At 43.4% G+C, this 141646-nt stretch overlaps 7 protein-coding genes across 12 annotated transcripts; 5 read left to right on the forward strand and 2 right to left on the reverse strand.

The window, feature by feature from the left end:
• Positions 1–10902: 10902 nt before the first annotated feature.
• Positions 10903–44351, forward strand: LOC101174210 (tyrosine kinase receptor Cad96Ca). 2 transcript variants are annotated; one of them, XM_023961831.1, is made up of 11 exons: positions 10903–11380; positions 11444–11537; positions 12477–12681; positions 12759–12897; positions 18447–18545; positions 20437–20597; positions 32164–32322; positions 33461–33572; positions 40249–40348; positions 40647–40746; positions 42024–44351. In XM_023961831.1, exons 1-11 carry the CDS (start codon positions 11350–11352, stop codon positions 42120–42122), a joined length of 1299 nt encoding a protein of 432 aa, XP_023817599.1. In that variant the 5' UTR covers positions 10903–11349; the 3' UTR covers positions 42123–44351. The 2 variants fall into 2 exon arrangements, with proteins under 2 accessions (XP_023817599.1, XP_023817600.1); XM_023961832.1 differs by having other exon boundaries at positions 10906–11380; positions 32164–32301.
• Positions 44352–45287: 936 nt separating this feature from the next.
• Positions 45288–46498, forward strand: tmem97 (transmembrane protein 97). Its single transcript, XM_011482996.3, has 3 exons — positions 45288–45502; positions 45585–45729; positions 45991–46498. The coding sequence occupies exons 1-3, from the start codon at positions 45389–45391 to the stop codon at positions 46257–46259; spliced, it is 528 nt and encodes a 175-aa protein (XP_011481298.1). The 5' UTR covers positions 45288–45388; the 3' UTR covers positions 46260–46498.
• Positions 46499–50008: 3510 nt separating this feature from the next.
• Positions 50009–57590, reverse strand: LOC111948499. 2 transcript variants are annotated; one of them, XR_002874509.1, is made up of 7 exons: positions 54467–57590; positions 54117–54335; positions 53878–54046; positions 52998–53054; positions 51751–51818; positions 51553–51596; positions 50009–50494 (listed from the first exon to the last, which is right to left on the reverse strand). XR_002874509.1 is itself a non-coding variant. In XM_023961943.1 (7 exons), the coding sequence occupies exons 2-7, from the start codon at positions 54327–54329 to the stop codon at positions 50443–50445; spliced, it is 603 nt and encodes a 200-aa protein (XP_023817711.1). In that variant the 5' UTR covers positions 54330–54335; positions 55785–57588; the 3' UTR covers positions 50009–50442. The 2 variants fall into 2 exon arrangements, 1 of the variants encoding a protein (XP_023817711.1); XM_023961943.1 differs by having other exon boundaries at positions 55785–57588.
• Positions 57591–57815: 225 nt separating this feature from the next.
• On the reverse strand, positions 57816–63831 carry LOC111948464. Of its 2 annotated transcripts, XM_023961732.1 has the most exons (16): positions 63350–63831; positions 63114–63249; positions 61864–61959; positions 61064–61429; positions 60776–60871; positions 60464–60693; positions 60185–60363; positions 60016–60103; positions 59566–59913; positions 59367–59484; positions 59211–59302; positions 59012–59126; positions 58719–58808; positions 58465–58626; positions 58178–58357; positions 57816–58102 (listed from the first exon to the last, which is right to left on the reverse strand). In XM_023961732.1, the coding sequence occupies exons 1-16, from the start codon at positions 63416–63418 to the stop codon at positions 57903–57905; spliced, it is 2565 nt and encodes an 854-aa protein (XP_023817500.1). In that variant the 5' UTR covers positions 63419–63831; the 3' UTR covers positions 57816–57902. The 2 variants fall into 2 exon arrangements, with proteins under 2 accessions (XP_023817500.1, XP_023817501.1); XM_023961733.1 differs by lacking the exons at positions 63114–63249; positions 63350–63831 and adding an exon at positions 62339–62548.
• A 3259-nt stretch (positions 63832–67090) lies between these two features.
• Positions 67091–96533, forward strand: LOC101160680 (serine/threonine-protein kinase ULK2). Of its 2 annotated transcripts, none has more exons than XM_023961292.1 (27): positions 67091–68062; positions 70236–70328; positions 70464–70505; positions 79583–79615; positions 82274–82310; positions 83489–83662; positions 83803–83876; positions 84010–84111; positions 84188–84246; positions 84965–85047; positions 85144–85194; positions 85279–85367; positions 85522–85690; positions 86569–86629; positions 88254–88403; positions 89505–89650; positions 89727–89798; positions 89991–90253; positions 90329–90507; positions 90663–90772; positions 90899–91027; positions 91102–91331; positions 91929–92107; positions 92201–92319; positions 92459–92616; positions 92731–92866; positions 94724–96533. In XM_023961292.1, exons 1-27 carry the CDS (start codon positions 67973–67975, stop codon positions 94786–94788), a joined length of 3093 nt encoding a protein of 1030 aa, XP_023817060.1. In that variant the 5' UTR covers positions 67091–67972; the 3' UTR covers positions 94789–96533. The 2 variants fall into 2 exon arrangements, with proteins under 2 accessions (XP_023817060.1, XP_023817059.1); XM_023961291.1 differs by having other exon boundaries at positions 67092–68062; positions 89727–89801.
• Positions 96534–100872: 4339 nt separating this feature from the next.
• On the forward strand, positions 100873–118586 carry LOC101160930 (fatty aldehyde dehydrogenase). 2 transcript variants are annotated; one of them, XM_011482998.3, is made up of 10 exons: positions 100873–101311; positions 105574–105742; positions 105818–106049; positions 114973–115058; positions 116340–116548; positions 116849–116966; positions 117053–117194; positions 117272–117438; positions 117534–117633; positions 118186–118586. In XM_011482998.3, exons 2-10 carry the CDS (start codon positions 105587–105589, stop codon positions 118497–118499), a joined length of 1524 nt encoding a protein of 507 aa, XP_011481300.1. In that variant the 5' UTR covers positions 100873–101311; positions 105574–105586; the 3' UTR covers positions 118500–118586. The 2 variants fall into 2 exon arrangements, with proteins under 2 accessions (XP_011481300.1, XP_004075989.1); XM_004075941.4 differs by having other exon boundaries at positions 105579–105742.
• A 3528-nt stretch (positions 118587–122114) lies between these two features.
• Positions 122115–123904, forward strand: LOC101161180. The gene is made up of 2 exons (XM_004075942.4): positions 122115–122625; positions 122987–123904. The coding sequence occupies exons 1-2, from the start codon at positions 122134–122136 to the stop codon at positions 123107–123109; spliced, it is 615 nt and encodes a 204-aa protein (XP_004075990.1). The 5' UTR covers positions 122115–122133; the 3' UTR covers positions 123110–123904.
• Positions 123905–141646: the final 17742 nt, after the last annotated feature.

Here is a 141646-nt window from a genome sequence, read left to right on the forward strand (position 1 = left end):
CCCTCGGGATACTCATGAATCACCAAATCTCAGCAGCATATCGGCAATACAAATTACATAAAACAAGTAATAAGGGAACAAAATAAAGAAACTACAAAAATGCAAATTGTAATTATTAACCTTATTTCAAAAGTATAAAAGTATAAAAAAGAGAGCAAAGACAATCAAAACAACACTTCCTGTAAGAGAAGGGACACCTGAGTTTAAGGGGAAAATAGGGAGATGTTAAGGCAGAACAAAATCACACAAAATGATTCACAGCTTGGGCGGTGTAAAGGGATCACTGACAGGCAACATGGCATATTGGCCATGCCCCCGGGCCTTGTCCCCCACCGCCTTCTCTATGAGGCGTGTCACGAGTGACCTAAAACAAGGAATGAAACAGCAACCACATAAAGTGAGAATAGTTGTAAAAACTACAAGTGCAACAAGAAGGGAAGAAAGCAAAGTTTTCCATGGGCCAAACACCTTCAGCCAATCATCCCACATGGATGTGTCTACTCCTGAGTGTTTCTTCATTTTCTTAGTGAATGCGTGCAGACCTTCAATCACCCGGGTTAATTTTTCATCAGCCTGCGTTTTATTAGGGATAACAGAACAACATTGATCTCCAATATAACCACAAACACCAGATTTCTCTGCCAAAAGCATATCTAAAGCTATTCTGTTTTGGAATGTCACTAGGGACGTGGCTTTCAACTGTTCATGCACCGCTTCAAAACCTGCAAGAGTGTAATTACCCAACCTCTGAACATTGTAATGAATGTAGTTAATTCTGTCAACATTTTTATTAGGAGTTACCCATATTAAAATACTCTCAAAACCTGCTGCCACCTGATTCACTAACTTATATTCATCGGGCACACCACGAGGTACTCCTAATGCATCAATATAAGTCGGATCTGCATCATTCCAATTAACTGACCGCTTTGTCCAGGTTGACCTTGAACCTAATTCTTGTTCCACGACATCTAACACATCTGACAAATCAACAGGTCGGACATACACCGGGAGAATCAATGATATCAAAGCACAACGTCCTGATGCATCCATGGGTAACCTATCAAATATCTGATCTTTCCCGCACCAAATCCAGACATCAGCTCTGGAAACAGGTTTAAAGTCCCTAAAGGATCGAATACCATTACACCATGTAGAATCAATATGTCCCAAAAACTCAGTGCCTGTTCCTTCTGAAAATTCAAAACATGAAAAGTTTTGCTTAGCCACCCTCCTGTCAAAAATGGGCTTACTTTTCTCACTTGGAACCACAGGATGATACTGATTTACTTCCTCACATTCTATTTTGTAAAGGATGGAATTGATCATGTTATCTGCAATACATTGTGGCATAACAGTGGCAGGTACTACCTTCAACAAAGGTCTAGGGCCCATACAGACCAGACAATCAGTTTTAGTCATGTTAGCCGCCTGTTCTACCATTAACAACCAGTTATTAGCATCTCCACTAATACCTGTTATAACCTGAAACCAATTATCTGGAGTAGGTGTTCCTTCTATAATTTTCACCTGTCTGGCCGGACCGAAACCTAATACTGTTCGTATTGGGGTAGTGGTGGTAGCGTTGAAGTCTGGACAAAACATAACCTGCCAGCACGGATCTTTGCCATTTGCCCATGCACAGACAAGCAATCGTGAACAAAAAGTAATATACCCCTTTGTAGGGGTAGGAAAAGGTTGAGCAGTAGTATTAACACGGAAAGTGAAAAATGAATCTGAAACAGTAAAATTGGAAATTATTGTAGACCACTGTCGAGCCTGAGGTGTCCAACCATAAGTACCTTTCTTCCAAGATGATTCTGCTGTGGATCTAAATATAGATCCCCATCCTCCATCCCCCAACAATCCTCGAATGTACCAATGATAACCTCGCCAGTCACTCGCTGTACCCCAGTGGTTATGTTTAAAATTACTTCTTGGTGCTATGATTAACACATCCAATGTCTGATTGGGATTGTAACAAAAATAGGGAAATCCTAAAGGGGGCGCCATGGAGCCACACATCAATTGTTCCGCTTCTCTAGTATAGGTCCAGATCTCATATAACGCATTTCGCCTTGTTCTGTTCTGTCCTAGAGCCATCTGCCTGTGGGTTTGAGTGAGGTTAAATTTAGCACGAGTAGCTACAATCTCAGGGTAATCCAGGAAGATAAACCACAAAAGAAATAATACACAGAAAACAAAACCGATACTTCCTAATGTCCATCTCCCTCTCTTGGACTGGGACAATCCCAGTACACTAATGGAAGAAAACATAACAAAGGCAGACAGAACACAAAGCACAAAAATGACAGTAAAAATATAAAGTGGAAGAAAAATCAAAAGGATATGTAAAAAATATAAAATGAATACAAAAGCACAAAAAGAGTATTAACAATATAAATGGAAGTTATAAAAAGAGAAATCGCATATAAAAGTATAAAACAACAAAAAGTCTGTTACGGTTTAGATCAACAGGCGTCCTGTCCACGGTCCTGTGAAGGGCAAGGTCGCAACATGGAATAATGATACCACTTATTGCCTTTGCCTTGCAACTGCACAGCAGACGTCGTCCGAGCTGTGACACGATAAGGGCCCAACCACCTAGGCTCAGACCACTTCCGTTTGAACGCCTTCAGATAAACGTGCGTCCAGTCAGCCAGATCAGCACCTGGCGGGTCAGCTAGGGGCCCGTCCGTATCCGTAAGCTGCGCAGAAAAAGCAAAAGAGAAAGCATGCAACATCTTCCAATAGGTGGCTAAAGACCTATTGGGTGAGTGGGCGTCGTCTAAAGGTCTAACAGTCGACGAGGGGCCTGGCATCAATCTACCGGTCAAAAGTTCAAATGGAGAGAAACCTGTTCTGCGATTCACAGATTGTCTGACAGCCAACAAAGCTATAGGAAGAGCAGTAACCCAATCTAAATTCGTTGACGTACATATCTTCGCCAATTTTCTTTCAGCGTGCGATTCATGCGTTCCACAGAGCCCTGTGAAGAAGGATGGTAAACACAGCCAAACTTATGTTGAAGCCCAAAAGATGCTTCAACCTGCTGTAGATGCTTACCATTAAAATGAGTCCCATTGTCCGACCTGATTTTTGCAGGGAAACCATGTGTGGGTATATAGTGATTTACCAGTGCTTTGATAACAGAGAGGGAATCCTCTCTTTTGCAGGGATAGGCCTCCGGCCATCCTGAAAAGGAATCAACGATAACCAGCAAATACCGCTTACCTTGCACCGGGTTGATCATGTCTGTGAAATCCATCACAATCTCAGCCCCTGGCCAGGGGGCAGGATCAAAAGTCCCTGGCATAGGTTTGAGGGTGGGCCTAACATTATAGGACTGACAAACCGTACAATTTTGCACATAATCACGACATACATCACGCAACCTGGGATGCCACCACATGTGCAGCTTTGTCATCATGACAGATGGCCCCAGATGCGCTGGACCATGTGTTTCCTTGAGGATTTGCCGAAGTAGAGGTCCGTCGGGTACCACAGGCTGGCCATGCGGACCAACCCACAGTCCATCTGATGTTTTTACTGCACCTGTTTGAAGCCAATAGGACTTCTGTTCCGGTGAGGTCGTGGATTGCAAGGTTACCAGATCATCGTGCGTAGGGCTGTCCAACAATTCAGGGTGTGTGTAAACACTTACCATCTGATGAGCGGGGTCATACCCTGCTGCTGCCTTCGCAGCCGCGTCAGCAGCGTTATTGCCCAGTGATGTGAAAGACTTACCCTTACTGTGACCTGGCACTTTGATCACAGCCACTCTGGAAGGCAGCTGCAGCGCATGATCCAACCGCTGCATCAGGTCCTTATGAGCTATGGGCTCCCCTCTCGCTGTAAGATAAGAATTTCTTTTCCATGCAGCGAGATCCAACAGTGCAGCCGACACTGCATAAGCAGAGTCAGAATATACTGTTACCTGTTCTCCAGGTGCAGCTTCGAGGGCCAGACACAGGGCCAGAACTTCTGCTGCCTGAGCTGATGGCTTAACTGTTAAAGCTTGTGTGGTCAAAGTGATAAACTCACCTCCGGAGGACTCCACAACAGCAGCCGCTGCCTGAAGAATTCCAGATGTGGAGCGGAAACAACAACCATCTGTAAAGAAAATTCTCCCTTCCGAAAGAGGCTTTGTCTCCAAATCTGGCCGAGTCCTCAATTCCTTCGCCACAGCTACAGCGCAAGAGTGAGGGTCCACAGAAATGCCCTCTGACATGTTAATCCCTGTGTGCTGATACTGAATGTTCGGAGCTGTCAAAGTTTTCAACAGCCTGGTCTGTCTCAAAGATGACAGTGTGAAGGAAGAAGACGCAACATATGATGTAACCGAATGCTCAGTCAGAATTATCAAAGGATGTGACATCACAACGTGCGCCGTTTTGAGAATGACTTTTGCTAACCCTGCAGCATAACGAGTACATAGCGGTGAACGGGCTTCAACGGCGTCCAGGGAGATGCTACAATACATGAGTACGTCTCGTCTGCCCTGGTTTTTCTGGAAAAGAACAGCATTAACGATTGTGGGCGTCATAGAAGCGTCAAGATAAAATGGTTGAGCATAATCCGGTGGTGCGAGAGCGGCAGCGCATGCCATGTCTTGCACTAATTTCACAAAGATCTGATCAGCCTCTGGGGTCCAGTCTAACATAGCTGTAAGGTTAGTTACACCCTGCTCTTTAATCATTAACCTCAAGGGGGCAGTGCGTTCCACAAAACAAGGAAGAAAATGTCTGCTGTAACCACAAAGACCCAAAAATGCCAACATCTCTCTAACTGTTTCTGGGCGTTTATGCTGCAAAATTGACATCCTATGCTCAGTAGACATGGATGATCCTGTGCTAGAAACAGTTCTGCCTAGAAATGTGACTTCCCTTCTGCAACATTGCAGCTTCTTCTGAGACACTTTAAATCCCAAATCATGCAATCTGAGAAGAAGATCTTTCGTCGCCTGAAGGCAGATTTCAGCAGTTGGAGCCGCCAGCAGGAGATCGTCCACATACATCAACAAAACACAACCCTGTGGCAGCACCATATCCTGTAAGAGAGACTTCAAACATTGGTTGAAAATGCCAGGAGAATTCTTAAATCCTTGTGGCAAACGTGTGTACTGCAAACGAACTCCTTTGTACTGAAATGCAAATAGATGTCTACTATTTTCATGCAATGGAATGCAAAAGAAAGCGTTCGCTAAATCAATGGCAGTGAACCATACACATTGTGGGGTTAAAGTTGACAGCATGCGATGTGGATCAGGCACAGGAAGAACTGGAGTAATGGTGACATCATTCACAGCCCTTAAATCATGTGCCATGCGATAAGTTTTACCATCTGCTTTTAAAACTGGTCTCAAAGGGGTACACCACGATGAATGCGAATGCTCAATAACACCAGAGTTCCACAAACCAGTCAGAGTCTCCTCCATCCCCTCATCCGCATCTGTCACCCAGCGGTACTGTGGTCTAAAAACCTGTGATCCTGCAATTACCTGGACCTCCACCGGGGGAACGGCGGAGCATGAACCAACATCAAATGGACCTGTGGACCACAAAGAGGCTGGGAGTGTTTTTAACATCACCTCTGCATCTTCATGATCCGTTTGCTCTCTGCCATGATGTCGGGCAATGCAGACATGCTCCAAAACTGAGGAGTTGGTCATCGGAGGCAAAATGATCCTGTACATCTTAGTGGAGGGAGAAAATTGAACTCCTGAAATAGCACAATTCTGCCAGTCTGTGTTGTTAGCGCCCCGTTTAGTCATAGGCCCGAGTTGGCGAGCCTCATGACCCGGGGAGAGTGCTAATGAGATGTGTGGTACTGCTGTATCTGACATCCGATACCACTGCATTTGTGAATGTGTGAGTGCACAATGAGCCGCTACACCCTCAGGGCCTATATATATATCAGTGGAGGTTAAATGCCACGTGTGGCCTTCTACCTGATGAAATGCTTCCTGATATAATTGATCATCCTCTCTGTCATAATAGAGTGTGCAGTGCAGGTCATCCAGAGGCGGAAAATAAGGCTTCAACGACAGAATCCACGGTTTCCATAACTGAAATTCATGGTACACACCTGGCATGTCAGAGGCCTCTGGATCCAACAGGGCCCAGTATATGTCGGCAGTGGGAGTTGGCTGTGGGTGAGGCTGCAACAACCACTGTCCCTCATAGTGCGTGGCATGGCATCCAGTCAGAACATGTCCATTTGGAAAGGTGATCCTTATCCCATCTGGGGAACAGAGGATGCTGGCTCCTGTTTTGACAAGAATGTCCCGCCCCAACAAATTCACGGGTGTGTGGGGTGAATGCACAAATGAATGTTCCACCTTCTGACCAGCCAGTTCAAAAGTCAGTGGAATGGTCTTTTGCAGGGTTTGAGGTGTCCCAGAGAAGCCCACAAAGTTCATGTGTTCATTTGTCAGAGCAGATGGAGGTAACTGACAGTTTATAGAAGAACATGTCGCTCCTGTATCGATTAATCCCATCATTTGATTACCTCTGAGTTTGAAAGGGACCATGGCTCCTGCATCACCAAGTGATCCCTGAGCTCCTGGGCACCCCTAGTGGTACTGTCCGTTTTGCCACCCCTGGGGTTCCTGCCAGGGTGGAGGAGGGGCCTGGAGTGGTCGTGGGCACTGTCCATTTCTTCCACGCCCTCTGCCCCTAGTCGGTGCATTCTGCGGTTGGGTACCTTGGTATGGGCATGCTCTTGCCCAATGGTCTGGAGCGGCGCAGATGAAACAGCCGTCACCAGTTGCTGCTGGAGGAGGTCCTCTGGGTGGTCCACGTCTTCCAGAATATCCACCTCGTCCCCTGCCGCGACCTCTGAATGCCTGCGCCTGCCACATCATTACTGTCGGCTCTAGGGGTGTCAAACTCATCACGTTATTGTCTTTTTTTACATCTTTTTTATCTTGTTTGTCCTGAGTGGACTCTTTCCGAGCCTGTGCTAGTTGTAGTTTCAGCAACTGTGTTTTCAACTGCTCAACTTCTCCCTCCGCTTTCTCCTTTTTTACCAAGTATGCTCTGCAATGATACACCAAATGCCTCTTAAACCGACGCTCATCACATGCCATCAAATCTGGGTCTGCATTCAATAAATCCTGCACTTCCTGAGGCACTCCGGCCAGAATCGCAGTTCTGAACATGACTGTCTCAGGAGGTGTCAGGCTGGGATCTCTACCCGTGCTGTCAGTCCATTTCTGGACACACTCTGAATAATATGTGCTGGGTTCCTTACCATCAAAGGGGAAGCAGGATGGAGCTGCAGTCTGTGGATCTGGAAAAAGTTCTCTAATTGCCAAAAAAACTGGATCCTGAACATCCACTAAAAGAGTGGAGTCCGGAAGGTCCTGCACACCCGCACGCTGTTCAATAGACTGGACCTCAGTGACTGTGGCTGTTACGCCTAGCATCTGTCTCAAATCCCCGATACAGGGTATATGACCCTGCATAACTGTGCATAATTTCTGAAGAAAGTTGCGTCCGCCATTGGACACACGTGGTAAACGTTCAGCAAGTGTTGACACATCCTTAAGCTGGAGTGGCTGATAAATAGGCACACCCGCTCCTGTTGCTAACATAGGATACATAGGTGCTGTGGCCCCTTTCTGTTTTGTTTCACTTCTTAAAGTCATAATGTGTTTCATTCTTCTGACCTTATCCAAATCCTGATTTGAGGCAAGGACACGTGGCCTGTGCGGAGGACATTCCTTGTCATCCCCCTTCTCCTCCTCCTTCTCCTCCCTTTCGTTACCTTCCCATTCTGGAAATACTAGTCTGTTATTTGTTTTAAATTCAGCTGGCGATTTATAATTACCTGTCAGACTCTCCAATGTGTTCTCAAAATGCGAAGGCCGCAGGAGCTGGTTGACCTGAGGGTCACTCACCCCTGAGTCAATTCTTTGCTGTGAAACTGGAGAGCTGTGAGAGGGGGTTTCCGGCTGAGGATTTATGACCCCTCGGGAGGGGTCTGCTGTTTCTCCACCCGCTTTGGATCGCCTTTCTCGCAACATGGAAGCTATATGCTGTTTCTCTGCAGGAGTCAAACCTTCATCAAAATCACAAGCAACTTCACCACATATTTTCAACATTGGATACATCTGTTGGGAAGGATAAGGAGGGGGAGGATGAACGACAGGGGAATCTGTCCCTACGGGAAGGGAGGGGTAAATGCCAGAAAGGGGGGCTTCGGGGGAAGATGGTGTCACAGTACATTCAGAACTCTCCTGCTCTGTCTTCACCATAGCCAGAGCTGTAGCAGCAAGTGTTAATTGGTGAACTGCACGCCGAATTTCATCAGTCTCCTTGTGTTTCCGTTTATTTTCCCTCTTCTTTTTCCATGTTCCTTCTTTCACCTTCTCATCCAACTCCTGAATCTGCTTCAGCACGTCATCCTCATTCTTTCGCAACTGCTGGCTAAATGTCATCCAACTTCTAGTCCGTTTTAAAGCCATCAAAACCCATGCTTTCCGCAGTCTCTCCTTCTCCTTTTCTCTCTGTCTCTTCTCAATTCCACCAAGCACCTGACTTTCCAAAATCTCATACATTCTCTCCCATTCAGCATCATTCAAGTCACAGTCATCGCTGTTGTCGTCATCTTGTCGTCTGTCGTCCACGTCAAGTCGTTTGTCAGTCAGAGCAAATGCACCATTTTTCTCATCATTTTTATCAAATACACCTCTCATGTTTAATATTAGAATTCTTTATTTGGTTTCTCTCTGTATATAAAAAAATAATTTGTCGAGGTCACTGCCCCGTTAATATCTTCCAAATTACCTAAACGCGCAAAAATTAGTTCCTAAACTACACTGTTTTTTCGCCTTGGGCGTCTCTCTAGGGCAAACAGACGGAAACCATGTATTTTGAATACATTACCTCAAACACAACCGATAAACCTAGGATACCTTTTCTGTACTGTTGTTGCACACTAGGTGTCACAAACTAACAGTCAACCATCCCTTTAAAGTTTGGGTCAACTTTTATTTATTTATTTATTTATTTATTTATTTATCTATTTATTTTTATTTATTTATTTATTATTTATTTTATTTATTTATTTATTTATTATTTATTTTATTTATTCTTTCGGGGGAAAGCTCTACCGCCCACTCACTCGAGATCTCGTTCAATTTGAGTTATTCCACTATTAGATAACTTAATCAATATGCAGAATTTTGCAGCAGGCTTCTGCTTACCTGTTTTGTATGCGGCCGCATGAGAAGTCGACCAGGTGGACGGGAGGAAGCGTGCCCAGACTTTACACTGAAAGTCTCAAAAATACGAAAAATACGTCACCGGCTCGATCCGTGATCCCCGACTTCACGTCCCGGGTCACCAAGTTGTTGGAAAAGACCTTTCGCTTTGAAGCTTTTCCACGCGCATTCAAAAAGTCGAGAGTAGAAACCACAGAATTCAGCCGGGTAAAGTTACATGATATTTATTGCCCTAACAATAGTTCTAAAACAAAAGTCAAACAGATCTGGGTTCTCAATGTAAAGGCCTTCAAAACGTAAGAAGTTTACATGCGCTTTACATGAAGGCAACAGGAGAACAACAAAATAGTCCTCTGCTCCAGTTTTTAAAGATGTTCTGGGCTTCTTCCCCCCCGTGGACAACATGACGTCGAATCTCCGCCCTGGAATCACTTGGATTGGGTGACCGATGATCCGCCTTCGTCCATCAGCCAATAGTCGACGGTCACTCTCCGGACCCAATCCATCTCCCCAGGGGATGACTTCAAAGATACGCCTGGTGCTGTGATAAACTCAGACTCTTCCTGTCCGTAACAAATCAGATTGACAGCAAGAAATCCATGGAGAGCCTAGGTTAAAGATCAACCTTTTTGTTCTTCCCTGGAACCGGACATCTGGAGAAGTTCTCACAGCTATAATCTATTCCTCGTGGTTTAGATTAGACATTTCTGCTGACTGCTGTTGACCAATGCCCGAGAGGTCAACATCCCCCTCCTCTGTAGGGGAATGACTGACAGCTGTTGTCCGTGAAACATCCTAAGGAATGTGAGGTCAATGAAGTCAGGATACACACAGTTCTACACACTTAATCTATGAAACTAAAACTTCAAGTAATATAGGCAAAACAGAAAACGTAATAAAAATAAGACTACTAATACAAATTCCTTCAACACCCACTTCTGTAAACTAGTTTTATGCACGTTACTAAAAGTGGCCTAAACCTTCTATTAGTTATTGATTGCAAAATAAATTTGGCGGGAAAAAGAAACCAACAAATACTTTTTTTGAAATTCTCCAGGCTGCTTGTAAGTATTTAGTTATTTCTAGTACAATAGTTCAATGAAGTTTTTATGTAGGAATCAACACTTTAGCCTCACCCAGGTGTTTGACACCAGGTGATCATCCCGCCCCCTGCAGGGGGGCAGCTGGTTGTTGGATTCTCTCTGACGAGCTGAAAGCTCCATGTCTGTTCTCACATTTCTTTCTGCATAAAACCGAGGGAGGAAACCGTGAAGACAGGGTCTCTGCAGCAGCTGCCCTGAATCAAACTTTGCCTCTGCGCTTGCATGAGTGGTGGATGGGGGGTGGGGGGCTTCCTGCCTGCCTCACATCTGGCTCACTTTCAGTGAAGTGACATTTACCGCAACAAAACAATCTACTTTTTAGAAAAAAAAATTAAGTGTTGCATTTAAAAAAACATCTTTTGAGAAGGGTTTAGCGTTGGTGCATTCATTGTTTAAACACTATGTTACGTCTGCTCTGTCAAAGCTCTCACGTGTTGGTGCACAGTGTGCAACAACAGAGCAGCTGTGTGCAGAAACACTCTGGACTTATTCAGAACATCCCACTCCGTCTTTGATCAGAACCTTTCAACAGTTTCTCCACGAATGAGAACATTGTAACGTGTCTAGTTGGGTTTTTTTTCTTCTGAACTTTTGAAGTGACTTCATCTGAATGTATCGAAAATCCTCTCACAGCGTTGAGAGCTCTGATGTGTGGTAGAGCCTTCAGGGTTTACTGTGGGGGCCGTCACATGAGGGCTTGTGTCTTGAGCGGCAGCTCTTCACTTCCTCTGACTGCAGTGGTTGATGTGCACATGGACATGAAGGCTGCCGCCGCACACACTTCAACCTTTTGAAGCGTCACGTTCGATGGAGTCCAGCTGTGTTCTGAAAACACGCCCGTGGATGAGTCTTCATGCTCTGGGAAGGATGGTGGACTTCAGCAAACACGCAGAAGACTTTTGATGAAAAAGGTTTTACTGCCTGTCCTCTTCCTGTGTGTGCACACTGATTCACCGCCATCCCTCCTTAGGACTGAGGTGAGACGGCAAAAGCTCCAGAGCAAACGTCTGCAGAGACATGGAGTCCTCCAATTCCACCCACTGTGCAGGTGAGCTACGGTGTGGCATGCTGGGAATTTGTCCAGTCTGTTGCTGATTGCAGGTGCTTTCAGGTCACGGCCAGGGCCTGGGGGTCTACATCGTCATCGCTGTTCTGTCTGCCATCGTCATGCTGTTCACTGTGCTGGGGATCGTTCTTCTAAAAAAGTAAGAACAGAGTAATGTGTGTGTGTGTGTGTGTCAGAGACATCAGATTTAAATTCCACCTTAAGTGTGATTTGGGGGAAAACTTCCACAGATCTTAAAAATAAAAAAGCTCCAGGTTTGCGTCTCAGTCTTTATTTGTGGACAGTGTTTATATTAACGCTTGTGCTATCCTAGGCACTTTACCATTGGGAGTTGGGTCATCTAGACCCACTAGACAGTGCTCTGAACCTTTTTTCTTCAATGATTTGTGATCTTCACTGGTGTCCATGGATTACATGAAATCTTTCCACCTTTATCCACCTTTGTCATGGTAGGGAGAACACGTCAATGTAAGGGGGGGGTCATCTAAGATAGCACAAGGGTTAAAGTGGAGGTGGGTATCAAAGTCCTCAGATGCCTCATGGGCCTGGTGCTTCATCATGTTCCACCAGAGAGAGGACAGGGATACAGGTGGACGTGCAGACGAAGGTGCGAGATAGACTGCCAGACCGATACGCAGCTTGACGGGGCCTCTGAATGTCTGAGAGGGTCTGATGTGGCATTAGCATCTCTGCCAAGGAGAAGGCTGAAAAGAGGAGTCTGCAGGTCCCCAGATGATCACTGCAGAGGATTCTGTCATTTCTGAAATACAAAAAATAACTCTAGATGGAAAGCATCTTGAAGCCTCCTGATCACCAACCCAACAGGACTGAAAACGTGAAAATGCAGACATTGGTTTTCATGTAGAAGGAAAATAATGTCCAGAAATGTCTGAATGGAGAGTTAACTAGAATGAGTATGATGTGGAAAGGAAGTTCAAGACATCTTTGAAAGAAAATCGAACCCCAATTAACAATGTTTTGGAAAAAGAAGTTATCTAAATGAGGTGAGTTTGGATGCAGGGATGTTCATAACTGTGCTGAGGGTCTGAGTGCTCACGAGCATCACTGTATTCTGCAGGTATCGTTCCACGGTCCATACTGTTGCAGAGCTCCAGCGCAGCAAGCTGTTTTTTCCACAGATACAACTTCCCAGCATGCCTATGGTGGCTCCTGCAGCAGAGGAGGATGAGCAAATGGATGAGCCTCTTCCTCCTCGAACTCCTCTGCGGATTACCAGCACACTCAGGTCCTGCTCAAAGAGGCTGAGGAAAAGCCAGGACCAGGTACTGCTGCTGCACCAACTCACAGGAATCCTCTCCGCCGCCTCTCATTACTGTACATGTGGACGTTTCAATCCCAGAATCTTCATTTCACCAAGTCTGACCTGAACCTGCTGCACCTGATCAAAGCAGGCAAGGAGGGGGTCTTCTACCAGGCCAGGATGAGCAGAGGGACATGTAAAGGCCACACCATGTTGACCTGCAAGATCAGCAAAGAAGGTACCAAGAACATCTGAACCCAGAACATCAGCTCCATTTAGGCGGAGCGGCCTTTTGCTTGATTAGTTCAGTGAAGCTAAAACACTTTGACAATGTCACTTATATAGTTCTACAAGTTTTTCCCAACTTCTAAAAAACATTTTCTGAAACATTAGACCAGTTCCCCCAAACATCAAACACGATTTTCAAAATAAAAGCCTAACATACAAAATAATTGGCTCTTCGTCAAAAGCTCACTTTGAGATCAAAACACTGTACACCAGGGTTCACCAACCTTTTTGAGACCGAGGGCTATTTCATGGGCACCAAGTGGTATGAAGGGCGCCACTAAAAACCTCCTAGCCCCCCCCCAAAAAAGAAAAAAAACAACACAATTTGAGGACTTCCTTTTGTGTGCCCTATTTTTATTTGCTCATTTTACACACAAAAACATGCATGAATTTTCTAGACTCGTATTACAGAGGGGGGGTCAAACTCAGTTGCAGAGGGAGCCTAATTTCAAAACAGACTTTAGGTTGCAGCCGAACAAGATAAATATTTATTGAACACACTAAAGCTAAACTTTTAAACCTTTAAAACTTTAACTTAATTTTAACTTTTTAAACATAAATGTAAATAAAAACAGACAGGAATATTAATCCTCACATTAATGGATTACTCAACCACCTCAACCTATTCTCAAAATCTTTACATTACATGAATCATAAGAATGTCCAGAAATTGTGTAATTTTTTTGATCTATTTAAACTTTTGTAATAGACCCCTTACTTTTAGTGATTATTTTTTAAGTTATATTTGTTTACATATTTGGGTTTTCTTTGTCTACCTTTATCTCAGAATTGATATTGTTGTCATTGACAGACATGCGGTGGTTGTTTGTTGAATATTTGCTTCAATAAAAAAAAAAAAGATTTTTTTTTGGGTGCATTCCCTGCGGGCGCCACAAGGGGCACTGGCGCCCGCGGGCACAGGGTTGGTGACCCCTGCTGTACACTGTTAGCAAAAACGTTTATAAAGAACTGTGAATTGTAAAATAGGATTTTGTTTTTTCCCTGTGAATCAGGATTTGCATTTATTGCACTTCGTTATCTTGCTGGGTCAGACCAGAGGACTTCATCGACATGACAGGCAATGTTCACCCTAAGCAGACAGGGAGAAAAATGATCTAGTGTGCCTGGTGCAGCCTTTACAGAACCCAATGGAAATGTCATCACAGGCCAAGTCCATGACCTGCAACAGGTTTTCTTGAGTGTAAGGTTCTCCTCGTAAACCTTTATAAAAGGAATTTGTTTCATGCTGACTCTACTGGGCTGAAGAACTTAAGCAATGGTGGGGAGGCTAACACTGCTGATCTAAAGTTAGTGTTGTCTTCAATTATCCGTTGCTCAATTTCAGACAATTTCATTGCATTACTTTGAACCACTGTTTGCTCAAAAAGAGCGTCTTGTTGCTGGTTGAATACAGCTGGTACGAAAACCTTTTTGTTTAATGCATAATGAAAAATACACATTTGACCTTTGACATGGACCAGGCGGAAAAGGAAAGGAGGAAAGAAGAGAGAGGGATGTTAGAGAGGGGGGGTTAGGAGGGTGATTATAGAAGGGGGGGTGAAACCATAAAGCATCATAAAGCAACAAGCTACTGGATGGTTATAATCATTACAGTGAGGTTCAGATGTAATACAAGTCTATAAGGGGTGGGGCCTGTCCACACACACACACACACTAAAACTTCAGAAACATACCTATTGGTTCCAAAAATGTCCACATGTCAACATGTACACAATACAAATAGTGTTCACACACGCATACTTATGCCTTAAAACCAACTAGTGTGAATAAGTTCATTCATTCAATCACGCAAACTATGAATGCAAAGGTTACCTTGCACCTGTGCTCAGGTGAGTGTTTGTGTTCTTCTAAAGTGGATGATGGAATGTGAAAAGAAGGACCCCCGCCATAGCAGCAGCGGCAGCTAGAAGCCCCCAACACCCGCACGGTAGCAGACAGAGAACAACACCCCCCAGGCAATCACATCCGCCACCCAGGCCAGTAGGACCACCGTGGGGCCCTCAAAGCCAGAGAGCAGGGAGACATGGGGGGAAAGAGAGTGCCGCCCCAGCCCAACCAGGAGAGCAGCCCCCCCGCCGCGCCGGGAGGGCCCAACGCAGGGCCCCACCTAGAACGGGTGCCCACAGCCCCAGACGAGCACCTCATCACCACCCAGGGGTTCTGGGCATCCCCCCGCCCCAACCCCAGGTACGAGCCAGGACCCCCCAAAGGAGACCCGCTCCGCGCTCCAGGCAGCCACCCACCCGGCCCACAGTTGGTCCAGGAGAGAGTAAGGCAGGGGCCAGTCGCCCCCGCCCAGGAGGAGGGCACCAAGGAGAAAAGGGGGTCCACAATAATTGTTGTAAACATGAACTGACCAGTCTCACCCACAGTTGGAAATTTGGCGAGGCGCAGTGCTCAGGGGCAAGGACCAGAACCCACACCACAGGGACACGGACACCTCCAGGCTCAGATGTGATGTGATCCCCGGCTCTTGGTCTTGCCAGAGAACTCAGGGATCCCTCTCCCTGTGTGGAGAGAGGATCCCAGTCCCAGGTGCAGATGGGCAACCCATCCAAAATGCTATCGACAAAGCGGGCTAAAATTCTGCAGAACCTCCCAGCAACAGATTCTAGTTGAGCGACCTGATCGAACGTGTGTGAGAAGCGTGGCTGCAAAGGTGCAGCAGAGCAGAGTGAAATGTAAACAAAGCATCTTTGCCACATTAAAGCAACTTTCCTTCTTTCAGTCATGCTGCCTCATCAACACACTTTATTGTTTCTGAAAAGAATCAGGGCCCCCCCCCCCCCCCCCCTTTATTTTTGAAGCACCATTCAGGCTCCTGGACCGTTTAAAAATACTGAAGAAGCTACATTAAGCAATGTTGAAAATAAACAGCAATTTATTTCACCGGTACAAACTTATTGGTTAAGATACATTCATTCTTTGTTTTTTCTTATACTGAAAAACATTTTTGTTGTGGAAATCAGACAACATTGACTGTTCCCTTTCTATATTTTTAGTTACCAAAATAAAAGCACTATGAATTTGCTTTGGTAAAAGCATCTTTTTTATGAGACACAGTTGCAGTGCTCAACATTGTGATCATTAAATAAACTGAATCTGACCATTTTATTACAATAGAAGACATTGAAATTCAGGAAGAGTTTTTTCAAAGTCATACTTAAAAAAAGAAGAAAGAAAATGTGTTTCGCTAAAATATCGGGATACGTATTGTATCGCCAGACTCTTGCCAATACACACCCCTACGCCCAGCCCCCACCCCCCCCACCCCCACCCCCATGTAGTTAACAATGGGAGACCAGAGAGACTGAATTTTTTCAAAGTTGAATTGGATTAGCTGCAATTTTGTACTTTTTGTCAGTTTAAAGGTGTTTAGAAAAATTTCTGACCAGAAGCTTTCATCTGTGCTGATGCTCAAATCTGCATCCCATTTTGTTAGCGGAAGTGAAATGTTATTATCTAAGTCAGTGTTTTTCAACCTTTTTTGAGCCACGGCACACTTTAACCTTGACAAAAATCCCGCGGCACACCAGCATCCCAAAAAAAAAAAAAAAAAACAGAAATTCATGGTCTGTATTGATCGACAGCCCCCCCCCCCCCCCCCCCCGCCCGCAATCTCACGTGCATTTTTGTGATAATTGTGGCCGGAAAAGCAGGAAGTTGCGGCTGTTTTTTCTAAGAGATGAAATGAAAGTTAAATTAGAAAATTTAGAAACTGTTTGTTTGTTGTGGTTTCAAGGCGTTTCTCAAGGACAACTCATTGTGCGCTGGGACACTGGCTCTTTAAGCCAATGCATCATGGGAGATGTAGTGTGAAAACTGCCGAAAACTTGCAGAAAGACTCGCGTCTCTGAGCTTCATTGTATTGTCCACTTGTTTCACAGTCTGACACCGGACTCTGTGGAAAGCTACACCGCTAAAGAAGAGCTTTAGCTGGTATTTTTGTTAGAACTGAGCGACTTTATCAGCAGAATTAAGAACAAGGAAGTGAAGACTTTAAGCACTTCTGATTGGTCAGACTGATGACATGTGATTAAACCTTCAAGAATGATTGGTGGAGACAGTTAAAGGGACGGGACTTTTCCGCAAACTGTCATAGCTGCAGGTAAATCGCGGTACCGTGATTCTTATCAAAATTTCTTTAATAGAATTAAATAAACACAAAGAAAAAGTAATTTTAAGATCTTTCATATTCCTTACTACTCAGTGTTTTATCAGGGCCTGTTTGGATGAACAAAGAGCTGATTTCCTGGAGATGGGAAATGTTTTTAGATCAGTTAATGAGGGCAATTTCCCACGGCACACTTGACCATCTACCACGGCACACTAGTGTGCCGCGGCACACTGGTTGAAAAACACTGATCTAAGTTGCATTAGAGTTTGTATATTTTGTAAAGAGTTTTAATCATTGAGAAATTAATCAGAGAGGTAACTACTTCTGGTAGCTTTAAATCATTGTCTCTGTATTTAAACTTTTTAGTAATGATGGATTTGGGGAGCTGGTTTAGCTCGTGCTGGTTTGCGGCGCCTTCCGTCCGTGAAACCAGGGCTCGACTCCGGGCTGCTCCCTGTTCCCTTCTCTACCTCTGTGCCGGTTCCAAGCCCGGTTTGAGAGGGTTGCGTCAGGAAGGGCATCCGGCGTAAAACATTGCCAAGTTTACCATGCGACTTGTTCGCTGTGGCGACCCCTGATGGGAGCAGCCGAAAGAGGAAGAAGAGTAATGATAGATTTAAGTTGCTGATATTCCTAGAAGTTATTTATTCCATGTTTGTCCTGAAGTTCCTGGGGTGTTATGAATCTTTTGTCAATATTTGGGTGCTCTAGTAGTGTTACGTAGTGTTACAGACATATACTTTTCATATACTTTGTAGAGGTATGGGTCTTGGTGCTGGTCTGGGTCTGGGTCCTGCTGGGGGTCTGGGTCTTGGTGCTGGTCTGGGCCTGGGCGTGGGTCAGGATCTTGGTGGGGGCCTGGGTCTACATGGTCTTGGTCTGTTATCCATCTCTGAAAAGCTGCTCAGTTGTTTCAGGACTGTCCTAATACTCACTGCAGTTAAATTGCAACAGGTGTCTACAGTTTTGACCACTTGTGTTAAATTTTTTCATACGTGTTTTAAAAATGAAAATGTGTCATGTGTTCTGCAAAGAGTAGATTTGAATTGTGTTTTAGGTTTAGAGCAGAGAGTGATGTTTTTGAGAAGAGTTAAAGGATTCTCAAAAGAAAACCTTCAATATTTTTGTGCCTTAAACCTGACTGTTTGTAGCTATATTTAAAAAAATCCCACTGTCTTTGAAGAGCAGCACCAGAGTGTAAAGTTTAAAATGAACTATCTCACATAAAACACTGCCTGCAGCACAGAAAGTCACAGTCCTTTCTTTCCAACAGCAGAGATGTTCCCACTAATCCAAACTTCTGTCAAGAATATTTATAAAATCCACTGACATCATTTGATTTTGTGTGTTTTTCCTCTGAGGTGTGCGTCTGAAACATGTGGAGACCGAGGTTTCCATCATGAGGAAGTTGATGCACCATAAGAACGTCCTGCAGCTCCTGGACTGGAACACATCAGAAGGTAGGACATTTTTACGGTTTCTTCACAACCTTTGGTGTCATGAAAACAGTTTCAATAAATCCGCATTTTATCTGCTAACACAGTGGTGGAAAAAAAGTGAGTTCCGGTTTGGCTGCATTTTAGTTAAAAGAACTTTCTATCACTGACAGAGTGAAGAGCCCTGAACAGCAGCAAAAGTTTGAATCAGAAGGAACAGTTTTGGTCACACACTGTCAACAAAGAACTCATAAAAAGAAATTTCAGGGTTTTAAGGTGCTGCTTCAAAGTTTCATTTTTTTAAGAACATCTCATCTTTAGCAACTATAATAAATAAAATATGTTCTGTATCATAGTTTTGTAGAAGTTGAAGGAACTTGTTAAAAAATCAGATAAGAACATCTTACAACTAGGGATGGGTATCGTTTAACAGAACTACTACTCTTATTGATACTGCTTATCCATCCGGTATTTTAACGATACTATTGTCGATACTTTTTGAGGACAAAAAATAAATAAATAACAAATTAAGAACTTAAAGTGTTTTATTTCCTCATTATGTTTTTTTACTTTATACATGATAATGTTACAATACAAAGCTGGAATGCACGTGGATGTGCTAGACCAGGGGTCAGAAACCTGAACCTCTCAAAGAGCCATTTGGATCAGTTTCCCACTGAGATGAAAGCACAGGGAGCCGCAACACTAGATGTGTTAGAAAAAACTGTCTTTGCTGACATGTAGTGATAGTTAATTTGGCAATACTTGTATTGATTCAAAATACTGTCAGGATATTTTGTTAATCATTTAATTTAATAACTTGTATTCTGTATAAGTGTGATGTTTCCTTTGATCTTTTGTCCATTTTCCACAATCTTTAATAGACTTTTCTGTCTGTCAAACACCCAGAGTTAAGATGAATGAGATGATGGAAACTCATTCTTTAAATACAGTAAACCCAATAAATTATGTTAATTTCATGGAAGATATTTATTTATTTATTTGGAAGTAGCTGTTAGTTTGTCTGGAATCATAAGCGTTGAGTCTAAGCCCCGCCCCCGCCTCTCTACCCGTTCGTTGTATCCCCGTGTGCAACCCCCCCCCCCCCCCCCCAACGTTTACTACACAGACAGCGCAACATACATTCATCGTAGCAGCAAGGTGACAGGATAGTGGGGGCGCCCTGACCCAAATTTAATTCATCTTACGCTGAAATGGGTGGTTTGGTGTAGGGGGATAAAAACAATTTTGTTGTTTTTTTTTGGGGGGGGGCGCTCATGTGTCCCCTACGAGATCACCACTGACTGTCTTTTTTAAAGAACTTTCCATCCCATAACAGTCTCTGGTCGGCGTTCACAGCTGCAGACTCACCCCCTCCACATGTTCACGCTGGTCTCTTCCTCCTGACTGCTCTGACTGTGTTTAAGGTCCAACAATAGTTATTTTACTAAACCACAGAGAGCCGCAGCACAGGGAGGAAAGAGACGCATTTTGGGCCATTTAGCTCTTCCCGCCATCGTATATCTTTGGTAGCGTTCCTGTGTGCGCGCGCCGCGTGCTGTCTGAACAACAGCCCCCGTGCACACAAATAGTCAGACAGACCTCTCCTCTTCTGCGAGAAAAAAGAAATTAATATCATCATTAATTAACGGAAAATCTACTGACTTGTAGAGTTAAATATAGCAGATAAAGTTTATATCTTGTGGGACAGAAAAAAAGACTTCTCCAGTACTGATAGCAGAACCGTTAACGATACTAGGGTCTTGAAGAATGTTACCCCGGGGCTCGGTACCCATCCCTAGTTACAACCATGAGCACAGAGAATCCCCTTGACTCAAAAGCAACCTGTACCAGCTGTTCTGTGAAAATCTTTGGAGATCTTTCTGTCAGAGCTTGTTTGCCATTTTCTCTGCAGAGCCATTCATGCTGATCATGGAATACGTGAGCTTTGGGACTCTGAGAACTTTCCTCCAGACCAACAGAGTCCACCTGAGTGGAGACCCTGAGCTGCAGAGTCTGCTCACTATCGCCTCCTATCACATCGCTCTGGCCATGCAGCACCTGCGCTCCAAAATGGTACATTTTTATGCTTTTTGACTTAATTAAACCATTTTAGCCACATTGTACAAAAAACAACAATAACAGAAAAAACTTTGCATTGTCATTTCTTCAAATAAACAACCTCAATTCTCCAGATGAAAAGATGACTTTATCCATCCTCCGGGTGAAATTAGGTCATTATAACTGTCTAGTATGTCAGAAAATAACCACAACAACAGTATAAGATAGAGATAGAAGAGGAATTTGCCAAAGGACACAGATGCTGTACAAAAATGACAAATGGGTTAGATTGGGGGCTAAACCACCAAATAGTTCTCAAGCGCAACTGTGTCTGCCTGGTTTCAGGGAGGAAACAAAGTTTGGCTACATGGTGAAGCAGTGGTTAGCACTTTCGGGAGCTCTAGTTTGGTTTAAATCCCGACTGGGACCCTTCTGTGTGGAGTTTGCATGTTCTCCCTGTGTATGTGGGGGTTGTCTCCAGGGACTCCAGCTTCCTCCCACGGTCCAAAGACATGCCCCACAGGTTGCCTGATGGCCCTAAAGTGCCCCATAGGTATGCATGTGTGTGGGTTGTGTGTGAGAGTTAGTGCAGCAGGCTGTCGACCTGTCCGGGGTGCATCCCATCTTTGCCCAACACTAGCTGTGACAGGCTCCAGCAGCCTGGTGACCCCGAAATGAATTCAGCAGGTTAACAAGATTGATGGATGGATGGATGGATGGATGCCTGTGTCTGCCGCAGACTACTTTCCCAGAAGATGGGTCAAATACGGAGATCAAATGTCCCACATACGTGTGACGTTGGACAGCTAATGAGACATTTTCCACAGCCAAATAACTGCACAGTGGGGAAAAAAAGTATTTAGTCAGCCACCAATCGTGCAAGTTCTCCCACTTAAAGCCAGTACATGTACAGGAGCGTCTATGTCCTATGGTCAGATGAAACCAAAATGGAACTTTTTGCAGAAGAAGAAGAAGAAGAACTCCACTCATCATGTTTGGAGGAGAAAGAATGCTGAGCTGCATCCAAAGAACACCATATCTACTGTAGAGCATGGGGGTGGAAACATCATGCTTTGGGGCTGTTTTTCAGCAAAGGGATCAGGACGACTGATGCGTGTAAATGAATGAGGTCATGCATCGTCAGATTTTGAGTGAAAACCTCCTTCCATCAGCGAGGACACTGAAGATAAAACGTGGCTGGGTCTTTCAGCATGACAACAATCCCAAACACACTGCCCAGGTAACAAAGGAGCGGCTTCGTAAGAAGCATTTCAAGGTCCTGGAGCAGACTAGCCAGTCTCCAGTTCTCAACCCCATAGTAAATCTTTGGAGGGAGTTGAAAGTCTGTTCCTCAGCAACAGCACCAAAACATCACTGCTCTAGAGGAGATCTGCATGGAAGAATGGGCCAAAATACCAGCAACAGCTTGTGAAAACTTTGTGAAGACTTACAGAAACCAACAAAGGGTTTATAACTAAATATTGAGATGAACTTTTGAAGGTGACCAAATAGTTATAATTTACAAATATATCCTTTAATAATATATCCTCTCTCATCTTTTTAGATAGGAGAACTTGCACAATTGGTGGCTGACTTAATACTTCTTTGCCCCACTGTATATTGTCAACACTTAATATTTACACACATATCACTTAGTAAAACATTGAATCCATATTGTAGTGTCAGACTAGAGTGTTGGGATGGTGCTTGAGAGACAGTTTCCTCGATTGCTCCTTTGGACACCAGGGTTGAATGAGTCAGAAACCGATGCTGCTCTTTGTCTAGTGTAATGTGGAGATGGTGGTGGGGGCGTGGGGGTATTCAGCATCTTGTCCTCCAACAGGATGACAAGTCTGGAACCCCCAATTGACTCTTTGATCATTTGAGTCCGTCTGTTGTCTTTTGTTCTGGATGTCCTACATGTTGCTGATGACCTGATTCAGGAATAATTTCACCAAAAAGAAGAATAGTCTAGAAAGGAAACAGGGAGATCTGGAGGTGAACATCCCTGCCATCTAAAATGAGCATGTCTTCATTTTAGATTGATTCTTATCTGACTTGAATATGTTTTGAAAAACAATTTTTTTGTGTCACTGTCTGAAAAATATGGAAGCGATTAAAAATAAAAGTCAAAACCAGAAATGCTTTTTAATTTTCAAAATGAAGCTGCATTTTTTGACTCAAAATTAAAATGAAAAAAGCAATCCAGCAAAATACTTTTTCATTTTCTTCTTCAACACTGATTATTCTGTCACTGTCATGGTTTGAGTTTGTTGTGTCTTGTTCTGTCTTGTTTGGTTCTGTTTCCGTGGCTCCCTTCCTCCTGGGCTGGTCCATTAGCTTGTGTCATGGTGTTCACGTCTTCATGTCTTAGCTTCCTCGTTCCTTGTCCCTCGCCAAGCCACAGTGAGTTTTTGTTTTGTCTTAGTGTTCCTGCTCTGCAGCGCCTTTTGTTCTGTTATTAAACCCTTTAGTCCTGAACCCGTGGGCCTCTGCTTCTGGGTCCTACCGCTCGCGAGCCACCCTGCACATGACAGTCACTTAATTAAAATGATAATGAAAATGGTATTTGACAGTTCATTTTCAAAAAGTTCTCTGGTAAATGTGTAGCAAAATTCATTTAGAAATGTCTAATTTGACAATTAAATGGATTAACAGAAAGGTATTTAATTTTGAAAATGTAACTGCATCAAATGACTCAAAATTAAAATGAAAAAGCAATACTTTAAAATGCTTTTTCATTTCTACTTAAAAACTGCTCATTCTGTGTCATAATTAAAATGAAAATGCAAAGAGGGGATTGCATTTGCATTTTCACATCCACCCTGCCAACATTGTCACATTATTCAATTTGACTTAGTATTTCCAGAGGGGAGGCGGGGCGATGACGTCAGTGCTTCTCTGTGTGTCGGCTGCTAACAGACTCATGCTAGGAGCAGTGTAGCTTTGTGTTAGCGGCAGAGGAGAGGGCTTTGTGATGGTTGTGAACTTCTGATGACACACAGTTTCTCAGGACTACATAGCAGCATTTCCGCCTTCTGTGGACGCACCGCGATTCGTCGAAACTCCCAGTCGGAACGGTAGCCGCCTTCGCATAGCGGAGTGCGAAGCCCTGCGATCCGAGGCTCCCGATCGCTGAAGGAGGAAGTGCTGCTACGATCTGAGAAACCATCATATAAATTAGTTCGGTAAAGTTAGAAAGATATTCACAGATTCGGACTTCCGGCCTCAATAACTCTTCAGATAAACGTTCAATCGTGACAGCAAGTATCTCAAACCTTTTGTATTAACCCAGAGAGTAAACTACAAATGCACTTCAAAAGAAAAAAGATCGTTTTTTCACCTTTTGATCAAAATTGTTCTCTTCGAGGTGTAAATGCAGACACGCAGCGAGCCGGCAGCCAAGGGACCGTCAACAAAGTGCAATCTCTGTGAAACACCATTCTGTAAAAATCAATACTCTTGTGAAAAGTGAATACATCTCTACATTTATATGAACTGGTAGTGAATATCTGTCAGCATATTGATGCTAAAATAAATATTTTGTGTGAAAGTCCATCTTTATCATATTTTGTAGCACATATTTTTTACATTTTAATAGAGATATGAATCATAATTAAAGTGATTAATAGCTCTGTAAATTCTGACGCTACAGTCATCAAACTTTCCTTACTGACTAATCATGACCTTATTGTCCGACTACAACAAAGATTTGGTCAAAATAAACATTTTTTTATTTTTTGGGAATTCTTTATATTGAAATGTGGATCATATTCGGTCAAAGATCCTCAATAGCTCTGAAAATACTAAAGCTACAGTCACCAAACTGTCTGTACTGACTAATCATGACCTTATTGACCGACTACAACAAAGATTTGTTCAAAGAACCGCTTTGTTTATTTTTTGGGTATTTTCATATAGAAATATAGATCATATTTGGTCAAAGATCCTCAATAGCTCTGAAAATACTAAAGCTACAGTCACCAAACTTTCCTTACTGACTAATCATGACCTTATTGACCGACTACAACCAAGATTTGATCAGAAATTCACTTTGTTTATTTTTTGGGAATTCTTTATATTGGAATATAATTGTACAATTTAGTTCACTGAAAATGTTTTGTTCCAATCTGTTTGTTTGAATACTAGTATAACTAAGGACAGTTTTTATTTAATTATTGGGTCTACATTGCATTATATTTTTTCCTAATAAATTATTTCTAAAAGCTACTGAAAGTTATTTTCTTTCACCATTTTCTTTAGTGGTTTGGTATAAATAAATGGGAAAGAGTTGTTTACTGTTATTAAACTATAAGCAGAACTAATTAAATGTCATGGGCCAATGATGATCAATATGCGAATAAGTGAGATACCATAAAAAATAAAGAAAGAAACAGGTTGTTGTAGTAAGATGGTATAGTAAAAATGAGGACTATTGAGGACTGCATTAATTGTATTTTATGAGCAAATGAGTGTAATTAAAAAATTATTTTTCATTCTTTTTTTTTTTTTTTTTTTTTTTTTTTTCTTTTTTTTTAACTTGTCCTGTCCAACAGCTAGGCAGACAGATGAGAGCTGAGGGCCTCTTGGGTTGGACATATTTTACTTTAACAAGAGGGGTTATTAATCTTCAGACAAACCAAAGGTATGTCTGAATAAACCCCTTTTGTAATTGAGGCCAAACTTTATTAATTTCAAACATGTCTGAAAATCTTTGGTGTTGGACCGGACGGAAAAGGAAAGAGGGGAAGAAGAAAGAGGGACGTTAGAGAGAGGGGGGGTAGGGGGTGATAATAGGAGGGGAAGGGGGATAAGACCATGAAGCAGCATAAAGCAACAAGTTTACTGGTTGTTACTCATTATGGTAAGGTTCAAATGTAAAAAAAAAACAAACAAAAAAAAAAAAGGGCGGAGCCTGTCCACACACACACTCAAATGTTATAAACACACCTGTTAGTTGCAAAAATGTCCACCTGTCGACATGTACACAAAACAGATAGTGTTCACACGCATACTTATGCCTTAAAACCAACTAGTGTGAAATATTTCAGTCATTCAGTCTGTTGAGCTGACACCTGTGCTCAGGTGAGTGTTTATGTTCTTCTAAAATGGATGGTGGAACGTGAAAAGAAGGAGGGAGAGTGCCCAGCCATCCCCACCCCAAGACCCCCACCGCACCAGCAGCGGCAGCCGGATTCCCCCCAACACCACACGGGAACCGGCAGGGAACAACCGCCGCCCGGGCGACCAAGCCCGCCACCCAGGCCAGGGCCAGCAGGGCCGCCGCAAGGCCCCCAGAGCCAGAGAGCAGGGAGGCACGGAGGGAAAGAGGGCGCCGCCCCAGCCCAACCAGGAGAGCAGCCCCCCCGCCGCGCCGGGAGAACCCAACGCAGGGCCCCACCGGAGAAGGACGCCCACAGCCCCAGACGAGCACCCCACCACCACCCAGGAGTTCCGGGCATCCCCCCGCCCCAACCCCAGGTACGGGCCAGGACCCCCCAAGGGAGACCCACTCCGCACTCCAGGCAGCCATCCGCCCGGCCAACGGTTGGTCCAGGGAGGAGCGAGGCAGGGGCCCGCCGCCCCCGCCCAGGAGGGGGGAACCCCGGGGAAAAAAGAGGGCCCACAAGGGGTGTTGTAAATATGGCCCGACCAGGCTCGGCCACAGTTGGAAATTTGGCGGGGCCCAGCACTCAGGAGCAAGGACCAGAACCCACCCCCCAGGGACTCGAACACCCCCGGCTCAGATGTAATGTGAACCCCCCCACCGCGCGGAGAGAGCACCGCCGGGCCCAGGAAGCCAGCACCCCGGGGACACAGCCGCCGTTGCAAAGGGGCCCGTACCCCCCACCAGGGAAGAGGCAGGGGACAGATGGTCCTAGGTCCCACCTTCCTTGCAAAATGTGTGTGCGTGTATGTGTGTTTGAGAGAGTGTGTGTGTGCATGTGTGTGTGTTTATGTTGGGATGTATATATTGAGGGGGGAGGGGTGTGTGTACTAAGGGGGGTGCGGTTAAAATTGGCGGGTAGGGCACTAAGGGGACGTCTCCTGATTACTCACAGTGACGTCCCCTCACCCTCCCCACCAAGGGGCCCTAAATGTCTAAGGTGCGGTTAAAATTGGCGGGTAGGGTGCTAGGAGGACATCCGCTGCTTGCTGGCAGTGATGTCCAAGCACCCCCCCTACCAAGGGCCCTACATGTCTAAGGTGCAAATAAAACCGAAAGAGGGGGGGCCCACTCCATACGGCAACCACAGGAGGGGGGTCACTGCCTAGTAAACCCCCCCCCCCCAAGGCTCATCGCAGGCTAAGCCCCCCACCCCCTCACCCTATTATGAGGTTATATGAGGAAGGGGGTAAGTTGGGGACAGATGATAGACTGTCCCCCGGTGGTCAAACAGCCCCCCCCCGCCCCCCCCCCCCCCAGCAAGGGGGCCAGGCCCACCCAGCCCCGGGGCCCCACCCCCGGAGGCGCAGACACCCCAGGCCCAGCACCACCACCCCCACACAGAGAGAGGGGAGCCAGAAAGCGCCGGCCCCCCCCGGAGCAAGCCCAGGCCCCCACCCCTAAACGCCGGCCCTAGAAGAGCTCTGGTCAGGCCTCGACGGGACCGAGGCAGCCAACCGGCCGGGGAAACCGCCGATGGCCTCAGCGGAGACCCCGACCCGTCAACCCCCCCTGCCCCGTACCAATAGTGCCCCCCCCCCCTCCCCCAGAATGCCCCCCCACAGGACAGGGCCGACAAGACCCCCACCCCACCCCACCCCCAGACCCCGCAGCCGAAGCGGATGACACCCAGAGCGACCGGGGGCCCCAAGAGGGTTGTCCCGTCCCGCCCCAGAGCCAGGGAAGGGCCGATCCCAGCCCCAGGTGTAGACGGGAAGCCCATCCAGCGCCGCTGGGCCCCCCCCCCCCGAGCAGCGCTCCCCGCCAACCCCCCCCAGCACAGGCAAAGGGACCACCCCCCCAAGCCAAGCCAGACCACCACCCCACCCCCCCCACCACGCACCCCCACACCCAAGCCCAGAGGACCACGCAGCGCCCCAGGCCGCCCCACCCAGGCGCCGGACCCGACCCCCCGACCAACGGAGCCCCCACCACCCCCGGCCAGGCACCGGAGGCCCCGACCCCCACCCCGGCCCACGGCAGAAGGGCAAGGAGCAGCGACGACCATGCCCCCCCCACCCCCTAAGTCACGGAGTTAGCTATGGGAGACCAGAGAGACCGAATTCTTTCAAAGTTACTTGAACTTTGGGCTGACATTTTTTCCAAGCTGATATGATCAAGCAGCAGATTTCTGTGTTGACTTATATTTATATTTTTTTTGCTTTTCCAATTTATTAAAATAGTTTTTTTAGCAATGCAAAGAGTTATGAAAATGATAGAGCCTAATCCTCCTTCTACATCGATGGCACTCATGTCACCAAGCACACAAAGTGACGGTGAAGCTGTGATTGAAACCTTAAGCCAGACTGATAGATCGGCACATACCTGCTGCCAGAGAGCCTGGACAGGCGTGCAGAACCACAGTGCATGCATGTAATTGTCGGGTAGATTACTGTCACAGTGCTGACAAATGTCTGAGTTACTGAGACCCATCTTGAACATCCTCTGTCCAGTGTAGTAAATTCTGTGAAGAGTTTTGAAATGGATTAGCTGCAGATTTGGATTTTTTGTCATTTTAAAGGTGTTTAGACAAAGTTCTGACCAAAAACTTTCATCTGTGCTGATGCTCAAATCCGCATCCCATTTTGTTGTCGGAAGTGAAATATTGTTATCTAAATTACATAAAAGTTTGTATATTTTGGAGAGAGTTTTATTCATTGAGAAATTGATCAGAGTGGTAACTACATCTGGTAGCTTTAAATCGTTGTCTCTGTATTTAAACTTTTTAGTAATAATTGATTTAAGTTGCTGATATTCCAAGAAGTTATATATTCCATGTTTGTCTTGAAGTTCCTGGGGAGTTATGAATCTTCTATCAATAATTATGTGCTCTAGTTGTTTTATGCCCCCTGCTTGCCAAGCTGGGAAGTGGATAATTTTTTTGTTTATGAGGATGTCTGGGTTGTTCCAGATGGGTGTCATTTTGCACGGTTGAATTGATGATTTTGATATTTTGAGAAATTCCCACCAGGCTGTTAAAGTGGCATTTATATTAATACTTTTGAAACAATCCTGTTTTTTAACTATTTGACTAATAAATGGAAGATCTGACAGGTTGATCTTTCCACATAACGCCTGTTCCAAGTCTAACCATGAGTTGGTTTCTGGATTATTTTTTAACCATTTTAAGATGTATTGTAATCTATTTGCAAGAAAGTAATTGTGGAAGTTAGGTAATTCTAATCCTCCACAGCTTTTTGCAGATTTTAAAGTTTTTAGACTAATTCTTGCAGGTTTATTGTTCCATAGAAAGCTTGATATGGATGAGTCTAATGTTTTGAACCATTTTAATGGCGGTTGTGTGGGAATCATTGAGAAGAGATAATTAACTTTGGGTAAGATTTTCATTTTAACCGTGGCTACCTTGCCCATAAGGGACAAAGGCAGGTTGGTCCAGCGTGTTAGGTCGTCCTGTATGTTTTTCAGTAATGGGGTGTAGTTTAGCAGCACCAGTTCTGATATTTTGGGGGAAAAATAAATACCTAGATATTTTATATTGCCTGATTTAACTGGTATTGTGAGTCCTTGCTCCGCATTACTGTTCAGTGGTAATAAAACAGATTTATTCCAATTAATGGAATAGTCTGATATAGAAGAGAATTCATTAATGATTGTTGCCGTTTCATTTACAGAATGTATATTACTTAAAAACAGTAATATGTCATCTGCATAGAGACTAATTTTATGATGGCTGTGTTTGGTTTTAATTATTTTTCATTCTTAAAAAAGAACAAAGTGAATTTCTGACCAAATCTCTGTGGTAGTCAAGCGGTTCTTTGAACAAATCTTTGTTGTAGTCGGTCAATAAGGTCATGATTACTCACGACAGACAGTTTGGTGGCAGTACCTTCAGTATTTTCAGAGCTATTAAACAATTTATACCAATTATGATCCATATTTCAATATATAATAGTCTCAAAAAATAAAAAAAACATTTTTTTTGACCAAATCTTTGTTGTAGTCGGTCAATAACGTCATGATTAGTCAGTACAGACAGTTTGGTGGCTGTAGCTTTAGTATTTTCAGAGCTATTAAACAATTTATACCAATTATGATCCATGTTTCAATATATAATATTCTCAAAAAATAAAAAAACATTTTTTTGACCAAATCTTTGTTGTAGTCGGTCAATAACTTCATGATTAGTCAGTACAGACGGTTTGGTGACTGTAGCTTTAGTATTTTCAGAGCTTTTGAGGATTTTTGACCGAATATGATCCATATTTCAAAATAAAAAATTCCCAAAAAATAAAAAAAGTGAATTTTTGACCAAATCTTTGTTGTAGTCGGTCATTAAGGTCATGATTAGTCAGTACAGGCAGTTTGGTGACTGTAGCTTTAGTATTTTCAGAGCTATTAAACAATTTATACCAATTATGATCCATATTCCAATATATAGAATTCCCAAAAAATAAAAAAAGTTTATTTTTGACCAAATCTTTGTTGTAGTCGGTCAATAACGTCATGATTAGTCAGTACAGACAGTTTGGTGGCAGTACCTTCAGTATTTTCAGAGCTATTTAGGATTTTTGACCGAATATGATCTATATTTCTATATGACTAATAGAAAAACATAAACAAAGTTCATTTCTGACCAAGTCTTTGTTGTAGTCGGACAATAAGGTCATGATTAGTCAGAACAGAAAGTTTGGTGACTGAAGCTTCAGTATCTTTAGAGCTATTGAAGATTTTTGACCGAACATGATCCATATTTCTATATGACTAATAGAAAAACATAAACAAAGCGGTTTTCTGACCAAATCTTTGTTGTAGTCGGACAATAAGGTCATGATTAGTCAGTAGAGAAAGTTTGGTGACTGAAGCTTCAGTATTTTTAAATTCTTTTGATCACTTTAATTATGATTCGTGTCTCTAATAATTGTGAAAAATATGTGCAATAAAATATAATAAAGAAAGACACACAAAATATTTATTTTAGCATCAATATGCTGACAGATATTCACTACCAGTTCATATAAATGTAGAGATGTATTCACTTTTCACAAGAGTATTGATTTTTACAGAATGGTGTTTCACAGAGGTTGCACTTTGTTGACGGTCCCTTGGCTGCCGGCTCGCTGCGTGTCTGCACTTACACCTCGAAGAGAATAATTTTGATCAAAAGGTGAAAAAACGATCTTTTTTCTTTTGAAGTGAAATTGTAGTTCACTCTCTGTGTTAATACAAAAGGAATTAGATACTTGCTGGCACATTTGAACGTTTATCAGAAGAGTTATTGAGGCCGGAAGCACGAATCTGTGAATATCTTTCTGACTTTACCGAACTATATAAATTTGTGTTTCCAGTGATGTCCAGAACAAAATAAAGGATGATGTTATTTCCACATATTTACATCCAAGATGCTCATTGCCCGCACAGAGTTTTAAGTACCTCCACGGCTAATGTTTGAAGCACATATTAGCCTAATGCTAACCCGTCTTTCAGGTCCGTGCAGTGAAGAAAAAAGCACTGACCACACGGATTTAAAACATAATGAGCAAACAGGCCCTTAATAATAATCACAACTGTAATAAAGCACATTTAGAAGATAGTCTCCTGCAGCTTCACGCTGAGTGTTTGTTCGTCCAACCAGCAAACGTTTAGCATGAAATCTGCTATAGCTGTTGATGGATCCAGCTGTCATCGAACAGCAAAATCAGCGCGAAGCTACACATTTACCAGTTAATTTTTTGAAAATGAAATGTCAAATACCTATTTTCATTATCATTTTAATTAAATGACAGAATAAGCGGTGTTGAAAAAGAAAATGAAAAAGCATTTTGGTGGATTGCTTTTTCATTTTAATTTTGAGTCATTTGATGCTTTTAAAATGAAAAAGCATTTCTGTTAATACATTTTAATTCTTCAAATTAGACATTTCTAAATGAATTTTGCTACACATTTACCGGATAACTTTTTGAAAATGAAATGTCAAATACCATTTTCTGTATCATTTTAATTAAGTGACAGAATAAACAGTGTTGAAGAAAAAATAAAAAAGCATTTTGGTGGATTGCTTTTTTATTTTAATTTTGAGTCAAAAAAATGCAGCTTCATTTTGAAAATGAAAAAGCATTTCTGGTTTTGACTTTTATTTTTAATTATGTTACACAATCGCTTCCATAGAAAACAGACTTCAGTAAAATTTGAAGAACATCATCGTTTTTATTTTATTTTTCAAAAGTGGGTAATAACTGGGAGTAAATGGTAACATGAATTGGACTGAACCCACTTTGACTATATAACAGACATGTAACATTTTTCATTGCTTTGTTCACCAATCACATCCGTTCACTTATAGTTCTTCTTCTTTACCTCCGTATTTCAACATCCACTCCTCCACTTTGATTGACTGCACACATCTGCTGCACAAATGCATGAAGTCACACTGAGAGACTTTTGCCTTTTGTGCAGATCCTTCACTGCGACTTGGCTTTGAGGAATGTCATGGTCAACAAGTTTCCTTGGGAGGTGAAGGTGGCAGAGTTTGGTCTGGCTCAAGACATGAGCCGTACGGCCAGCCGCTGCAGCACTCGTTGGCAGAGTCCACAGGTAAAGAATTCAACAACGCCAGTAAGTAGTCTTTTGGAAAGATTTGCATAGCTAATTATACAAGCACCTACTCTACTACTCTTCCCAGCGCTGACTACGGGTTGAGTCATATGGTTAGGTTTATTTGTCTTGAAAAACATTTAACTCAAATAGGGACTTCATTCCCAAAAATAGAATTGAACATCAAACTCGCCTTCACTCTGGTTAGCTTGAACAGCTAAGATAGCAAAATTATTTTTTTATACCGGTACATTCATAATTTCAAAACTCCAGATACCCAGGCTGAAGAGCTGTGGTACTTTACAGCAGAGAATTGTGAGAAAACTTCCTAAAAAACAGGAAAAATTACAAGCTGTGGTCTTCTACAGCTCCAGCTGAAGCAAAAGAACCCACTGACCTAAAGTATTTCTGGATGTTTTACAGAAATCATGGCTTTATTTTAGTGCGTTATACGTTATTATTGAAAACATAAGGTGTAACCATAAAATATGTTGGCCAAAAGACTAGTTTCATCTTTGTGCTAAAAGCATCCTAAAAGGCACATTAAATCTTCTATGTCAGGCATGTCCAAAGTCTGGCCTATGGGCAGAATTGGACCAGATTTCAAATTTCAAATTACCTGCAGGCTCCTTTCATAAAATCCATAATTTGCTGCCTCCAGCATTGTTTAAAATCGATGCATACAATTTTATACAGTGATTTGGGTGAAAGTTATTTAGATGTATGCATGGAAATGAATGTCAAAGTATGTCTTTGCAATAAAATGTTTAATAAATAGTTCATTTGCATTTAATATCATGAAAATAGTTAGGGCAAATGGTTGACCCTCAAACGTTTTTACCCCACAAAATACGTCCCTGTGCAAAAAGTTTGGACAGTTCTGTTCTGCATACGGCCATCCTCTGTGTGAAGATGTCGCTACCTGTAAACAAGAAGCTACAAGTATGAATGAAACTGAGAGCAGAGAGCTCCACTACTCCAATGAACCAGCCTGTGTCTGTTTCAGCAAAAATATCATCATTCAATCTCTTCCTCCTGAAGCATTGCAGCTTTTGTTGTTATTATTACTGTTATTCCACTCTAGTCAGTGTGTGTTTGCTTTTGAGGCATGTTGAGTGTGAAGATCCTCTTTCTTGTTCTCTGTGTGTGATCCGAGCAGCAGCGGGTGCCGCTGCGCTGGTACCCCCCGGAGTATTTCAAGAACAAGTATTACAGCTTCAAGGGAGATGTGTGGTCGTTCGGCATTGTGCTGTGGGAGATGCAGACGTTTGGTGAGTAGATAGCTTGAAGAGTGAACATCCTCAATAACCCAAGGACTGTAGAAGAGACTGGTATGAAGCAGATGTTAAAATCATGGGTGTTTTAAGTCTGTGTCACAGTTTTCTGGATTTACCACATCAGCTGTCCACTGATGGCTCTGCAAGAAAAAAATTAAAGTATGAAATAAAGTGGTGGGTTGTAACAAGTTACATTTACTTTTGTACTTTTAAAAGAAAATAAAATTGTCCTATGATTACTTTCACTCCACCAGTTCTTTTACTTGAGTAAATCTGCTGAGAAAAGACAGTGATTCTACTCCACCACATTGTGCTGCATCTGTCTACTTTCCATTGTTTGCAACACTTTTAGTGTTATTCCAGAGATGCATAATATCACCACAATAATGGTATCTGTAGATAAATTCATAAAAACATGACTGTGGGCACCAACAAAAATGTCAATTTCTGCCAGTGATTCCAGAAGATGAAAGTCTGCAACGAGCTGTAAGGTGCTGCATGTTTTCTGAAACTCAGAGACACATTGATAGGAGAAGGTGGTGGATGACTGTATCCAAGTGGGAACACAAACTGGTAGAAGTGAAGTGATTTCTTATGTCTTGGCTGGAGAGAGGATGAGACACGGCTGGCAGAGGGACTTGCAGGTTAATAGGACGGACTTTCTGGGAGGGATTGTGCAAAAGTTAGATTTTAGTTGTTCTTTGAGGCAACTAAATGTTAGAAGCCGAAGACTGTTACTACAAGGTGAACAATAATCTGGCCCTGGTGGAGATCCTCCTCAGGAATAAATACGGTAGTGTCCTTGATGGCCAGCAGGTGTGGAGGCGCTGATTGTGGGGATGAGCAGCAGGTGTTGTGCCCCTGGAGGAGGCATGTGCCCAACAGAACCACAACAAAGATGGCATAGTTTCTATTTTTAATGCTTGTGAAGCAGCAACGCATTTGAGCTGAAGCATCAAATACTTTTTAACACAAATATGTCATCATTGCATTTAAAAAGAGCGGAGATTTGAGATTACATTTTGAATTAAAGAAAACAAACAAAACAATTCATATATCTGTAACACCCAATAATATCAGCATTTTGAATATCTAGGAAAAGTAAAACCCAAATCCTCCATCTGTAATGCATTTTACGCATGCCTTTGACCTTTGTTGTAGAGGTTGTTCTATTAGGGGGGATATTTCCATTAAAGAAATAAAGTAAAAACTTTTAACCTAACAGATTTATTTTATCTTATGGTAGTACCAGAATGTGCAGACATGTTTGGGGTTTTTGTTTGGCCCTTTCAACAGATATCAGATATAAATTGGCTCAAACTGTCACTCAACATTAGTAAGGGATTTTTCTTTTGGCCAATTACTGTATTTGCTCAAACAATTATTAAGATATTAACTTTTTTCCTTCCACACAAGTAGTATGATTTTCAAGTAAAGCTGCTCTTACTCGAGTGAATTTTCTGGATACTTTCTCCCTTAGTTCATGAAATGATTCCACACTACTGTATGGAGCCGGCCATCATTATCTTTAATGCATTCAGACTTCTCTGTCATATTCTAAAATGGTTTTATATCCAGACTTGTTGGCCTTCTGAAATGCTTTCAAACCTTAGCTTGGGTCTTCACGTGGCAGAGATTACAGGACTGAAGGCTGCTGTAAATTAAGCCATTTGAAAAGTACATTTGATCCTCTAAAATTATCAAACATTCGCAAGCAGGTGTGGATTCTTAGTCATTTACAGTAATGAAAGCACCATAACCTCTTCAGACCTGGCGTCCGCATGCGTGGACATCACATTTTGGGTGATATTACCACAGTGGTTAACTCTGTGTAGAGCGCGGCTCCGATCTTTCATCCACGTGGTGGATAGATGAAGAAGACTCCGGGACAGGATCAACTTTAGCCTCCTCTAGGCATATTTAGTAACCATTGAGCACGGAACAAAAACGTCTCTCTCGTACATCAGAGCTCATTCATTTAGCGAGTGATGTCATCAACTCTCGACACAAAGATACAACAATGACTCATGGGAACAGAAGTGTCTCATGGGAAATGGAGTAGAAAGAGTGAGAGTGCAATTGTATATATTCAACACTTAACACTCTGCCTAACTGGGGCCCAGCGACTACATTGTTAAAAACATCTCGGACTTCCGGTATGTGCAGAAAAAGACATACAAATAATAGAAGTTGAAAACGCAATGCGAAAAATGAAATTGGGTAAATCACCAGGCCCAGATGGCTTCCCAGTCTAATTTTACAGAACTTTCTCCCCTAAACTCCTCCCCTAAGCAGTCTCTATAAAGAAGCTCTGGGTGCAGAAGCATTACCACCCACAATGAAGCAGGCAACCATCTCTGTATTGCCGAAAAAGGATAAAGATCCGTTACTCTGTGAATCCCATCGACCAGTGAGCTTATTATGCTGTGACTTCTTCTTACCCTTTCGGCTTCTCCCATCAGGGGTCGCCACAGCGAAACAACCCTCCCTTGAGGATGAGTCGCATGGTTAACTTGGCAACGTTTTACGCCGGATGCCCTTCCTGACGCAATCATCTCAATCCAACCGGGCTTGGGACCGGCATAGCAGCAGAGAAGGGAATAGGGAGCAGCCCGGAATTGAACCCTGGTTTCACGGACGGAAGGCGCTGCAAACCAGCACGAGCTAAACCGGCCCCCTAGCTTATTAGGCTGTGACTATAAAATTCTAACTAGAATACTCGCAGACAGGTTAGAAGGGGTCCTAGACAAAATCATCCACCCAGACCAAACAGGTTTTATGAAAGGAAGGCAACGATATAGAAATCTCAGCCAGGTTTTTCATATAATCTATCAGTCAAACGCTAATGTTGACCCGGAGGTAATTATAACATTAGATGCACCTAAAGCATTTGATAGAGTAAAGCATAAATTCCTGCTCAAGACTCTCCGAAGTTTTGGATTTGAACAGGTTTTCTGCTCATGGGTTGACACCCTTTATAAACAACCTGAGGCAGTAAGATCTTGTCAGAGTACTTTGTCCTCTCCAGAGAAACAAGACAGGGTTGCCCTCTATCCCCTTTACTCTTTAATATTGCAATAGAACCTTTGGCAGCAGCCCTCAGGAGTGCGCCAGATGTGTTGGGCATTAAGAGAGCGGGCCAAACCCACACCCTATCACTATATGCTGACGACCTTCTCCTGTTTCTTTCGGTCCCTTGCAAATCCATCCCCAAAACACTGAATTATATCACAGAATTCGGGAAAGTATCGGGGCATCTGATAAATATGTCAAAGAGCCTGATCTTCCCCATTAATGAAAAAGCGGCGCTTATGCCTCACAACTCTTTTCCACTCACAGTTGCCACAGAGAAGATTCTATGACAGTGACAGTGAACAGATAATATAAAGATCTTTTCAAACACAATTTGAAAGCTCCTCTTAATCAGGCTAAACGTGAGATGGAGAGATGGTCATCCCTCCCTCTATCTCTACCAGGAAGAATAAATTCAGTCAAAATGATTATATTGCCAAAATTTTTGTTCCTTTTCCAAACCATACCAATATTTATCCCTAAATCCTTCTTTAAAGAATTGGATAGATTAACATCAATATTCATCTGGAATAAAAAGCTACCACGTATCAGAAAGGAGTTTTTGGAGAGACAGAAGGAGGAAGGCGGCCTAGCTACGTCTAACTACATGTATTTTTACTGGGCAGCTAAAATTTACAAACTTTTCTTCTGAGGAGAATGAGAACATCCCACTCTGGGCAGTTATGGAACAGGACTCATACACATCAGGCTCTCTGGCCTCTGCTGTTTCCTCACCACTGCCCCTTGATAAAAAAGCTAATCCCCAATAATTCTGTTATTTTTAGGATCACTTAAAATATGGCAACAATTCTGAATTCACTTTAAACACAAGCAAGGTTTACTCTGGGCTCCGATAGTCACAAATATACTTTTCCCTCCCTTCTTCATTGATTCCACATTTCAGGTCTGGGCAAATAAAGGGACTGACACTCTGAAAAAACTTTTTAGCAAGGGACATTTTTTGTCCTTTGAACAACTACGGGAAAAATTCAAGTTGCCCTCGTCTGACTTCTTTAGATACCTACAGGTGCGTAGTTTTGTTAAAAAACACTTTCCCTCATCTCTTCAGACTCCTCCAGGTAGTTGGATAGATGAATGCCTTACTCTAGATCCTTTTAAAAAAAAAGGTGTAATGTCCTAATTATACCACATGTTTAACACGGCTGCAGCGCCCTCTTTAGATATTACGAAAAAACAATGGCAAAAGGAATTGGGATTTGAGATAACTGGAACACAATGGCAGCAGATAACTATGTTTATCTACAAGTCATCAATCTGATGTGAGTGGAGTGAGAATCACAGGAAGACCGCGAATGGGATGGACGGAGGGTGTAAGAAGAGCGTTGAATGCAAGAGGGATGACTGTGGTGCAGGGAAGAGAGGCTGCTCAGGACAGGGATGGGTGGAGAGAGTTTGTGTATGGATGAATGGATGGGTGTGGTAGAGGTCTGGTCTTGGGATGAAGCGGCAAGGGGAAACCAGCCTTGGCTAAGGCCCTGCTGTGGAGGTGCCCACACTGGAGTGTGCAGCTGACCCTGGTGCAGTGTGGTGTGGCTTAGACCAGGCCTCAGACCAGTCACACGCACATACACACACACGCACTCACACACTGAAGGAGGAGGGTTTGGGGAAGAGACAGAGGGAGCTAAAGTTGTGTGCCTTGTCTAGGGTACCCCACCTTGGTGGGACACAGCCTTGGTAAATAAAAAAATAAAAAATGAAAAATCAGTCTGTATAAGACATGGTTTTAAGCTGGCACGGATCTTCCCAGGGACAGACGACACTTGCCCAAGATGCAGGTGTGAAACGGGAACCCTCACACACATGTTCTGGGGGTGCAAGAGCCTCCAGGCCTTCGGGGGGGGGGGGGGGGGGGGGGTTGACTCCCTAGCAAAGGCATGGAATATAAAGATCCTCCCAAACCCACTTACAGCATTATGCACTCCTGTCTTAAATTGAACACCTCCGATATGCTATAAGGGTTCAGCACAGACCTTTTTTAAATCCTGGAAAACCTTTCTTGGACCATGTAAAAAAGTCTGAATAAGGACGGCAATTTTATAGCTATGATGAGCACTCCTCACTATTTTTGTTTGGACAACCGCATAATTTTGCAGAAAACTCCGTGATATTTTATTTTTTCCCTTGTTTTGTTTGTTTTTGGGAGGTTTTTTTTTCTTTTCGTTTTATTTATTTATTTTGATTGTTGGGAATTGTGATAGTTGTACTTTGACATGTGAAAATCTAATAAAAATAAAAGTGTTAAAAAGTATAAAAAATAAAAACATCTCACGGGGTAGGATGGTGATTTCCTTTAAGCTAACCTAATTGTTTAACCAGCGGTTGTCATTTATTTAGTCGGGAAAATAAATATTAGTTAGTGGTTGTCAGAAACAGAATATGGCATGTCGGTCATTGAAAGCAAATCTGAAATGAACATGTGAGTTGGTCGACTCACAAATCTTTTTCCGTTTAGCTTAAATTTTTGGTTAGTTTACGAAAATGATAGAGGTTTGACAATGTTAAGAGGTAAACTTTCACCAAACCTGATAAACAAATACAATTTAAACACTGGATCATTCAATTACACTTCCTGTAGGGGCCAGTTACCCCTTGTGCTATCCTAGGCACGTTAACATAGGGAGTGGGGTCATCTAGACCCACTAGACAGTGCTCTGAACCTTTTTTCTTCAATGATTTGTGATCTTCACTGGTGTCCATGGATTACATGAAATCTTTCCACCTTTATCCACCTTTGTCATGGTAGGGAGAACACGTCAATGTAAGGGTGGGGTCATCTAAGATAACACAAGGGTTGGAGGCCTTTAGATAAATTGCCGTACATATGTTAATTGAAGAACTTTGTTAAGTGTTATTGGATTTGTTTATTGATAGATACATCAGACAGTGGACGTGTTGTTTGTTTGTGCAGCATGATTGGACACCGATTTTTAAGAGCGTCAAGGACATCGTGATCGTGGACACACCTTGCACCTGAGAGTGGCACAGTCTTTAGATAACCCTGGATGTTTTGTTAACCTTTAAATCCCAAACACAAATGAATGAGTGAAAGAACTAAGGAAACGGATTGTTTCCATTGGGACACATACGAAGATGCTGGAGAGGTGCTGGGTGCAGAGGCAGAGTTTGCTCCTACACTTCAATTCTCAAGATAGCTGACTATGCAATTTCCTGTTCATGACGAAACTCTTCCTGTAGGTTAAAGTAAAGTTGTTCTTCTTGTTTGTTTCTAACTCACCCTGTATCGTCTGATTGCTTTTCACCCTCAAACCGTAAACTAATGCCCAATATGTCAACCAAAGCTGAGATGTGAGCTGACCAAAATGTTTGCTTCCTGCTGTGTTAGCATAGTCAGTCTGACTCTTAGTATTATCAGATGGGTGCTTCTGGAACATTGACATCCCTACCAGTCAGTCTAAACAGAGGGAGATCATATCTTAGCCAACCGAGGTGTAATTTTCTGTTCATGAGCTCCTGGGTCATGGCCTGAACTTAAACATTTCTTGTGACTGTTTGGCTGTGGACAAGAGTCAAAGCAAAAGTGACGTGACTTCTGTGTGACAACGGCCATTTGCAGGCACCTTACCGTACCCAAACCTGGAGCGATCAGAGGAAGTGGTGTACCACATCTGCATGGGTCATAAGAACACCAACCCTCAAGGCTGCAGACCTGAAATGTGAGTTCCCACAAAGCTCACTTACTGTTGAGTCTCAAAAAACACCTTGCTGATGTATATTCTATTGATATGGAGGCTAAACAACTGTGTGCAGGAAGACCAAGTATCTTTAGTGGATGTTTAAAGGTTCAAACTTTTTTCTTCAGTGATGATCAGAGGGTCCTCGACTCTGAAGTATTTCTTCTTTATTAACTCGTTGAAGACACTTTTGTGTTCTCTTTGCATCGTTTGTTTCCCTTTGAAAACCTGGACTGTTCGTTTGAGTTCAGTGCATGCTTGTATTTCCTAAACTCCACAGACTTCACATCATGCGGGACTGCTGGCAGGAGCCTCACACGCTCAGGCCGTCCTTCTCTGACATTGTCTGCCTCCTGGAGAACACCATCGAAAATGATGCAGTAAGACGCTTCACCTGCTTTCGTTAGAGTTTTTTTTTTGTTTTTGCTGCCAAGAATCAGACCTCTGAGGTGGTCTCAGGAGATCACGAAGACAAGGATAGGTTTTCCTTGGGGAAGTTGGGGGGTATTCTGAAAGGAAAGTGTCTCTTCTCCTCCAAATGGCTTTGAGTGGTAAAATTACTTTCCCCTTTCTCACCATGAAAAAGACAGAATTGAGAGGCCTTATGATTCAAGTATAAAACTTTATTGTAGGTGTCAGCTAAGTACGTGAGTTATAAAAGTTTGTTATCTGGAAACAGTGGGATTTCAGACATAGGGGAGACCTTTGATCATTTATGCTGGAAACCGTTTAGACCAGTGTTTTCAACCTTTTCTGAGCCACGGCACACTTTAACCTTAAAAAGAATCCTGCGGCACACCAGCATCCAAAAGAAAAAAAAAAAAGGAGAAACTCATAGTCTGTATTGATCTACAGCCCCTCCACAATCTCAAATGCATTTCTGAGATAATTGTGTCAGAAAAAGCTGGAAACTGCAGCTGTTTTTTTTCTAAAAGATGCAATATAAGTTAAGTTAGAAGATTTAAAAAAAGCTTGTGTGTTCGTTGGTTTCAAGACGTTTAACAACAGATCTCCTTGTGCGCTGTCACTCTCACAACCCAATGCATCATGGGAGATGTAGTGCATAAAACGGCTGGAGATCGGTTTTCGGAGCTTCATTATTTTGTTCTCTTGCTCCACGGTCTGATACCGGATTCTGTGCAAAGCTACACCGCTAAAGACGAGCTTTAGCTGGTATTTTTGTTGGAACTGAGAGACTTTATGAGCAGAATCAGAACAAGGAAGTGAAGACTTTAACTACTTCTGATTGGTCAGACTGATGACGCGTGATTAAGCCTCCAAGAATGATTGGTAGAGACAGTTAAAGGGATGGGACTTTTCCAAAATACAGCCGAAGGTGCAGCTGAATCGCGGTACTGTACCGTGATTTTTATCAAAATGTCTTTAATAAAATAAAATAAACGCAAAGAAAAAAGTATTTTACGATCTTTTATATTCCTAACTACTCAGTGTTTTATCAGGGCCTGTTTGGATGAACAGAGAGCTAAAATCCTGGAGATGGGAAATGTTTTTAGATCAGTTAATGAGGGCAATTTTCCACGGCACACTTGACCATCTCCCACGGCACACTAGTGTGCCGCGGCACACTGGTTGAAAAACACTGGTTTAGACAGTGCTTCTCCCCAGATAATGTCAGTGTTTGTCTTCCTCCCTGCAGGATTATGTGGATGTGGAGAGTTCACAGGATTTGAAGAAGGATGAACCTCAATGTCACGAGGCCAGAAGTCTGCAGACAAGTGCTGTCCTACAAGATTAAAATGGCATGTAGATCACACATTAGGCTCAGTGTTGCCAGATAGCCATGGAAACATTATCCAAAAAGCACCAAACCCACAAAAACCCTGAACAGTTCATCTGTGATTAATTGGCCATTGTTAATCATCCATTATTTTTACTTCCTGTTTGATTGAAAGCCCAACTTTGAGACATTTTAATGATATTACATCCACCATGTTGGCAGTCAGTCAGAGAAAGACATGTGATGGCAGAGTCCTATGCACTCCTATTAAACTTTATCAGCAACCATCGAAGAACAACCGAGAACTCACCTTACCCCCCCCCCCCCCTCCTGAAACATCAGGAACAATCACCAAAAAAAAAAAAACTAAAGGACAGAGAAAAAAGCCCAAATTATTAAATACCAACGGTCCTTGTATAACCTAATATGAAGAAAGGTTTTTTGCATTTTTACTCTTTATGAATTTTAGTGAGGTAAAATTTGAGCAAATCTTCTTGTGAAACACATTCAAGAGTGGTTTGATTTTTAAAAATCTGTTTTTGTAAATATAATTTATAAGTGTTAATTAAATATTCAAAACTAAATAAAGTAACTTATCACTTGAGATTACTCCAAAAAGTATTTGGTATTTTCCCAATACTGTTCAAAACCAACAGTAAAAATGATCCCAAAACCTCTACACATTGATAAATGATCTATTTTTTCTTTATTAATATCTCAAAACACCTTCTGTCTTTTCAGAGCACCTTAATGTCAGATACTGACACCAAATAGACACATTTAAAATACAGATTATATGGAAAGTGAAGACATGAAATAAAAATGCCTACCTTTTTTAAATTTAATAAAAATTGACATTATTAGTATACGCTGAGTAAACTAAAGGAACGCCATCAACCCAATTTATATAAGATTACACAATCTGCCATGAGGCTTCATTCTGTGCTGTAAGCCTATCACTTCGCCTTATTAAAGGTCATTCAAATAAACTGCATTTATAGAACAGATTGTATACTCACAATGGCGAGGATAGTTTACAGGTGAGGCACTGGCTCAGCCGTCTCCCCTGACTGCACGTCCCTGCTGAGACATATTTTAATAAGGAACCAAGAATCACAGAACCGATCCCAAACCCACCCAAATGTTGTCCGACCACACAAAGCAGTTTTTACCCGCAAATTTAGAATCAAAACCACCCAATGGGCAGGAAACCACCCAATCTGTCAACGTGTATTTGGCTGTGTCTAATGATGTTGCTCTGCTTGTGGACACTGTAAATATACTGTCTGAAATATCCACTGTAATTCCAAAAGTGTTCATCTGCCTTTACACACAAATGTACTGAGAAAAGCGTTCTGTCAGGTAGAAGATAGGACTCTGTGCAGACCATTACTCCTCCAAAACCCCACTGGATCGTCCATGTTTTCATGGATCTTCTTTCATAGTTCTTTTCACTAAAACTGAGGGGCTAAGCCCATCTCCCAACAACCACGCCCCACGAGACAATCCTAAGCATCATCAGCTAAATGAAATGTCATCCACTGCTCTGCTTTAGAGTCCAGTTGCAGCGTCCATATGATTTGATGCCCCCCCGTTTGTGTGGTTTACTACTTGAAGGCCAAGCTGCTGTCATTTCCAAACTCTTCCAGTGTAGAGCCGATGACAGCTGTCTGGTCACAGAACCGTTCACTGAAGAGTTAGAAACAGTCTGCGTGGTAAGGATGAAATGCACCTGTGGATACATGGAAGTGAAAGAACTCCTGGGTCAACACAGAGGAATTACTTTTGGCAATATGTAGTGTAGAAAGTTCAGAGGTTAATAAAACATAAAAACTCTTCAACAGCGGGAAAAATTCTGATGGAAAGAGAAGCACCTGGGACCAACAGTTTGAGACTTTTCCTAATGTTTTTTTTTAATTGATTTTCCATTTCTGTTTGTTGATTCAAATCCAGATTCTGTCTGTCATTTTAGTTTAATCTGGGAGGACACAAACATGCACATTTGTGTGAAGTGTGACTTTTCAGATCTGCCAGCAGTGAATCATCAGTCTGTGTGTGTTCAACTAGACTGTATTATAATATCCTGGTTATGTTCATTCTAGATGTGCTAAATTAGTTATTCTAAAAATGCTGATGATGTGTTTTCACACTCAGTGTTCATGCTGGTGTGTGTTTTTATTTGTAATGTTACGTTTAGCAAAGAAGCTGTGCAAAATAAAGATAACAAAATGTCAATTCAACTGAAACTGAAATATTTTTCTATCGGAATTTTTCTGTGGAAAAACTCATTTGTATTATAAAAATCACTGAAAATCCTGCAATTGGTAGAGACCATGTTATGTGTTACAACCAAGCAATCGGTGTTGGGAGTAACTCATAACGATAGTAATGTTTCGCAGTAACACAAAACTTGGCATTACTAAGGATTTTAAGGGTTACTTTTTACATGTGCAGTTACTGTTACAACAGACTACTGATCGCTGAGAATTCAAATGTTCAAAGTGTTCAAAAAGCCACTTGATGCAAAACGAAACCTTTTCCCTTTGCCTGGAGTTGGTCACTTCAGGCTTAATTTGGGGTGTATTTAGACTGGACACCTTTGGTTCGCTGTAACCCTTGTGCTATCCTGGGCACTTCAACGTTGGGAGTTGGGTCATCTAGACCCACTAGACAGTGCTCTGAACCTTTTTTCTTCAATGATTTGTGATCTTCACTGGTGTTCATGGATTACATGAAATCTTTCCACCTTTATCCACCTTTGTCATGGTAGGGAGAACACCTCAATGGAAGGGTGGGGGTCATCTAAGATAGCACAAGGGTTAAGTGAACCAGAGTTCTTTTAATCCGATAATCTGGCACAAATTTTCAGTCTGAATACACCCAAGCATTCCTCTTATAAATGAGCAATGCTTTGCAGGACAATTTTAGAATTTATCTTCCACTTCTGCAGAAGTAGTGAGTACTATTGGAGGAAGTGCATTACACTATAGAAGTAACTTGAGTTTGGAATGAATTTGCTGCTCAACTAACAGGACAAAAACTGACCAACCAGTTAGAAACGAGAGGCTGCTACGGTTCTGATTTTTACGAGGATCGCGTGAAGCGACTTTCGCCCCGTTCGCTGGAAGAGTTGAATGGTGCGTTCAGAAACGCCCCCGTTTCTCTCCGCGAGCCAATCAGGCTGAGGTGGGAACAGGCGGGCTGAGGCTGAGGCCACGCCGCGATGCGGACTTGGACCTCGCTTCCTCGTCCGTGCTGAGCCGCAGGACTCCGAATCCAACACGATGTCCATCCGCGCGTTAGAGCTCCTTTTCTTCCTGTACTTCGCCTCTCACATCCCGATCACCCTGTTCATTGACCTGCAGGCCCTGCTACCCGAACACGTGTACCCCCAACAGGTAGGTGGGTGCGGTGGAGCCAGCTTACAGGCTGGACGTGGCCCCGCTGACAGCAGGACTGTCTCTGTCTGTGTCCTGGCAGCTGAAAGACCTGCTCAGATGGTACGCAGACGAGTTCAAGGACCCCATGATGCTGGATCCTCCAGAGTGGTTCAAGTCTTTCGTTTTCTGTGAGGCTCTGGTTCAGATGCCGTTCTTCCCCGTCGCAGCGTATGCGTTTCTGAAAGGTCAGTGATTGAAACAAGACGTTGAGCCTGAACTGCAATAATTCAGTCACATGGTGGGAGAAGTTAGCACAGAGGCTGAAGTTGTTTGGAAGCAGGACTCCAGCAGATCTGTCCAAGGTACCGTCAGCCTCCTATCCTGAGGTAGTACGGGTTAATCATTGATGAGTCCAGATCTGTCTTTAGCCCAGATGACTGGAGCTGAATGGAAAGAAGCCTTGATAACCACAAAGTCACCTCTGGAACGTGCTGCTTGCCTTCCAGGGGGCTGTAGGTGGATCCGGACCCCTGCCATTGTGTACTCCACGCATGTTGCCACCACGCTGCTCCCCATCCTGTCCCACATCCTCTTCCATCAGTTCCCTCTGAAACCGCACCCTGGTCCTCAAAGCCAGCGAGAGCGCTGGCTGCTGGTGTCCATCTATGCCCCGTACCTGCTGGTGCCCATGCTGCTGCTCCTCACCATGCTGCTGTCCTCCACCTACAGCCCCAGGCCCGCGGGCGGCTCGGCCAGAGCCAAGAAGAAGAGATGAAACAGAAAGTAGACTTACCTTTATTTTTGGGTCATTCTATTTTTGAAGGACAAGAATTTAACTGTTGAATAAATCGTGAAATTGCCTCTTTTGGAGTATTTCATACAGGTTTTAGTGATTTTAGAGTAGAAAAAAGCAGTCATTCACTTCTTAGATACAGAGCTGTTTTATCTGATGTCTCTATAACTAAACTGTTAGTTTGGGATTGTCAGTTGAAATAAAAGAATACCTAACTTGTTTTTATTGTAAAGTCTGTGTCATCTAAAAATATGTTAACTATATGCTAACAGACATGAAGAAGCTGCAAGGTAACAGGAAGAGAATCACGATGACCATTTTAAGACAGTAACAACTAAAACCATTGTTTTATTTTCTAACGGAAGAGAAGAGAAAACACAAAGCAGAAAAAGATTAAGGTCACAGAAATATCTGATTTAAGACGGATAGACTTGAAGGGAAGAAACGGCAGGTTGCAGAAACATTTCTGGACAATGACATGATGCTATTCGAGCCAATCAGATGGGGACGTCTTCAGCTAAAACTTCAACCAGTGGGACTCAGAAATAAAAACCTGGTACTGAACAGAGCAGGTGAAGTTTTCCAGATTTCTTCAAGATAATCAAATGTAAATTAAATGTGTGTACAGACAAAGAAGTAAACTAGAATGAACGTCAAATCCATTCACATTTTAGTTTCCTAAAGTTCACCACTGTTGTTTTTCCACATCCAAATGATCCAAAGGGAACATTACTAGAACATTCTAGACACTGGATGGTCACATGACTTTGCTAAATTCAAAGTGTTTCCACACATTGGACTGGAAGGATGGTTGATCAGTTTTTGCTGTCATCACACGCGTGTTGTCTGCTGTGATGCTAGTAAAAACTAGTAACTAGTACAAACAAACCTACTGTACCTCAATCCACATGGTATGTTCCAAGATTGATGTTATTTGATTTATTTCATCTTAAAGCAATTTTAAAATGCTATAAGTCGGTTTGCTTAATAGCTCAGACAGATTGATCTGGTTGAATAAATTGATTCAATTGCTACGCCCCTACAAATTTGACAGACATTTCCCAATCAATAAAACAGAATAATTTACAAAGCAGTTAAATAGAAAAAAGAAAAGCCCTTACAACTGAGTGTGTAAAGCCAAGTAAAAAAAATGAGTTTTTAAAGAATACTTAAAAAGTGGGTAGTGAGGAAGACTGCCCTTACACGAAGAGGAAGATTGTTCCAAAGTTTTGGGGCTACGACAGCATTGCGCCATCCCCTTTAAGCTTGCACCTTTGTTAAGAATCAGCTGATCGGCTGTCCTTTACGTCAAACAATCAAAGGATCTCCTTTGTTCTTCCAGTAAGCGTAGAGATGGAGTCTGCAGTGAAGGACACTGCAAGGTTCCTCAGAATGAAGTTCTGTTTCAGGAGGATGGCGTTTCCGTCCACAAAGCAGAGTCCACATCATGACACATGGTTCAACTGGAAAAAACTCTGAATTTCATTTCTGCTAAACATTTAGGATGGAAGTCAAACCAAATGCTCTGCAGAGCTGACCTGTCAGGAAGTAAAATCTGTAGGACGAATCTGAGCTGTTAGAAATAAACTCTCCAGGAGCAACCCAGTCTCATCCTAAAATGTGTAGTAGCTACATTTGTCCACATGGAAATACGTGACAGGTTCACAAAAACGGCCCGTAACTTGTGAGACACTTACGTTTCATTTTCCTATTCATTTTCTATTAGCCTTCTCAGGATCACGTGACTTCTGAGGTTTTGCCTGCCGTGAAAAAAAACATGGCGGATGCTCGTTCATTTTTCGGTAGAAAATCCCACAAAACAGGATTTTTTAAGGACTAATCTTTATTCTGACAACATTTCTAGTGAGAAATATACCATTTACTTTCAGAAGGCTTTTATAAAAATGCAGTTTTTAGTTATCTTTTTTCGCTCTGTGAAAACGTTTTTTTAGGGGCTCTAAATTGTGAAAAACAAACGTTTACACCTACGTTAGTCCACAGGGCGAAACGTCTTTATTTTACAACAGTGGTCCCAAGCCACCGGGCCTCGGGACACTTGGCACCGGGCCTCGGGACACTTGGCACCGGTACCGATCCATCCGCGGAACACTTGGCACCGGGCCGCGGGACACTTGGCACCCGGCTGCGGGACACTAGGCACCGGTACCGATCCATCCGCGGGACACTTGGCACCGGGCCACGGGACACTAGGCACCGGTACTGATCCATCCGCGGGACACTTGGCACCGGGCCGCGGGACACTAGGCACCGGTACCGATCCATCCGCGGGACACTTGGCACCGGGCCACGGGACACTTGGCACCGGGCCGCGGGACACTTGGCACCGGTACCGATCCATCCGCGGGACACTTGGCACCGGGCCGCAGGACACTAAGCACCGGTACCGATCCATCCGCGGGACACTTGGCACCGGGCCGCGGGACACTTGGCACCGGTACCGATCCATCCGCGGGACACTAGGCACCGGGCCGCGGGACACTAGGCACCGGTACCGATCCATCCGCGGGACACTTGGCACCGGGCCACGGGACACTTGGCACCGGGCCGCGGGACACTTGGCACCGGTACCGATCCATCCGCGGGACACTTGGCACCGGGCCGCAGGACACTAAGCACCGGTACCGATCCATCCGCGGGACACTTGGCACCGGGCCGCGGGACACTAGGCACCGGGCCGTGGACCGGTACCGGGCCGCGGGACACTTGGCACCAGGCGGTCCGCGGAAAATTTTTGCACCGGGACGCACAGAAAGAAAAAATAATTTCCATTTTATTGTTTTATTTTTATTTTGAAATTTATTTTATTTTGAAAAGTGACCGGATAAAGTTGCACATGATTACACAGTGGATTTACGTTCATTATTATTATTGTTATTATTATTACTTAAGAGAAAATACCCCCCCCCCCCCCCGGTCCACGGTAAACGTGCCCCCCACCCCCACCGGTCTGCGGTAAACGTGTCTTGCGTTTTACCGGTCCGCGGTTGGGGACCACTGTTTTACAACACTTGCGCATTCTTTTCTCGTTCATTTCTGTGGGTCACGTGACTGACAGGTTTCCTAGCAGGAGCCAGGACATCGCCTGGGTTTTTGATGTGAATTTATTATTATTGGCTTTATAAACACTTTGTTTTGATGCATTTTCTAGCGAGAATCATACAGTTGTTTTCAACATTATGTAGCTTCCAATTGTATTTGATACCTATATATTTTTTCTACGTACATTCCTTCATATAACTCAACAAAATAGTATCGACGGAACATTTTTATGTTGCTATGGTGGTAGCTACGGACGCTACCGGCGAACCGGAAGGAAGCCACGGTTAATTTGCGGTTATTATTGTGTCAAATTATTATTACTTTTACTCGAAAACAGCTTTTCACAAGAGGAATGCAATTAGATTTCACAAACTCAACTCAACCCACTAAAACGGTACTACCCATAAGTCTTGCGTTCGGAAGTAACTTTTTGTTTTGGGGGAAAACGCTATTTTGATTATTCATACTGACTTTTGATTCGTTTTAATTGCTTTACTGAAATAAACTGACAATCTACGTTTACCACTTGGTTTATGTTTATGATTCCAAGGTTTTTCTTTTATAAATGCTATTTCTTTTATCTGTCTTTGAAATTGTAAAGAATATACGTCTGTATAATTAATAAATGGGGGAAGCTAAAAAGGCAAATGACGACCTGGAAGAACAGTGTGTTTTTTTTTTTTTTTTTACCTCAAATATACATTCATCTATTTAGGTTGCACAATACAGCTCCATGCATTACATCTTTGCTCTTATTTCATTATACTAAATACCAAAAATGATTTACTATTAAGTATGTATCATTATAACTTGAGGTATGATCATTTGCAATTGCCATAGCTGTGACAATCCAACACAAAAACCTGATATCTGGTTATATGACAAATTTTTTGTATGTTTTTTATTGTAAACTTTTGTTTAGAATTTCACAACAAATGTGTCCTACCTCTATGGTATATCATACATGTGAGCATGTTGAGCAATAAAAAATGTAGATCAAACCCTTTCATTTGAACATTTTTATTAACAACAATTAGAAAGCAGTAACACAAACAACAATAATAATTTAAAAGGTCAATCTGATCAACAGAGGTGCCTTTGGGGTTTATTTTTTGGTGTTCCTTTTTTCCACCCACTGTGGAGACCATGTTTTCCCACTGCAAAAAATACATAAATCAATGAATACATAAAAACAGTTAATGACAACATTACAATAAAAGACAACAAGCTCCAGTGAACTCCAGTTTGTACTTTATGCTACCATGCTCACAGTTATGTTACTGCAAATTCATTTATCATTTTCTAATTTGACTGACACATTTGTATGGTCATATGTATATTATATATTGTTTATGTCCTTGTTTGTTCCCCTGAAAATATGTCCCTGCGACAATTAAGTATCCTTGCCTAATTTGTTAATTAACTCTTTAGTCAGGAACCTTGGGTCAACCCTGGACCCTGTCTCTAGAGTCTCTAGAGCAAATGTGACAAACTCCAGGCCCGCGGGCCAAATGTGGCCTGCCTTGTCATTTTAAGTGGCCCCCAAAAGCATAAAAGTTTTAAATTTCTTAAATAAAAAATAAAAAATTGGTGTGTATTTATTCATATCTAGGGGGAATCTGACTTGAAATATCAGATTGGGCTATATATTAGGACTTAAACACTTTCCATATAACCTAACCTGATAGAATCAAATTTAAAAAGATTTATGCTGGAGTAACAAGCAAACATATGTTTTCTATGCAACTGAAATTGTCATTTTAAAAAGTTATACTAAATACATAATAAGTTATTCCACATTAAGGAGTAGCTAAATTTATTTTTTATTACATTTACTTACATGTATAAATTATATCTGGCCCTTTGAGGACAACCACTTTGCTGATGTGGCCCTCAGTGAAAATGAGTTTGACACCCCTGGTGTAGAGTCTTGTCTCATGTCTCTGGTTCAGTGTTTGTCTTTTAATCATATAAGAACTATTGTCAAATTGAGTCCAACTGTATCAAAATCTAAAAGGGATATGATTTCCCATGCATTAATTTTATCATGCTGTATTATTTGTAACTTAATAGCTACATGTTTAAATAGGAAATCACATGAATGTTTTCAGGTGGTCCAGAGCACTGCTACAAGGCTAATAACTACACTGGCTCCACATCATGCACAGCCTCCTCTTATACAATCTATAAATAAACAAAAAAAAATTATACATACCACATGGAACATGGCTCCCATTCAACAAACTCCATTAATTTCCCCTGATAAAAGTAAATTTAAAAAATGATTTTTTAAACATAGGCCATCATATTATTACACTTAAGAATTGTGATGCCGTAAATTGTATTTCATACATTCATATGAAAGGCAGATGAAAAGTACACATTTCTACTTCAGATAAGAAATAAAAATAACCTTCTGCTTTTTTGTCTTCAAGACCTGCTTCACTGGGTAAAACTGATCTTCTCCCCCATGGCTGCACTCTGAAAATATAAAAAGCACAATATAAAGGTTTCAAAGAAAGTAAACAGTAGGAAAATGTTTGGGAAAACATTTGTATGATGAATTTCCAAATGAAACTTCATGTTGTCTGTGGTTTTGCAAAAGCAAACACTAAATGCTGTAATGTATTTTATACATGGACACATAGTCTGTGACAACTAAATTATAAAAATTTTTTTTTTAAAGCTGTATAGCATCAAATAACTAATTACTATCTCAGTTCACTGTCTTCTTATTGCCTTCTTATTTTGAAGCAGTAATGAAGTCTGGCCAGCTGATTTTCATTGAGACAAATGCTTCTCAAACACTAAACTTTTTTTTGAAACAGTTGAATTTAGAGCTTTGGGAAGCTTTGTTTTCTCCATCACTAATTAGAAGCACTTATAGCATGCACAGCTTCACCATTTAGTTGTGGTTATAAGCTACTACACAGTATTTGTATATGTTCAAAAAAAACAAAGAAATGGCCAGATCACAACAGTTTTTCCTTAGGTCATTTATAACTGTTGCTGAAAATTAAGTCAAAACCTCTAAATCACTTTTTGAGTGATTTTGCAAACATTTCACACAACATACTAACAAATCCTAATGATAACATGACCTTCTTCGCAAAAGTAGATTATGAATGTCACATTTATTTTTTCATGAACAAGTTACATGTAAAAATAATGTCAATTAAATATATGATATTAATATAGATTTGACAGTCAAACTATCAAAAAGTTAAATTAATCTGCTGCAACATAACTGAAAGTATATTTTATATATATATATATATATATATACACACACATATATATAAAAAAGCTAATGTTCTATTAACAAAAAAGAAATTGCAGCAACATAACTGAAATTATATTTTATGTATATATATAAAATATAATTTTAGATATGTTGCAGCAATTTCTTTTTTGTTAATAGAACATTAGCTTTTTATTTTCTTTTTCTAGTCTTTTTGTTATCACTGTTTGTCAATTTTTTGCTGCTAGCATTTTAAGTATCCTTGTGAGGAACACATAACTCTGTTAAGTCCACATAAAGGTAACCTCAATTTTAAATAGTTGACTAAGGTCATTAAGCATGTCATTTAGAAGATACAATAACATTGTCTATGTTTGTATCTGAAGCTGTTGATAGCAAATAAAAGATAACCCATTTACCTCCAGGTGAATCTTTCTTGTTATCTCTTTTTTTCTTTTTCTTTGCTGGAACACCTGCTAGAAATAAAGAACATTTTCTGTAAATTATATTGTTGATTTCAATTAATATTATGCAAACATTTAAGCCCACAGTTTTTCCAGTGTGATTTAAATAAACAAAAAGAATGCTCTTTTGACACCATTTCAACATCTTACAATATGTTGTGGTTTTAACATGTATTTCAGAAGACTACGTCACCATATTATTAAAATGTTATGAATCTGCATACTGGCTGAAGGCTGGATGGATGGTGCAGTTGAAGGTTGAATGGCTGGTGAGGCTGAAGGCTGGATGGATGGTGCAGTTGAAGGTTGAATGGCTGGTGAGGCTGAAGGCTGGATGGATGGTGCAGTTGAAGGTTGAATGGCTGGTGAGGTTGAAGGCTGGATGACTGGACCAGAGGGCATTTGAAGGCTCGTCCAACCTCAATGGGGAAAATAAATAAAATAATCTAAATGCAGTTGTCTTGTTATGCATATAATTTTTTTGTCTTGAAATACATTTGCTAAATTTAAACATATCACAATTTTACAACTTGTTTTACTTTTTTAGATCAGATATACATTTATTCCAACACATTGGATAGATTTAATGTACTACAATTCCTTCTACAGAATAAAATAATACCGGTACTATAAAAACTAAAGTTAATCAAATCAAAAGTGACAAATAAAGCAGCACAATAACCGTGAAAAATATATCACTATATACTCCAAGTGTTTTAGATTAGTCAAACGTTATTATTTTTTCTACCTCTAGAAATAATGACAAATTTGAATGCACTAATCCTAGGAACAAACTGGGCTGAAATTATAAACATTTTCAGACAGAAATACTTACCATTGATCATTAGCTCATATAGGTCTTTCATGCGGTCCAGACACTGTCCAGCTTGATCGGTTAATTGCCACCTAGGGTGAATGACATGTGTATGCCACGTAGATGTTTTCTTTCCAGGTCTGGCAATAAACACAACGGCTTTTTGTCCCAAAGTATTCAACTTTTCCACCTAAAAAAATTGTTACATCATCAGTAATAACTAAAATTATAAAATACAATTGCAGACATAAAACACGTACCAAAACCGATGCCTCATCCAAAACATGTGTGGTGGTTTTGTTTTTCTTGTGTTTTTGCAACCAAGTCTCCTTTTTGGATTGAAACTTCTCCAGTTTTTTGGCAAGCCTTTGCCTCATTGGCTGGATTGTTTGGCATACTTTACATGTCTTAGTTGCCACACCAATCACAGCTTTGCAGCTGACACAAAGTTTTGTTGTAGATCCTCGTGGCATCTTGACCTGTGAATATATATAAAATATATATAGAAAATATGTTTTGAAAAAAATTAACACTGAAATTGAATTTAAAAAACCCACTTAAGTTCAATAGTATATACTATACATTTGATCGACTAGTCAAACAAACTTACATTTGTGTTCTGGAGTCGAACCACTGGATTTGCATTATTTTCCAGCATAAAAAACATATAAACAAATAAACTTAATGACATGCTGTTTCTATCTAAGGTGTTGAAATTGGGGCACAGCAGAAATTCCATTTAATTGTTTGTTTGTAACCTATTAATTTCGTGGGTGTTTGCTTTCAATAACATAAACCTACAGAGGACCTAGTCTTAACTTTAGTACTTCATATTTTATTCAAAATATTCATTCATGAATTGTAGAATACACTTCTTCATATCAAATTTGATATGACAATAGAAAAAATAAAGTCATTGTTAAATGTGGTCAAGTTTAACTTTATTTAGTACCCCTGTTAAATGGAAAATTAACATGAAGTCTTTTAAGTCAAAATAAACTGCAATTGCTTCACTCTTTTACTATATGTAAATAATAAACAGAAATAGAAATTATCTTCAGATATACATTGACTTTATTTTGTATGTTCCACAATTAGTCAAAATGAAAGATGTTCTATATAATGATTTACTTAAAATGTAAAACTTAAGAGAAGGTGTTTAGATAAATTGTAGTGTTCACATTGAAATTCACAACTAGCTGTAAATTTAAACAACCAAGCACATGTTTGTGGTAGGTTGTTATTGGTTATTGACAATTATATTTTTCACAACTACGTACTACAAAGATCCCAAAAGTACATAGCATTTACATATAGCAGAAACCAGATATTGTGTTGTGGCAGTACTGTCAATCAGCAATCAATGGGCAGTTACTTTGTTTGTAGTAATTATCAGTTATGACATATTACCAAAATGGTGCCAAACCGTTCCACCAGCACTTCAAAAACATTACTACTCCGAAACCGGAAAAACAATTTCTCATTACATTCTTCTCTTTATGTTAGAACTAGTTGTCGTGTCTTACCCTGCTGCCTACGTCTTTGTTTAGGTTCTGACCAACAAAGAAGCACCCTTGCGATCGATATATGAGGTAGTTTCATTAGCTGGCACCGACCGACCCGCGTGCTGCCAGAACCCGGGCCAGATTAGCTAATGTCATTCAACAGTATGACTCCGTCTAGAGATGTATTAATTTTATAAACTAAAATTCTAAATTACAAAAGTAATACACCGTCATTAAAGTTAACTGTCACTGAAAATATTGTTCGTGGGGGGGGGTTAGTTCTGCTTGACTTGTGTCATGCGTGGGTTAGCTGAAATATTAGCTAAGAGGTAAAGCTTGCATGACCAGAAAAAATTATAGATTATTGGTATTTATTTTAAAGTTCAAATAGTTTAGATTTCCCGATGTATGTTCATTTCTTACCGTTTGTAGTCTTGCATCAGCTTCTTGGCAAGCCAGTCCTTTAACTACTCACGCGCAGTCATTGCCGCCCCTCCCCCTCTTCAAAGCAAGCGCACAAGAACAAAGCATAGGCCCCTTTTTATACTTTCATTTGATATAGAATTAAACTTTAGCTTTGAAAACTTTCAGAGCCTGTCACATTAAAATATATAATTTATGAATTTCATACATTGTTTACCTATTAACATCTACATTAATTTACACCTGCGGAAAAAATTTAAATATATTGGAATGGATATGCATATGTGCATCAATGGATATTAAGGGGTTAAACGTTTTCGGTATGATCAAAATTTTATGTGGATGTGAGAGATGAGGTCTTGAGATCAATTCAAATTGCATATTGCCATTTACTCCCAAAAAATAATGTACGTATGTTCAGCTCCTGATACTTAGCTTCAGGTTGGACCCAAGGGGATGGATCATACATCCTATGTGTGATCCATTGTTTTCCAAGAAAAACAGTAACATTGATACTTATATACAGTGAGGTCAATAAGTATTTGATCACCCTGTGATTCAGCAAGTTCTCACAATTTTAAAACATGGAGGTGTCTAAATTTTTCATCATATGTGCATTTCCACAGTGAGAGACAGAATCTGAAGAAACATTCAGAAATCACGTTGTACAATTTCTTTGTAAAAGTCTGTGACAAATACGTTTTTGATCACTTGAGTTAAACAACTTTGATATTTGGTACAGAAGCCGTTGTTAATCAATTACAGAGGTCAAACGGTTCATATATTTCTTCACTAGGTTAATACACACTGCATTAGGGATTTTGGCCCACTCCTCTACAGATCTTCTTTAGATCTGTCGGGGTTCGGGGCTGTCGCTGAGCAACACGGAGTTTCAGCTCCCTCCAAAGATTCTCTATTGGATTTAGGTCTGGAGACTGGCTAGGCCACTTCATTACCTTGATATGCTTCTTACGGAGCCACTCCTTGGTTTTCTTGGCTGTTTGCTTCGGGTCATTGTCATGATGAAAGACCCAGCCACGACCCATCTACAACGCTCTGACAGAGGTTAGGAGGTTTTTGCCCAATATCTCACAACACAGAGCCCTGTTCATCCTCTCCTTAATACAGTGCAGTCGTCCTGTCCCTTATGCAGAAAAACACCCTCAGAGCATGATGCTTCCACCTCCGTGCTTCACTGTAGGTATGGTGTTCTTGGGATGATGCTTCTTCTTTCTCCTCCAAACACACTGAATATATTTGAGACCAAAAAGTGCTATATTGGTCTCAGACCACAAGACTTTCTCCAATGACTCGTCTGGATCATCAAGATGGTCATTGCCAGACCTCAGACGGGCGTTGACATGGGCTGCCTTCAGCAGGGGAACCTTCCGTGCGATACATGATTTTAAACCATGACGTTTCAATGTATTACTTATAGCCTTGGAAACAGTGGTCCCAGCTCTCTTCAGGTCATTGACCAGCTCCTCCCGTGTAATCCTGGGCTGATTCTTCACCTTCCTTCGCATCATCCATACCCCACGAGATGAGATCTTGCGAGGGGCCCCAGTCCGAGGGACATTGACAGTCATCATTAGCCTCTTCTATTTTCTGACAATTGCTCCAACAGTTGTCCTTTTCTCACCAAGCTGCTTGGCAATTGCCCTATTTAAAAGCAGAACTGCAAGTCTTTGCTGGTCAGAAATCTCTGATAATTAAGTGCTCAAATACTTATTTGTAACAGTAATATACAAATAAATTGTTTACAAAAATCGTATGCGATTTCTGAATGTTTCTTTAGATTCTGGCTCTCACTGTGGAAATGGAAAAATTTTAGACCCCTCCATGTTTCCTAAGGGGGAGAACTTGCTAAATCACAGGGTGATCAAATACTTATTGACCTCACTGTACATACCTACATATATGTATACACATATACATACATATACTATAATATCCATATCAGAACTAGTTTAATAATACCTTTAAATTATGCAATGTAAAAAGAGTAGTGCAAAATTAAAAATCCACCAATTTCATTCAAGAGAATTTATTGGTCAATTATCACAGTTTACTTATGTTCTTCTGGAGACATTTGGGGGTGGGGTGGGCATGGCGGTGTCAAATATCTTCATCCGAGGAACTACTGTCTAAGTTTTCCTCATCTGTGGAAGAGTCATCTAAACACAATGCTTGCAATCCCAAAACATTCTGGTATATTTTGCGTGCAGCATCCTGTCGAGCACGGAGTTCTGTCGACCTTCTTTTCAGCAAACACAGTAGCCCCTCTCGTCCTTGCTCTGTCAAGGCGTCAGTGTTGCCTGACGATGACAAAAAGACAAATTAAAATCAAGTGTCTTTCCATATTTTCATTTATAAAAGAATGTTTTACCAACTTTGCTCAGTGATCCCTTCAGAAATCTGAGAAGAAAGCTCTTCAAGCATCCCAACCGCATTCCTTAGGTACTCCCAGTGCTGCTTAACTTCCCGAACCACAATGACCTTCTCTTCTTTCAACCTGGTCAGCAGCATTACCTTGTCAAAAAGCTGCTTTTTCTTAACCATGTCACCATGACCTAAAATTCAGCACAGTTTCAGTCATTTCAAATCCCCATTAAAATTCATCTAAAGTTAGGTATTAAAGTTTTTTGTTGAATAAAAAAACAAAACAAAAAAAACGTACATTCCCAAGGCCAGAAATAGTTCTCATGAGCCAAAAGCACATCAGAAGAAGGTAATTTCTCTGTTTCAGACAAATCAGTGTTTCGTTTTGTGATGGCATCGTCTAAGGCTCTCTTTTCTGTAGCAATCTTCTTTCGTAATAGATGACGCCGTTTGTTGCCATCTAGAGGGAAAAAAAAAGTTCATGCATACCCAGCTTTATCTTACAAGAGTATTTCAGACATTTTCAATAACTTTTTATTTTTTTCCCCTCACCAGCCTTGCGATACAATTCATATTTCCTCTGTTTGATGCTCAGATACAGTCCTTCAATGGTTTTTTCAAGGTCATTATGACCAGTTGAATCTTGTGGGGAGAAAAGTAGAAGTAATTAAAATTATTTTAAGAACACAAGGTGCTTTGACAGTTTGACTTGGGCCAAAATTCTATAAAAAGGCATTCATTTGGAGGTTTACTAATATAAATGTCATTGGAATTAAAAAAAAAAAGAACAATTTTTGTGTGTCTGTCTGTCTATAATTTTTTCCCCCCAATAAGCTTCACAGTACCTGCAGCCCAATTTTTTACATCAGACACCCATTGCTGGACAGTGTCTTCTTGTATCGACAGCTCTTTAGTTAGTTGATCAAGATCTGCCAATGCTTCAGAAATCCTTTGTGCGGTCTGTCAAAAATATTGCAACATTGTTGAACAGTGTTTGAATGAAAGAAGTCTAAGAGTCATGGAAAATGGATGTCTAGTTTTTACCTTGATGTATCTTTTTGCTAGAATCTGGTCAAGCTTTTCCACCTTCCGCTTGTTCCATCCAATAGCCTGTATCGTAAGGATATCTGTGCGTACTTCAAGCACAACATATATTAGCCCAGCATAACAAAAAACAATACATTTTTATAATATACTTACCAGCTTTGGACATGTATTTAGAACATATGGCTGCCCGAGACAGGAAGCTGTTCACTTGCTCAACCTCCTCCCCCATTGTTATTCCTGCTCCCTCTTGGTTTCGACCTCCCCACTGCAACTGCAACAAATGTGATTTGTTTCCGTTAGCATTGAGTTTAATATCTGGAGTGATAGTGCAAAAGAGGTTGGCAATCATTACCTCACACATCCAGGAATGTGCTTTAGCATGCATGATTGAGAGGAAAGGATGCATTGTCAACAACCCCTGTAGTTCAGGACAGTGGCGCACAACCTTCTGCAGATATGGCCAATATTTGCACACCACATCGGAGCAGAAAAACCCTACATTCTGAGCAGCAAGTTCTTTTTGGAGAAAGAGAGGATATGCAAAAATTTCTCCACGGAACATATTGAGTCCTTTCAACAAGACCCCATGACGGCACACAGCAACCTCAACACCTTCCTCATCCACTTTGCTGGCAGATTTGTGAGAGGACTCTCGTGCTGCTAACCACTCGCCTCCTCCACATCTTCCCTTTCCAGGATTCTATTACAGATGACCAAAAGATATACAAATTTGATTGTTGTATATTAAGATGCATGGAATATTTTGAGAAACTTAATACACTTTTAAAAAAGTCGACCTTACATGTCGTGTTGCACCATGGATATAGTCCACAAAAGAGGCCACCTCTGTATCTTTCGCCAAAAAAACACCGTCAAAAAATCCATCAGGTCTAATGGAAAAAAAAAAAAAAACATGTTAAAATTACATCCATAGAAAATTCAACATAACATTGAAAATGTTTACCCCATACCCTGGTTGGCTTCTGAAGCGGTAAAGTTTGCGGTTCCCATCCACTGCAACAGCCAACATGGAGGGGGTGCATGCTGGGCACTTAAAGTGATGCACCAGTGACAGCCTCTCAACTTCAAATTTGGCATAGGACCACTCCAGAAAAGATTTCTGCATGGTGTCGCCACATATTTTTCCACTCTGGTTCAAAACAAAACGAAAAGAAAACAAAAAAAAGACAAAAGTTAAAGATACAACAGTCAATGTAAAACACAGTTGTTGCCTCAATTATGTAACTTACTCGACCAAAGACTTTAGTGCGCTGTTCAAGCATTCCGACAAAAGCATGCCTTGACATTCCTGGTGCAGTAATTTTAAGATCTTCATATGATGTGAACAAATCCACTGTATATAAAGTCTCAAAATGTACTGTGGCTGGCCAATATCCACTTTCAACCAAATCACCAATGCCAACATCCCAGGTTTTTCCACAGGAACAGGTAACATTTGGCAGGGATAGGTTGTATCGTCCTTTAAAAGAAATAAATCACATTTTATTACAGTATAACTTTGAAAGACTATTATTTTGAAAAAAAGAAGAAAGGAACATTACCATTCATTCCAATCAGAATCACTTGTTTTCCTGCAGAAACTTCTGTTTGACCAGTAGAGCAGTCACAGCAGGGAAGGACGACAGGCAAAAGGCATGCTTGTAAAAGTAAACAATTCATATTAGTTAAAACATAAAATATTATCTGCAAATGTGTTTTATTTCTCAAAGGAAAAAATAATGCATCTTTTTTTTTTTTTTTTTTTAAAGATTTTTAAACAAGCATTGAGGGTGGTTTTGATTTATTTAACAAATTTAAAAGGCCCATGTGATTTTAATGAGAAAAAGTACCTCTTTCGTGGAAAGTAAGTTTTCCTCCCTCTTCCTTGATGAAAGTGGTTGGTGGGAGTGGCCTATAAAATCCCTCCACCGTCGCTGATCGGTTGTGAAGTACTCTGTTGTCATGTACAGCCAAATCACATGACGCACAATAAAGTGGTCTTGGCAAACAGTCGTGACACACTATTACTGCAACCTGAGAGCGACAGTGATGGCATTGTCCCCCTTTTGGCTTCCCAGATTGCAACATCTGATCGACCATAAAAGGTCTCAACACTGTCCACTTTTCCAAGGACGAAGCTTTCCTAGCCGTCCAGTGTGATGGAGTTGGGTCTTCAGCGGGGCCCAGAAGGTCTTGAACCTCTTTGATGAGGGACCCTATTGAGGAAAAAGAAGAAACAGGGGGGGTGTTACAGTATGTAAAAGTAGATTCTGAAAATGTGTTCCACGTGATTAAGAACTCCAAAAGGCTATGAATACGTGACAATGTTTTCATCTTCAGAGCACAATGGATTTATAAATGGCAGTCGCAAAATGGTTGTATCAATTAGATTTTCACTTTGTGAAATTGAGGACTTTCTTCGCCTTTAAAAAAAAAAGTAGTGAGCATGGTGCCCGAATTTTAGCATCCAACCACTAGATATTCCTGCATTATATAGTTTTTTAGCAGTTATGGATTGAGGGGAATTCATGCAGCAACTGTTTAGACAGAAAAAAATTGAGGTAAACTATGTAGATCAACTACATTTTAATATACTTTAAATTGTTCTCAGAAAAAAAAAGTTCTGAGGACAACTGTATCAATAACTTACCTATATCGTGAGAAGGTTCTGTCACACTCTGCTGTCCACTAGTAGATGGCATGCACAATTGGTCTACAGTTGGACTTTGAGCCATTGTTGGAGTTCCTGAAATAAATAAGAGCACGAGTAAAGAGAATTATCTGCCAGACATACAGGCCTTTCACTGTTCTGGTTGCTTAGCATCCTAGAGCTGAAACAAATGCTTATTTTTGGATAGTGCACTATGGAGAAAGTTATAGCAGTTTTTCAATTCTAGCCACATTACTCAAAATCCAGAACTTCCTAATTGAGACAAGTTTAATAACATATTAAAGGTAATTATTGTGGTCCTTGGAATGGTGTACGCATAGATAGCCTTGATAATACCCTGCTAACATCTTGGCCTGTTAGGCATCATAGAGACTAAAACAATCTATATGTGTTTTATAATACAGAAAACCCCCATGATAAAAAAATAAATAAAAAGACACTGAAATGAACTTGCCTTTCACTAAATTCCAGTAATCCCTCGCCAAATTCCAGTTCACCCTTTACAAAGACAGTGGAAAGTAGGTTTTCCATATTTGTATTGTACGACTAAAAAGGATTTAGAACTAGTGGGGTCTTGTTATTAGAGTGGGAGTAAATGGAGGCGTTTCACACAGCCTTATCCCCTTCTATCATGATTGGCTATTGATGACGATGACGATGACGATGATGATGACGATGATGATGACGATGATGATGATGATGTCCCCCCACCCCGTCACTGGCCTTGTGGGCAGCGGGAGCGCCAGGGGGGTTGGGCCACTTAGTCTAGTTCTCTGAATGGTAGCCCAAATTGTTTCACCATTTTCACCCTAAAGTGCTATAAGCTAACCACTTTTTCCAAATCTAAATTCCAAAAGCCAGTGCCCTTTAACTCCCCTAGGAAGTCTGCCAAAACGAGTGTGCGTCCATGCTCACCACATTGGCATGTTTAGACCACAATGCATTGCGTTTGAATGAGTTTTTTTTATTTAATGTAAATATAATTTTTCAAAAAGGATGGTGTCCGAGTACTTTTTAAAAATCGAGGTATCAATAGCCCCCCCCAATTCTATTCTGGTTCTGCCAAAATTACAAAAACAAATCTAGACTTGTACCGCGAAAGCCACGTGTGTGCCTGATGCCAAACCTTGTGTGGCCATCTTGTCAGCAGCTTCCTACTTCCCTTGATTCCATCCCCTTTCCTTTGTTGTTTTAAAAGTGCAACAAGCAATGTGACCAGGTTTACTCACTTTTGGATGAAACAGGTTTCCGCCGCTCTCCTGTTCTACGACGTTTAGGCAAAGGATTTCCATACTCGTCCTCCTCGTGCCTAACAAAGGTCACTGGGCCTGTTCCCGACGGTTGTACAGCTGCAGGCTGTTTACGCTACAAAATAAAGTTATAAAGACATACACGATGTCACTGGTTATATAAATAAACGTTTTTTTTTTTTCATTTTTACAAAATTCAATGAAATCGAACCCACCTTGAATTCTTCTATAAGCGCGTCTGCGAGAAATAAAGCGTCATCGACTTTGTCCCCTACCGGCTCCATCGCGATCCACAAAGCATGTAAAACTCCAGGGGGTTTAAATAGGTAGTGGGTGTCACCATTTAGTTGCCCAACCCGTGGACTGACGAAACAAGCCTGCTTTGTGTAAATATTTTTTGTTTAAATTACTCAAAAGACATGTGGCTACACTAAAGTTTAATTTCTTTTTCCTAGAGATGGATCTGTAAATATGACAAAGAAAAAATCGTATGAAGAAAAAAAATGTAGCTAGGACGCCGGTGTAAAGGACACCGGTTTTGACTGGTCTTGGTATTTTCTATAAAAACATTTAGTAGAACTCATTACTATAAAACTAATAAATTTAGTGTCCATTTCTCGCAGTAAAAGCAATTAAAACGAATCAAAAGTCAGTAAATTGTCTCAAACGTTAACCTCAATTGTCTTTTTCAATAAAAAAAGAAAACCGTGGCTTCCTTCCGGTTCGCCGGTAGCGTCCGTAGCTACCACCATAGCAACATAAAAATGTTCCGTTGATACTATTTTGTTGAGTGATATAAAACAAAGTGTTTATAAAGCCAATAATAATAAATTCACATCAAAAACCCAGGCGATGTCCGCTATATTTTGGGTCCTGGCTCCTGCTAGGAAACCTGTCAGTCACGTGACCCACAGAAATGAACGAGAAAAGAATGCGCAAGTGTTGTAAAACAGTGGTCCCCAACCGCGGACCGGTAAAACGCAAGACACGTTTACCGCAGACCGGTGGGGGTGGGGGGCACGTTTACCGTGGACCGGGGGGGGTATTTTCTCTTAAGTAATAATAATAATGAACGTAAATCCACTGTGTAATCATGTGCAACTTTATCCGGTCACTTTTCAAAATAAAATAAATTTCAAAATAAAAATAAAACAATAAAATGGAAATTATTTTTTCTTTCTGTGCGTCCCGGTGCAAAAAATTTTCCGCGGATCGCCTGGTGCCAAGTGTCCCGCGGCCCGGTGCCAAGTGTCCCGCGGATGGATCGGTACCGGTGCCAAGTGTCCCGCGGCCCGGTGCCTAGTGTCCCGTGGCCCGGTGCCAAGTGTTCCGCGGATGGATCGATACCGGTGTCCCGCGGCCCGGTGCCAAGTGTCCCGCGGATGGATCGGTACCGGTGCCTAGTGTCCCGCGGCCCGGTGCCAAGTGTCCCGCGGATGGATCGGTACCGGTGCCTAGTGTCCCGCGGCCCGGTGCCAAGTGTGCCGCGGATGGATCGGTACCGATGCCTAGTGTCCCGCGGCCCGGTGCCAAGTGTCCCGCGGATGGATCGGTACCGGTGCCTAGTGTCCCGCGGCCCGGTGCCAAGTGTCCCACGGATGGATCGGTACCGGTGCCAAGTGTCCCGTGGCCCGGTGCCAAGTGTCCCGCGGATGGATCGGTACCGGTGCCAAGTGTCCCGCGGCCCGGTGCCAAGTGTCCCGCGGATGGATCGGTACCGGTGCCAAGTGTGCCGCGGATGGATCGGTACCGGTGCCTAGTGTCCCGCGGCCCGGTGCCAAGTGTCCCGCCGATGGATCGGTGCCTAGTGTCCCGCGGTACCGGTGCCAAGTGTCCCGCCGCTCAGTGCCAAGTGTGCCGCGGATGGATCGGTACCGATGCCTAGTGTCCCGCGGCCCGGTGCCAAGTGTCCCGCGGATGGATCGGAACCGGGCCTAGTGTCCCGCGGATGGATCGGTACCGGTGCCAAGTGTCCCGAGGCCCGGTGGCTTGGGACCACTGTTGTAAAATAAAGACGTTTCGCCCTGTGGACTAACGTAGGTGTAAACGTTTGTTTTTCACAATTTAGAGCCCCTAAAAAAACGTTTTCACAGAGCAAAAAAAGATAACTAAAAACTGCATTTTTATAAAAGCCTTCTGAAAGTAAATGGTATATTTCTCACTAGAAATGTTGTCAGAATAAAGATTAGTCCTTAAAAAATCCTGTTTTGTGGGATTTTCTACCGAAAAATGAACGAGCATCCGCCATGTTTTTTTTCACGGCAGGCAAAACCTCAGAAGTCACGTGATCCTGAGAAGGCTAATAGAAAATGAATAGGAAAATGAAACGTAAGTGTCTCACAAGTTACGGGCCGTTTTTGTGAACCTGTCACGTATTTCCATGTGGACAAATGTAGCTACTACACATTTTAGGATGAGACTGGGTTGCCAGGAGCTACAATGGAGTTTGTGGGATTTTTGCAAACTTTTTTATTTGCTTCATGGATAATGTACAGCTTATAAACATATTGACAGAGGGGCTGGTGTACCTCCATTAATTAAAACAACAACCCAATAGTTGTTGACCTCTCAGCTTCACCAGTGATAAACTCCACACAGGTGGTGATGGAGAAACTAAACTTCTTTAGCCTCCTGGCTTTCCTCAGCAAACAGCTCAGAAGGACTACTAACAGCTACTCTCACTAAACTCACAGCCCTGACCTGAAAAACAAACATGAAATCACATTTATAACCCTTGTGCTATCTTAGATGACCCCCCCCTTCCATTGACGTGTTCTCCCTACCATGACAAAGGTGGATAAAGGTGGAAAGATTTCATGTAATCCATGGACACCAGTGAAGATCACAAATCATTGAAGAAAAAAGGTTCAGAGAACTGTCTAGTGGGTCTAGATGACCCAACTCCCAACGTTGAAGTGGCTTGGATGGCACAAGGGTTAAAAGTGGTTTGATGCATATTTGCCTCAATAGGTATTAAGGAGTTAAAATAAAGATCAGTGGTCAGATCCAGATCCAGAGTTTCTCCTGGAGTGTTTTGGGGTTTTCTGGGTGTGAATGCTGGTGAAGTATTCTGCTAACCCCTCAGGACAACAGAGAGCCGCTTTGATTTGTTCGTTAGGAAGTTATTTAGCTGCCCTCAAAAGTCTGTGAAGTTTGAGTAAAATCTCTGGTGTGCCTTTTAATTGAAAACACAAATAGTTTGAACTTCCCTCAAAGTTTGCAGTGACACACGTCTTTAGACACAGCAGCCCCCCGACGCGGCTGATTCAACACATCACATCACATTTCTCACTCTGAGGATGCACACGTGTAGCAGTGCTACCATCAAAGACATCATAACAGAAGAACGAACCATTTTTCTTTTCCAATCTGGAAAGAAAAACATGTTAAAGATCCTCAGAGTTGCACTGTATTGATACAGTGGGAATTTAGTGGAATACGTCTGAATAGTGTGTTAATTTAGTATAGGGACAAAGGAATAAAAGAAAATGAGGGCTGTAGACAAAAAATATGTGATTGCAATGAGGTTTGTTTTGGGAGCTGTTTAGGCAGTCTGCACGTTTTCAGCCACCAGGGGGCGTAATGTACCGTCAATGTGACCCTGCAGCAAAAAAGAGCATCTCTCCTCTTAAAATGTTACGTTATTTAAGAAAAGAATATTCCTTTTATAGACAATGACTACAAGATCCACACACGTCCTATTAGTTTAAAGGAATTTGTTTGTTTGTTTGTTTGTTTGTTTAGACCGCTTTAACTCAAAGACTGTTTATTAGAAATAACAAAAAATTAATAGGTGACATAGTGCCAACATAATCAGATGAGATTTAAACTTAATCATAATCAGAAGGTCATCTGTAAAAAAGAAATAGAGAAATTACTTAGTTTGGACTTCTAGCGAACTAACCCATGCAGCGGAAGGATATATCTTCACCAGGTCCGCGGATGAGCTGCTGTATAAAAGCAGAACATGGCGCTAGTTTGTTGCATTGTTTAGGTCAGCGGTAGACGGCCTGCAGTCTGTCCGTCATGACAGAACAGTAGCTTCAATCCAACCATTTTTGTAGCATCCGTCTGTGAGCGCGCGGCCGGACGTAACTGAAAGTAGTAGTTTTAGCTAGGAAGGCTGGTAAAGCGGGCGTATTTGACCCTGTTACCGCGGACGGAGCTGCCTTACGTTGTGAACTGTGGTTAAAGCAGAGACTCGTAGACGTCCACCGCCGTCTGTGACGGGCAGACGTCTCCGGGGCGCTCGGTCGGTGCTGTCCTCGGTGACCTAGCATCCTTGATGTGTCTCCAGCTAGCAGCTGATCGCGGACCTGCTCGCTAATGTTGGCTAGCTTTTTAGCGTGTTCCAGAGGAGGAAGAAGAACCGGTCACCGGAGCGTCGGTGTGTGTTTCTGACCGTTAAGACCAACTATGATCGCACGGGGGACGCTGGCTGCAGCCCCGGGGGTGTCATGTCTCAGTCAGGCTAACGGAGAGCTCGGGAGGAGCCTCTCCTTCAGTGCTCGCGGTTCTCCGTCCATCCTGCCGGCCATCATGTAGGACAGCCCGTCCGAACCCGCTGGATGACCGGAGACGGTGTGGATTACTACTCGGAGGCTGACAGCTCGGTGTCAAGACAAATGCTGAACGATCCTCGTGGAGTTGCAAACATCCAAACTTACTTGAAGGGTCCGTGAATGCGTCATGTCCTGGCTGCATTTCTTATTTAAAGTATAAACTGGATCACGAGCGGGAGCAGCCATGAAGTAAGCCAGCGGCGACAGAGTAGCATCACAACCCAGAGGACATTTTCCCTCCGCAGACCCGGCGGGGAGCGGCCGACCTTCGGCCCCATGGAGGCTGTGGGGGACTTCGAGTACAGCAGGAAGGACCTGGTGGGGCACGGGGCGTTTGCTGTGGTGTTCAAGGGGAGACACAGGAAGGTAAACGCTCGGCTCGCCCTCCCGCCGTTTAAGGAGGCCAATCTGAGAATGTGGGTCAGTCCACGGAGGGCGCTGCTCTGTCTGCCGCAGCACCGTGCATGTGTGCGGGCTGCAGGGTGAGGACTGATGACGGGGCTGTCTGTCTGTCTCTGTAGTGCACGCGCTTCATCCGGCACCTGAGTCGGTCCGCGTTCATTCATGAACCGGATGAGTCAGTCAGGCGGCGGTGAACGGGCCTGCTGACGGGTGGGGGTGGGGGCGCAGATCCATCTGCTAGGAGAATAGCAGCAGAGTTTTATGTAACGGCGCTCATTCACACCGAGAGGCGTTCGCCGTGACGAAGGATGCGGGGCATTAGTGACGTCATGTCACCCTCTACTGTAACGCTTGTGAGTCATAAAGAAACGGACAAAGACAAAAGTTGAGAGTCATGAATGGAGAGTTGGGTCAGCCTGACCCGCAGCTCAGTCCTGCAGGGTCTCTGACGGGAGCTGCAAGCGGCCAGTCAGCCCCGGGATGCAGCGCGTGTTCGTGGCGCATCCTCGCAGCGCGCGCTCTCCTCCGTGAGGTCAGAGCCTGCGGACTGCATGGGATCCGTTTTGATTTACTGCCTTCCAAGTAGGCTATTTATAGAGGCATTTTGCCCCCGGTGATCGGGCTGTTCAGCTGACTCCTGTGTGCTCTTCTGTCTCTTCCAAGGAGAGACGTCGCTGTTGTGCTTTGAGTCACAACAATTCTTACCATAAGACAACAAGCAGGAGAAAAATCCAGAGGTTTTCTTAGGAAAAACCAGTTTTGGCCATCCTGAAATGACTAGGATTGTTCCTTTGGTCCATCCCTTCAGAGTTTTGTGTCTGTTCCTGTCAGAAGTCAATTGCACAGATAGATTGGGCTTTATATATCTGGATGCAGAGAGTACTGTATCCTGCTTTACATTTTTTTGAAATAAACCCCGGAACATGTCTGAGCATTTCAGCTAATATCATTGTGGTTTGTAGCCCATAGTCCAGAGAAAATAGGCTGACTAAGGTTTGTCATGAGAGAAACAACAATACTCTACAGACTATTATTAATCCTACGTTCTTAGATGAAGGTGCCTCACAACAACAAATGAAGTGTTGTCCTTTAGTCTGGTGTTGTCCTTTGCTTCATCATTGAGGTGCTCATGCTGTGATTCATTAATGAGATCATGTCTTATTCTGAAAGCTCACTCATGCTGCTGGAGAGTGACGGCAGATACAGCACACGCCTTCAGTCCTGGCTCACTGGAAACCTTTTTAACTTGATAGTTTTGGACCCCCCCCCCCCCCCCCCCCGTGATGCATGACGGGCCAGCAGCGTGTCTCCTTCCCCTGCCTGTGGTTGTACAGTTGGCAGCTCAGTCGCACTTGGCCGTGCAGAGGTGGATGCAGCTCGCTCGTCTGAGTATTTCCATGTAACCATGTCAGACTGGAGTCTGAGGAACATCCCCTGTTATATTGACTCCTCATCTGGAAGCATGCCTTTTTATTTCTGCAAATGTCGTTACTGCACTCTTTGCATTTCGAGGACACTGAAACAGTAGTGTTGTCCTTTCTTCGCGGTGAGTTGTGTGTTTTCGGCCGCAGCACTCGTCCTCTGAGCCTCTTTGTGCACGTGGGCTCCAGAAGTGCTGCTTTTGTGGCTCCTGGAACCCATCTGCTCACATGAACTCAGTTCAGGGGGAAAATGTGTCCCTCTGGCCTCCTGAGGCTTTCAGTGTAAGTAGACGGGCGCTTGTCCTCGCCGTCAGCCTCGTCATTCAGCACGCCGCTCAGCTCTGAACGCTGGCCTAGCTCTTAGAAAGCCTGCTGACCTCATTCTAAAAGTTCCTTCATCCTTCCGTCTAGCGGTTAATGCAGCTCAGACTGGAGGGAGTCTGCAGATCACACACATCCCAACACTCTGATAAATCACAAAAAAGAAGTTGATGCTGATGTCCACAAAACATTCTAGTTAAAATCCCTGATTATGTTGATGTGTCTTCGTTCTAAATGCAGCACTGCAGGGCGTGTGGAGTGGAAACATGGTTTCAGTCAAAGGAGATATTACGGGGAAAGAAGGAGCTCAGATAGAAATACTAAATATGTCTAACAGTCTGTTGTGTAATTCATGGCATATGAAGTCATCATTGAACCTTTTTGTCTTTCTGAAGAAAACAGACTGGGAAGTGGCCATTAAGAGCATCAATAAGAAGAACCTGACCAAATCCCAGATCCTTCTTGGAAAAGAAATCAAAATCCTCAAGGTGACCGACTGCTCACAGATTTCCTTCACAGCAGACATATTCTTGTTTTTTCTTTCTCACTCTGAAGCCATGACACCCCCCCCCCATCAGATCAAATACTTGAGCTCCCTAACATTTTCTTCTGTTTCCATGCAGGAGCTGCAGCATGAAAACATCGTGGGCCTTTATGATGTTCAGGTACGTTCCAGAAGCCTCCCTGCTTCAATCTAACATTCATGTGGTGTTGAGCTGCACACACTCCAACATGCAGGGTTCACATGATGATGATGTTATCAAAACATGTTGGCACTGATGACCTCTGGAAGAAAATACTTTAACTGGATGAACTATTGAGCGGGGAGTTGACTTACTGGTCAGATGGTGCTTTTGTTCACTTTGTATTGTTTTTAGTAATGAGATGGCTTTACTTTTTGAACGAGGGTTCTTTTTTTTTCATAAGCCTGTTGAGAAAATCCAGCTTTTGGCTCCTCCTCTTGACCTCTGGCTTTGGCTCTGATCTGTTCTGAGGATCAGGCTGCTTCTTCAGAAGCTCCAGCTGTGTTTTGTATCAACAAAGCTGCTTCATTCAGGTGCTGCTGCTGCACAAATACTGGAAGGCTTTACACTGGGATTTGTGGTCAGAGGTTGTTTTGGATGCTCCTTACAGAGCAGGAGCTCAGCACTGCTCTGAATGGTCTAGATCAGTGTTTTTCAACCTTTTTTGAGCCACGGCACACTTTAACCTTGACAAAAATCCCGCGGCACACCAGCATCAAAAAAAAAAAAAAAGAGAAACTCGTAGTCTGTATTGATCTACAGTCCCTCCACAATCTCACATACATTTTCTGATAATTGTGGCAGAAAAAGCTGGAAGTTGCAGCTGTTTTTTCTAAAAGACGTAATAAAAGTTAAGTCAGAAGATTTAAAAACTGTTGTATGCGTGTTTGTTGTGGTTTCAAGACGTTAAACAAAGAAAGGCTCATTGTGCGCTGAGACACTGTCAGTTTAACCCAATGCATCATGGGAGATGTAGTGCAAACAGCCGCTGAACGCAGACAGACTCTCTTCTCTGAGCTTCATTGTTTGGTTCTCTTGTTCCACGGTCTGATACCAGATTCTGTGGAAAGCTACACCGCTAAAGACGAGCTTTTGATGGTATTTTTGTTGGAATTGAGAGACTTTATCAGCAGAATTAAGAACAAGGAAGTGAAGACTTTAACCACTTCTGATTGGTCAGACTGATGACATATGATTAAGCCTCCAAGAATGATTGGTGGAGACAGTTAAAGGGGCGGGACTTTTCTTAAAACAGAGCTGAAGCTGCAGCTGAATCGTGGTACCGTCATTCTGATCAAAATGTCTTCAACAGAATCAAATAAACACAATGAAAAAAGTATTTTCTGATCTTTCATATTCCTAACTACTCAGTGTTTTATCAGGGACTGTTTGGATGAACTCAGAGCTGATATCCTGGAGATGGGAAATGTTTTTAGATCAGTTAATGAGGGCAGCTTCCCACAGCACACTGGTTGAAAAACAGTGGTTTGGCGTGTGTTTCTATCGGTGTTGTGTCACATGCAGCAAACAGGCTTTAAAAGCTTGAGAAGAGCTTTATGTAACTGACTCCTCATGTGCTGTCAGGTGACCCTCAGTGCTGTGTGGAAATAGGTGAGTTGGTCAGAACACATGAACTTTAGAGCTTCCCAGACATAAATGCAAACTGCAGCCTTGCCAATGATTGACAGGCTCAAACATGGGCTTGTGGCACAGGACAGCTGAACTGTTTTCAACTTCTTGCCAACCTTTTTTTTTCTTGGTTGCCCCCTTACCATAACACTTAGAGAAGACTTCTTTGTCTTAGCTGCTGTTGTTAAGGGTCTCCACAGCAAAATGTTCTTCTCCATCTGCTCCTATCATCTACGTCCTCCTTGTTCACACCAACCACCCCCATGTTGTCCTTCACCACACCCATGAACCTCTTCTGTGGTCTTCCTCCAGGTCTCTTTACTGGTAGCTCCAACCTTGGTGTCCTTTCACCAACAGAATCATGGTCTCTCTTCAGAATGGCAAAACTAACTAGATATGTCTTCTCTGCATTTATCTCCCAAACATCTGCCATGATCTGTTCCTCTGATAGATTCATTCCTGACCCATCCTGGTCCCTCTCAAAGAAAACCTTCATCTCTGCCACCTCCAGTTCTGCCTCCTGTCTTTGCATCAGGGTCTCTAAACCATGGCTGCTCCCACCACAGTCTTCTACACCTGTCCTTTGATTCTTGTTGATGTCGCACATCACACCTGAAACCTTCCTCCACCTGTTCTAACCTGGTTGCACACACCTCTCCACCCCTTTCTTACACCCTGTTTTCTTCTGGACGATGGAGCCAAAGTACTGAAGGTCTTTTACTTTCTTCTTCTCTGCTCTCTATAATCTCACCGTTCCACATACAGATATTCTCTGGCTGCAGGTAAACATAAGAAGTAATGATTTCTGAAACCCTAGTTGTTGCTGGAGCTACAGGATCCTACTATGATTATTAATTAATGTTTAATGGGAGCTGTCCTTTGAACAGTTGTTTTACATGAAGAGTTTTTCTTTCCTGCCCAAAGATGAGTGGTAGTTTCCTGGCTGATGGTTGGCAGCACAAACACCTCTGTCTCTCTCTGCTGTGGCATTCATCCAGACCAGGCTGGTCACTGATGAGAGGAGACTTCTGGAAACTGTAAAATCAATCCCTGAGATAAGAAACCCCACTGATGTAGAATGACTTGAATGGTGATGCATCCCTGTTTGCAAATGCAAGTTTGCAAAAAAGTCTTTTCACACATAGATGTCTAAGAATCAGCTGTTCGTTCTCACTCTCATTTCCTATTATTATTGTTCCTACGTTGAGTGGGATGAATTAGTTTGAGCAGAAATGACACATAAAAGCAATGATTTAGTGAGTTTTTTGCTGTGACGTGGGAAGTTTTGAGTTTATGTGCATCAGTTTGTTGTTCAGCCTATCAGAGTCTGGGTTGTAGTTGCTTAACGTCGGCTATGTGTCTCTAGTCTTTATATTCCTCCAGTCTCTGTCGTCTTTGGCTAGAGCTGCGTCCCACAAATTCCTGCGTTTCAGTGGACCTACAGGCAGACGAATGTGAAGGGATGATGAAGCTCCTCCCACATAGTAATGGCCACTTCCATCCGGTGTTTGCATAACTCTGTTTTCTGGTCCCCTGCCGATTACCCCATCTGCTCCTCCAGCAGTCTTACTGATCTAAAGGCTTCTTCTCCACTGCAACAGCTGTAAGGTTATCACAGAGCTCGATCTGTCTTCAGGAGTGAGAAGGCTTCATAACATCACATCTGTTTCTGTTTCATGGGTGACGATTGAGTTTTTGGAGAGTCTTAAAAGAACACAGCACATCTGTAGCCTCTTGAGTTTTTTACATTTACTATTTGAAAGTGACATGTGTCAGTCATCTTTACAATAAACATTGATTCAAGTCTAGTTTTCATCTACCAGAACTAGCCAGGACAGCAAATGACACACGTTCAACCCCTAAAAACAGATGTTTTTGATTTTCACACAATACATCTCCAACAACGCTGTGGTGTGTCATCACCTTTGGGGTGAACCAGTTTAGCTGTTCTTCCAGTCATGCCAGCTTCCTAGAAACCAGAGAGCGCCTTGACAGGAATGGAGGGCATTTGATCCTACAGAGAGGCGGGCGGCACATGACCAGTGATCCTTCAGTGGGACCCAGGCTTCAGATCTGGATTCTTTTAAAGAATCAGATGACAGGATCATCTACTAGTTGTTGGCTTCCCTTCAGATAGAAAGCAGAGGACACATTTGATTAATTCAAGCGGAGAAGGAACCTGATGTGAAACTGGGATGCTGTTTTCCAGCAGGACAGTGAGGTTGTGTGTTGGTTTTTCATTGATAGACCCTTAACTGTCCTTACATGCTCAGTGTTGTGACAGCTGACGAATATCAGTGAAGTCTGGCAGCATTTTTCTTTCTTTGTTGGGCTATTATTTTTAGACAAAGTTCCTCCTTGGTGATTTATCCGTCTTGCATCCGTAGCTCTTGCAGGTTTGTCATCGGATGTGGTTTCCTGTGAAATCCCATTCTCTGAAACGGTAACCTGAGCTGACCGGAGCAGCTGGCCTATCCTGGTTGGCTTCATTGTGGGAATAGAAACGGGAAGGATCAGTGATCTCTGCTCAGCTGTAGGTGTGCACCGCTCTCTGGGCCTTTCAAGTGACGTAGGAAAGATCAGGTTGTTCTGACTCAGCTTTCAAACTGCACGCCATGTTTTGTTTTTGTTGGTGACGGAGATTGTTCTGAACAAACCTCTCACTGCTGAACTTTGTACCAGATGAAGTAGCTGGAAGTTCAGATAAAACCAAGTGTAGACAATCAACCATGAGAACATCATAAGTGAAGAGTTTATAGCACTTTTCAAAAGTACAGAGCAATAAAGCTGCTTTACTGTGTACCAGTTGTTTCTACACAGATTCTGTTTTGATAAAGGATTTGTGGCGTGGCGACGGAGAAACCCCAAACAGCTGATTAGTCTGAGTGGACGTCTGACATCTTTCTTCTAAAAGCCCTGTTTCAGCTTCAATAGAGCTAATCGCATCTATTTTGTGAGCGGTTACTGTCCGTACTTTAAAAGCCATTCCTTTTCAAAGTGAAACATTTGTTGCGTGGAAATAGAAAACACAAATCATTTTCCTTTTTGCCCAGTAGAATGAGTTCAATCTGTCTTCTGCTCTCATCCTAAATGTTGCTTTTAGTTTTGGCCGAGCCGCATATTACTGTCAAAAAACTGAATGGAATTTCTATTCAACGGTATTTAAATAATCAAATTCATTTTCTAAAATAAAAGTCTGTTTATAAAAAAACAGTTTTTACATAAAGTAGGGCAAAAAAGCAGTTGATTCTCCCCGTCTGTCCGGCCAGCTTCCATACAAAGATGCGCAGTGATACGTCAGCATGTGTCCATGTTCACATGCAGAGGCAGATAAGCTACTTAGAAAATGTCATCAAATGAGCCGGAGCAGCTCAGTTAAATTTAGCTTCATGTCACAGTGACATTTGAGCAGATATGCAGCTCTAAACCTCTTACGTTTTATTTATTGATACATATCAGAACCTTTTGGGACATCGGCATAAACGAAGAAGATCAGTCAATAAAATAACAGTGTCTGTGTGTGTGATGCTGCTAAACTGACTGATTCTATAGAACTCCACCATCATGGCAGGAATTTCTGAAACATGTGACTTTATGGTGAATAAATCCAGACATGATGTTTCAGCTGAACATGCAAGTCGGTCCCCAGACTGGATGGCCGTCCAGTCAGGAGCCGTGCTCATACCTGTGGTCCTGTTGACAGTCCGTCTGAGCTGAAATGCTCTTCTGAGATTCCTGCTCCAAGCAGTGAGCCTTTATCTTCATGTTACTCTATAATGCCAGTGAGGCCTTTTGGAATAATCATGTATTTTACCTGAATGTTGTAGAAATATTCAGAAAAATGAATGTGCATGCCAGTGATGATAGGGAAACTCCCAGAAATGGTGGTTTGGGCATCAAATGATGGTGTCCATCAAACTCCAGGCCTCCTGCTGCTTTTTTCAGAAATCCTGCCTTTTCTGCTGCTGATGACCTGGATCAGGCGTGTTTAAGGGGTTTCATTGGCAGGTTGGTTGGACACTGACTCCCCTGAATCTATACCCTAAAAATGTTTCCTACTTTTTGAGCTGCTGCGGCTCAAGATGAAGGACTTTTCTGACAGAGCAACCACAGTCTGTGTTTGGTTTTATGTAGTAAAGACGGATGATTTTACTGATGTATAACTCCAAGATAAGCTTGGTCTAAATCTCCATTGGGACTTTGCTCTTTTGGTGGCAGGAAGGCTAAAGTCCCAAAAAATAAAAAAGCAGTGTATTCTCTTTATATCTGAGTGCAGAAGTCCTAACTTCCATCAACCTGTTATTGTTCCCAGTTTTTCTACTGAAGACATTCTAGGGACATGCTGTCAGGGGATTATTCATTGGACAGGTCATTTATTAGGAGCTAGCTATGAAACGGATTGCTTAATCTGTCGAAGAGCGTTGTTTAATTGTGATTCTTAATCTGAATATTAATAGATTTTCAGAACAGCATTGATTACTAGTTTTCAATTTGTTTTGCAGATTAGACTGTAACTCAAGGCAGATTTCTTATCTGGCTGTTTTTTTTTGCATAATTCCATGTCTGTATGTTCGCTGAATCAGACATGATGTGTGTTTTCTTTCTACTGTTGACTATAATTTTGACCTAAAAAAGGTCTGTAAAGGGTTTTAAATGCAACTTTTCTAAATCTGTACACACTGAATGTGTGGGGAACAAACACTTTAATTGCCATAATAGCAAGTGTTTAAAAATGCAGAGAAACGACTTCAGGGTGTTGGTCTGTTCCACTGAGTTCCTCTAGAGATGCTGACAGAAAAAAGAAGTTATGTCAGCAGTAGCTCAACTTTGTTGGATAGCAGTGAGGTCATTGAAGTTTTAAGACCCCAATTTCAGTTTTGCTGCTGTTCTTCTACACTTTAATTTGGGTTAGACTTTAATGAACAGCTTTGAAGATGTTAGTCATGATGGCACGTTGATGCAACCTAACTTGTTTTCTTGTCAGTGTTCAGAGTTGCTGACAGCACAGAAGTGGCCCCTCATAACACGTCTGTGTGAAACCCACTGCTCCATTTTTTTCCTAGCTTTACGTCTCACTGCTACCTCTGCTTTTGTCTGGTTATTTTTCTCCACAGCTGGTCACCAGTGGCAAGATTTGTTCAGCTCATTTTTGGGAGACATGACATTGTGACTTATTTACATGAACAAAAACCTCAAGTGAAGAGCATCCAAGCCAGGACTGACAATGTAACCCAAAAATATAACTTTTATAATGTATATTTTTAAATATTCATTCTGAAAATGGGGGTTTGGGTCTTTCTGGGTGTGATGAAGGGAAGACGGGAAAAGAGCAACAGAGCATGCTCTGTGGGCTTCTTGGTGTTCAGAAATGTTTCCTGGAAGTCGTGTGTCTGCGTTCCTTCACACAGCTCTGCTTTCTATGCATTAAACTGGGAGGGGCCTTCAAAGGACGGCTCTGTTGCTGTTCACTGGGAACACTAACACCCTCCCAGTCACATGGCCCACATTGAGCCCCCCCCCCTTTAGCACATGTGAGATCTCCCCCCCCCTTTAGCACATGTGAGATCTCCTCATAAGAGCACTCACACCACCGTCTGTGCACATGTGTGTCCTGCATGGCGAGTCATGGCTGCAGAACAGAGCGTGTGGAAATGTTGCGTGTTCCGTCATTAAACCCTGGAACGGTCATGTGTAACTTCAAGCTTTTCTTTCTGTTACTCTCCTTTTTAAACGGGAAAACCCGATCAAAATGAGCCGCATTTTTGCTGCATAGTGCACAAGTCATTTCTATGTGGGCTCTAGATTCGACAAGTGATGCCATGGCAACCGCCACCCCGGTGTAGGTACCAAATATTTACCAGTCAGGTCAACAAAGCCGAAAACTTCTTTTGTCTTCTTGAGATTTGAGCTCAGTGAAAACAATTCCTTTTAATCATTGTTCACACTTCTGCCCTTTAAATATTTACCAGCTCCTGCTGAGAAGGTAACCAGTGACGGTTGGGGCCCCCCTGGCTGCTGCCCGGGCTGTGGGGGTCTCACACTATCTGACCTCATTTCATTCATATAAATGTACATTTTCCCTGCTCATCTGCTGTTAATCTGAAAACGGCGCTCCCTGCGTGACGAACTGGCTCGGATAAACTATGATCTGCAGTGTCAACAATGCACACGCATAACCATGTTGATGCACTGGATGGGCTCCCATCCCCCATGTTGTTGCATAACCTCTGACTCCAGGAGCTGGAGTGTGACGCAATGAGCGAGCAGCCAACCAGACCGAGTGTTGAATGTGAATCACACAGACTCTTGGCAGTGCAGAGCATTTTGTGTTTTGCTTGTGTGTGTGTGTGTGTGCATGTTTTTAATGCATTTGTTCTGGTGTTTTTATGAAGCTGGCTGGATAATAAACTGCTTTCATCTCCTGCATTTTAAGGTTGAGTTGGTTGCATAACAGTTTCTACCCTGCATGCACGGGACCCTGTTATGACAGTGGAGCAGCTTTTTATATTGCTGTTGTTTTTGGAATATTTTGTGCTGGAAGGGCTGGCTCTGGATCCCTGCCCTCTCTGGCCAAAGATCGCAGGTCTTATCTGGGCTCAGCCTTCGTCTATGTTGGAGCCTCAGAAAACCGTTTACGTGGATTCAATCTAAGCAGACGCTCCTGGCATTAAACTGCCACCATGTCTGTGCATATGAATCCTAAATGCATCCTCTTCCTCAGCTGTGAGGCAACTGCAGCCACCAGGGGAGGGTGCACATGAGAGCGCCTTACTGTGAGGAATGAAAATACACAGCTACCCACAAGCAACCTCAGTGCTGCTATTTGTAGACTTGTGTTTTTCCTGACTTCAGTTCAGAGCTTCCACTCTGATGTACGGCTCCTCACAGACGCCGCTTGACCAGCAAACCTTTTGTTATCAGTGTGTTTTTGACATGGTGGCTCCTCCCAACATGAATACGGTGGGCCAAAAGGTATTTAGTCAGCCACCCATTGTTCAAGTTCTGCCCCTCAAAGAGATGAGACAGGGCAGTAATTTTCATCATAAGTGTAGCTCAACTATGAGAGACAAAATGAAAAAAAACAACAGAATTATTTGTAAATTTTGGTGGAAAAGAAGTTGAGGCGGCAGGACTCAAATCTGAAGACATGACACCCTTTTTCTGTTTTTTTTCAGCAAATAAACGTGCATCTTAAAATGCAGAGTTTTCTTTGGCTGTTCTATTTATATTTACCCTTTCTGAAAAAGTGACCTTCTGCATGATTTAAACTTTCCAATCATTTCTTAAACCTTGTTTGTAAACAGAAGGTTATTGGTTGATGTCTTCATTTATTTCAGAAACATGCTGTTAAAATATTTCCCTTCCATGTCGGACAATGCAAACCTCATCTTCCTCTGACGTTGTTTTCCACATGCTCTGGGATTGTTTATCATCTTGTGGGCCTCAAAACGAGACCAGAGCTGTCAAACCATAAATTCAGTTAAGATTTACTTTGGATTCTGTCCAGTGGCTCTTGGCTCTCAGAGATTGGCAGCTGCTTCTAGATAAATCTACTTCTTTTACTGATTTTTGGCTCTCTTCTCTTCCAGGAAACCCCCAATTCTGTTTTCCTGGTCATGGAGGTAAGAATAGATGCACACATGTTCATATTTATTTGTGTCGCAACTTCTCATGTGTTGCTGCTTGTGCTGAAAATATGTTTTCCGTCTGTCAATCTACATTTGTTCCTCTATTCTTTGAAACCTTCTTCCTTTTTTTTTTTTTTTTTAAATCATAGACCTGTTTACATCCTAACTTTGGCATCTCTCAGCTTTGTTACTCAACTCTCAGCTGCCTGCAGGACAAAAACATCAGTGGAGTTCACCTCCAGCTCCGTCCTGAGAGCTGTGCTCTGTCTTTACAGTGAAGCCACATAAACACAGGACACTCGGTCTGTTGTGTGTTTGTCCAGCTCACAGTTTATTTTGTTTAGGTTGTAAAGACGATTAATTAGAATAAAGATTATCCTGACTCGGCACAATTTAAGGTTTGGACGGGAAGGCAAAGGGAGTCAGTGATGGTTGTTTGGTCATTTTATCACACAGAAAAATAAGATAAATTAATAAGATTCTACAGGTTTTGCTTGAAGTCCCACTTCAATCATCTTTTAAACTATTTTTAAAGTGTTCCCAGTGGTCTTTAATTATGATTATGATGTTTTTAGCCCAAATAAATAAAGCCTGTGTTGTTTTCTAGGACATAGTTTCTGTGGTTAATTAGAAATTCACTTCTGAGTTATGGGCTGGACTGTTGGCTTGGAGTAAGCCCGTTCCCACTTCCCATCATCCATCTATTTACATGCATTACTGCTAACTGACAGCCCCTCACAACCCCAACCTAACATTAGCAGTGCAACAAAAATGGTGATTAATATCAGAGCTATCCAGCCGTAGAGTTTAGATCCAGATTCCAAATAAAAGTCAAAACCAGAAACGCTTTTTCATTTTCAAAATGAAGCGTCATTTTTTTGACTCAAAATTAAACAGAAAAGCAATCCACCAAAATACTTTTTCATTTTCTTAGTCAACACCGCTCATTCTGTGACATAATTAAAGCAAAAATCCAAAGGGGGGATTGCATTTTCGTTTTCACATCGACCAAGCAAAAAGTGCATCATAATTCAATTCCAGTCAGCATTTCCAGGAGGGAGGCGGGGCGATGACGTCAGTGCTCACTCGGTGTGGATGGTTGCCAAGAGACAACGACATGTCAAGGAGCAGTGCGGCCTGGCTTGTAGCTTTGTATTAGCGGCAGGGGAGGGTGCCGCTGTGCCCTCCTGATTGGTTACAATTTCTCAGGACTGAGTAGCAGCATCTCAGCCTTCTGCGGTCTGGAGCTGCGGGCAGCGGTGCGTCCGTTCGAAGCCTCCCCCAGACTAGCTTCGTCTTTGGACGGAGCAAATGCCGTATCAAAGCACCCTCCCGGGCCCGCTGGTCCCAGAAGGCAGAAATGCAGCTACGAGGACCTGACAATCGTGTGAATTTGTGTTTCCAGTGGTGTCCAGACAAAATAAAGGCTGATGTTATTCCCACATATTAACATCCAAGATGCTCATTGCGGCATAGCCTGCACAGAGTTTAGGTTAATCCGCGGCTAAATGCTATAAACACATATTAGCCTTATGCTAACCCTTCTTCCTGATCCTTGCAGCCAAGACAAAAAAAAGCACCGACCGCACGGATTTAAAAATATGAGCAAACAGGCCCTTAATAATGATCATAACAGTAATAAAAAACATTTAGAAGAGAGTCTCCTGCTGCTTTCCGCTGATTTTGCCGTTCGAGGACAGCTGCAGCCCCATCATAAGCTCCAGCACAGACTTCATCGTGCTAATATTTTGCCATTTGCTGATAGGACCGACGATGATGTCATCGCCCCGCCTCCCTCCTGAAAATGCTAACTGGAAATGAATTATGCAACACGTTTCACACGGTGAATGCCAAAACGAAAATGGAATCCCCTCTTTGCATTTTCGCCTTAATTATGTCACAGAAAATAGAGTGAGAATTTTGAGTCAAGAAATGCAGCTTCATTTTGAAAATGAAAAATCATTTCTGGTATTGACTTTTATTTTTACTTATGCTACAGAAATGTTTCCATAACATGCACATCATTATCAGAACACGAACACATTTGGAGCAGTGATTAGTCGTTTCATCCCAGTCGGTGTTGGATCACATTTGTGACTTCTGCTAACACACTGGCTCCAAATCCTGAGGAGAAGCTGTGAGGCTCGTTACAAAGTCATGTTGGATCGATCAGAATAGTTTGGATAAGGATCAGATGATCAGACTGGATAAAAAGACAATCACAAGTCAGATACGATAAAAGTTGGTTTATCTTTGACCGTAGACTACTACATATCATTTGAACTATAGAAAATCAAACTCAGACAAACTGTGGGGACGGATGGTGTGGCCTGATTCTTCTAGTCAAATGGCAAATGGGGATTAGGGTTTTTTGTGTGGTGAAATGTTAGCTGAGGTTGTGGTTTGTGATCATCGACCTGACGCATGGCTGCAGCACTAACAGACGTTGTCCTGCATGCAGCTGTTGTGTTCCTCTGGAGAAGTGAGGCCCCCAGCGGGGTCTGGGCTTTGATATCACCACAGATGATCTATCAGATTGATGGACGAGGCTGCAGTTCAGTGCATCCATTGTGTTATGTTGAGTCTCTGAGCGTTTGCAGCGTTTTGTTGGATCTTTGAGTGTTGCTGATATTGACTCTTTCTCACATGCAGTACTGCAATGGAGGAGATCTGGCTGACTACCTGCAAGGTAAGCTTCACGCTCATCTCTGCTGCACACAGATAACTGTCCGTACAAAGTCATCAAAGCTGCAAGTGTTCATGTGAGGAATGTGTGGGGGTGATGTGCATGTTTCTGAATAAAGTGAGCGTTAATGATGTGGGGACGTTAAGCAGTGTGCGTTATTGTTTTTGTGTGCAGCTGGGCACACAGCCCACTTCTGCCTGCTAACAAAGCACAGTTTGTCAGTAAAGATGGGTTAACTCTCATATCTGAAGTTTAATCTGTTGTTTCGTAACGACTTCAGTTGGAGTCTGGCTCACCCTAGGTCTGTTATCACCGCTAAAATACAGGATCGGTTCCATTCAACTATATTTAATATCTTTGTTTTTCACATTTCCAATCATAACCAACTTTGTCTTAAAATGACAAAGTGATCTAAACTGATCAATCATTGGGATTTCTTGCAATAAAGAAACTAAGTTTTCTTTTTTTTCTCGCCCGGAAAAAAAATCAAGAATTAATTTAAACCAAAATTGATTCATCGTATAACAGATTCATATAATCTATTGATATTTATTTTCTAGGTAAATATTGGCTCATCTTCAAAAAACGCGTTTTTTTAAACTAGATTGTGGTCATCTTTGTGTTTTTTGTCTCACTTGTCAGCCAAAAGTGGAGCCTGAAGTCGTTAAAAATCATATTTGGGATTTTCTCGTTACAAAACGTCTGCATTGTTGTAAGTGCCTTTTTCTGGGCCATCATGGGTCAAAGGGCAGAGTGTCACATTGGGATTACATTCATGTTGAGGCTGCTGTGTTTCAGTGAATGCTCCTGATTATATGAGAGGATTTCAGCACTTACACTAATTTACACAGCTTTGATAAAGATAAGCCGATTTGTTTCATGGCCTTTGGGGAATGCAGCCCTCATGCCTTTAGTTTAGACTCTTCACCGCAGGATTACTACATCATGTGCTAAGTGGTCAGCATTAATCTGCAGACCACAGGAGACCAATCATGAAGCTCTTTGAGAAAACTCCAACCACGAAGCTCTAACGATGCAACAACGTGTTGAAGAGGGAGGGAGCCAGCTGTCAATCAGCTGATTTGCTTCAGAAATGTTTCCTCTCACTCCCATGGACAAACAGTTGTTATAGCATTGAGAAACGGCAACCTCTTCACCAAATGCACTCACTTTTCTCTTAGCTAAAGGGACGTTGAGAGAAGACACCATGAGGGTTTTCCTGCAGCAGATCGCGGCTGCCATGCGCGTCCTCAATAGCAAAGGAATCATCCACCGTGACCTGAAACCTCAGAACATCCTGCTGTCCTATTCCGCTCGCAAGAGGTCCAACGTCAGCAGCATCCGCGTTAAAATAGGTGAAAAAGCTGTTGATTCTTTTTAATATAATGGCCAAGAGACAATATGTTTAAGCTTTGGAAATACCACTTGAAATCTGGCACTTTTGTCTCTTCCCTGATTCTCCATAACCGTGTGGTTTGATGCTTCTGTCCTGCAGCCGACTTTGGCTTTGCTCGATACCTCCAGAGCAACATGATGGCTGCCACGCTGTGTGGGTCACCCATGTACATGGTCAGTTTCCACCCGCAGCAGTGTGTTATCCGGCTCAGTTTTTCTGTCCAAATCAACAACTGCTAAACATGTGAACGCTGCTTTTCTCTCAGAGCCACTTTCTTCTGAGGTTAGTGTTTTTTTCCTCTCTCAGGCTCCAGAGGTCATCATGTCCCAGAACTATGATGCCAAGGCCGACCTGTGGAGCATTGGAACCGTCATCTATCAGTGTCTGGTCGGCAAACCTCCATTTCAGGTTGGTGCACTGCTCACTGATTGCTGTTTGTCTGCACGTTTGGTTCAGTACATGTAATTTCTTTATCTATTTTCAGGCGAATAGCCCCCAAGATCTGAGGCTGTTTTATGAGAAAAACAAGAACCTGCAGCCCATGTACGTGAGCTCCTTTGCCTGGATTATGTTTCATTTTAAACTCTGATCCTCCATCAAACACTTGGTATAGAAATGGAGAGATTGCCAGGGGTTGAAGGAAATGGTGAAGCTCTGACTTCTCTCGTGTTTTGAAGCAGCTGTCACAGGACTTGAGTAAATGAATGGGCATCTTGGTTTTCAGGGCTTTTCTGTGCTGCATTACTGCAGTCGGGTTCACAACCGAAGCCCCTCTCTAATCTCCATCACCAACATCATCGAAAAGCTTTCTAAAATGTGTTTCTACATAAAACTCTTGTGGTCTTGCTTTATTTCCTGTTTTTCAATTGGCTTTGAATGAATAATTCTAAATTTGATGCAATGCAATCGCTAAAAGCATAATTAACACAGTGATCCTCTGGGTTCGGCTGCTTCGTTTAATTTCTCATTGTGTTTGTTAATGTTTTAGCGAACTAACCATCCCCACTAAACTACATAAGGTTTCAGAGGCTCTGCCCATCATAAGAATAGAAAATGTTGTCATTCTTGCACAGTAATATTTAGCTTGAGGATGAACAATGCTGCAGCATCTTAGTTCCTGATTAACTGGCCATCCCGTTGCTCATCCCAGCAGGTGTACTCTGCAAGATCCGTCTCAACTCAATCAATTTTTGATGTTCAGTTGGAGAGTTTTGTGTCCAAGCACCCAGAACCAAGTAATGATGTTGTTTTCATTCCCCAGAATCCCAAGGGAGACGTCCCCACAGCTCACTGACCTTCTGCTTGGTCTGCTGCAGAGAAACCAGAAAGACAGAATGGACTTTGGTGAGTGTTTGCAGCTGCTTTTGCTGCAGCAGCCGCCGCCGCCGTGGAGTCCGTCAGCTGTGTATTGATGCTCTGTGTCCACCCCCCCCTGTGCAGACACGTTCTTCAGCCACCCGTTTCTGGAGTCCTCCTCCACCATCAAAAAGTGTAAGCCTCAAAGCAACAGTCCTGCAACCACCTTTTTAACGTCCAGTCTGAAGCCATGTTGATGTGGACTTTCCCCCCCCCCAGCGTGTCCAGTGCCGGTCCCCAGCACCTCTGCTGCTGTGACAGACAGCTCCTGTGGCAGCTCCCCATGCATCCGCTACAGCTCCCCCCCTGTGAGTCCCTCATGAACCCTCATTCACGAGGGATTACACTTTCACTCAGCAGAGATCATGAATTATGAATCCTATCTACTGTGTGTTGTGATCTTAATGTTCGTGACTTGAGTTTATAACTGAGTTGTTCTTTTGTTTGTCTTTGGACACACAGTCTCTCCCAGACATGCAGACTCTAGCTGAAGACGGTCTATCTTCTCCTCCACTCGGTCCTCCCAACTTCCTGCAGCTTTCCAAAGAGTCTGCCGGAAGCACCAGCAGCAAGAACTCTTCCTGCGACACAGACGATTTTGTGCTGGTGCCTCACATCGCTGCTGACAGCTGTAAGAACACGCCAACACATCCACAGGCGGTTACTTTCTGAGTAGTCCTGCTAAAAAGGAAAAAATCGTTTGTCTTTAGGATCATTCTCAAACCAGGTCAAAAAAGCTAGAATACTGATTAACAGTTTGTCCTATAGAGCTTTTCAAAATAAAAGCCCCTTTGTATTTTGATCTACCAAGCAGTAAGTGGATCACTGGCTTTGTAATTTGGGTCTTTTTTGATACTTCAGCTTGTGAAGGGTTTGTTCTGCACCCGGCGTGACTTGCTCTGTCGGGTAGTTTCTTTCTTTTGTCTGTGTGGGGATCTACTCCATGTTTGGAAAGATCCCAGCTCTTTAGGCTCCTGCATGTTTGTCAGTTTTTTTTAATTTTTATTTTATCAAACTGGTTTGGAAAACATGTACTCTTTTTGCATTTGTGACCTCCACAACAGAACTGTGTGAACATGGAGGAGGAACATAAACTTTAGCTTTCCACCCACACAAGCCTGAACAAAGTTAACTGTTGGTTCAGATCGAACATGTTCTGGAGTTGCACATGAACGTCGCCACACTGAGCAGTTGAAGCGCCAAAACCACGGCTGCAGAGGTGCAACTCAGAACCTGCAGCTCACAGACCCACAGAAGGCCTGTCCCTGAAGAAGCAGGCAGAGAATCTGGCGTCAAAGAAGGCAGCTGTGGACAACAGACCTCTTGACCAATAAGAAAACAAGAGCTGTTATGCTGCACACTCATCCAAACATGAACACCCCCGCAACATGAAATTCGTGCTCCCTGCCTTAGTGAGAGTCTGTGCAGGGAGGTGTACTCTGATTGAGGCCTCAGGAAGGCTGCTGCCACCTGTGACACTTCTTGTCTTTTTATTTTCTTTCACCACAGATGATCTACCAGTGCTGCTGGGTCGCCGGCCTTCCAACGAGTTCCTGATGTGTGGAGGAGGGTAAGTTCAGATTCTTCTTCACTGTTAGAAAGAAATGAACAATTAAAAAAATAAATAAAGCCTGTGGCCAGAAGTTCCCCTTTGTGCCTTGGCTGGGTTCCCACAACTTAACCTGCATTTCTGTCTGCTGAAAACATTCAGAATGAGTTCAACTCCATCTTTAAACTGTCAGAGAGGCAGCAGTCTGTGCTGCTTTATAAGCATGGAGGCATGACTGCAGTAGAAAGAAATCCTTCAACAAAAAGGATTTCTACTAGAGTTATGGAGGCAGCGTGTCTGAAGCATCGCTTTAATCTCTGATTGCAGAAAACAAATGAACGTGACAAAGTGATGAACAATGCTGTGGGAAGCTGCATGTGTTACTTGTGGTGATGTTTCTGACCAGTCCAGAAGTGGCAGACCACGGGAGGAACGACCTTCTGTCAGCACGAGGGCAGGATTCACATGTGTCACTGGCCTCGTCTAGATCTGTCTGATCAGTGGGCGTCAGCCAAGGCTGCTCAGAAAAACTGTGACCCCCCCCCCCCCCCCCCTGCAAAGACTAGGGGTGTTTCTGTGCTGCCAGGGAATGGTTTCAGCACAGAAACACCCCTGCTGTCTGTCGCTCTTTGTTTCTGGTCGTCTGCTGCTTCGTGGTCCTGCCTCCCTCCTTTTCCTGTTTGCTGGTGGAATTAGTCTGAAGCATGAATCTCCCACAATGCCTTTCTGTCTGCCCCCCCCCCCCTCTCCTCCTGTGCTGGAGGTTGAAAGACTTTCTGTGGAACTGTCTTTTGATTACATAAAGTTGTCAATGATTGGCTGGTGAGGGGACATTTGGGGAGGGGGCGTTTGTTGACGGCGTTCCCGGGGGCCTCCACTGCCACAGCCGACTCTATCTCCTCTGTACCTTTTGTCCTGACGGATGATTGGAGGTTATCGTTGGAGGTGCTCTAAAAAAGAGATATGGCAGGAAGTAAAGGAGTGAGGTCAAAAGGGCGCCCCCTCCCTCTGAAGGAAAGCAGCAGATCTCGCCACAAAGGAGAGAAGTTGCGAGCGTTGGGTGGGGGTTGTATTGTTGTCCGAGTTCACCGTGCTGCAGGAGGACGGCACGTGGTGATGTTTACGTCTCACCAGAGCGCCTGCTGCAGTTCTTTGTCTGGACCTGTTCCTGCTGCACATGTCCCCCCCCCCCCCCAGACTCCTCCCCCTCCAACCGCTGACTTGCTCCCCCTGCTCCTTTGTTCCTGCTGTTCATATGATCCCTCTGTGGATGTGGGTCTGGCTTCATGTTCAGAACATTTTGTCTCCTGGAGTAACAGAAACATGTAAATGAGCTGTGGCTCACTTCCTTCTACTGTCTGACCAATCAGGAAGCCTCGTCTGACACGTGCCGGTGGTTGCCCCTCCTTCTGAGCTTAAACCCTATTGGTCGGGGCTCAGTGTTTACACGGAGGCTCCGCCCCCTTTTCGTCTCCCTCTGGCTCTGCCTTTGTGGTGAAACGGTGTAGATTCCGCTTTGCCCGGCTGTGCGTTCTTCACAAAGGAGGCGTTCGAGCTCTGCTGCTCTCACGTCTTCGTCATGACTGCTGCTGTGCAGGAATGCAGTTGGGATTAACTGCCTCCTGCCTCTGTTGTCCTTCTTTAGGCAGCCTCAACCCCCCCAGGGGCAAACGGCCATGGTGTCCCCACGGGCAGAGACCACCCCCATCCCAGTTCCCACTCAGGTTCGCAACTACCAGCGCATCAAGCAGAACCTGTCGAGCAGCCCAACCAGCACCTTGTTCAGCTCGCCGAGGTAAGAGCGTCCCACGGTGTGTCTGTCTGCCAGCAGGCGTCTCTCGCATCAGAAAAGGTTTTTAGGCTGCAAACTCTGCTGCCGTTTGAAAAACCCCAACATGCTACTGACACCGCAGCACCAGCTGTCAGTGTGTGCTGCTGGATGCTCTGGTGGTGGTTTCTACGACGACACGAAGCAGTTGTTCAGTCTTGAACTTCCCGTTCGCAGGCTGCCGCCTTCAGCCGAGTTCTGATTTAGCATCAGAACCTCATGAAGCGCATATAAAGCCATAAAGTTTGTTAAAGTTGTAACAGACATTCTACGCTGGAGGGAGAAGATGCAGCAAACAAAGGTTGAAATGTTTCTTTCTGCATCTTCAGCTGTTCAGGGTGTCTCGTTTACTTGACATGATGATGGGCAGCAGGCAGCTGCAGCTTCTGCTGAGTAAAACAGGAGAGACTAGAACAAAATATAAACTCTGGATCTGACCTCTTTTCTCTGTTTTTCTTTTCTTTTCCATCGTCTTTTTCTTTTTGTTGTAGTTGGAAATTGAAAAACCATTTAAGCCTTTGTTATTGGTGCTCACTGCAGTGGATTGTGGGTAGTCTTGTCTTCTGTGTTGAGTTGTGCATCTGTTTGTTCAGTGATACACTGGCTTGGGTCTGTGGTAAAACACGTGGGTTCTTCAAAAGCCCCTAAGCTTAACCAGCTAAGCACTAAGGCTGAGCCCAGCGGGGGTCCACCCACCAGCCCATCTGTGTGGGCCTGAACCCGGCCCACTGCTGAGCTGGTAGCTTTTAAGTCCAGAATGAATGAGTCTGCAGCTGGCTCTGCTGACCCACATAACCGGCAGTCCTGTGCCTTTGTGGGGGGTGAGGATGGGGGGTCTGATGGAAAAGTCTGTGAAACCATCAAGCACATGCATTTTTTTGTCATTTATAATTGTAAGTGGATTCAGATGCATTTTCACTGTACTGAAAGTTGTTGGATTAGGACTTTGTCACAGGGCTATTAGGCGCGTCAGCATTCTGATCGTACCTGATCCTAAAGATCTGACAAACGTTCTGACACTACTACAAAGGAAGAAATCATTTAAATGTCATTTATTTTTTGGTGCAGGTCTGGGACAGTGAGACGTTCTAACACTAGCCCCATGGGCTTTCCTAAAGTGGGCTCTGGGTCTCCCAGTGCCGGGGACACGCCGCAGACTGTGGGCCGGCGCCTGTCCACGGGCAGCTCTCGGCCCTACTCCCCTTCTCCACTCGGTATCCGTTTTTTTCATGAGAAGCTTGCAGACATGCTGGTCTGGGTGTTCCTGACGCTCTTGGCTTGTGTTTGCAGTGGGAACTATCCCAGAGCAGCTGGGTCACTGCTGCTGCCATCTGCAGAACCAGGAGCCCCGCAGCTCCTCAGGAGGTGAGTCAGATGACATCTGCTTCTGTGCGTGAAGTCAGCAGACTGTGAGGAAAGACAGTTGAAAGCATGGAGCAGCACAGAGACTCCTGATGCTTCTCTGTGACAGCTCAGGAGATGAAACACCCTTTGGTTCGTGTTAGGAATTGTACGCAAAGTCATCTCCTAATTCAGAACCTTCACCATCTTCAGGTTCCCCCATCCCACCCTCCCAGCTCCTTGGGGCTCGGCTGCAGAGTGCCCCCACCCTGACTGAGGTGTACCAAACCCGGCAGAAGCTCCACAAGCAGCTGTCGGATCCCGTGCAGCCCTCCTCCTCCTGCAGTCACTCCCCTCAATTTGGACGCCCAGCCAATCTTGGCTCCTCCCCCACCAAGTTGCTGGGCACGTCCCCCCGCACTTCCGACTGGCTGCAGAAGTCCCCTCTGCCCACCATCATTGGGTCCCCCACCAAGGTGAGAGAGGTGGCGGGATGAGTGCAGACGGTAAATCCCCAGCAGTTGTTGATGTTTGTTTCCTGCTTCCTGCAGCCCATGTCAGCACCGTTCAAGATCCCCAAAACTCAGGCCTCCTGTAACCTGATGGCGCTGGTTGACAGTCCGGCTTCCACCAAGATGCTGCTGGAAGCTCGAGGCCTGTGTTCCCACCACAGCAACCCGTACCTGGCTGGCCGGCCTGCAGCTCCCGAGTGCAGCAGAACCTTTGGCAGGTGGGACTCTGTGGCAGGATGAGCATGCAACATTTGTGACGCAGTTCAAACTCTATGGTTCTTGGAAATAGACACCATCATTTGTCACCCAAAAGACCCCGGGAAAGGTGAACAGTTTGGACAGATTGTTGACATTGTCTGCTATCCGCACACAGGTCTGTCAGCACAGGACGTCTGTCTGAGCAGCCAATCAGAATCACGCTGGGGGGCCAGCCCTCTGAGGGCAGCACGGACAGCCTGAACACTGAGAGACCCATGGACACCGGTACGGCTGCTGGCAGGCTGAGCCCCTGTCGGCCCAATTTTGATTTAAAACTGCAGGATTGCAGAACAGCAGCAGAAAGTGAGCGAGACATAAACCTGAACGGTTCTCCCTCTTTGAACTTTGCAGCTCCCAGCATGCTGCTTCAGGGGGGCTCAGCTAGTCCCCGAACTGTAGTCTTCACTGTGGGGTCACCGCCCAGCAGCAGCACCCCTCCCACCTGCAGTCACCTCGGCACCCGGCCTCGCACCACCTCAGGTGAGCAGCGCCGCTGAGTTGTTCTTGGGAGCAGTCTGACAGGGGCATTGACCTTTTTCTCCTCGCTCCCTCAGTGGGCTCCAACAGTTCGGCCGGCTCTTTGTGCTCCACCAGTGGCAGACTACACGTTGGGTCACCCCCAGGTATGGCCATCGGGACGTCTCCTCCCGGGAGCTTTGGTCAGTCTGCCCCAGAAGGGGCACCGAGCAGCCTGCGTTACATCCCATATGGGACTTCTCCTCCCAGCCTGGAAGGGTTCATCACCTTTGAAGCTCCGGAGCTGCCCGAGGAGACTCTGATGGAGGTGAGGGGGAGGGGCCTATTGTCTGGGTTTACAACATTGATCAATCAAAACTGAGCAGGTTTTCACTTCAAAATGCAACATTGGTTCACCAAAGCCTGTCCAGGATGTAACCTGCCTTTGCTCAGCAGTAGGGCTGCACGGGGGCACAGTAGTTCACGCAGCAGCTGGGACCTGTCTGTGTAGAGTTTGCATGTTCTCCCCGTGCAGTCGTGGGTTTTTACCGGGCACTCCGGCTTCCTCCCACAGTCCAAAAACATGCTTCATGGGCTAATAGATTACTCTAAAGTATGTATGTATGAGTGTGTGTGTGTGTGTGTGTGAAGGAGTGACGGTGTGTCCCTGCGACAGACTGTGTTCAGAGTGAACCCCACCTTCACCCAACAGTAGCTGGGATAGGCTCCAGCAACTCTGTGACCCCAGGGGTTGAGAAAATGGATGGTTCATCAAATCCATTCATGTTTTACTGAAAGTTCCACAGTCAACCAGTTGAAGTGACCGTGAAAACGGTTCTGAATCCCAAACCGTTGATGGAAATGTGAAAAACACTGGGTTATTGGATTGGACTGTGAACCCCCAAATCCTTTTCTCTTTGGGCAGCGTGAGCACACGGATACCCTGATGTACCTCAGAATGATGCTTTCATTCACGGACTGTATCCTGGAGATGGCAGCCCTCCGAGCCGGGGGGCCGGACCTTGGAATATCGGTGGCGTCCCTGTACCCTCCCCAGGACAGTGTGGTAGTGGACCAGATCAGCCAGCTGAGTAAAGAGTGGGGGTGAGCAGCAACAGTCCTTTCCAAGTTCATCATGTCCTCTCAGGGTGGACCTTGCATGTGTCTGATGGGGTGTGATTGTGCTGCCCCCTGCAGGCAAGTGGAACAGCTGGTGCTCTACATGAAGGCAGCACAGCTGCTGGCCTCCTCCCTCCATCTGGCCAAGGCTCAGATTAAATCTGCCAAACTCAATCCGTCCTCTGCTGTCAAACAGGGTAAGAACTGGCATGGCAGCAGCAAACTGGGAGGTCCAGCCTTCTGCTGACTCACTTCCTCTGTCATAGCCATGTTCTGTTTACTGTTTATTGGAAAGATGATGTAGAAAAATAAACATTCCCCCTCCTTCCTCCGTAGTGGTGAAGAGTCTGAACGAGCGCTACAAGAGCTGCATCTCCCTCTGCCGTCAGCTGACCGATAAGCTCAACTACTTCTTTTCAGACAAGCAGCGCTTTGTGGACGAGATCAACAGCGTGACTGCAGAGAAGCTCATCTACAACCACGCGGTGGAAATGGTTGGTCCCACATTACGGAAAGATCCACACGTTCTCATTGAGCCTTTTGAAGAATGTAGTGTTTGGTCACATGTCAGTGATGGAGTGGATAAAGTACGTGTGTGTGCTCATCAGGTTCAGTCAGCTGCTCTGGATGAGATGTTCAAGCAGACGGAGGACATAGCGTACCGTTACAGCAAGGCTTCCATGCTGCTGGACGGACTGTCCAAGATCCTGCAGGACCCCACAGATGTGGAGAACGTAATGAAATGTGAGGACCTGTGCACACGCACAAACACACACACAAGCAGGAAAGTGATCAGCCTTTGAGGAGGAGAGCATCATGTGGTGATTTTGTTTTAGCTAAAGGAACGTGGAATTCCTTCACTCCTCACTACTGAATGCACTGCATTAGGGCGTTCACCATTTGGCAGTGCTGTCCCAATCTACAGTTTTTAAGTCCAGTTCCCTGGAAATTTTCCAGGAATCTCCGCGAAAAACCAGTGTGCTTCAAAGCTCGCTAGATTGGTGAATACAGACCACAATGCATTGCCTTTGAACAATCTTTCATTAAAAAAAAAAGTAACTTAAAGGGCCTGTATCATGCTATTCTAGACCTTCTAGACCAGTGTTTTTCAACCTTTTTTGAGCCACGGCACACTTTCACCTTGAAAAAAATCCCGCGGCACACCAGCATCCAAAAAAAAAGATAAAAAAAAAAAAAGAAAAAGCTCAGTCTGTATTGATCTACAGCCGCTCCGCAATCTCACATGCATTTTTGTGATAATTGTTGCAGAAAACCCTGGAAGCTGCAGCTGTTTTTTTCTAAAAGATTTATTAAAAATTAAGTCAAAAGATTCAAAAACTGTTTGATGTGTGTTCGTTGTTTTAAGACGTTGAGAGGAGAGACTCATTGTGCACTAAGACAGTCACTTTACTGCATCATGGGAGATGTAGTGCCCGTAATCCGCCGACCGCAGAAAGACCAGCGTCTTTGTTTGAGCTTCATGGTTTTGTTCACTTGTTCCAGTCTGATACCAGATTCTGTGGAAAGCTACACCGCTAAAGACGAGCTTTAGCTGGTATTTTTGTTAGAACAGAGAGACTTTTTTGCGCTAAATCGAAACAAGGAAGTGAATACTTTAACCACTTCTGATTGGTCAGACTGATGACATGTGATTAAGCCTTCAAGAATGATTGGTGGAGACAGTTAAAGGGGCGGGACTTTTCCTTACACAGTTATAGCTGCAGCTAAATCGCGGTATCCCGTTATTCTTATCAAAATATCTTTAATAGAATCATATAAACACAAAAAAAAATATTTTATGATATTTCATATTCTTAACTTAGTGTTTTATCAGGGCCTGTTTGGATGAACAAAGACTGATTTCCTGGAGATGGTTAATGCTTTTAGATCAGTTAATGAGGGCAATTTCTCACGGCACACTTGACCATCTCCCACGGCACACTAGTGTATAGTATGCATGTCTGCGTGTCTGCGTCTCCCCCATGAAAACTAACACCCGAACTTTTTCAAAGATGGATGTGCACATTGTGCATGGAAACGGAAAGCATTTAGCTGATCACTGTAGCTCCACGCAGAAAGTGGGTGTGTGTGTTAGCTTGGGGGCGGTGCTGGCAGCACAGACTCTTCCTGGAGGGGGGGCGTCACCATGCGAGAACCCCCTTGTGTTTGTAGATTAAGAGGGGCTGGTGTTCAAAGTGCTGGTTTAAAAGAAAATGTGTGAACGGATGAAAATACTGCTTTGAGGTTGTTTTTTGAGCTTTTGAGTATATTATAATGTTAGCATGATATAGAGGCCCCCTTTAAATGTGTTTTTCATCAACCATCCAAGTTGTCATCATCACAACACAGTGGAGTCATAGATGGTCTGAGTGACATGTTTGCTGTTAAACAAACAGGTTTGTGTCTGAGGTTGTGTCTGAGTAATATTAACATCCAGAGCTGTAGATAGTCTCGCACTATAGAGTCTCTTAGGGGTTAGGGAGTAGTGAGGGAATTCAGACACAGCTGATGAGTTGCCACGCCCAGAAAAACCGTTGGAAGGAGATCTGTAGTTTGAATATTGTATATTAATCACGTCTTCTGTGTGCTTGTTTTGTGCAGACAAAGCCAGTGTGGACCGCAGGATTTCTACTCTGTGTTACTGTACTGTCACGCTGTACGAGTAGCAGGCTGCGCCCGCCCCTCCCAGCACCCCCGGGACCATGCCTAAAGACCTCTGACCACACCTCCCTCCTGTAGCAGATCAAGCACTTTCCCTGGTTTGGTTTCATCAGTATTTATCATGACTGCATTCGGGACAAACTATGATTGATGCACAGCCTTAGAACCAAAGATGACGGAGAGGAGGACGTCTGAGGAGGACTGTGTGATCTGGATGTCATGTCTGAGGAAAAGGAGGACTCATTGGACTGTCAGACAGGCTCCTGAGCTCCTTGTGTGAAGAAGCCCGGCTTCTAAAATTCTCTTGAAAATGAACTCTGCATTTTATCTTCTCTTTGTAATATTTATTGGTTTGGAAGAACACAGATTTTCCCGCCTTTGGGGCGGGAACACGGCTTTGAGCCGCTCACTGAAAAGGATGGAACTGAGACCACAGCCCAACAAGCCCCCCGGTTCTCTCAACCCCATCGGAGAAAAGGAACCGTCTACTTCTATTGTTTGGTTTTTATACTTTGTGTTTTTTAGCTCAAGCACTTTATTGTGGAATGATCAGATGTCCTCTGTGTGGGTGGATGGGTGGGTGCTGCCCCCCCACCACTCCTCACCCCCCACCCCAGCACACATCTGCCTTTAGAGCACGACGGACAAGCCTGTGTGAAAGGCTGTGGAGTGGGCATGTGGAGGGTCTCCGTCCGTCTGCAGGTGAAGACCCCTGCCGGTAAAAGCAGATGTTTGATGCTGCTGCTTGAGGCCAGCATGGGGTGAGTGGACGGAGTGACTCTGGCGCTGTGTGATGTCATGGCGTCCTCCTGACCTGCAGCCGCCATAACAACTGTCCTACAAATCCATAACTTTTTATGTTTGTCAGAATCTGTAGCTCCTTTTTAAAAAAAAAAGTTTTAAAGGTGTAAATATTTACATTTGGTGCATGTGATGATTTCCTTACCCTGGTTTTGGAGGGGAAGGTGTCTGTGAGTGTGAGACCAGTCCAGGGGGGTGTTGCCGTTCAGCCCCCCTCACCTGTCAAAGAGCACAAACCATTGTATGTAAATAGAAGCGTTTGTATTGAAGTTGCTCGTGTCTGCCAAGGTTTTGAAAGGAAGAACCACTGTTGGCGCAACAGGAGTGTGCCAAAGATTTTAGCCGACGGCAGCTCCAAACCTTCAGACCCCCCACCCCCCACCCCCCCCAAGACTGTTGCTGCTGACATCACAGCTCTGAGCAGAGAGTGAGGGAGCCATGTCTTCATACTCCACACGCCCTCTCCACCTCCTTCATGTCACGTGCCGTGCTCCTGGCAGTGTTTTTCCAGATGTGCTGGTTGGATGTCATTAGTGAAGAAAAGGAGGTGCCTTCTTCTGACCGGCTCCCCTGCATCCGTGTAAATACCTTCTTTCTCTGTACAAACATGTTGGGCGGTCTTCCTCCTGTGAAATGCATTGATTTTTGCTCCAAACATTCGGCTTTCAGCGTCCATCAGCCACATGAAGTCCCCACAAGTCCGAACGTCAACATGAAGCATGGGTGTCCCGCCTGCTTTTAGCCCCTCAGAACTTCTACCATGTTGAATGTACGCCCACGGTTGTTGTCCCCTTCAGAAGACTCCGCCCCCCACCTTTCCTATCGCCTCGATGGTGCATTTTCCTAGCACAGGTTTGTTTTTTTTAGAGGAGAAATGTTGAAGTCGTGCTGGTGTCTCTTCTTTATGGAACACTGATACAGTCTTTGTTATTAAAAGAGTGAAATTTAAGCTGTCACCTGGTTTTTGTGTGCAAGCAGAGGCCATTATCCTGTTATTTTAAAAAGGTAAAGGATGGACATTTTTCTGACAAGAATGTCTCATCTGTGGTGTGATGCCTTTTGAAGATTTTTCCAGCTGACCTTGGCTTCTTTGTGCACCAATAACGCTTTACCTGGACTTTAGGACCTGGTGTCCTGGAGTAGACATCTGATTTTGGGATACATTTCCACAGTAAATTCACTGGGGTCTTGTGACTACATGTTTAGACGTTTAGGTCAAATATTAGCTCAGGTCATAAGAGGTTAAAACGCCTGAAGAAGCGGCAGAGAGAAAATGTTATCAAATTCACTGGATCTCTAGCTTAAAGCCTCCGATCCCATGTGACCATGATGTGACCGTAGAGGACAGAAAAGAGGCACATGGGACATCTGTGATAAATGTAAAGGTTAGTAACTGCATTAATGAAAGAAGATGGATGGACACAAATTCCTACAACATCTTATAGGACATAAAAAAGTCATTGTAGATAGAAACCAGAAAGTAATGAAGGACAAAGTCATCTGGCTTTTGTTATGAAACAAAAAAAAGATATGTTTGTATCTGCAACAAGAGAACATTAAGAAGATAAACCAACTGTAAAATCTCTGGAGCTGCTTTTTTAAAATTAGGAAAACTAAATTAGTGATTTTAGCAGTGATGGAACAGAAAACAAGAGGAGCATAAAATCGTTGGAACATCTGTTGTAAAACAAGAGAAATGGGATGAAAGAAGCCTAACGTTCAGGGCTGACATCTTTGCATCTTTCTCTGAATGTTCTTTGTTTTAAAATGTAGCTCATGCGAGGGGAAGGATTTTCAGAACCCTTGATTGACTCTGGTTGGAGTCAGAGTGGCAATAAATGTTCACTGTTTCTCTTCTATGCCTTTGATCTGCTCTGCTGATGGTTTCTTTGGTTTCTGCCACCACGAACACTTTAGCAACTTAATATTTGATTATGAAGACCGAGCACGAGTGGTTGAAGCGTTTTGAAAAGAGTGTGATAAAGCACGAAGTTCCCACATCCCGAGACAAGCTGACTCCAACAGGTGTCTGGGCTGCAGAGATTCCTTCAAGACCGGAAGCAGGAGGTCACCAATGCTGTGAAGAAAGATGGTGCTGTAAGGTGGGAACTGCTGCACCCAGAAGAGCCTCGTCTCCTGAAATTCTTTGGAAAAGTTTTGGTAGATTAGAATGGTAAAACGATGTAGGCAGAGATCCAGCTGGTGGGCTTCTCCTCAGCTGCCCCCACTGTTAAAAGAGAGCTTCCTCAAACCTCAGCCTCTGGGAGTGGTGGTCATCTTTTGGTCCTTGACCATGTTGCCACTGGTGGGCGCTGTTGCAGCAGGTCACAACTCTCTCGGTAAGTCCTTTAGCTGCAGACTCCTCAAAACTAAAGTCAGCGCAGCTTTACTGCCACAAGGACCGCTTCAGGAGATCCTCATTTTATCTTCACTTATCATCCTTGAGCCAGAGACTGAGCTGCATTTGCTTAGATTGATGTTTGTTTTCACAAAAGCTGTTTGGATGATTAAGATTTTTCCCTAATTTTCATTTTGCTACCTTCAACTGAGCCTGGACACTGCTGCTGCTGCAACAATCACATTTCTCTGGCTGGGATCTTTTTATCTCATCTTCATTTTTCAGTCCAGATTGGATATTTAATTTAGTATATATGATTGAATTGGTCTGTAGTTATCACAACCTAAACTCAAACACCACAAAACCCCACAAATGTGGTTTATGTTGTGTTGAGTGTATTTTGCAAGTTTTCAGTCTGGGTCTTTTTACTAACCTCCCAAATCTTTTGCCCCTCTCATCATGAAGTGCATCTGTTGTTAAGCCATCAGAGATGATGAGTGCCAACTCATGGAGGAACTTCTCCATGGTCATTGTGTTGCTTTTGCTTCAATTCTCCTGCAGGTCCTGCAGGAGAATTGAGCTCAAACTAAAGATCTCTGCAGGATCTGCCCCTGTTAGTGATGAGGGACTGCCTGTCTGCCAGGAGTCGGTTGCATTTTTTGCACAGGCAACACCAATGTGGGCAAGCAGGAGGAGCTGGTGCCACAACACTGTTGCGGCATGCCGGTTACTTCCAAATGTAATATTGCTGCCTAAAATGTCTTAAACTGAGCTGAGCAGAACACAGTGAACAGAGAAGATCACTGATCATTTAATTCCATTGAGTCAGAGGTGAGGCTTCTGGTAAAAACAGTCCCAGAGTTCCCTTTGTGCCACAAAGGCGCCCGCACTTGACTATTATTTCCTTTTACTATACATGGATGGATGCAATTCTCTGGTACCAACATTTACTGACCCACATCTGACACACCGAGCTTCACATGTTTGCTCACAGCAGCGTATGTTGCTCTTTGCAGCTGCATCACATGGGGAGAGTTCATGGACTACGGTCAAATGTAGTTTTCCAGACTACATTCTCTGTGAGTCCTCCATCCAGAGCAATGGACTGGAGGACCGTCCCAGGAAGGTGAGTTCACCTGCAGACATGTCCATCAGGCTCTCCTGCTCTCTAACACACAGCTGATCCAAAGAGGGAAGCCTGAGACTTTCAGTGGGGCACTACAGGTCTCATCAATGACTGACTTTACCAGCAGTGACCCAGTCTTTTGGAGGAGTGGGTGAGCGTCAGACACAGCAGCAGTAGCAGTGGTCGTGTTTGTCCTCTCTCTGGTGTGAGGCCCTCTCCCATCAGGTTCCAGGGGAGTGGGGATGTCAACTTGAGGATGTTGACATGGCGTCAGGGCAGTATGAAGCCCTCCCAGGGTGTTAGACAGAGCAGCAGACATCAGCTCTTCAAAGGAGAAGGTCTGGATTTGATGTTTCCACAGGAAACGAGCCTCACAGAGAGGAAAACGGCTTTGTGTAACTGAAAACAGTTAATACGATTGGATTAACGGTTCATTTTGGAAGGATCAACCCATCTAGAGAAGGCAAACATTCAGTTATGATGTATTCATTTATAAAGGCCTGGTTCATTTTTACATTTTGAGCTTTTTTTTTTTTTTACATTAACTTTGAGTGCTGAGCCAAATTTTCTGGAAGATCTCACAGAACCAAAGACTTTATTTTTTTTGTTTTTAAGTATTTTGTTATTTTTCTGTGAAGCTAGAGACCTCAGTTTCTCAGTTCTGTCAGAGTTGATCATCTAAATGTTTGTTATTGTGGAATAAACTGACTGGAGCTGAAGGCCAGTCCTCTAATCGTACTGCTGGTGAAAGTGCACGGCACTTCTGTGTCTTCATCATCTTTAACAAGATGATGTAAAAAAAAAAACACAAAAAACAAGAAAACTCTGGCTTTTGTTTTGGTTTTACCCTCCTAGAATTTAGTCCTAAAGTTTTCATTAACGCCACAAAGCTTCTTTGCTTTGGAAAAAATCTATTTTACTGCATCTTTATGATGTAAGATGTGACCAAATGTTGATTACTGATGTCTTTCTCACTAGTTTTTATAGCTCCTAGTAACATGTCACTGTGACAAATGCTTTTGTAATTAGTTTTTCCCAAGACTAGTTTTTCACATCACCCCACATCATCTTCTGCTGCAGGTACTGTGATGAAAGCATCCTAAAGGTTTACAGGACTCATGCGGTACAATTATACTGAAAAGTAATGGATTACGAATGGATTACTTTTAACCCTTGTGCTATCTTAGATGACCCCACCTGTCTAGTAGGTCTGGATGACCCAACTCCCAATGTTAAAGTGCCTAAGATAGCACAAGGGTTACAGAGTAACAGGTAATTTGTTGGGTATTCTAGCTGGGGGATGACTGGTACAGTGCTGCATGTGACTCATGCTTGTCTGTAAATATCGTCTACGACATTTTTGAAGAGTAGTCTGTCCCTCCACAGCCTCGTCCTCGGCCTGTCCCCTCATACAACAATGTCCTTGTCTCCGATACACAAGATGTGTCATTGTCCAGGAAATCTAACCACATCAAGCCCCCTCATCTGCCTCCCTTTAATTACCCAGCATGCTTTGCTCCCCATGGCTAAATGAGCTCTTTTGTTTTGGTGAGCTTTTGTTGACGTACACTCTGGTCTCGCTCCTGTGAACTGTGAAACTGACTTCTCTGTGTCTGTGGTCTCGTGTTCCCTGCAGAGGGCTCAATTACATGACGGCGAGCCATTTCTGACCCCGGGCGGGTGTGGGAGCTCCTGGGACAGGAAGGTACACCGGAGTTGTGCGTGGAGCTCCATCCTCACACGCTCTGACTCTAGCTGTGTCATAATCATCATCAGTATGACCATCACTGAGTTTTCTTATGAAATCGATGAAGGTATCTGCTGTCACTTACTCATTGATAGGAGCTGCAGCTACTTTCAGTTTTAAAGAAAAAACACAGGAATTGTTTTTTTCAGACTCAGAAATCAGAGCATTTTTTTTCCTGTTGCATCTTGTTGTTGTGGTTGTGCAGCATGTTCTGATGAGGCTGACATGCATTTTGAAGGCGGCTGTCAGCGGAGACTGACTGCTGCTGTAAAGACGGGCTGGCCTTTGACCCGCCGCCCACAAAACAAGGAGGAGCTTTCACTCCTGGATTGAAGAATGACTCGGGTTTGGCGTATAAAGGTCTTTTATGGTGGGCTGGAAGCAGCTCCAGCAGAGGGACTAAACGGATCCCAGAGCAGCGGGGGCAGCCTCAGACAGAGCCAGCTGTGGAGCCCAGCACCGTCCGGTCTTCTTTCAGAAGGTTTTCATCTCTTTCTGACAGTTTCTAACTCTGCGGTAAGCCGACTGCCCAAATGTTAATGATGAAGGTTTTTTGTGGTAACAATGTATGACTCAATGCTGGGGTTGAAGGGAGCTGAGTGTGGTTTGCTAGTGAAATTCCAGCAGATGTTCAGAAACTCTATGGTCATTTCGGATTAGCTTGGTATGATTTCTCATCCATCAGTTCCACTCAGGCTGAGTTAGTCCCTGTCAGAGCTACATCTCAGGATTTACCTTTCATCTGAACCAATCAGAGGAAGATCTTTTAAGTCTTAACCCTTGTGCTATTGTCGGCACTTTAACATTGGGAGTTGGGTCATCTAGACCCACTAGACAGTGCTCTGAACCTTTTTTCTTCAATGATTTGTGAACCTCACTGGTGTCCATGGATTACATGAAATCTTTCCACCTTTCTCCACCTTTGTCATGGTAGGGAGAACACGTCAATGGAAGGGGGGGGTCATCTAAGATAGCACAAGGGTTAAGGGTAAATTGCTCGCTAAAATACAAACATTCTTGCAATGTTCCATATATTTCTGTCTATTCTTTTTGATTTACTGGACTTTGTTTGTATTCTTTCTTTAAAGTTTTTAGTCCAACCCTAATATTTTATCATTTTAGAAGATTAGAAAATGGATCCTTTGATGAAACACTTTTTTTTTCATTTTTCCTTTTTGGCGCTGGAGAAGAGAAGCTGAAAGAGCTTGGAACAACATTTCAGTTTTAGCTGCAGGGACATGCAGGAAGGACTTTCTTCTTCATCACATGTGGAAAAGGTCTGAGACCACAAAATTAGCTGATTGCAAACTTCTGACAGATCGAAGACACCTGCTGCACCTCATCCATTGAGAGTCTTGCTGTGGGATAGAGTTGTTCTTTTTGCTCTTATGGGTTCATGCCTGCAGCATTTTACATGAGATGAAAAAAAACATTAAAGGGAGATATTTTCATCTCTGTGTCTTCTTTTGATCAGACAGGCCAGCTGGACCAATGAATTCAATTCCTCGAAGCGTAAATAATAACAGTTTGTCAAAAAAACAGAGAAAAGATTAAACATAGCAGACATGATTGACAACTCTGCCTGACTGACATGATGTCCTGTTGGCCTTCACTGCAGTTATCTGGACTCTGTCAAAGTAGCTTAAATATTCCTTTTTTTTTTTTTTTTTTTTTAACTTGTCCTGTCCAACAGCTAGGCAAACAGATGAGAGCTGAGGGCCTCTTGTGTTGGACATATTTTATTCTAACAAGAGGGGTTATTCATCTTCAGACAAACCAAAGGTATGTCTGAATAAACCCCTTTTGTAATTGAGGCCAAACTTTATTAATTTCAATCATGTTTGAAAATCTTTGGTGTTGGACCGGACGGAAAAGGAAAGAGGGGAAGAAGAGAGAGGGACGTTAGAGAGAGGGGGGGTAGGAGGGTGATAATAGGAGGGGAAAGGGGGTAAGACCATGAAGCAGCATAGAGCAGGCAGGTTTACTGGTTGTTTATCGTTACGGTACGGTTCAAATGTAGTACAAAAAGGGCGGGGCCTGTTCACACACACTCAAATATTATCAACACACCTGCTAGCCGCAGAAATGTCCACATGTCAACATGCACACAAAACAGATAGTGTTCACGAACGCATACTTATGCCTTTAAACCAACTAGTGTGAAATCTTTCATTCATTCAATCATGCAAACTATTAGTGCAAAGGTGAGCTAACTCCTGTGCTCAGGTGAGTGTTTATGTTCTTCTAAAATGGATGGTGGAATGTGAAAAGAAGGAGGAGGAGCGCCCAGCCACCCCCACACCCATACCCCCGCCGCAGCAGCAGCGGCAGCCGGAATTCCCCCAGCGCCACACGGGAACAGGCAGGGAACAACCGCCCCCCGGGCGACCAAGACCGCCACCCAGGCCAGGGCCAGCTTAAATATTCCTGCCCCAATACCTGAACCAATTTGAGAGACGATGCTTTCACTGAACCACAGGAGCCTAAAGAAGCTCAGATCTGACACCAGTGTGTCTGCAGTTAAGGGAAATTCTTCAGACTGGCTTCATGTTTGGAAGAAAAACTTATGCCAACAGCTTTATATGAAAATTCAATCAGTAAATGTTTCTGCTATGTCATCTTATTTCACCACTGAGGTACAGAAAAGGTCATGAAGCAGGACCTTTGGGGATTCAAACAGTTAAAAGGCCTTCCAGACATGTTTTGAAGCTGAATAATCTGGACTTGAAATCTTCTGTCTGATGAAGCAACCCTTTCATTTGTGGTGAAACCATTCAAAGAAAGAAGACTTTAAGTCCAGATTCATCACCAAGACGACGTCTAGATGTACTGTAGAAGTAATAATTCTGTTGATTTTATCTCCAGAGCAACCATTTTGTGTTTTGGTCGCCTTTTGATGACAGACAGATCGATAGCAGTTTCAGACAAATTGGCAAAAGTAAACTTTTTGTTGTCCTTAGCAACAGTGGTTTTATGCTAACCACGCCCACATTCCTTATATGTCCATATCCAGTGTTTTTCAATGTACGTATTCAGTTTCAGGCATGAATGCATGCCTTCAAATTTCACAGTAGTCCATTGAAAAACATAGGAGTTATAACAGTGCACCACTTTGCTAGCTCGCCACGCGCACGCCATTCAAAATCTACAACTTCTAATTCCAACATTTATTCCACAGTAGCTTGCCATTGATGCCCGAGAAGTTTCGAGACGATCGATGAAAATTCCAACGACAAGTTTACGTTTGAATCCGGTGGCAAAGGTGTTTTTTATAGAAAATAAAGGATGGGGGCCTTTTCCCAAGGTCAAAGGTCAACGACACTTCTGTGGTGTTTGTAGACTGGAGCTGGCAGCAAGTGTGTGCAATTGCGTGAAAATCGCACAAACAAAAGTGTCGTTTTCCCATATTGTGGGAAAACACAAAAATCGCCAATTCTCAGAGTTCGCCACAAAATGGCCGCCAAGCCGTAGGTCGTGTGGCCGTCCCATAATGATTTCAAAACTTCTTTGGGATATCCCCGACACATGTGTTTGGGTTTCGCAACTGAAGTACATTTTGTTTGGCCCCATACGCGATTTTCGGCCCATTCATTTTTTTGACGGGATCGCTGGCCGTGATGTCATCGTCTTCGGGGGGGTGACGTTGACTTTGTGGAAAATTCATTCGCAATTCATCCCAAGTGTGTGCACGTTTTGGTGACTTTTCGAGCATGCGGCGGGGGTCAAATTCTCGCTGAAGGGCGGCGAAGTCGTCGTTCCAACTGCGAAAACAATATGGTCCTTGCAGTCAGTGACTGCTGCTGCGGGCCATAATAAGGGATGTGGAGTGCTGCAAAATGCGTGTCTGTGTCACAACTAATGCAGTTTTTGCTGCTGCACATAGAATACGGACATGAACCAATAGAGGGAGCCTAAGAGCCTATTAAAAATAATTAATAAATCATATAAATTATGATAACTCCTGTGGCAAGTGGATTCACAATTTTTCTGTTACACTGACAGGGAGCCTGTGCAGCCTGTGCAGAGATGTAACCCTTGTGCTATCTAAGATGACCCCCCCCCCTTACATTGACGTGTTCTCCCTACCATGACAAAGGTGGATAAAGGTGGAAAGATTTCATGTAATCCATGGACACCAGTGAAGATCACAAATCATTGAAGAAAAAAGGTTCAGAGCACTGTCTAGTGGGTCTAGATGACCCAACTCCCAATGCTAAAATGATTAGGATAGCACAGGGGTTAAAGATCGGTGTAATGTGCTTCCTCTTCCTGGTTCTCGTTAAAAGGTGTGCAGCAGAGTTCTGGACTAGCTGCGCGTGATTATGAGTGGTTTTCTTTACACAAGAAAGGAGGGCATTACGGTGATCCATCTTGATGTAATAAAAGCATGAACTAAGAGTTCAGCACTGGCTCTAGAGAGAAAGGGTCTCACTTGGGCGATATTCCTTAGATGGTAAAATGCAGTTTTAGTTAGTTGATTCACGTGTTGGTCAAAGCTCAGATCTGCTTCTAGTATCACACTGAGATTCTTTACTCTATCACATAAAGTCATACAGTTGGCTGATAGATAAAATTGGACCTCATCTCTCCCAGCTTCAGAACCGATAACCAAGACTTCAGTTTTGTCTTGGTTGAGCTGCAGAAAGTTCTCTCCCATCCACATTGTAATGTCTTCATTACAGCTTAAAAGTTTGAATGACAACCTTCATCGACAGCCAACTGACATGAGTTCCAGCTGGGAGTAAGGAGCTGACAGACTGCTGAATGTTTGTGTCCAGCGCAGACATTGACATGGAGAGGCAGGTGGTTCAACGCGCCAAAGAGGCCTTCCTGAGCGGCAGAGCACGAGGTCTGGAGTTCAGGCTGCAGCAGCTTCATGCCCTGCAGAGCATGATCACGGAGAAAGAGACCGAGATCTGCACCGCTCTTAAACAGGACATCAACCGGGTGAGTGGACCCCTGAGGAGGCAGCTTGACGATGACACTGAACAAAGCTTTGAGATGTGAGCTGGCTCTCCACAGAGCCAGTATGACACGCCGCTCCTGGAGCTGATTGGCATTGAGAATGAGATCAAGCTGGCCATAGAGAAGATTGCAGAGTGGACAGCTCCTCGACCGGTGGAGAAAAACCTTCTCACTATATCAGATGAAGTCTATGTCCAACCAGAGCCCCTGGGGGTGGTGCTCATCATCGGGGCATGGAATTATCCATGGGCCCTCACCCTGCTACCACTGATCGGAGCCATTGCAGCAGGTAAAGAGCCGGCAATCTGCAGTTCCTTGGCTAAATAATACAGGAAATCTTAGAACCTGGCAGTCCACAAGCACTGTTTAACAGTACATGGAGGATTTTGGTCTTGATATTTGCCGATCATTCCACCCCACAAAGAGAGCCTACACTTTTTTTTTTTCCACAGTTCATCAATCATTCTCCAAGCTACATTATTTACTGGTAAACAGCTACTTGTTGAGTTTAACTACAGAAGCACACACCCACCTCATTACTGTCAGTGATCACGCACCGGTCAACTCAAACTAAACAAAGAAAAGACAACTATTTCATCACTCATAGATCAAACAGGAAACACGAAACATGATCCAGGTGTGTCTTTTTAAACTTTTAACAAATCCCTTTACTTATTCCAAATTGATCCTTCAGACAATGACATTAATAGTTTTCTCAATAGCATAGATTTGCCCAGACCAACAGAAGAACACATTACAGCCCTAGAGTCCCCTCTTACTGAAGAAGAGCAACCCAAGGCACGAACCAACATGCCTAGCAAAAAAGCCCCAGGACCAGACGGCTTCCCAGCAGAATTTTACAAAGAGTTTTGGCCTACTTTAGCTCCAAAATTCCTTAGAATGACAACAGAAATTAAGGAAAATAATTACCTACCTCCAAATATGAAATCCGCCAACATTGTTTTACTTCGGAAACCTGGGAAATATCCCACATCACCGTCCAGCTACCGACCCATATCCCTGATTATCGCAGATCTTAAAATGATCTCCTAAGCTTTTCCAGGAAGGCTGGACAAGGTGGTGCCTTCCCTTGTACATCCTGACCAAACAGGCTTTGTAAAGGGAAGGCATTCCTACTCTTAACATGCGCAGATTATTCAACCTCATGCATCACAACTATATAACCCAGAAGCAACCACTTTGTCACTGGATGCAGAAAAGGCTTTTGATAGGGTTAACTGGAAATTCCCTATGGCAACCTTGAATAAATTGGACTTTGGACAATCCTTTATTAACTGGATTCAAATATTATAAGCCTCTCCTAACGCTCGTGTCAGAACAAATGATCAAACATCTCCAAGTTTTAACTTACGAAGAGGGACCAGACGAGGCTTTCCACCATCACCCTCTTTATTTGCACTCTTTCTTGAACCTCTAGCTGCTGGAATTAGGCAAAGCCAAGATACTGAAGGAATTCAGACCAGAATTGTAGAACATAAGTCTTTATGCAGATTGTGTTTTATTATTTACTCCAAATTCACAACATTCCATTTGCAAAACCATCTCCCTAATTAATACATTCTCCTCAGTGTCAGAATACTCCATAAATGGGTCTAAGAGCACAGTTCTTCCAATTATTTGTAACAATCTAAACCCATCATCCGTTAAATTACAAACAGGCAATATAAGGCACTTAGGTATAAATATTTCCTCTTGGCTTTCTGATCTGTTCAAGTTAAACCACACCCAACTCCTTAAAACAATTGAGGCTGATCTCACTAGGTGGAAAAATCTACTCGTTTCCCTGATATAGAAAGTTGCCACCATAAAAATGATGATTCTTCCCAAAGTTAACCATTTGTTTTCAATGATTCATTGCAAAACTCAAACCACTTGGTGCAAATCATTAGACTCATTTATCTCCCAATTCATTTGGAAAGGTAAACCACCAAGGATCAGTCTGAAAACTGTTCAGAAATCTAAAGACAGAGGAGGACTAGGCCTACCAAACTTCCAGGATGATTACTTTGCAAACAGATTACTTTATGTCCTAAAATGGCTTAAATCTGATAATTATATATTAATCTTGGATAGACATAGAGCACACTATGTGATAACCTAAATATCTCTAATGTGCCTTTTTCAGTTCTAAAATTAAACATCACAAGTGCTTCAGAAGTTTAAACATCAGCTCATCTATAACAGTCTGGTGGGATTTTCTTTTCTTTACATTAATTCCATGCAAACTCACCCCCATTTGAAACAACCCTGACATCTTAATAAACAAAAACATGATTTACTTTACTTCATGGAAGAACAAAGGGATCCAACAGTTTCAGTATATAATTGAAAATAGAACATTTATACCCATCCCAACGCTGTGTTAAATCTATGGGATAAGCAAAAACAAATTTCTAGGATACCAGCAAATCAAATCAATAAATACTAAATACTGCTTGACCGAAATAGACCTCGAACTCCCTCCTACAGAAACACAATTCATGGACTTTAACACACCAAAGCTTACCTCCAACATTTACAAATTGGTATCTAATATAGATGACACAATTTACCTGTTCATAGCCAAATGAGAGTCTGAATTCTAGTGACTAATTTTGGCTACAGATTTGTCTGAATGCCTTTGATATGACCAACAGTCCTAATCTGCAGTTTATTCAATACAAGATTCTCCCCGAAACTCACCACATTATTGTCCCAAGAACAGGCAGATGGCTGGATCCAACTGCAGCAGGTTATTAGCTCAGCTAAAAGTCCACAAAGCTAAATCAGGGCCAGGCAGTCATGGATCAATCACGAGCACAAGAGCATAAGGGAAGTAGCAGTGGGTAGTCAGGATCCAGGCGAGATTCAGGGCAGGCGGCAGGCAAACAGAGTCAGAGGCAAAGCAGGGTCAAGAGACAGAAGATCAGATCCAGCTATAACGCTCGGTAATTCAGGCAGACTGGCACAGACAATACTTCACACTGAGTGAGGCACAGTGCAGTGTTTAAGTATGCTGTGGTTGATTGAGTGAATCAGATTCAGGTGTGCAGCATCCAGGAGGTGTGTGCTGGGGTTTCCGGGAGATGTAGTGTGGTTAGAACTCTGGAGATGGTCCCCACTGGTGACTAGAGGGGGAGACACAGCTCTGACTTCTGATAATTAGATGCACCAGTAGCAACAAAGACAACTATATGCACGCCCTGTGGTTCTGTTCACCTGTCCGAACGTTCTTGTGTAAGGTTTGTAAGGATTTATCAATATGGCTTAAATATAAGGTGCCTGCATGTCCCAAACTCTGTTTATTAGGTAAACAAAATAACATTAAAATGAAAACTAACAAAGCACTCATGGTTCCCACTGCTTTATGTATCGCAAAGAAAACTATCCTCCTCAACTGGAAATCCAAAAATAATCTTAGCATTAATCAAAACAGAAATCTCATGTCAGATTATTTTAGTTTAGAGATTATGTCCGGTCATATATATATATGCAAATATATATATATATATATATATATATATATATATATATATATATATATATATATATATATATATATATATATATATATATATATATATATATATATATATATATATATATATATATAATATATCATATCACTATTATATTATATATTATTATTACTAGTTTATATTATTTTATATTTTATATATATATATGAACCAGCTGATAAGAGATGGGACTCACCCTGAATGGCTAACGGAAGAGCGAACGATCCTGATCCAGAAGGATCCCTCAAATGGTGCATTCCCATCCAACTACCGGCCAATAACCTGTCTCTCCACAACATGGAAGCTCATATCAGGCATCATTGCAACCATGATAAATAGGCACATAGATCAATACATAAGCATCACCCAGAAAGGCATTGGTACAGACTCCAGAAGAGCCAAACACCAACTCCTGGTTGACAGAACAGTCGCTTAAGACTGCAGGTCACAACACACCAACCTCTGCACAGCCTTGATTGATTACAAGAAAGCCTATGACTCAATGCCAAACACGTGGATCATTGAATGCTTGGAGCTGTACAACATCGACAGGATTCTAAGAGCCTTCATAGGAAAACCACCCCTTGAAGCCAATGGCAAGGCACTTGCGCAAGTGTCTAGTGATGCTCTGTCCCCACTGCTGTTCTGCATAGGTCTGAACCCCCTCAGCCAAATAATCAACAAGACTGGCTATGGATACCGACTCAGAAATGGGGTCAACATCAGTCACCTCCTCTACATGGATGACATCAAGCTATATGCTAAGAGCGAGCGCGACATTGACTCCCTGATCCACACCACCAGGATCTACAGTACTGACATTGGGATGTCATTCAGGCTCGAGAAATGTAGCCGGATGGTGACAAAGAGAGAAAAGGTAGTCCACACAGAAGGGTTCTCACTCCCAGAAGGAACCATGGCAGACATTGAGGACAGTTACAAGTACCTTGGAATTCTGCAGGCAAATGGCAACCTGGAGCAGGCAACAAGGAAAGCTGCAACAGCTAAATACCTCCAACGAGTAAGGCAAGTCCTGAGAAGCCAGCTCAATGGCAAAAATAAGACCCGGGCAATAAACAGCTACGCACTGCCAGTTATCAGATACCCTGCAGGAATAATAAGATGGCCAAAGGAAGAGACACAGACCACGGATGTTAAAACACGAAAGCTCCTCACCGTGCATGGAGGGTTCCATCCCAAATCCAGCACCCTGAGACTGTATGCTAGCTGCAAGGAAGGAGGCCAAGGACTAGTGAGCGTGGAAGCCACTATCCAGGATGAAACATCCAAGATGCATGAAAACATCAAGCTCAAGGCCCCAACTGACAGTGTGCTCAGTGAATGTCTCAGGCAATGGAGAGCAGAGGATGCAGTGCTGGAGGACAGATCCTCATGGGCAGCCGATCTTGTGGAGGATTTCTGCTGACAGAGAACTTCATGAAAAAGGTGCAGTAGGGAACACTTGCACTGTTTCAGTGGGTCTGGAGGAATCCCGCAGCTGCCTGGGGCTTTCCTTGAGGCCAGGTTATCAAAAACCATGTTGAGCTCTTCTGCTGTTGGCTCATCAAGTTCTTCCATGGTTGGCAGGCATTCAATGGCTTCTAATGCTGTGGAGGTCACCATGTTCCATCTGGAGTAGAGGTTGGAGTAGTATTCCACCTATCTCCCCAGCTGTTGTTGTTTGTCAGAGATAATTTCTCCAGTAGATGACTTGAGGGGTGTTGTTTTGCTCTGGGTAGGGCCCAGCGCTTTCTAGATTCCATCGTACATGCCTCTTGTGTTCCTTTATATGGATGCTTTCTGGATGTCGTTGCTGAGCTGCTGCCAATATTTGTTTGCACAGTGTCTGGCAACCTGTTGAGCCTTGCTGCTAATAGTTCTTGGTGACCGCTTGTATTCTGGGAGGGTGGCGCACTTGACTTCTATGACTGGAATCATCTCAGAAGACTTTGCTTCAAACGAGTCGTGCGTCTTTGTGGTCCTCTTTCCAAAGGTTGCCAGGGCAGTGTTCTGCATTGTGTTTCTCAGTGTTTCCCACTTTTACACGGCAGAGTCTCCTCTCTGTGTGGCGTCAAGTTCCTTCTCAAAGACCTCTGCGAATTTCTGCGTCAGGTCAGGCTGCGACATCTTGCTGACGTCGATGCGAAGATTTCCTTATTTTCTTGAATGATAAAACCTCTTTGGGCTCAGCCTGATCTTGCAGCACAGTAAGGAGTGGTCTGTGTTGCAGTCAGCACTGTGATAAGAGCGTATGTGCAGAACGCAATTTATAGCTGAGCGGCAAATTAGCATAAGGTCCAATTGGTGCCAGTGTTTCAAGCGCGGAGACCTTATGCTGGGGCTTGGTCTGAAAGTATGAGTTGGCGATGCACACTCTGGCATTGAAGTCACCCAGAAGGATGTGCTGTTCCATGACGGGGATGCTGTTAATGACAGATGTAAGGTTCTCATAGAACTGGTCTTTAGTTTAAAATGTTGTGTTCAGAGTTGGGGCATATACGCTGACGAGGGTGATAGAGCCTGTGGTGGTGTTGAGACAAAGGGTGAGGAGTCGTTCTGAGCCATTACTGCCTGGTTCTACCAAACCCAGTAGGCTGTTTTTCACCACGAAAGCTACGCCATGCTGTCTGGGCTCGTCTGGGACCATTCCCTGCCAGTAGAAGGTGTAGTCTTTTTCTTTCAGAATGCCTGAGTCTGGCAATTGCATTTCCTGTAGGGTGGCTATGTCTATGTTCAGCCTCAGAAGTTTGTTGTTGATGACTGCTGTCATTCATAAGTTGTCAATGTCCCGTACATCTTCGGAGAGGCCCGTCAACATTGTACGGACATTCCAACATCCCAGTTAAAGATGTGGTCTCTTTTTCAGTGTTTTATTGCCATGCACCCAGTAAGGAAAGCAGACTGTGGCGAGGCAGTACCTGACTGTCTGGGAGTGCTGCCCAGCTTTAGGCAGGCAGAAACTGCTCAGTGAGACTCGAAGATCCCTCTCACCGTCTGGGACAACCCCTTTGCGCCTTGCTCTACGCCAATTGAGCTATGGCTTATAACCGGTAAACTGTCGCTCCCTGTGTTGTTTCCGTGCTAGTGCATTAGCAAAGCTGGAGTGTCCTCTCCAGGGTATTGCTCGAGAATGCTAGCCAGGGCGATGTAATATGGAGGACAAGCTATTGCCCACGTAGCAGGTTCCCCCTCTCCACGTCGTCAATGTATCTAAAGGAACAGCAAGGCGGCTACAATTTTGCATTGGCGCCATCGCAGGAGCGTGTCGAACTACCTTAGGGACTCCGACTCCAGATTTTTCCTCAAGATTTACTCCTGAACCCTTTTCCATGGAAGAAATTAGCCGCAAGACAACGGAGGGTTGAAATCAGGGTTTTCCTTCCCCTAGATGAATTGCCTTCCTGGGTGGACAAGTATCATCTCCCTGAAGCACCTGGTTATAAGGTGCCAGTGACCTGCCTGCGCCCCTTCTCCTGTTGTTGAAAACGGTTCCGCCGGCTTTAGATGGTAAACCGCACACGAAGGCCAGGAGCTGGACTTGCTTGTCAGCGTCTATTGGAGATGTGCGCCGTGAAGGGGTATTTTATAGACAGAGGGAGCTTATCCCCACTACCACCTCCTGGCTATGACAATTTTGGAACAGTAAGATCAAAAACTCCTTACGCTCTTCTTTATATGAAGAATGACTCAACAGTAAGTAACAGTAACAGTTTTGTTGGGCTTTTTCCAGGTCCCTGTGTTTTTTCAGTTCTGTTGTCTAAGTATGTTTGTCAAGATCCAACAATAAAACATCCTGCTACAGAATCGAGCATTAAAAGCAGAGACATACTGGTATTGTAAATCATCAACATGATCCCAAGATGGGCAGATGATAACAGATACCATAACTGATCAGTTTATTGCCGTTCTAAATGGGCCCCAATTGAGTTTTTCAGCTACAGTTCTGCAGATAGAAGCTGGTTCAGATGTCCTCAGTCAGCCAGGGATGTCAGCCTCACCTGCTGCTTTGAACAAAAAGACAGTCTGTGCACAACATTTGGCTGCTAAAATACTTCAAACGAAGGGATCGTTAACCCACATTTTATTATAACTCCAACAATACAACAAAGACTTGACACAGGTCTGACGCTTTATTTCACTAACTTGGAATTTGTTTCCTCCTAAGAAAAGTTGCAGGCTTAATTTGCTCTTCTTTATGACCGTGTGACCATTTTCTATGTATTAAATTTTGGTCTTTCGTAATACGTGGGTGCTATACTTAATTGGTGTTTCTTGAGCTCGTCATTCGTCGATGTGTTCGGATGTCTTTCGAGGGTTTCGGCTGACGGGCTTTTATGCGATTACAGTTTTTGATCGGTTGAGTACTAAGCAGCTCATGAGTAGTTTACGTAGTTAATATGCTGTGATTGTGTAAATCTTACACAATTGTGTGTGACATTTGTGAGATACATACACATATTTGTGACTTTGTGTCTAACGGATTTTTTCATGAACGTACCACCGATGGATAACTTTTATATCACCTATCTGGCAAACATAACCCGTTAAAATTATGTAATTGACACAAAAATCACTCATTTCAGATTAATTTTTATTTAAAAAATATGCATAAGTAATACTCTGATGTTGTATATTATAATATAAACACGCATTAAAACTTCAACATTTTTATACAATCAATTTAGAAATTAACAGCGTAATTTTGAATTTAATATTAGTTTTAAATTAACATTTAAATAAACATAATTTAAATGCACTTAAAGTGTGAAGATTAAGGGGAAAACGAATAAATAAGATTTTAATCATTTTTCATAAAACAATTATAACATTGAAAATCAAATTTACAGGTCATATTTAAAAAGTGGAAGTTGTTTTTTATATACAATAATCAAACATAATTTCATGTCTTTATTTCTTGTAGCCTATGGATAGTAAAAATAGTAAAACTTTAGTTTTCAGAGGAGTAAGATGTCAGATGAGACTGATCAAAAAGAGGTTTTCAGCACAAATGAGAGAACCATGGTCATTTCTTTGGCCCCCCTTCTGCATAAGTGTCTGTATCAGTTCATTGTGGCATGGATGGAGGTGATCCTGCTATGGCACTGCACAGATGGAATGGAAGCCTGGACTGCTTTGATGTGTCCTAAGGTTATTTGCATCATTGGGTCTGGTTTCTCTTGACAACAGCTATTTGTCCGGTCAGGCGAGTTTGACGATTGAGCAGAGTGGCATCACGGTCGGTGACTCAGCGTTGGTTCCTCTGGCTGTGGTGCAGATGCTGAGTCTTGTTGGAAGATGAAATATACTGGTTTCTGTTTTAGCTTTGATCGCCAAAAGCTACTCAACAGTTTGATTTTTCAATTATTTGTAAGTATTTTACCTTGAACTGTATATCTACGGTTTCATGATTCTATATAATACACTTTCAAATAAAAAGGAAAAGTGGCTGAACAAAACAAAGTTAACATTATTTGTGCCCCACCATGACTTCTGTCAAGCTCTTTGCTATTTCTGAAAACCATGTTGATACTGTATTAAAATAAAACCTTCATAATGAGATGAAATTATGAAAGATATCCTGCTGTTCCTCTATTTGAAAATCCCCCTTGCTGAATTCTCATCCTCCTACTCAGCTGCTCTTCATCACATGATGAGCTCATCTCATTCACAGAAACCTGTGTTTTCCCTCAACAGGCAACGCAGCTGTGGTAAAACCGTCAGAGCTCAGCGAGTGCTCGTCCCTCCTGCTCCGAGCGCTGCTGCCCCGCTATCTGGACAAGGTCTGAACTGTTATTGTTGGTGGGACAGAATGACTGCAGTGTTATGGCTTGATGCAGCATCGGCACATTGCAGGTGTCAGGGCATCGCTGTGTGTTGGAATGTAATATTTTATTCATGCCACCCTGATCCTGTAAGTCATTGTGGTTTTGTTAAAACCAGCATCAGACAAAACAGCTGTTGTTGTGTCACAACGTCTCATCTCATGCAGAATCAGATACAATTGGAAGCCTTGGAAAGTCAAACATCTAATCTTGAATAGAGCAAACAATAAACATTTTGAAATTGGGCCAAGATTTTGTCCACAACATATAATAGACAAATATTAACATTTATAAAAACAGTATTGTTTTGAATCCTTCCTGTTCAGTATGTGATTACCAACATGGACGTCCCATTTGAACTAACAGTATCTGACCTCCCATTTTGGGATTTCACTCCAGGACACAACAGAGCTTCTGGAAAATGTCCATCCATCTTTTCTTCTGAGAGACTGCCTTTGACATCACATTCAAAGCCTACAGACCTGCATTCAATCAACAGCAACCAGAGATTCTCCCAGTCAAATCTTTTTCAAACTTTTTGTGTGTGTGCTTTTTTCAGTCGTTTTTTGGCTCCAGAGACTTAACAGCTTTGGTTAAGTGTTTCTGGGGTTTGTTGTAAATGAAATGAGGCCTCATGTAATTGGTGGGATCAGTTGTCCTTTCAGTCAGATTGACAGCTAATCTGAACTTGTCAAGAATTCAGATTATGTCACGTGACTCTAAGCAGCATCACATGACGTTTACTGTATACATTCTAGAATCATGAGATGGCGAGTTAAAAACCATGTCATCAGCAGGTCCTGGGCCCTTATTGAGAGGCCAGATGTGTTTACTAATGATTAAAGGAGTCTGCTTTCAATTTTTCTGGACAAAGCTATGCAGAATGTTAATGAGTATGAAGATATGGCAAACAGAACATTAAAGTCAGGTTCTTTTGTTTTTCTTTCATCCCATGACAGTCAGATCTGCTCCATACAGTTTAACTGAAGTGGGTCTTTGTTCCCATTTAGGGCCCCTTGATGAGAATAACGAATGAATGTTTTTGCTTTAAGAGTAAATGATGTGTCTCACTTTAGGATGGGATGAGAAATGTCTTTTTAGATTGATTTGTAGAAACTGTTGCTTCTCAAATCATTGCTTAACAAATGTTTGTTTTTTTTTGACTACCTGAGAGTATGATCGTTAAGGAATTGAGTCAACCTTTGACACTTTGCTTGTATGCCCAAACCTTTGTTCCAGGATCTGTATCCAGTTGTGATGGGCGGAGCCGCAGAGACCCAGGAGCTGCTGCGGCTCAGGTTTGACCATGTCTTTTACACGGGCAGCAGCGCTGTGGGCAAACTGGTGATGGAAGCTGCAGCTCGCCACCTCACCCCAGTTACTCTGGAGCTAGGGGGGAAGAGCCCCTGCTACATCGACAAGGACTGCGACATCCGGGTCGCATGCCGGTAACGCCTACACTCTAGAGAGGCTCATCACGAAAAGCACATACTGAAAAACCTTTAACATTAAAACTCAAGAAAGGTGTTGTTGCCTGCAAAGGTTCAGTAACTTATGAGGGTTAAAAACATTGCAAAACAAATGGACTTTGTGTCCGCTGTGTGTCTGTAGTCAGGTTAAATGAGTCAGTTAGAATTGACCAAAGCTGTGCTTGAATTAGCAGAAGACTTCCCTTTTTAGCAGAAGACTCCGCTTCAGTCATCTGAAAATCTGGAAAGAAAACGTGACATTAGTGCTTCTGTGAACAGCCGCATCACGTGGGGGAAGTTTGTCAACTGTGGACAGACTTGCATCGCCCCCGACTACATCCTGTGTGAGCCCTGCATCCAGAGCCGAGTGATTGAATGCATCAGGCGCACGCTGCTGGTAACCCCGCCTCTTCTGGAGGAGTCTCCTCATTGGGTGAAGCTGGAGGGTCAAATCTGGACTTTTTTTTTTAAATCTCCCTCCAGGAATTTTACGGAGCTGACCCCAAGTGCTCGGCGGACTACAGCAGAATCATCAACCAGCGACACTTCACCCGAATCATGAGCCTGATGGAGGGTTACACCCCTGTGGTGGGGGGTCAGAGTGACCCCTCACAATGCTACATTGGTGGGCATTTCTAGCCAGTGCATGCCAGACAATGACATGTTTTTGAGTTGAGGTCTAAAAGATCTTTTGTTGGAAAGCTCCCACAGTACTGAAAGATGTGCCCCCCCATTCCCGGCTGATGCAGGAAGAGATTTTTGGTCCTGTGCTGCCCATTGTGACTGTCAGTGACATGGACGACGCCATCAACTTCATCAATGAGAGGGAGAAACCCCTGGCTCTCTATATCTTCTGCTCCAACAAAAAGGTAAAAAAGTGGATCATTTTGGAGAAGTTTGGATTTTGCAGCTGCTCCTCATTTGTCCTCTCTTCATCTTTCTCCTGTTCACTCGCGGTTCTCAGGAGGCAAAGAGGATGATTGAGGAGACCACAAGTGGAGGAGTGACAGTCAACGATGTCATGATGCACTACAGTCTCAGCTCTCTTCCCTTTGGTGGAGTGGGTGAGAATGAGGATCCTTCTAGCATGTTTGCATTTGTGCATGTTCTACAAATCAATATTAACTCATTGACTTGATTCTTTTGGAGATTGAAAACTTGGTGAGTACAAAAAAAAAACAGTTTCATGAACTCAGAGAATTAGCAGAGCTTCGTACCTCCTCACCTAGATTGCATGAAGGAACGTCCTGCTGGAGCAGAAGGAGCTCACTGTCCGGTTGCTGCACTTCCACAGTTTGCCCCTCTGCCTCTGTTGCCTGGTTACCATTTAGGGTTTTTGCTGAAAAGCACATCAGAAGAAAGAAAAAGCTGGGAAAAGGGGGAGTCGTTATCCCAAAAACCACAGACACGTTTTTATTCACCTGTTCTTCATTGACGTTTTCTGACCCAAATTCTCTTTTATATTTCTCATAATTTAAAGAACCAGATAAAGCAGTTAGATTAGTCACCGATTGATGTGCTGAACTCATTAGTCGGGGCTCAAACAAACCAAGAAAACTACTTTCTCAGGAACTTTAAAAGGTTACAGAAACACTAATAATGTCCTCTCCTTCCAGGTCAGAGCGGCATGGGCAGCTACCACGGCAAACACACTTTTGAGCGGCTAAGTCACCACAGAGCATGCATGCTCCGCTCACTCAACATGGAGAGTGTCAACCTGGCCCGTTACCCTCCCCAGGACCGGCGGCGGGCACGCAGGGCCAAGATGGCCCTCAGGTCCCCCTTGATTGACATGTCCAAGAGGACACTGATCTGGGCTGTAGTGGCCACCATCATCGGCATGGGCCTGTTCGTCACGCTGCTGGTCATCCTGCTCATCGCTGCCGGCCTGAACTGCACCTGCTGGTACTGGAGAGGTTTCTACAACTAGAGACACTGCAAGAAACCCCAGTCAACGTGCACACAAACACACATCTACACTCACACAAACACACCAATAAATGTTGATGAAAACAGATGAGTTTTTGGTTTAACTTTATTTCTAGGATCTGTTTTTAAAAGCATGTTATTATAAAATTTTTGAGTCTACAAAGAAATCTGATGTCTATTTGTTACTGGTTCTATTTATGATCAACGCAATTTTAGTACCATGAATTTTTTGGGTGAATCTGTGTTGCAGATGTTCTTTTGTCAAAGTTTAATAATGGTTTTTTTTGTTCAGATTTTAAAGTCATTCTCAGAAATGTTCTCCTGGTTTTTCGTTACTAATTGCATATGATGAGTTTCCTCTTATGTAACGGCTTCTGACATTTCCACTTATGACCAAGAGATGGCAGCAGACCGCTGGATAAGATTTGCCAAAATCAGAAAAAAAAGTTCTTCTTTGAAACTTTCCAGACTTTTTCTTTAGCATCTCTCCGTACCCTGAATAAAATAAGTTCACTTAGACTTAGGAGTCATGTGCTGTGTGTGTTATTGTTGGCAGCTTTATCCAGTCTGTCTTCATTTTTACAGTAATCTGGGACTCCGTTTGCCTTTCAATCAGATTTGCTCAGTTTTAGGTAAACAATCAACCTGTTCTTAACCACATTACATGAACTAACCAAGTTAGTTTCACAGTTAAAGCTCTGCAGTGTTGCTGCATTGGTTTTCTTCATGTCCCACTCAGGAAGATACTTTAGGTGAGCAATTAATGGGGTTTCATGTGAGCTTTTCTCTTGCTCTTGGAGCAATAAATGTAATTAATATCAGCGCAGGGGCAGCATAGGGTGTGCATGCTGGGGTTTCCCTCTCAAACTGCACTCTGCTGTTGTGAGAAAGGCCTGCAGATTTATTCCATCTGATAAAACCTAATCTGAAAGAAGAACTACATTGTTGTTTTTGCACCTGAAAGTGTCTTAAAGTCTTGGCCGTGACATTTATAAAATATCGGGTCACAAAGAAACAATCCTAAAGTTTTTTTTCTCCATAAAATCAGCCTTTCAAAAACCATCCTGACAAAGTATTAACCACAACAAATGGATGAAGCATGCTTGAATGAGGAAGAACGTTATCTCTCCCTCAGTTCAGAAGTTAGGCAGATGACACAGAAAAACCTAACTTAGCTTTGAGACAGGAAATGCTGAAGTCAACACCCTGAAGACCAAGAACTAACTGGGAAGATCACTCGACATAGTATTACGCAATGCAAATCTGTTCCTGTTGGGGCTGTTAAATGCCTGAACCCCCTCAACCTAAATCGGTGGAGAAAGCAGCTCCTCACATGTTTTGTCAGTGCCAGAAGGGGGTTTCTGAGAACTGAGTGAAAGCAAAACACAGCTGCAGGGACTGTCCAGGGGCAGAGCGGCCCAACACAATATAGGGACCTGCTGGTGATTTTTACCTGAGAGGAGGCAGCAGCAGGTGAGCTCAGCATGAAACAACTCTACTAGCCACAAGCATTTGAGCAGAGAACCGACTGATTTCCCAGGAATTTGAAACTGTGCAAAGACAACACAAACTTAAAAAGGTTGTGAGGAGCCTGTACGTTCTGCCTGACAGTCACAACTAACCAGGCAGACATGTGGGGGTCAGTTCTCAACAGAGGGAGAAGCTGGAAAAATACAGAGCCAGAAGGTTAGCTGGAAACACAACATGTTTGTAGAGCATGCGGCCTTCAGCTTTATCTTCCTGTTAGTCAAAAGAATAAATCACAGTGTTTTGCAGAGAAAAGACACTTTGTGTAGTCTGCTTTGTTCCAGAAAGAAAACTGTCTGGTTCTAAAGTTCACAGATAAACCTTGTTTTTGCCACGGTAACATTCTCAAAACTTAAACCAACATCTGCGTAGATGCATGGCTCGGATAAGGAGATCAGAAACCTTCAGTTTGCATGTTTGAGAGAGCCTGTAAAGCCCATTGCTGCTCTCAGGACATCAGTTGTTCTGCCAGGGACCATTTTTCATCTCAACTCAATTTAAATAAGTGACTTCCTCCTCCTTCCTTGGCCGTCACTGGCCTGCCCATCAGTTTTTTCTCTTCCAGTTGTTCTTCTCAGGTATAATGGAGCCAAACATTTCCTTCAGAAAACAGACCCACTATTTTTACCCATCTGCAAAACACAAAAGGAGAAGAAATGAAGGAAATTTCAGCTTGAATTCCAAAAGCAAAAGATTGCTCTCAGCCCATGGTGTTGAAAAATCACAAAATGCGGTTAAACATGCGAGTGTTTGTGGACGGACAGCCATCACGCAGCTCGCCTCTCCCTCTCCTGAAAGCCCTCAGTGGCTGAACAACATCGGAACAGAGGGTTTGTCCTCAGGTGGTCATCAGGCGTGGAACCAGACCGAACACTTAGGACACTCAGACTTTTCTGATGGCTTCAGGTGCATCTGGGATTTGCCTGCACACATTCTCCATATTGGGGCCACCAATGCAATGCAGCAAACAATCACAATCAACCGTTCTGGAACCAAGAACACCTGTGCATCACTGACATGCAGACCAACCAAAGCACAGCAGCAGTCCATAGAGCACTCAGCCATTTTCCTTTCCATGGAAATGTTGCCATGGTAGCCCTCTGCTTTGTGATGTGGAGTTAACTTTAGGGATCCAATGCAATGGCTGATGAGGAGCGAGCAGTCTCTCAGTCTGAGCAGAGCTACTGTTGAGAGAACTTTCAGAGGCTAAACAACTGTTTCATAGCTGACTGATGATTTCTGCACGTTTTCTGCCCAAGGTCCACTGCTAACACCACAGCTGCACTGTCTGGGACGGTCAAACATGCAATCAAAGCTCAACTCAACATTTGAGCTCGTTATGAAATCTGATGTTAACATTGGATGTCCACACAAGCTAAACTTTTCTGGGTTTTCTTGAACTTTTTGACCTTTGAACTGACTGTACCTCTGCCTATTCATTGATGACTCAGAAGTGTATTCATTCAAAAGAATGAATCTGGAGCCAAAAAGCATCCTCATTATTTCATCAATACAAACATCAAAGTTGAATTTTATTTTAAACGATCTGCTTTGCTGTAAGTGTACATTTGAAATCAGACAAAAAGTTTTGCCCATAAAAATCATTCAGCAAAGGGGGCTCCAGTGAAATAACTGAGAACATTTCCGTGTTCTTACATTTCTACTGAAAACGAAACAGGCAAAGATGGTGAAACGATTGAATCCTGAAAATGATCAGCTGACAAACAGAACAGTCCAGTTCATGTTTCACTGAGGTTTTTAGCGTTCGTCTGAATCATGCTTTAACCAGGAAACATGAGATCTCTGAAGACATGAGAGTTTACTCAAAGATGAGCTCAGTCACGTCCAGTGACTAATGAAGATTTTCAGACTGAACCTCACACTGGAGCTTATCCAGGATCATTTTCATAACTTGAAGAGTTTGTTGCGCCTTCTTTCTTTTTTGGTTTGCTCCACTGACAGGTGTGATGTCTGTACAGAGCAGTCAGTGCAAGAAGAGCAGCTGCACATGCACACATGTGGGGAGGATTCAGCTGATGAAGCTCAGGGAGGAGCCACCCTGCCTCAGAACTTAAAAAGGCTCAGCAGAGGTGGATCTGCATACAACAATGGCCTTCCTGCAGCTGCTTGGGTTTGTGTTTGTGCTAGCCTTCAGTGGTGTTGGTGATGCACAGCGCCGTGGTATGAGGCCCCCTCCGTGGGCAGCCAAGATGCAGAATCCTCATGTCGCTGCGACCCGGACCAGGGTTCTGGCTGGGAAAGGCCACTCCCCATCTCTGCAGGATGATGGGCTTGACTCGAAATGGATCCGGCCTGCAGGCGAGCAGCTCAAGTGGAAGTTTCCAGAACCCCCGGCAGAGCCAGTGAACAGGCCACCTGTCCAGTTCAAACTGCAACAGCCAGTGGTCTCCAACAGGGTGGCGGTAAAATGTGGGGAGAGTAAGGTCCTGGTTGAAGTGAGTCAAGACCTGCTGGGCATTGGCACACTGATCAGTCCAGATGAAATCACACTCGGTGGCTGTCCAGTCACTGAGGTGGATGACCGGTCCCAGGTGCTGATCATTGAATCGGAGCTGCATGAGTGTGGCAGCACACTAATGGTAAGGCTTCTTTTCTGTGACTCAAACTGCAGATGTTGAGACGTTTTCTTCTGGTTCCTGAATGTCTGCTTCTGTCTAGAATGACAGTGACGTCCTAAAGCACGGCTGGCCAACCCTGGTCATCAGGAGCCAAAGCCTTGCCTCATTTTTCTTTTTTTCCAGCTTTCTCTTCAAATGTTGCTGCTGATCAGCTAACACGCATAACTCCTGATTCTGCATCAAGCAGTCCAGGGTGAGCTGGAAAACGGGCAGGTTATGCCTCCTGAGGACCAGGATGAGGCAGTCCTGTCCTTAAAAAGCAGAAGCTTGGTGACACACACACTTCACAATGTGATTAAACTTCTTTCTCTTTCTCTTTCAGCTAGAGGATAATGGTTTTGTTTATACCTTCAAGCTGATCTATAACCCCAAGTCAATGGCGAGGAGTCCCATCACAAGGAGCCAGAGTACAGCCATTGGAATAGAGTGCCACTACAAGAACTAAACTGAATAAAGTTTTATGTTCTGTCATTCCATTGGTAAAGTGTCAGGTGGGTGTTGCAGCCTGTAGTTTATGATCCACCTTCAATCTTTGTAAAATACCTAATTCCTTTTTAACGTTTGAATGAACTATGTTAATGACTAAACATTTGAGTCTCCTAACTTCTCATTTCCAGGCAGCTTAAATAGTGGAGTAGTGTTTTTCTTTTGTTTTTTTTTTTAAATCTACTTTAAAGTTGTTGAAATAAATCTGAGCCAAAAAAGATTGAACAGAGTTGTTGCATCTCAATCTGAAGAACCAGTGTCAGAAATGTAGATCTACAGATGCAATCTGCTGTCAGCCACAACAGTGCATGCTGACACTAGAGCTCTTGTTTTTCACCTGTAACCTAAATGGCCGTCTGTGGTTTGAAGTGGAAGTCTGTGACATTGGCTTTTCCTCCAGGGGAGCTGCAGCTTTTGAAGCAGATGACATTCAAAATCACAGCTTCTTCTCTGAGATGACCAGGACTGGTCTATAGGTGCTCACCAGTCTAGTCCCAAAACGCATGTAAAACGCTTTCCTGAGACATTTTGAGTTGTGGGATGTGCTGATCTAATTGCAAATATTTTAGCATATAAGCACTGATTGCTTTGCAGAATTGAACCACAAATGTGTCTAAAAAAAAAAAAAAGGAAATTCAGCTCTTATCTTGCATTTTTCAAAGTTTAAAATTCAGAATCTTATTGCAATGCATGTAAACGCAGCACATTTTGGTGTAAACTACTCTAAATAAAGGCTTTGTTTGCATTGACTGACTTTTGTGTCCTCCTGAGCCTGTGTGCTTTCTTTGTTCTAAAGCTTCACATAAACAAATGACAAAGATCACATGTACAAACATTTCCAAAGAAACGATAAAATGCATTTATGACTACATTGAATCCACAATGATTTTAATTCAGAAAACAAAACCTTGAACTTTGTGAGAAAATGTAAAATGAAACTCATGACTGAGGAAGAAACGTAATAGTTCCATGAAGATGTTTGCTTCTCTGAATCCATCACACGAGTCACATCTTGGACACACTGACTGCAGTGATCTGCTAACAAAGACATTTGAATAAAGGTTTGAGGAGCCAAATTAGGTGGCACAACACAAGACCTCAAGTCATTCTGCTTTTGTTTTAAGCTCATTGTTTTTCTTGGTTTGCTGGGTTATGTTGTTCATCAAACTCTTTCAGATAAGGAAAAAGGATGTCATCTGAAAAACAAACATGAAATGGTCATCTAGACCGTGTTTTTCCCGGAGGAGATGTCTGCCTAAAGTTTGTAGCAGTTCTGTCCTTAGAGAACTAGCAAACCAAAGAAAAGGCGCATGCTGCAAGATGAGCAACCTTTTTCTTATCACTCCAGTCTGTAAAAACAGTATTGCGTCTTTAGCCTTTTATTTTTTCTTTGGAAGCAGAGTGAACACGCTAGTCACGTGTAGCTGCGTTTACTGTTTGTCTTGAAGCATAGATGAGGTTTTTTTTTGGTGCTGTTTAGAATTGTTGATTTTCATTGTGATGAAAACATTTATGGGATCAAATATTTGTAAGAGGAAAAGCCTGTGAGGAAATGTCTTCATTTGAATGTGTCTTTAGCTTTGCATTCAGAGATGGTGGACTGCAGGATAAAGAGATGCAGAAGAGTTCATATTTATTTTTTAGACCCATATTATTTCTGCAACCACAGTCATCACTTTCTTATTCACTTCACTTATACTAATGAATGAATGAATAACTTTATTGTCATTGTAAATTAAGTTGAATGTAATATGAATGCAGTGCTGTCCTCTACTGGGGGGTATTCCAGAAAGCAGGTTATGCTAGCTCCCAGGGTAAATTTGAGGCTAAGGAAGTTGATAACCTCAGCTTTTGGTTCCAGAAATGGAGATATGTTTCAGGGTAGGTCAAGTTGCCATAGCAACTCATGCTCTGAACATAACCTGGTCTGGAGCAGGTTAAGTTTAAGGTTAGTTTGTTTACAGAGAGGTGAAGCAGCATGGCGTGTCCATTTGAAGATGATTTAGTGGATGAAGAAGCTCAGATAATACTATTTCCACCATGAGAGGGTGATAAGACCACGTATGGATGTTGGAAAAATAAACTTTTTGACTTTGATCTAACTTAATCATTTGCTTCAGTTAAGATAAATAATTTTTTGTTAAATCAGTTTAAAAATAACATGTAGTTTTCAGACAGTTATTTTACTTTTATTCAAATTAATTCAATTAAGTAGGTGTAACTTTGGTGCTGCTGTTAAAGCGGCACTACAAGGGATTGTGGGATATCATTCCCTTTGCCTGTCTGGACGGATTTTGGTTTAAGTGTGGGTTTTTGACCAAATGTGTTTAGTTGTTTAGCTGTTTTACTGAGTTATTTTGTCCTACTTTGCTTACATCTCTGCACCATGAGTGAGAGGGAGGGAGAGGATGATGAGTTTATATAGCACCCCTACCATCGTAACCTGTGATGACAATAATGGAAAATTCTTTAATGAATTTATGCGCAACATGTTTTTTTCCCGTCCTTTTTATTGTTATAAAAATGAGGATCTGCCGTCTCAAACTTAGACATATGAGAAATCAAGAAATATAATTAATTAAGATGATAAAAAGATTAATGGAATAATGTGACATTTAGATAAATAAATATGTAAATTTGAGTTGTATAAACAATTATTGAGTTTTATAGACGTAAGAAATTAGGTTGAATACATTTAACTCAATTACTTGTTACCAATAGAAGAATTTCATTTAAGTTGGCAAAATTGGATAAGTTATATATATAAAATATGCGTCACAAGGAAACTGGAAATAAGATCAGAAACTCTTGCGTTTACTTTGTCTGTTCTTCTACTACAAGCAGAAACTCTTTTTTTTGATGATGCAGCCGTGTTACTTTTTGATGGACGTATAATCTTCATACGCCGTCATTTAAACCTCAGACTCCGTCTCACTGAAGTACAGCGTTTTCTTTTTTTTTCTCCACGCGTTTCCATGGTGACTCCAGAAATCGGCGATCCATTGAGAATGTCTTTTTGTACCTGTTGTGCACGCCCATTAACCCAGGGTTACCAAGTCGAGCGTAATTACGCCAACTCATATCCGGTCTTTTGGAACAGACATACCCAGAGTAAGCAAGTTCAGGCGGATTTCAGCCAGAGTTCAGGCTTAAAGTCAGGGTAGTTTAAACATGCTTCCTGGAATACCCCCCAGGTGCATTTGCAAAAAACAAACAAATATATAAATAAATCAGACTCACACATTTGATTTCATGGTTCCTAATATTGTGCAAACAAGTCAAAACATTGCATTAAAAAGGCACTCAAAAACTGTGATGGCTATTGGATAAAAAACGTTTTTGTCTTATTGTTCTTGATTTATTTGTTCTGTATCTTTTGCAAAGGCAGCAGTGTACACAGAGAATGTCCGGGGTCAGATGAATCCCGTGAAATGTTTCAGGCTTTTTTGAGGCAGCAGGAACTGTATAGTTCTTCCAGAGATAGGAGAGGGTGACCAATAACCTTCTGGGCTGTGGAGGTGACCCTCTGGAGCGCAGATGGAAAACCAGGCACAAACACAGTACGTTAAAATCCTCTCAATGGAGCAGTGGTAGAAGGACACCAGCAGTTTCTCACCCAAGTTCTTCTGTAAAAGTCTGAGGGAGTACATTCTCTGATACACTCCTTCGCTCCAGGTCAGGTCATGCTGGATAGTAACACCTAGAAACTTGAAGGCAGACACCCTCTCCACACAGTCCCCGCTGATGTACAGGTACTGAATATCTGTTTTTCTCCTGTAACCCTCTACCAGTTCCTTGATCTACAGCAGACACAGAGCTGCACCACCTGCTCCCAATGGGCGGTTTCATCCCCCCGGAGATGAACAGTACACAGTAGGACTTCATTCCTGTCTAGAAAACATACAACAACAGCAAAATGAATGTGAAAATGCAACATTGATAGTTTTTCTTGCATTGCAGCAGATGAAGAAAGTAGGATGAAGTTCATTTTGGTTGGTTTATCAGCGTCAGATTTTCTTGATAATCAGATGTTTCCATGATGACACTTGTTGTCAGAAAAGTGAGAATGGCATTTTATGAGGTGCACAAACCAACTTGTTCTGGAGAAAGTCTTTGCTTTAGCCACGGATTGATGTTTGTTCCTTCAGTCTGCAGTGCAGTATTGTGCACAGCCTAACATGCAAACCTGGTGCGCCTGAAACGCAGGTGGGATTAGGCCTCATGATTACCTGTGAAGGAGATTCTGCTGTCCCCTGCAAACAGCCCCCCCCGATGCCGCTGGGGTCTGTGGTGTAAATGTGCAACCAGCTTGTTTGATGAAAAGATACTCGGATGTAATCAGCAGCTGATTTATGGGGAATATGGAGAGCCAGCAGTCGAACAACATCTGCTCTTGTTTGTGTACTTGATTCATAATTTATGCACACCTGCTGCATGGGGGGGGGGGGGGGGGTCTCTGAGATCAGTAAGCAAGGATGAACCCATCCATCTATTTTCTAAACCAGCTTTGTCCCTTCACTGAAGTCTATCCCAACCACTGTGGAGTGAAGGCGGGGTGCACCCTGGAAAGCTAGCCCGTCCATCGCAGGCCCACAAAGAGACGTAAAACCAGACATGCTCACATTCACTCCTAAGGTACAAGTTAGATTAACCAGTTAACCAACAACCCATGAGCAGAACATCCAGGCTGCATACAGGAAGGTTTTAGATTTTAAATAAGGACTTTCTCTCTGTGAGGTGAGAGTGCTAACCGCTACCCCACCTAGTCCTCGCAAAGATGTATGTTGTGCCTGCTATACTGTACTGTTATACAGGTATAAATGTTTTAACCCTTGTGCTATCCTAAACACTTTAACGTTGGGAGTGGGGTCATCTAGACCCACTAGAGAGTGCTCTGAACCTTTTTTCTTCAATGATTTGTGATCTTCACTGGTGTCCATGGATTACATTGATAATGTCAATGACAGAAATGCAAAAGAGCTCAATGCTGTCCTTGAAACCTTTGATCTAATTCAGCATGTAAGTTGCCCCACCCACAGCAGAGGGCACACTCTGGACCTGCTCATCACAAAGGGGGTTAATATTTACAATGTCAGTGTGGTTGATGTCGCCCTCTCTGATCATTTCTGTGTATTCTTTGACCTGTCTGTTATTCCCAAACCACCGCCTGGCCCTGCAGTTGTCCAAAGGAGACATATAAATGGGAGCACTAGGGCACAGTTTGTAGAAATGATAAACCCTGAAAACGCCTCTGGTGCCAATGTTGATGAAATGCTGAATTCTGTTACTTCTAGCATCTTGAATGTTCTGGATGCCATTGCCCCTATGAAGGTTAAATTGAGAAAACATAGACAGAAAGCTCCCTGGAGGAACAATGATCTAGTCAGGGCACAGAAACAACAGTGCCGCAGAGCTGAGCGAAAGTGGCGCAAGTCAAAACTCCAGGTTCATTATGAAATGTATAAGGGGGAGTTGTACGCTTACAACCAGATCTTATGCAGAACAAGGGAAAGGTACTTCTCTGAAATCATTGGAAGTTGCAGCAACAACTCTCGTGTCCTGTTCACAACAGTAAACAGATTAACTAACCCTCCAACCCAGCTACCAATAGAACCGGTTTGCACACCTAAATGTAATGAGTTTGCTGTATTTTTTAATGACAAGGTTCAGGGCATTAAAAAAGCCATCAACTCCACAACACATATAACTATCGAACGGCCACCTACTCACTCTAAGCTGACTCACTTTGTACCTGTCACTGACCAAACTGTCCAAGAGACCATCACCCGTCTGAGCTCGTCTACATGCTGCCTTGATGTGTTACCCACTAGATTTCTAAAGTCTGTCCTGAACAGTGTGTTGCCATCAATTACTCAAATAGTTAACATGTCTCTTCAATCTGGAATATTTCCAGAGGCCTTAAAAACTGCAGTCATTAAACCTCTCCTGAAGAAAAACGGTCTTGATCCCACTGTACTGAATAATTACAGACCTATCTCTAATCTGCCATTTTTAGGAAAAGTCCTTGAAAAAGTTGTCTACCAACAGCTCACTGATTTTCTCTTATTAAACAATTAATTTGATGTTTTCCAGTCAGGTTTTAGACCCCATCATAGCACAGAAACTGCTCTTATCAAGGTAACCAACGACATCCGCCTGAACACTGATGATGGCAAAGTCACTGTCTTAATCCTGCTAGACCTGAGTGCTGCCTTTGATACTGTTGATCATGGGATCCTTTTGCACAGACTCCAAGACTGGGTTGGCATCTCTGGATCTGCCCTAAGTTGGCTCAAGTCTTATCTAGAAGACAGGAAATATTTTGTTGAAATTGGGAGTTGTGTCTCAGACTACATGGCCTTGACTTGTGGTGTGCCCCAGGGATCGATCCTGGGACCCCTTCTGTTCAACCTCTACATGCTGCCACTAGGGCAGTTAATACGCAGTAATAACATATCTTATCACAACTATGCAGATGATACTCAGATCTATGTGTCACTGACAACAGGTGAATATGGGCCGGTGGATTCACTCAGCCACTGCCTCCAACAGATCAGTGCGTGGATGCAGAACAACTTTCTCCAGCTAAACTCAAACAAGACCGAAGTTATTATTTTTGGCCCACAGAAACAAAGAGAAAGTCTCAGCAGCTACCTTCATTCTCTGTGTCTTAAACCCTCAAATCAAGTCAGAAATCTAGGGGTAATCATGGACTCTGACCTGAACTTTAACAGCCACATCAAGTCAGTAACATCAGCGGCATTTTACCATCTGAAAAACATTGCCAAAATCAAAAACATAGTGTCAAAGCCAGACCTGGAGATACTTATTCATGCATTTGTCTCCAGCAGGTTAGACTACTGTAACGGCCTGCTCACCGGCCTCTCCAAACGAGCTGTAAAACAGCTTCAGTACATCCAGAATGCTGCTGCTCGAGTCCTGACCAGAACCAGGAAGTATGATCACATTAGTCCTGTGCTCAGGTCTCTGCACTGGCTCCCTGTACCTCAAAGAATAGACTTCAAAGCAGCTCTGCTTGTGTACAAGTCTCTCCATGGCCGAGCACCAAAGTACATCTCTGACATGTTAGTGCCATATGAACCATCTCGTACTCTGAGGACCTCAGGGGCCGGCCTCCTGTTGATTCCCAGAGTCAGAACTAAACAAGGGGAATCAGCGTTTCAATATTCTGCAGCTAAAATCTGGAACAGCCTCCCTGAAGTCGTAAGACAGGCGTCTTCTGTGTTCATGTTCAAATCTAGACTTAAAACATTTCTGTTTAGCCGTGTATATGACTGAAAGGTCCTATCTGCACTTTTCTTTCCTTTCCTTCCTTTATTTTTAAATCAGTTTTCAAAATTTTTTTTTTCTTTTCTTTTAAAGTAAATTTTATGTTGATTATTTCTATGATGTATTGTGATTTTAATGCATTTTTCTGTTTTGTGAAGCACCTTGAATTACTTTGTGTATGAATTGTGCTATACAAATAAACTTGCCTTGCCTTGCCTTTCCACCTTTATCCACCTTTGTCATGGTAGGGAGAACACGTCAATGTAAGGGGGGGGGTCATCTAAGATAGCACAAGGGTTAATATGATCTGCATTCATCAGAGTCAGTTAATTCTGTTTTGCCCAGACAGTACTTAGGGAAACCCAGCATCAACTGTGACACTGTTAAGCAGAAGTTAGACACACCTAAACCTGTTAAGATGGCCGCTGTGATTTCTCCTTCTGTCTTTATTGGTGTTCAGTAAACAGAGAAAAGTTTGTTTTGATAAAAAGGAGGAAGTCTGATAACCTGGGTGAGATACAGCCTCCGGTGTGTGCTGTCCTGAGATCTGAGGAGATAATCACCTGGTCAGTGCTCACTTACAGGATTTTAAAGGCCATTAACTCAGGCAGTGACCTTTTAGAGTGTCAACAAAGGACAGCCGTTCGATAACTCTTTAGCGTCACCGGTGTCATTTGATTTTTTAAGAAGGATACAAAAAGTGGAATTGCCTTTTGTGGAAAAAAAACAAGCGAGAGCTTCAGTTGCGTTCTTGGAATTCAAGGTGTAAAGTCAAGCTAATTTCCATTTTAATCATGTCAAGAAACATTTTTGGAAAGACAGGATTTGGGGACAGAAAGGGTTGAAGGCTGTCCACCATGTGTGGCATAAAGTGTCAACAACAGGTTTCTCCAGGGTCTTTTTTCAAACCGTGACAAGCAGGGGGGTGGAAATCAAACCAAGAACCGTATGACTTATTTGTGGAGAGCAGCTTTATCCACAATCTGCTCTGAGATGCTGATCAGTTTTTTTAAGTTGATCTTAAAAAACCTGAAGAAGAACAGTATTAAAGCATAAAGAACAAGCTTGCTTTATCCTCTGGCATACAAGTGTTTGTTATTTGAAGCACGACGCTGGTCTAATGTCCAACTAATGCTGCACTTTTTAATCTCTTAATGCCCACTGATGAAAACATGCATCAAATATCTTTGTCGTCAAAATGTCATTTAGCATAGGCAACAAAATGAGTGAAATTATCTATGATTGTGTTTTTCTTCCAGATTTTAGTTCTGTGGTTTGTTGTTGTGGAGAAGCTGAATATTCTACTTTCTTTTAACTATTTGCCGTTTCAGTCATTGTCAGAGAGGATGACCTAAATTTAAGTTTTTTTCACATTATATAATTATTTTCTGAACTTGTTAAAAAAATATCTATGTATTATTTGCCACCCTGAGACATACAAGCCCTTCAACAGGATGTGTGGAGAAATAATGACTAAAGTCATTGATGTCCAAATCAAAAGTCCAAAAATATTCTTTCATGTTTTACTACAGTACTCTTAAGAGGCAACAAAATGTCCACAATTACTAAATAATTACGTAACAAAGCGAGACACTGAGGCAGCAGTTTGTTTTCCTAGATAATCCACATCATTTGGCAAATGTTCAAAATGTTCCAAAATCTTATTTGAGCAAGGCTTGGTCTTTAGAGGATCTTTACTTTGTTTTTGGCCTCACAGCCTCCACAATTAGACGATTTCAGGCAGGTTGGTTTCCTTATTGTGCAAGCAAACTGGTCCTAACATACCTATTTTCCAGAGTTCGTGCCTTTTCAGTTTGCTGGAGTTGAAAATAACTTTGAAATACACTGTCAGGGAAGAAATCCAGCTGCAGAACATCTGTGTCATTGAGTTCTGTCAGGCTGTTAGGCATGATCTGAAGGAGGAACATCAGTTCTCTTTTATGGAGAAAAGTGGGAACATGTCTGGTGAATCAGCCTCGGTTGTCTCTAAAGTAAGGAATGAAACCCCATAACCCCAAACCCCATTTTTGATGTTTGTCATTTACACACTGCTGTTCAGGAGGCGCTTGGAGCTTTAGGCAGTGACTCTCAGAAACGTTGCACCCTTTGTGTTTGCCGTAGGTGTAAGGTCTGTAGCTGTCCGATCTCTGAATCAAGCTGCTTTCATGCTTCTGCAGCTCTCCGTCGGGCTCTCGCCTCACTTGTTTCCCATCAGCACTGCTGTTATGACAGTTACCAAAGCCGCTCTGTTTCCAGCACCCCTCCCTCTTCTGATGAGTGGAGGGTTGAGCGCTTCACATTCCTCCGTTCTTGAGCATACTTTTGTGCCTCCTGTGGGTAAATGATGGCACTCTTACAGTCTACAGCAGGTGGAGGTACAGTGTGGGACATATTTGCCAAAAACACATAGAATTCATCAGCCTCACTTTTGAGAATGCTCATGTGTTTGCATTGCTTTGCATGGTTGCACAATAGTGGGACATGATGACTCTTAAGCAGCCTGTGCTGTACAAGCCGACCGGGGGAGGGGTTTCTATTTTGATAAGAACAAGATTCCAGTCCGTCATCCTCCATTTGGCAGCTGGGATGTAACTGTTTTCCATAAATCTGAAACCAGACGTTTTTCTGAGTGAAGTTTTTGTTAGGGTTCAGATAAATGTCTGCCTTCTGCTGAATTATGAAGGAACAGAGCTGTGTGTGATTAGAGATGTTCAAAAGACTGGAAACTGAGAAGCCAAAAGGGGTTTGGAAATGAACATAGCTGTTATTTGTTTGTGAACTTTGTTTGATGCCGGCTCTCGTGCTTTATTTTTCTTTAGTTGTTCTCCCTTAAGTTTTCTGGAGTTCCTCACCTTTATTCTTTCATTGAGCGCCTGTTCTTTGTTGGTGTATTGACATTTTGAAGTTCTGATTTTTGCATCTCATTACCAGTTTGTCCACTTGGGGTACAAGTATATGGTTCGTACCATGTCTCTATTTGGATTATCACTGCTTAATGCTTCCTCTTCTCCATCCATCTCCACCTGCCACCTTCAGGAAAATCGACTCTAAACCATGTGCCACCCAAGGTCAGACATTAACTGGTCTCTCATCGAGTTCTTAATTGTTTCTGGGTTCGTCCATTGCTGAGAAAACATTCAGTTCCTCACCTGTCTGCCTCCTGCATTTGTTTCTCTGAGCTTATTAGCTGAATTTGCTGCTGTCGTCCTCCACATGAACCCGTCTCACAAACATCTCACTCTGACTGGAGCTTATTCAACATCAGACAGTAAAACTTCGCTCCATGTTTACCATCAACTAAATTTGAACTCAGCTGGATATTTGATGCTGTATCTGTACATTGTCTACCTCAGTATGTAGTCACTACTTTTTCTGACAGTCATCATGTCTTTTCTGTGTGATGGTCAGATGCTGTCTTCCAGGTTTTTAGTCTGTTTTGGTTTTTGAGTCACATTAACCCTTGTGCTATCTTAGATGACCCCCCCTTACATTGACGTGTTCTCCCTACCATGACAAAGGTGGATAAAGGTGGAAAGATTTCATGTAATCCATGGACACCAGTGAAGATCACAAATCATTGAAGAAAAAAGGTTCAGCACACTGTCTAGTGGGTCTAGATGACCCAACTCCCAATGGTAAAGTGCCTAGGATAGCACGAGGGTTAATCTGCTTTTGCACAAATGTTCTTGTTGTCATGATTCGTCTAGCGTGACAGACCCAGATGCTGGAACCCAGAAGAAACTGAGGAGGCGAGAGGTAAGTATGAGGGATTTAATTACAGGTAAGTGGTATTAGTGAGTAGCTTTGCCAGGATGAGTCCGAGGCCTGAGTTTGAGTCTTCGGCTTGAAGGTTCGGCGCGGCTGGAGGGATGAGGAAGGGGAATTTCCAGAGCGGTGAGGCAGGAGACCGGCGGCTTGACGTGGGACCAAGGCTGACCATGGAAACCAGGTAAGAACCCGTGGACGAGTTACCCTGTGGGCGAGGCGAAGGAAGAATTGGCGAGAGCAAAAAGACTAGGAACGAGAGAATAAACGTGGCCAGACTAAGCACCGTTGAGAAACAACGAACCGGCGTCGAATAATGGTGGTGGATCTCCTTAAGAAGTGGTGGTTGATGATATGAGTGGAGTCAGCTGGTCACGTCCGGAGAGCGCAGAGAGAAAGGGGGAGGAGTCTATCAGAGGCACCATGACACATGTATTATTTTTGTTAGTTTGATAAATATATTTATATACATTTTTAGAAATAAAACCTCCATCCATCTTCCTCCGCTTATCCGGGACCGGGTCGCGGGGGCAGCAGACTAAGCAGAGATGCCCAGACTTCCCTCGCCCCAGCCACTTCCTCCAGCTCCTCTGGGGGGACCCCGAGGCGTTCCCAGGCCAGCCGAGAGACGTAGTCTCTCCAGTGTGTCCTGGGTCTTCCCCGGGACCTCCGCCCAGTGGGACATGCCCGGAACACCTCTCCAGGGAGGCGTCCAGGAGACATCCAGACTAGATGCCCGAGCCACCTCAACTGGCTCCTTTCGATGTGGAGTAAAACCTTTCATACTTTAAGTTAAGGTTAAGTGAATGTGTTTTGAGTGGTTAAAGCAAATTAAAGCTACATTTTAGTGTCACTTTGGAAGTCTTGCTTGGGTCGATGCAAACACCTGTATTGACATCTGTTAAGCTGCAATTTTCAGTCCTGGCTGCAAATATTTTCACCCACATAGCAGATATCAAAGGACCACTGAGGAAAGTGTTTCAGTTCTCTTTGGTTCCATGTGCTCAGTAACCGGTGCGTCACTGATTAGCGGTGGCCCTGTCAAACCTAATGGGCATGTTCCAATGACATATTAGACTTCCTAAAGCCATCTTCTCCACTCCAAATGTCGACTCGGAGCAGAAGCTCTGACACTGCACAATCAGAGGGTCTTTATTGAAGGAGTCTATCATGTTGATTGAGCTCAAGTTTCGCCATTGAGGCACCAGCCAGGGCCAGAGCTCTCTGGGGCATCGGCAAAAAGGAAAGAAAATACAATAAAGTGTCAAGATCAATTAAGCTGCAAATGCATTACACCCAGCTCACTCGTACTTAGAGTTTTTACAGCAAACACGTTCTGTAGTCATTTTTACGTGATGTAGAAACATTGCTGCATTCAGGCACCACGCCCCTTTGGCCATTAGAACCATTAACTGATATTTCAGAAGACTTGGAACAGAATATTTTAATGCTGATGGAGCCCTGGCATAATTTTCCTATTATCACAACACATTTACTGATGGTAAGCTGGAAGAGTTCATGGTGAGAATAGAAAATAAATCTACATCAAAACCCTAAAGGAACTTTTGCTTCTCCCCTAGCAACTGCTGAGCATTGGTCTGTGTACGCATTAATGCAAGGATAAGTAATAGTAGACTTCTTTAGACCTATGTAGGCTCTTCTTATCATTCTAATGCATAATGAAAGCTTTTTATGCAAAACATGAGTGATTGCTGAGCACTGTAAAACGTCTGGACACCATTTAATGCTCAGCTTTCAATCTGCAGCCATTTATTCTTCTGTTGTCAGAAAGCAGCAGGGCAATGCTTCTTTAAACCTTGTGCTATCTTAGGCACTTTAACATTGTGAGTTGGGTCATCTAGACCCACTAGACAGTGCTCTGAACCTTTTCTCTTCCATGATTTGTGATCTTCACTGGTGTCCATGGATTACATGAAATCTTTCCACCTTTATCCACCTTTGTCATGGTAGAGAGAACACGTCTATGTAAGGGTGGGGTCATCTAAGATAGCACAAGGGTTAACGTGTAACTTAGATTGGGAATTTGGTGGAGAAATGTTCAGACGGAAACCATCTCGTGAGCAAAAACATTATTTTGATCAAATCTCTCAATCGCTTGAATCTTAACCAGATTTTGTTCACTTTAATCAGAAACACTCACTTATGGACAATGTTTCAGAAAAACTCCTCATTTCTCACCTAGTTGCCCTTGTTACCCATCACGGATGACCTAGATCAGGGGTGTCAAACATGCGGCCCGCGGGCAGTATCCGGCCTGCCAGGTGGTTAAGTCTGGCCCACACATGAAGAGTAAAAAGCATAAGGATGTTTAAAAAAGGAAGCACGTTTCTAGTCCATTCATGTGGCGAGTTATGATTTTTTGAAGAAATAAACAAAATGCGCAATTCCGCCACTAGGGGGAGCAAAGGAAAGGCAAAACAGGTGAAACAGCATATCTCTGCATGTGCCAAAAGTGAAACCTAACAGTTCTGTGTCTGGGTAAGATGCACTTTGGTTCCCTATGAGCCTTACCGCTGTTATATTGTTATAAGAATGATCATTGGCGACACACTAATGCCCAAATGTTGTCAAAAAGTGAAGTGGAGTGAAGAAAAATGGACAGTTTTTTCTTTCTTTCAAGAAGCTGAATGCAAAACGCCCATGCTTGGTATGTCATCAACATTGCAGTGCTCAAAGAATATAACATTCAGCACCACTAAGAGACTCACCATAAAGAAAAGTTTCTGGATTGCTTCAGTGTCAGATGTAAAATATTCAGTCTGTATAAAATTAAATAGACCAACTTTTTTTTTAATTGAAATTAATTTTATTCGAGATCCATTGGCCCCAAGTGATTAGGCTACTATGTTGGTTGAAGCATTTTTTCAAATTGAGTAAAAACTAAAACAAAGCTGTTATTTTGCTTTTACGTTACCGGTCTGGCCCACTTGAGATCAGACGGGCTGAAAGTGGCCCCCAAACCAAAATGAGTTTGACACCCCTGACCTAGGCAAGGCAAGGCAAGTTTATTTGTATAGCACAATTCATACACAAAGTAATTCAAGGTGCTTCACAAAACAGAAAAATGCATTAAAATCACAATACATCATAGAAATAATCAACGTAAAATTTACTTTAAAAGAAAAGAAAAAAAATTTGAAAACTGATTTAAAAATAAAGGAAGGAAAGGAACGAAAAGTGCAGATAGGAGCTTTCAGTCATATACACGGCTAAACAGAAATGTTTTAAGTCTAGATTTGAACATGAACACAAAAGAGGCCTGTCTTACGCCTTCAGGGAGGCTGTTCCAGATTTTAGCTGCAGAATATTGAAACGCTGATTCCCCTTGTTTAGTTCTGACTCTGGGAATCAACAGGAGGCCGGCCCCTGAGGTCCTCAGAGTCCGAGATGGTTCATATGGCACTAACATGTCAGAGATGTACTTTGGTGCTCGGCCATGGAGAGACTTGTACACAAACAGAGCTGCTTTGAAGTCTATTCTTTGAGGTACAGGGAGCCAGTGCAGAGACCTGAGCACAGGACTAATGTGATCATACTTCCTGGTTCTGGTCAGGACTCGAGCAGCAGCATTCTGGATGTACTGAAGCTGTTTTACAGCTCGTTTGGAGAGGCCGGTGAGCAGGCCGTTACAGTAGTCTAACCTAGATGAACCTCTCTGTGCCTTTTCCAAAAAGCTCTGACAGCTTTGCTGTCATAAGGACCAAATCATTTCTGCAACACGACATAAGCCTGAACAACTCATCATCCATGTGTCAGAGATAAACTGACATTTGCTGTTGAGGATTTACAGTCTGTGGACCTCAAACCACTCAACTTTAACACCAGCACTGCTGCTGCAACAGTGACTTTCCCAGTTTGGGAAGTTTTATCTTCTCTCAATATTTAGGTGTATTTACAGTTGGCCAGTGAAAAAACAGTTGTCTTCTATTTTGTTGATTTCTTTTTTAAATGGACTTTAGTTTTGCATCTGCTCTAGGCTTATCAACACAGACATTCACACAATGACACTTGCCAGCCTCATCTTCTCTGATAGTTCTGTAGTGCACTTGAATGCGGTCTGGGGCTGTAAATGTGCCAGAAGGTGTGTCCTGACGAGTGCGGTTTGGAAATTGCAAAATTAAATTCTTAATCACTGTGGTTATGAAGGTTTAAATGAGTTGCTTCCATGTGTTTCACAAATGTGTTTCGATTTTCTTTATTCTGTTTCTGCACTGCTACAGTTGGATCCTTCATGATCACTTTAGCCAATTTCTTTACTGAACTACTTTTTCTCCTGAAAATAAACTTTTGGTATTATGATTTCGTTTTCTACGTGAACTTGGCACAGATAAAAGTATTTTATTGTTAAAGACCTGTTAAAGCACACATGTTTTCATTTTGTTTTTCACGTATCTTAATGTCTTTCGTTGTCAGGGTTTGCTGCTGACCTTTGACTGTTAATATCTGCAAAAAAGGTGAGGTCATATGCTCCAACGACGACTGGAAAGCTAATTTTAGGGCTGTTTCAAACTCTGGTCGATGCCACAAGTGGCAGGAGAGGTCATTATCAACATTTTTACTCAAACAAGTGAAGAGTTGTTATTGAAAAAAGATGCTCAGTTTTTCTCCAAACCCTTCTCTTTTTGTCAGGTATCTGACCAGAACAGATCTCCAAATCCGGTTTTTTTGTTAGTTACTGTCAAATCCTCCCCTCCTCTACCGTTTTGCTGCATCACTGTTCTGTTTCTTGTTTTTTTTTTCACATTTTAGGTCAAGTCTTGTTTTTCATCAAGATTATTCTTTTGATAAAGTGACATGATCACACATCCTGTATGCAGGTCCTCCACAAACCTCCATTTCTGAATGTTCACTGTACATTAAAAAATGGACTAAATGTGTCCATCAGTTGAAACAAGAAACCACACTTTTTTTTTCTTTTTTTTTTTTTTTTCTTTTTTTTTTTTTTTTTTAACTTGTCCTGTCCAACAGCTAGGCAAACAGATGAGAGCTGAGGGCCTCTTGTGTTGGACATATTTTATTTTAACAAGAGGGGTTATTCATCTTCAGACAAACCAAAGGTATGTCTGAATAAACCCCTTTTGTAATTGAGGCCAAACTTTATTAATTTCAATCATGTTTGAAAATCTTTGGTGTTGGACCGGACGGAAAAGGAAAGAGGGGAAGAAGAGAGAGGGACGTTAGAGAGAGGGGGGGGTAGGAGGGTGATAATAGGAGGGGAAGGGGGGTAAGACCATGAAGCAGCATAGAGCAGACAGGTTTACTGGTTGTTTATCGTTACGGTACGGTTCAAATGTAGTACAAAAAGGGCGGGGCCTGTTCACACACACTCAAATATTATCAACACACCTGCTAGCCGCAAAAATGTCCACATGTCAACATGCACACAAAACAGATAGTGTTCACGAACGCATACCTATGCCTTTAAACCAACTAGTGTGAAATCTTTCATTCATTCAATCATGCAAACTATTAGTGCAAAGGTGAGCTAACACCTGTGCTCAGGTGAGTGTTTATGTTCTTCTAAAATGGATGGTGGAATGTGAAAAGAAGGAGGAGGAGCGCCCAGCCACCCCCACACCCATACCCCCGCCGCAGCAGCAGCGGCAGCCGGAGCCCCCCCAACGCCACACGGGAACAGGCAGGGAACAACCGCCCCCCGGGCGACCAAGACCGCCACCCAGGCCAGGGCCAGCAGGACCGCCGCGAGGCCCCCAGAGCCAGAGAGCAGGGAGGCGCAGAGGGAAAGAGAGCGCCGCCCCAGCCCAGCCAGGAAAGCAGCCCCCCGCCGCGCCGGAAGAGCCCAACGCAGGGCCCCACCGGAGAGGGACGCCCACAGCCCCAGACGAGCACCCCACCACCACCCAGGAGTTCCGGGCATCCCCCCGCCCCGACCCCAGGTACGAGCCAGGACCCCCCAAGGGAGACCCGCTCCGCACTCCAGGCAGCCACCCACCCGGCCCACGGTTGGTCCAGGTAGGAGCAAGGCAGGGGCCCGCCGCCCCCGCCCAGGAGGGGGGAACCCCGGGGAAAAAAGGGCGGCCCACAAGGGATGTTATAAATATGGCCCGACCAGGCTCGGCCATGTTGGAAGTTTGGCGGGGCCCAGCGCCCAGGGGCAAGGACCAGGACCCACCCCCCAGGGACACGAACACCCCCGGCTCAGGTGTAATATGAACCCCCCCACCGTGCGGAGAGAGCACCGCCGGGCCCAGGGAGCCGGCACCCAAGGGACACGGCCGCCATCGCCAAGGGGCCCGCACCCCCCACCAGGGAAGGGGTAGGGGACAGATGGACCCAGGTCCCACCTTCCTTGTAAAATGTGTGTGCGTGTATGGGTGTTTGAGAGGGTGTTTGTGTGCATGTGTGTGTGTTTATGTTTGAATGTATATATTGAAGGGGGAGGGGTGTGTGTACTAAGGGGGGTGCAGTTAAAATTGGCGAGTAGGGCACTAAGGGGACATCTCCTGATTACTCACAGTGATGTCCCCTCACCCTCCACACCAAGGGGCCCTAAATGTCTAAGGTGCGGTTAAAATTGGCGGGTAGGGTGCCAGGAGGACATCTGCTGCTTGCTTGCAGTGATGTCCAAGCACCCCCCCTACCAAGGACCCTACATGTCTAAGGTGCAAATAAAACCGAAAGAGGGGGGGCCCACTCCATACGGCAACCATAGGAGGGGGGCCACTCCCAAGTAGCCCCCCCCCCAAGGCGCATCGCAGGCTAGACCCCCCACCCCCTCACCCTAATATGAGGTTATATAAGGAAGGGGGTAAGTTGGGGACAGCTGGTAGACTGTCCCCCGGTGGTCAAACAGCCGTCCCCCAGCCCACCCCCAGCAAAGGGGCCAGGGCCACCCAGCCCAGGGGCCCACCCCCGGAGGCGCCGACACCCCAGGCCCGGCACCACCCACCCCACACAGAGAGAGAGGAGCCAGAAAGCGTCGCCCCCCCCCGGAGCAAGCCCAGGCCCCCACCCCCAGACGCCGGCCCTAGAAGAGCTCTGGTCAGGCCTCGACGGGACCGAGGAGGCCAACCGGCCGAGGCAACCACCGATTGCCTCAGCGGAGACCCCGACCCGCTAGCCCCCCCCGACCCGTACTAATAATGGGCCCCCCCTCCCCCCCAGAACGCCCCCCCCACAGGACAGGGCCGACAAGCCCCCCACCCCACCCCACCCCAGACCCCGCAGCCGAAGCGGGTGACACCCAGAGCGACCGGGGGCCCCGAGAGGGTTGTCCCGTCCCGTCCCAGAGCCAGGGAAGGGCCGATCCCAGCCCCAGGTGCAGATGGGCAGCCCATCCGGCGCCGCTGGGCCCCCCCCACCCGAGCAGGGCCCCCCGCCAACCCCCCCCAGCACAGGCAAAGGGACCACCCCCCCAAGCCAAGCCAGACCACCACCCCACCCCCCCACCACGCACCCC

This window comes from Oryzias latipes, chromosome 13, assembly GCF_002234675.1.
Source record: "Oryzias latipes chromosome 13, ASM223467v1".
Lineage (NCBI taxonomy): Eukaryota > Metazoa > Chordata > Actinopteri > Beloniformes > Adrianichthyidae > Oryzias > Oryzias latipes.

What these genes read in the sequence shown, in the direction of transcription:
- LOC101174210 (XM_023961831.1), top strand. Translation starts at nt 11,350, where the DNA reads ATGGAGTCCTCCAATTCCACCCACTGTGCAG. An exon ending in GGGATCGTTCTTCTAAAAAA is followed by an intron (nt 11,538 to 12,476) that starts GTAAGAACAGAG and finishes TGTATTCTGCAG; the next exon opens with GTATCGTTCCACGGTCCATA. An exon ending in AGCACCTGCGCTCCAAAATG is followed by an intron (nt 20,598 to 32,163) that starts GTACATTTTTAT and finishes CCTTTTGTGCAG; the next exon opens with ATCCTTCACTGCGACTTGGC.
- tmem97 (XM_011482996.3), top strand. Translation starts at nt 45,389, where the DNA reads ATGTCCATCCGCGCGTTAGAGCTCCTTTTCTTCCTGTACTTCGCCTCT. An exon ending in AACACGTGTACCCCCAACAG is followed by an intron (nt 45,503 to 45,584) that starts GTAGGTGGGTGC and finishes GTGTCCTGGCAG; the next exon opens with CTGAAAGACCTGCTCAGATG. An exon ending in AGCGTATGCGTTTCTGAAAG is followed by an intron (nt 45,730 to 45,990) that starts GTCAGTGATTGA and finishes CTTGCCTTCCAG; the next exon opens with GGGGCTGTAGGTGGATCCGG.
- LOC111948499 (XM_023961943.1), bottom strand. Translation starts at nt 54,329, where the DNA reads ATGCCACGAGGATCTACAACAAAACTTTGTGTCAGCTGCAAAGCTGTG. An exon ending in CAAGAAAGATTCACCTGGAG is followed by an intron (nt 51,819 to 52,997) that starts GTAAATGGGTTA and finishes TTATATTTTCAG; the next exon opens with AGTGCAGCCATGGGGGAGAA. An exon ending in TGGGAGCCATGTTCCATGTG is followed by an intron (nt 50,495 to 51,552) that starts GTATGTATAATT and finishes TATTTTTTGCAG; the next exon opens with TGGGAAAACATGGTCTCCAC.
- LOC111948464 (XM_023961732.1), bottom strand. Translation starts at nt 63,418, where the DNA reads ATGGAGCCGGTAGGGGACAAAGTCGATGACGCTTTATTTCTCGCAGAC. An exon ending in TCCATGGTGCAACACGACAT is followed by an intron (nt 59,914 to 60,015) that starts GTAAGGTCGACT and finishes CATCTGTAATAG; the next exon opens with AATCCTGGAAAGGGAAGATG. An exon ending in TAAATACATGTCCAAAGCTG is followed by an intron (nt 59,303 to 59,366) that starts GTAAGTATATTA and finishes TTGTGCTTGAAG; the next exon opens with TACGCACAGATATCCTTACG.
- LOC101160680 (XM_023961291.1), top strand. Translation starts at nt 67,973, where the DNA reads ATGGAGGCTGTGGGGGACTTCGAGTACAGCAGGAAGGACCTGGTGGGG. An exon ending in GTCCTCTGCTGTCAAACAGG is followed by an intron (nt 92,320 to 92,458) that starts GTAAGAACTGGC and finishes CTTCCTCCGTAG; the next exon opens with TGGTGAAGAGTCTGAACGAG. An exon ending in TGTGGAGAACGTAATGAAAT is followed by an intron (nt 92,867 to 94,723) that starts GTGAGGACCTGT and finishes TGTTTTGTGCAG; the next exon opens with ACAAAGCCAGTGTGGACCGC.
- LOC101160930 (XM_011482998.3), top strand. Translation starts at nt 105,587, where the DNA reads ATGGAGAGGCAGGTGGTTCAACGCGCCAAAGAGGCCTTCCTGAGCGGC. An exon ending in TGCCCCGCTATCTGGACAAG is followed by an intron (nt 115,059 to 116,339) that starts GTCTGAACTGTT and finishes CCTTTGTTCCAG; the next exon opens with GATCTGTATCCAGTTGTGAT. An exon ending in TCTTCCCTTTGGTGGAGTGG is followed by an intron (nt 117,634 to 118,185) that starts GTGAGAATGAGG and finishes CTCTCCTTCCAG; the next exon opens with GTCAGAGCGGCATGGGCAGC.
- LOC101161180 (XM_004075942.4), top strand. Translation starts at nt 122,134, where the DNA reads ATGGCCTTCCTGCAGCTGCTTGGGTTTGTGTTTGTGCTAGCCTTCAGT. An exon ending in AGTGTGGCAGCACACTAATG is followed by an intron (nt 122,626 to 122,986) that starts GTAAGGCTTCTT and finishes TTTCTCTTTCAG; the next exon opens with CTAGAGGATAATGGTTTTGT.